The sequence below is a fragment of the Dendrobates tinctorius genome, unplaced genomic scaffold, assembly GCF_039654945.1.
Source record: "Dendrobates tinctorius isolate UK_male_01 unplaced genomic scaffold, ASM3965494v1 ptg000070l, whole genome shotgun sequence".
NCBI classification, from domain to species: Eukaryota; Metazoa; Chordata; class Amphibia; order Anura; family Dendrobatidae; genus Dendrobates; species Dendrobates tinctorius.
Genome location: NW_027361738.1, coordinates 73,519,394 through 73,663,572, shown reverse-complemented (window position 1 = coordinate 73,663,572; position 144,179 = coordinate 73,519,394). Strand labels below are relative to the sequence as shown.

The 144,179-nt window shown below is 46.4% G+C and overlaps 2 protein-coding genes across 10 annotated transcripts; both read right to left on the bottom strand.

Annotated features, from left to right (window-relative positions):
- Positions 1-11,460: 11,460 nt before the first annotated feature.
- Positions 11,461-37,861, bottom strand: GTPBP10 (GTP binding protein 10). 5 transcript variants are annotated; one of them, XM_073581899.1, is made up of 9 exons: positions 37,126-37,861; positions 34,821-35,014; positions 33,134-33,370; positions 31,522-31,595; positions 25,863-25,915; positions 25,043-25,150; positions 24,569-24,646; positions 12,955-13,078; positions 11,461-12,729 (listed from the first exon to the last, which is right to left on the bottom strand). In XM_073581899.1, exons 2-9 carry the CDS (start codon positions 34,958-34,960, stop codon positions 12,479-12,481), a joined length of 1,065 nt encoding a protein of 354 aa, XP_073438000.1. In that variant the 5' UTR covers positions 34,961-35,014; positions 37,126-37,861; the 3' UTR covers positions 11,461-12,478. The 5 variants fall into 5 exon arrangements, with proteins under 5 accessions (XP_073438000.1, XP_073437999.1, XP_073437998.1 ...); XM_073581898.1 differs by having other exon boundaries at positions 37,049-37,182; XM_073581897.1 differs by lacking the exon at positions 37,126-37,861 and adding an exon at positions 36,772-37,030.
- Positions 37,862-80,745: 42,884 nt separating this feature from the next.
- On the bottom strand, positions 80,746-143,360 carry CFAP69 (cilia and flagella associated protein 69). 5 transcript variants are annotated; one of them, XM_073581891.1, is made up of 24 exons: positions 143,241-143,360; positions 142,811-143,069; positions 126,702-126,764; positions 125,232-125,297; positions 123,599-123,708; positions 118,813-118,889; positions 117,731-117,829; positions 116,978-117,130; positions 113,508-113,682; positions 111,349-111,472; positions 110,187-110,235; positions 106,614-106,735; positions 105,966-106,182; positions 105,170-105,334; positions 103,252-103,370; positions 101,354-101,472; positions 100,448-100,529; positions 96,796-96,988; positions 96,430-96,567; positions 94,208-94,284; positions 93,655-93,852; positions 91,670-91,756; positions 90,056-90,160; positions 80,746-83,036 (listed from the first exon to the last, which is right to left on the bottom strand). In XM_073581891.1, the coding sequence occupies exons 1-24, from the start codon at positions 143,243-143,245 to the stop codon at positions 82,890-82,892; spliced, it is 2,949 nt and encodes a 982-aa protein (XP_073437992.1). In that variant the 5' UTR covers positions 143,246-143,360; the 3' UTR covers positions 80,746-82,889. The 5 variants fall into 5 exon arrangements, with proteins under 5 accessions (XP_073437992.1, XP_073437995.1, XP_073437993.1 ...); XM_073581894.1 differs by having other exon boundaries at positions 143,237-143,340; XM_073581892.1 differs by having other exon boundaries at positions 142,811-142,999; positions 143,241-143,264.
- Positions 143,361-144,179: the final 819 nt, after the last annotated feature.

Sequence of the window (144,179 nt, the reverse complement as noted above, 5' to 3'; positions counted from 1 at the left end):
AGAAAGGGGGTAACTTTCTACAGGATGATCGGATCCGGACACGAGAGGTACCAGTGAATGCGATTTGTTTTGCCTGTCGTGTGGAGAGCAAACATGCCCCCATTGGGTCACTGTGGAGGGCCAATCTCTATATCTCTGGTCCCAGAGCCCTCACCGACTCAGGAGTCGCACTGCCAGATGCGCGATTTCCTCAGGGTCACGCGGATATTTTTTATGAGTCTATAACTCGAAAGGTGTGCTCATAATCCATGATCCTAGGATGGAGTCGGAGCGGCTGGGAGAGACAATGGATGTGTATTTCTGTGTCCAGCTGACAGGTATATTCTAATTGAAGCCCCCAGGCACCTTCCTGCCCCATGCTGGCGTGGCTCCTACTCAAGCTTTGAAGTTCTGTTTTGGCCTTATCTCATTATCATATTAAAAGGCCTTGCTATTCAACATTGGAGCACTAAATCCTGCTTTCTTCATCACACCTCCCTGCTTTAGATGGTGCTAGGGGGTATCACATGCCTGTGTTCCCCCATGCGCCCTTCCGCACCCTCTCCTTGCCGGGACAACCCATCAGCGTTACCATGGTCCCTGCCTCTTTTGTGGGGAATGGTGAAGTGATACTGCTGGAGAGCAAGGCTCCAGCGTAGCAACCTCCCACTCGTCCTAGAGACCGTGTGTAACCAGCTGAGGGGGTTGTGGTCTGTTTCCACAGTGAATTGGCGTCCGTACAAGTATGGCTGCAGACGCTGCAGGGCCCACACAATCGCCAGACATTCCTTCTCCATCGTGGAATAGGCCACTTCCCTCAGCAGGAGCTTCTGGCTCAAGTACAGAACGGGGTGTTCATGGCCTGTATGTTAGGAGTGGTGGAAGGCACTAAATAAAAAATATGAATAAAGTGCCTTCGCCGCTCGGGGTCCACCGTGTGGAGGATGGAAAAAACGCAGCTAAGAGATGCAGAGCACTATGGCAGTAATGTGCACAGGGTTTAACTGCACCCAATGTGCACCGAAGCAAGCTCTGTTACACTCAGAGCTGCAGGCAAAAAGCATACACAAAACGCTGAGTCTGTTCAGGGTCACAGAGTCTCAGCGATGTAGACACGGTATTCAGGGTCACAGGAGTAGCCTTAGACAACAGGACTACCCCGTCTAGACCTACCATAAAATAAGGTGCGTGGCGTCGCCACAGCGGACGCAGAGATAAGCTGCAACTGCAGCTCGGCAAGAACTGAGCCGCTGGTAAAGCGCTGCAATAACGCTGGCGCAATGCAGACGCTAGGCTGCTGAGCAAGATGGAGCTAGGCGCGCTGGCGCTACTACTGGCAGGAACCAATCACTCACACAAACGTATTATCAGAGGGAAGGGGTTTCTTAATAAGTCATTCACCAGTCCAAGCATCCATCATCAAGCATACAGCGGCAAGTATGAAAAATATTAGCGCATGGCGGAACATACCAAACGGGACCTTCCGGAAATCTCCAAGGCTCCAAGAGGAACCAATAGGATTTGACACAGGACCTGAGCACCTGACTCCCGAACTCCAATGGGAGTTCGTCCCATGAGCATGCTCAGTTAAGGGAACAAAGGACTTAGCCTCTGGAGAGAGTTGCCGCAAGGCACTCTCCTCTGCAATCTGCTCTGCAGCAGATGAAGCGCAGGAGACTGCAGAATGTAAGGGTCTAGATTTCAACATAGGAGAGGTAGAAATCTGACTCCTAACACCGTAGTATCGACCTGGCTGAGCACAGCACCGAGGCCGAAGTCGCTGGCGTCGGTCTGCACTACGAACGGCTGCATGAAGTCGGCTGCCTATAGTACAGGAGAGCTAGAAAGGGCGGTTTTGAGCGCCTGGAAAGCTGTCCCGCAGGCGAGTGTCCAGTCGACTGCGACGGGCAGCTTCTTCTTGGTGAGGTCCGTCGGGCTTGGCCAGGGCACTAAAGTGTGGAACAAACCTCCTATAGTACCTGGCAGTCCCCAAGAAGGACATCACCTGCTTCTTGGTCCTGGGGGCGGGCCAGGATGCAATGGCATCCACCTTCCCGGGTTCTGGCTCCAGAGCTCCCCCACCTACCCGGTGTCCCAGGTAGTGGACCCAGCTGGCATTTTTCCGACTTAATGGTCAAGCCTGCTCGCTGGATCCGCCCAAGCACCTGCGCCAGGTGCTCTAGGTTATCATCTCAGGTGGGACTGAAGATGGCGATGTCATCCAGGTACGCGGTCGCATACCCTTTCAGTCCCTCGAGCAGCGTGTTGACCATCCTCTGAAAAGTGGCAGGGGCATTCTTCATGCCGAATGGCATCACTGTGGACTCGTACAGTCCGAATGGGGTGATAAAGGCAGAGCGTTCCCATGCCCCAGGGGTCAGGGGAATCTGTCAATGCCTCCTGCTCAGATCCATGATGGTCAGGTACTTGGCCCGGCCAGCTGATCAAGCAGGTCATCGATGCGCGGCATTGGGTACGCATCGGTGACCGTCACGGCGTTGAACCCCCGGTAGTCCACGCAGAACCGCGTAGTTCGGTCCTTTTTAGGGACGAGGACTACAGGCGAAGCTCACGCGCTGTTGGATGCATGGATCACCCCCAGTTTCAGCATCTCGTCTATCTCTTGACGCATGTGATGCTGCACCTCAAGAGAGACCCTAAACGCTGAACGCCGGATTGGGGGGTGATTGCCGGTGTCCACGTCATGGATGGCTGTCTCAGTCCTTCCGGGCAGGCTGCTGAATAGCTCCCAAAAGGGGTGTAGGGTGACCCCCAGCTGGGAACGTTGGTCCTCCAAGAGCTGGTGGCCGACCCCCACATCCTCGATGGATCCACCCGCCTTGGCTTGGGTGAGCAGATCCAGGAGGGTTTCTACCTCTCCTTCCTCGGGAAGGTTGCACACTGGGTGGGCACAAGCCTCCTGTTCATGATGGGCCTTCATCATGTTCACGTGGAAGGCCTTCCTCCTTCCACGGGCGTGGTCCAGGGTGACCAGATAGGTGACAGCGTTGAGCCGCTGGTGCATGAGGTATGGACCCTCCCCGACCGCCTGAAGCTTGTTTTGAGGTATGGGGACCTGTACCCACACCTTTTGACCCACCTGGTAGGTCCGCTCACAAGCATTCTGGTCATACCACCGCTTCTGGTCAGCCTGGGCTTGGGCCATATTGTCATGCACCAGCCGTGTCATTGCCATCATTCTGTCCCGGAAGTGCACGACATACTCAATGACCGACGCTCCAGGGGTGGCCAAATCCCCTTCACATGCTTCCTTCACCAGAGCAAGGGGCCCCCGTACACGTTGCCTGTACAGGAGCTCAAAGGGGGAGAACCCCGTTGAGGCCTGTGGGACCTCCCGGTAGGCAGGTGTGGGAGATACCGCTCCCAGTATCTCCCGTGGGAGTCGACCAACATCTTCAGCATCTGCTTTAAGGTGCCATTGAACCGCTCACACAGGCCATTGGTCTGTGGGTGATACGGGCTGGCTACCAGATGTTGAACCTGCATCTGTTTACAGAGAGACTCCATCAGCTGCGACATGAATTGGGTCCCTCGGCCGGTGAGCATTTCCTGGGGAAACCCTACTCTGGAGAAAATCTCCAGTAAGGCTGTGGCCACTTTGTCGGCCCGAATGGATGACAAAGCTAGCGCCTCCGGGTACCGGGTGGCATAGTCCACTACCGTTAGTATGAAGCATTTCCCGCAGCAGCTGGGAGTGGACACAGGTCCAATGAGATCCACAGCCACCCTCGAGAAAGGCTCTTCGATGATGGGCAGAGTTACCAGTGGGGCTTTGGGCTGCCGCCCCGCCTTTCCCACCCTCTGACAGGTGTCACACGAACGGCAGTAGGCAATCACCTCGGTCCTCATTCCCGGCCAGTAGAAAAGCTGAGCTAGCCTGGCCCTGGTTTTAGTGATCCCTAGGTGGTCCGGCCATGGGAATCTCGTGTGCGATCCGCAACAATTCTGCCCTGAACGGATAGGGTACCACTAACTGTCGGTCCCTGGGCCACGCCTCCTGTGAACCCTGCTGGACCGTTACCCGGTACAGCCATCCCTGGTCCCAGACCACTTGCTCACGGTCGGACTCCAGGGGAGGCTGTGCCGCCTGCTCCTTGAGAGCTTTCAGGCTAGTGTCAGCTTCCAACACTGCCTGAAATCCCTGACTCGATGTGGCAAGAATTGACGAAACTGCCACATCCTGTCAGCTCCCCGGGATCTGTCTCCTGGCCGCTGTCTGACTCGGCAGCCACTTGGTCGGAGAGGGGGAAACCGTCAGACCTCCGCGAGGCTCCTTGGGCACTGGTGCTCCTACCCCTGGTAACAGCGGCCACGACCACTGAGACCACAGGTAGCGCCTGCTTCCCCTCGGCCCCTGACCAAGTCGCCGGGTCAGGCAGACTTCTCTGGCCTCCTGACATCCCGGATACGGGGAACTCTTGCCCTGGGGTCTTACCTGGTGGCTCCTCTCCCGGGACGCCCCCTCCCCCCATGGCCATTTCCTCTTTCTGCAGAGGCCCTAGACTCAGCAGGCTGGATTCACTTAGGGCCCCTACACTGCCCATAGCAGCCCCTCCCTCCACCTCTGAGCTCTCCCCTGCAGTCTTCTCACCTGTCCTCACTGTGAGCCCTGTGTGTGTAGTGTCAGTGCATGGCTTACCATCAGGTTTCATTCCCTCCTCCACTGTTGGAGGCACATTTAACACATTAACATTAGCATTCACAGTCAGAATCATGACATTCTTGGGGAGCCAGACTTGGGGGTTCAGTGGCCACATACTGAGACACTAGCCACCCCAAATTGGTCCCAAGCAACACATTGGCAGGAATATTTGGCGTTACTCCCACCTCCCGCATTCCCCTCCCGGCGCCCCAGTCCAAAAACACCATGGCGACGGGCAGCGCCGGTTCAGCGCCTCCAATTCCGGAGACGGAAAGGGTTTTCCCAGGCACCAAGTCTTGAGGGGACACCACCTCAGGACGTACCAGGGTTCGTTCAGCGCCTATGTCCCGCAGTCCCATGACCGCTGAGCAGCCGATGGTGACGGGATGGTAATTGTCCAGGGACCTCCCACCACCCCCTCCCACACACAAAACAGTGGACGGTTTCTGGGACAGGGATGGGGCCTTATGGCGCTGGGGACACGCAGCCTTAAAGTGTCCCGGCTGGTTGCAATGATGACGTCTGGGTTCTGCTCCTGGCCTGGAGAGGTCAGCAGGGGGGTACACCCCTTGCACTCTGGGGGCTGGGGGGACAGGGGCAGGATTGGGCTTACCCCCTCTCCAGGTGCTGCTGGCAGGCTTCTTTGGCTCAGAGGCCCTGTTGGCATACTCGTCTGCCAGGGCGGCTGTAGCAGAAGCCCCCTTTGGTTTCCGGTCACGGAGGAACTGCTGGAGGTCCTCTGGGCAGTTCCACAAGAACTGCTCCGTGACTAACAGTTCCTGGACCTCCTGGCGGGTGGTGAGCTCTAGACCCGAGGTCCAGTGCTCCGCAGCTCTCAGCAGCAGGCCCGGATTGGCAATATAACTAACCGGGCATTTTCCCGCTGGGCCGCTGTCACGTGGGCCGCGGGCGGCAGCGCCCGAACATCTGGCCACTGCCAGCTGCTGCGGCCACTGTTGCTCCTGCCGCCGGCCCTCTGCGGGCACGGCGGTGGCACGGCGGTGATAGTTTCAAGTTCCTCCCGCACTGCAGGGAGCTAAGCCGCCACGCACCCCATCCTCGCCTTAGCATGAGACCCCCGCCCGCAGCCACTCACAGCGTCGCACTCGCTTGCCTGCTCGCTCTGTTCGCAGGACCTGTGATGAGGTCACAGGAGGGGAGGAGTCAGGGGGTCACATGATCAGCAGGAGCCTTTGTCCAGACCCCCGATCATGTCACCCCTGACTCCGCCCCTCCTGTGACCTCATCACAGGTCCTGTGCGCTCAGCCTTGCCTCTACCGTCTGCAAGACTCTGCTTTGCTGTTGTCATGGTGCTGGTTGAGGTATGTATGTGTGGCGTCAGGATTTACAGTGTGGATGTAGCAGAGCTGTGTGTGTACGAGGTGTACAGAGCGGAGCCGTGAGTGTACGAGGTGTACGGAGCGGAGCCGTGTGTACGAGGTGTACGGAGCGGAACAGTGTGTATGAGGTGTACGGAGCGGAGCAGTGTGTACGAGGTGTACGGAGCGGAGCAGTGTGTACGAGGTGTACGGAGCGGAGCAGTGTGTACGAGGTGTGCGGAGCGGAGCAGTGTGTACGAGGTGTACGGAGCGGAGCAGTGTGTACGAGGTGTACGGAGAGGAGCCGCGCGTGTACGAGGTGTACGGAGCGGAGCCGTGTGTACGAGGTGTACGGAGCGGAGCCGTGTGTACGAGATGTACGGAGCGGAGCCGTGTGTGTACGAGGTGTACGGAGAGGAGCCATGTGTACGGAGAGGAGCCGTGTGTACGGAGAGGAGCCGTGTGTACGAGATGTACGGAGCGGAGCCGTGTGTACGAGGTGTACGGAGAGGAGCCGCGCGTGTACGAGGTGTACGGAGAGGAGCCGTGTGTACGGAGAGGAGCCATGTGTACGAGATGTACGGAGCGGAGCCGTGTGTACGAGGTGTACGGAGAGGAGCCGCGCGTGTACGAGGTGTATGGAGAGGAGCCGTGTGTACGAGGTGTACGGAGAGGAGCCGTGTGTACGAGATGTACGGAGCGGAGCCGTGTGTGTACGAGGTGTACGGAGAGGAGCCGTGTGTGTGTACGAGGTGGAGCCGCGCGTGTACGGAGCAGAGCCGTGTGTATGAGGTGTACGGAGCGGAGCCATGCGTGTAAGGAGCGGAGCCGTGTGTACGAGGTGTACGGAGAGGAGCCGCGCGTGTACGAGGTGTACGGAGAGGAGCCGTGTGTACGAGGTGTACGGAGCGGAGCCATGTGTGTGTGTGTACGAGGTGTACGGAGAGGAGCCGTGTGTACGAGGTGTACGGAGCGGAGCCGCGCGTGTACGAGGTGTACGGAGAGGAGCAGCGCGTGTACGAGGTGTACGGAGAGGAGCCGCACGTGTACGAGGTGTACGGAGAGGAGCCGTGTGTACGAGGTGTACGGAGAGGAGCTGTGTGTACGAGATGTACGGAGTGGAGCCGTGTGTGTGTACGAGGTGTACGGAGAGGAGCCGTGTGTACGAGGTGTACGGAGCGGAGCCGCGCGTGTACGAGGTGTACGGAGCGGAGCCGCGCATGTACGAGGTGTACGGAGAGGAGCCACGCGTGTACGAGGTGGACGGAGTGGAGCTGTGTGTATGGAGTGGAGCCATATGTGTACGGGATGTACGGAGCGGAGCCAAGTGTGTACAAAGCATACAAAGCGGGCTTTTCCCACGGACACAGGAGTACACGGCGGAGCCCCGAGGAGCATTTTAAAACACACACATGACGTTCCACCTGAAGTGATGTGCTGGAAGCTGACCGGAAATGAGAATTTCTTGAGGAGATTGTGACGGAACCAGGAATGCTTCAGATCCATCACCGTGTCCTCCTCCGACAGCGCAGACAGCAGGATCGCCTTGGAATCGGGGATGCCGGCCATGTGAGCGGATCATGATAGGTCCTGCACCGGGAGGCTCAGGTGGGCACTACAATGGGAGCCGGGCTGCTATAGTATCTTTGTAGAATCTTTCTTTATTTCTTTCTCTCTTTTTCTTTCTTTCTCTGTTCTTTCATTCTCTGTTCTGTCTTTCCCTCATTTTCTTTCTCTCTGTTCTTTCTTTCTCTCTCTGTTCTTTCTTTTTTCTCTCTCTGTTCTTTCTTCCCCTCTTTCTTTCTTTTTCCTCTTTCTCTCTGTTCTCTTTCTTTTCTTTACTTCTTTCTTTCTCTCTCTGTTCTTTCTTTCTTTCCCCTCTTTCTTTCTCTCTCTGTTCTTTCTCTGTCTCTCACTGTTCTTTCTTTGTCTCTCACTGTTCTTTCTTTCCCCTTTCTTTCTCGCTCTGTTTTCTTTTTTCTCTCTCTCTGTTTTCTCTCTTCCTTAGTGCCAGTCAGTGTGCCCATAATGCCAGCCACTGTGCCCTCAGTACCAGTCAGTGTGATCAGCAGTGCTAAATGGGTGCGATTAGGTGTGGACATGGGTGTGACTAGTTGTGAAATGGGTGTGGCTGGGCGTGGCCAAAATTTGCAGCGGCGCGCTATGCGCGCCGCAGTCTTTGTCCGGCTTTCCCTTCTTCAAAAGTTGGGAGGTATGATAGGGGCGGCTATGACCAGGGGGTCTGGTTGCCCAATAGAGAGCAATTCTGCCAGGAATTCTGTAATCATGCATACAAAAGGGGACAGAGATTTGGGAGGAGTACTGTACCTAAAAGCAATATATAGGACTGAGCTGAAATACTGGGCACAGCTGTGACTACATGTTATATAGTTGTGTTAATCTCCTCTCACTTCTTGTAAACTACAAGTGTACAAAGATATTATATAGTCACCATGTGACTAGTGGGCCTGTGTAACTTCAAATGCCAGGGCTGAATTTTAGTCCCAGTCCGGCCCTGGTCAGCAGTGCCTGCATGTGGTCGGTCCAGGTGTCCTTTGAGCCCTGCTGCAGGCTACGGATCTTCCTGCGGTACGACTCCAGGGTGAGTTTGTAGTGCTGGATCAGGGCCCGCTTGATGCTGTTGTAGTCCTGCTCCTCCCTGGCAGGTAAGTCCCCCAAAACTTCCAGGGACTTACCCCTCAAACGGGGGGTCAGGTACCTTCCCCACTGATCCAGGGCCAGATGGTGTTGGAGGCAGGTCCTCTCAAAGGCCAGCAGAAAGGAATCCAGGTCTCCATCCTTTTCAAGCAGGGGAAAGTCCTCCGCCCGGACCTTGGAGGCCTTGGTCCCTGGTGGGGCTGGAGCGTCCAGCGAGAGCCCATGCTGAGCCATCTCCAGTCGGTGCCGGCGCTCCGCAGCTTCACGGCATTCTGCAGCCTGCAGCATACGTTCTGTATGCTCACGCTCTGCTGCTTTCTCTGCCACCAGGAATCTGTCATGGGCGGCGGCGTTACCAGCCTCGAGCTGTGCCATAGCCGCTTGGAAAAGGGCCTCTGATCTGGACAGGCTGGGGCGGGCAGGTGGTGGACAGTCCACTGCGGGACTGAGCACGGGGGTCTCGCTTCTTGGGGAGCCCTGGCTGAGCTCCCCCTCGCCTTCATTGGTATTGTCCTCCACCACCTCCTCATAGTCCATAGCATTGGCCTCCCCCTTTGTCTTACTCCTGGTGCCTTCTGCCATCTTGGGAACCTCTGGTTACTGACACAGCTGCAACCCTGACCTTGCACACAACTTATTATATTTACACTCTGACCGTCTAGTGCTGGACTGACCTTAAGACCCCAGCAGTGAAAGTTACCGCTAGTAGTCTTTAGGGTCTGAGAGTAGGGGTCCCACGCACACTATTACTCTGATCTCACCGCTGCCACTGATGTGGAGGAAAGATCGGTTGCTCCCACGTCACCAATGTGACGTAACTACACAGGCACAGCTCTCAGGTCAGTAAGGGAACTGCACCTAGAGCAAATGGCCGCCAGGGAGGATGTCCTGTTACCCGTTGGGTATACCAAGATTCGTAATCAGAGTAAAAGCATCAGCCCAAGATTAATTTTATGGTTTAATTGCCTTAAGGGCGCATTAGATAATTACAGAAATATACAGTAAGCTATACAATGGAATTACAGTGGATTTGCAGTCAGAGTAAAATATAACAATAATGGTACAAGACTTAGAGATATTAAGCTGGAGGTCAATTTACCAGGTTGTAGGTTGCATGTGGATGCCGGGAGCTCTGCAGTCCACAGGTATAAGAATCTTAGTTGCCGGACAGACCCCAAAGCGCGGGCCGCTGCTCCCTTGGCAGATCTGTCCCCAGGTCCTTCTTAGATCATCATCTGGTTCTTCTGTGAGAGTGTGACTCTGCCATGTGCTGCTAGTTCTTAAGCATGCTGGGTTCCTCCCCCGTGTCAGAGGGTGGGCTAATAATCTCCTTTAGCTCCCTGCAAAACTTATTCCCAATATCTAAGAAAGGTGGTAACTTTCTACAGGATGATCGGATCCGGACACGAAAGGTACCAGTGAATGCGGTTTGTTTTGCCTGTCGTGTGGAAAGCAAACATGGCCCCATTGGGTCGCTGTGGAGGGCCAATCTCTATATCTCAGGTCCCAGAGCCCTCACCGACTCAGGAGTCGCACTGCCAAATGCGCGATTTCCTCAGGGTCACGCGGATATTTTTTATGAGTCTATAACTCGAAAGGTGTGCTCATAATCCATGATCCTAGGATGGAGTTGGAACAGCTGGAAGAGACAATGGATGTGTATTTCTGTGTCCAGCTGACAAGTATATTCTAATTGAAGCCCCCAGGCACCTTCCTGACCCATGCTGGCATGGCTCCTACGCAAGCTTTGAAGTTCTGTTTTGGCCTTATCTCATTATCATACTAAAAGGCCTTGCTATTCAACATTGGAGCACTAAATCCTGCTTTCTTCATCACAACTTGATTTCGCAATACAGAGTACTGCCACTTTGTTATGTATAAAGATGGCTACTCTTAGTTTGCACCTGTACACACCAGGTTTTTTGTTTGGAAGTGCCAGTCAGTCTTTTGTTACATGTTACACACAGTCTGCTCTCCTAACTGCAGAGTGATGGCATGCTAGAGCACAGCAGACCTGAGTATGATTAACAGCTTTCAGATCATATTTCCAGCTAGTGTGTGGGGAAGGGCAGTGCCTCCATAGTAGAGTCTCATGATAAACACTTCTAGTAGTTCTCTCATGGTGCTGCCAGCTCTGCCAAACCTAGGCATCCACATACAAGGGGAAAATGAACATGACCCTACTAGAGCTTAGAACAGACATAATGACACAGTCTGCTCTCTTTATTGCAGAGCAAATACATGTGCTGGTGTACAGCAGACTTGAGTGTGATTAGCAGCTTTCATCTCCATCAGTTAGTGTGAGGAGAGAAGCAGTGCAACAAAGTTGGCAGCACTACACTTGCTTTTGTAAAGTTAATATTCATTTGAAAGGACATTCATTAGAAGTGTTTATACTCAGACTCAACTCTTCATTACTACTCCTCCCCCTACTCTGACTGCCAGTGATGAGAGCTGAAATCACACTCAGGTCTACTGTTCTCCAGCACATGACATCACTCAACAATGAGGAGAGCAGACTGTCAATGCATATCTCACACTGAGCCTGATCTAAGCTGTTGTGGGGCTGAGAGGGACATTCTTTCCCCTTGAATGTGGATACCTACTTGTGATTGGGAGAGCTGATGGCAGTATGGGGACGAGAGCTACTAGAAGTGTTTGTAATGAGACTAGCAAAGATGAGAACTAAAAGCTGTTAATCACACTCACATTTGCTGTACTCCAGCACATCATCTCTCTGCAGTAAGGAGAACAGACTGTTAAGCTACGTTGCCCCAATGAGTTTTTAGCACGTTATTGAAGTTGCAGCTTTTCTGCACCTATTAAGTAAATTACGTTACTTGCATTTTTTCATATGTATTTTTATAGCATTTTTTTTTTAGTATGCCACATTTTTTTTTTTTTAAATCTGCTTTGTCATATTTTCTGGTATTTGTATTTGACAAAACTTTATTGATACAGTCATGTGCAGAATTACATGCAGTTTTGATGCTTTTCCGCCATGGATATGCACTAAAAACATGTGCTTTTTTTTAACCTGTGGATTGTCCATATCTAATACAAGTCTATGGGAAAAATCTGCACAAAAAAACTCAGCGTACCTGCAAAAAGAATTGATATGTTGCAGATTTAAAACACACAGCGCACATACACAAGGAATAAGTAGAGGCTCCCAGTGAAGTCTCTCTGATAACACCCACTTGGTTTTAACATTATTTAACTGCTTAGGTGCCAGGTAGTTCATCACTAACACATCCGCAACAAAGCGGCAAAATAAGATTAAAAAAAAAAAAGTTTTATTCCGCTTTGCAGTCACTATTACATCGTGTGCCCAGTTTGACATGAAAAAATTGGTAGAAGGTCCTCTTGTATATTTTCATAAATATGTTCTTTTTTTATTCTGGTGTAATTGCCGCTGTTCTCCTGAATCTGGTGTTTTTCTTTAATTCATGCTCCTATTCCTTCCACAGTTATGACCTGCTCTTCCCTGTGTATAAATTTAGGCTTTTCAGCCAATTGGGTGGGGTCCACAACTTTTCTCTGTGGGAGTCCTTGTGCGGACCACACCCCTTTGGTTAACAAGAATGGACTTATACACTGGGAAAACGAGGCCATATCTCAGGAACGGAGAGGAACAAGAACAAAAGAAAAACAACGGCATTTAGAATTGCTAAAAAAAAAAATAATACATATTTATGGTGACAGGTCTTCTTTAGGTGTGTGTGTGGTCCTCAGTACTCATTACACTGCATTTTCCTCTTGCCAGAAGCTGCACATGTGGCTCTTGCTACAACCAGAAAAGATAGTTTATTGAAATGACAAATTCCTGTCCACATTTCCCACCTGGGGGATTATCGCTCAGTCCATCGTCTGTTCAAGGGGAAGTAGCTGTTTGTGTCTGACACTTTGAGGAGACTTTATGTGTAGACTCAGCAGCTTCTCTTTGGTGGTTTGCTGAATTTCGAGTTCTGCTTGTTCATCCAATGATCTGCGGATGCATCTGGTCAGGTCTGAGATTCCCTGGTTTGTAGCCACAGAGATCGGGACAATTTCCTTGAAGTTGATCTGACAATCCGGGACCAATTCTTCTGGTAATGTATGTAAATAATCTAATGGCAATAAAAACAGGTTGTTATACACATTGGACATTTTCGTGGAGGTGCAACAACGCTATACAGTACAATCCTCCCAGTGCACCTCTCTTTATGCACCCGCGCCTGGAGCGAGATGCACAGATTTGATTGGTGCAGGGTGGAAAGGTCTTAACACACATCCACCTCCTCTGGGCGTGACGTTGCCAATCATCCACGTTCCCATAATGTTGGATTTCTTACCCTCTGGATTTTCCAATTGTTTCAGCAACTCCTGGAACTTGTCGTCAGCTTCAGGCAGATCCATCTTATTGACCGCTAGTAAGGCAGGCTTATCCAGCAGCTCTTCTTTGTACAATTCCAGCTCCTAAAATATTACAAAAATGTTTTAATGTGGTTTAATTAACTTGAAAACGACTAAAATGTATTACCAAACATGACCAACGGAGAAGAGGGGTGCTGCTTCTAGAGGAAAAAAAATACTTAAAAGCTAGAAAAGGCCTTCTCTAAATACATCTGGATCACTAACTTTGCATCTAACATCAAAGGGTTATCAGGTGTCTGACACTTCGACAGTAAAAGGTGAGAAGTGCTGCTATGATGGAAGCAAGCGGAGAATAGAGGTCGGAGTCAGACGTTTAGACCTTGTATGAATGGGGGGCGTCCATGCTTCCTCACTGTTCCAGGACCCCTTACTGTCATTGGTGGGGATCTCAGTAATTATCATATATCGTAATCACCTATCTTATGGATAACTGATAGTTGTTGTTCAGAGGCTCAACCCCATGTGAAAGGTTAGCAGGGAATGTGGAGTGATCAGGATAAACAGCCACTAACCGCTAAAAGATCAACAATTTTGCATTTCCCTGCTATTCGCCCATGAGCCATATGGGAAAAAACCGCGGTGAAATAACACAACAAATGCAATTGTATATATATATTTTTTTTTGGGGGGGGGGGGGGGAGGAGTATTACGGCAATATCAAACTTGTATAGATTTTTTTAATTAGGTGGGGAAAAAAAAGAAAATTCATAAAAAGAAGGAAACCGGACATATGATGTAAAGAGTACGTGATATGACAGGAAAGGTATAAAGAGGCAATCAGCAGAGAATGCGGGAACAAAAAACACAGATGTGTAATATAAGGTCTGGTGATTAGTGACTTGATATATTTAAGCCTAGAAACTTGGCTAATAATCCCAGGATCAAAGTTTTACTTCTTGGTTCTATGAGAGTCGGCAAAGCTGTAAAAGAGGTCACAGCCTGTTAAGGACTGTGCACACACTGAATATTTGTAGCAGATTTATGTGCATAAAAAAAAACAAATAACTAAGTATTGGCAGGAAAAAGTTGCATAAAATATGCTCTTTTTTACCTGTGTTTTTTACGCGGTTTTTCCTATTTATTTGAATGGGTGAAAAATGGTGAAACAATTCACACACTGCAGATTTGAAAAAAAGATGGATTTTTGGTTCTTACCGTAAAATCTCTCTCTTGGAGCCTTCATTGGAGGACACAGATTACCATGGGTGTATGCTGCTGCTGCTAGGAGGCTGACACTATGCAAAAACAAGAAAATTGGCTCCTCCTCGGCAGTATACACCCACCAACAGGCACCAAGAACCTCAGTTGGTGAGAAAGCAGTAGGAAAGGCAACGAAAAACTCTGAACATATGTACTAACCCAACAAGGGACTCAAAGACCCAACACGGTACAACTTCAACAGGGAGGGTGCTGTGTCCTCCAATGAAGGCTCCAAGAAAGAGATTTTACGGTAAGAACCAAAAATCCATCTTTCTTTATCGCTTCATTGGGGGACACAGATTACCATGGGATGTTCCAAAGCAGTCCCAAGGTTGGGAACAGCAAAAAAGGAACAAAAGAACAGGAAGGACTTAGGTCGGCCGGTGCGCCACCGCCACCTGCAGAACCTTCCTACCAACAACTGCATCAGACGAGGCCTGGGTATGAACCCTGTAGAACCTCGCAAATGAGTGCAAAGACGACCAGGTCGCGGCCCTGCAAATTTGTAAAGCCGAAGCCTGGTGTCGAACGGCCCACGAAGCTCCTACAGCCCGGGTGGAGTGGGCTCTCACTCCCGGAGGGGGCCGTTTGTCCTGAAGTCGGTACGCTTCCAGAATGGTAAAACGAATCCAGCGAGCGATTGTGGACTTGGATGCCGGAAGCCCTTTCCGGCGACCTTCAGAGATGACCAGCAAGGAATCGGATTGACGAAGCGAAGCGGTCCTGGCGAGATAGACCCGCAAGGCTCTAACTACATCCAGGTTGTGAAGAGATTTCTCCAGAGGGTGAGAAGGAGCCGGACAAAAAGAGGGAAGAACAATATTTTCATTAATGTGGAAAGAGGATACCACTTTTGGAAGAAAGGAAGGAACGGGCCTGAGAACGACCTTATCCTGATGGAGGATCAGGTAAGGGGAACAACATGATAAAGCCGCCAGCTCAGAAACTCTCCTGATGGATGTAATGGCGATCAAAAAGGTTACCTTCCATGAGAGGAGGGAAAGAGGAATGTCTTGACTAGGTTCGAACGGCGCCTTTTGGAGAGCGCTAAGAACTACATTGAGGTCCCACGGGTCTATTGGCGAATGATGAGGAGGAGCCACATAGGCGACCCCTTGGAGGAAGGTCTTAACTCGCGGTAAAGAAGCGAGCTCTCTTTGGAAAAGAATAGACAGAGCAGAGATCTGGCCTTTGAGGGTACTGAGGGACAAACCCGCATCTAAGCCGGACTGGAGAAAACCAAGCATGGATGGAATGCAAAATGACATTGGAAAAACCTGTTCTTCATCGCACCAACGGAAAAAAGTCTTCCAGTACCTATGGTAAATGCGGGAAGAGGCTGGTTTTCTGGCTCTGATCATAGTCTGAATGACCTGATTGGACAAACCCGATTCTCTCAGGATCGCGGCCTCAACGGCCATGCTGTTAAACTCAGAGACCGAGAATTCTCGTGGTAAACGGCGCCTTGCGAGAGAAGATCTGGACGGCCTGGAAACCTCCATGGGACGTCCGTGAGCATGTTCACCAGTTCCGCGTACCAAGGCCGTCTTGGCCAGTCTGGAGCCACCAGAATCACTGGGATTGCCTTCCGATTTTATCTTCTTGACCACTCTTGGGATCAAGGCAAGAGGCGGAAACAGATAAGGAAGTTGGAACTGGGACCACGGAATTACTAGGGCGTCACAAGTGACGGCTAGAGGGTCCCTGGACCCGGCTACGAAGCGCGGAACTTTGTGGTTCATCCGAGATGCCATGAGATCGACATCCGGTGAGCCCCAGCGCTGACATATCTGATTGAAGACTGTGGTATGATGACCCCATTCGCCTGATGCTAGGCCCTGATGACTCAGGAAGTCGGCTGCCCAATTTTCCACCCCTGGAATGTGAACGGTGGAGATCGCCGGAACGTAACATTCTGCCCAACGCAATATCTTCGCCACTTCTGACATTACTTGCCTGCTGCGCGTGCCGCCCTGGTGGATTATGTACGCCACAGCCGTGGCGTTGTCCGATTGAATGCGGACTGGCTTGCCTACGAGGAGAGGCTGCCAGCGGAGAAGGGCAAGAAAGATTGCTCTGATCTCCAGGAGATTGATGGGGAGGAGAGCTTCCTGGGAATTCCAGCGTCCTTGGGCCATTCTCTGATGGAAAGCTGCTCCCCATCCTAGAAGGCTGACATCGGTGGTGATGACTTGCCACTGAAACAGAAGAAAGGACCTCCCTTGTAGAACTGACGCTGGTATTGCCCACCAAGTCAGGGATTGCCTCACTCTGAGAGGGAGGAGAATGGGACGGTCCAGAGACAACGTGGTTTGGTCCCAGGCTGAGAGAAGGGACAGCTGGAGGGGGCGGAGGTGAAATTGTGCAAAAGGTACTGCTTCCATGGAAGCTACCATCTTCCCCAGAGCCTTCATGCAGGTTCGGAGGGGAAAGGGCGTTGGCCTTTTTAGGGTTCGGATTCCCTTGCAAAGGGCTGCAAATTTGTCCCTCGGAAGAAACACACGGGCTAGATTCGTGTCGAATTCCATGCCCAGAAAGGTCAGTCGCTGAGTAGGGCTCAGGATGGACTTTGTTGACTAACCATCCGAGCCGGGCAAGGGTATCCAGAGTTATCTGAAGACTTTGAAGGCAGTCTAGGCGGGATGACCCATTGATCAACAGGTCGTCTAAATAAGAGATGAGAATCCCTCTGGAACGGAGAATGGCCATGACGGTTGCCATCACCTTCGTGAAGACATGGGGAGCGGAAGCAAGGCCGAAGGGCAGGGCCGTGAACTGATAATGATTTTCCTGTATCGCAAAGCGAATATATTTCTGATGTTGCAAACAAACAGGGATGTGAAGGTAGGCATCCCGTATTTCCACAGATCAGAGAAACTGTCCGGGTTCCATTGAGGCCATCACCGATCGAAGGGACTCCATTTTGAAGTGGAAGATCTTCACGTGGCGATTGAGCAATTTGAGGTGCAGGATTGGGCGAAGGGAGCCGTCTTTCTTCGGAACTACGAAAAGATTTGAGTAGAAACCTGAAAACCGTTCGTTTGGAGGCACGTGAACGATAACTCCGGCGGCAAGAAGGGAGGAGACGGCCTGAAAGAACCCTGGAATCTGGGACCGCTGTCTTGGAGGTCGAGACAGGAAAAAACGTCTGTGTGGGGGGGAAGCAAATTCGATTTTGTATCCGGATGCGATGATTTCCCTGACCCAAGCGTCGACAACCGACAGCCAAGCGTCCCTGAAAAAGGAAAGTCTGCCTCCCACCCTGGAAAGATTTCCAGGTGGGGGTGACCCGTCACTTGGAGGAAAACCTACCGGAACGGGCGCCTGAAGACCTGGAGTATTGTCCTCTCGATCTCCAGTGGGGAGCGGGTTTGTAAGATGTTTTTTTCTGCTCCCGCTCCCTAGAGGCGGAAGGCCGATCTTGCTGGGCAGATCTCTCTGTGGAAGAGAAGGGACGAAAAGGCCTAAACGGCCGAAAACCTTTTCTGTTAAAACGTTTAGGTCGAGACTGGGGAAGAGAAGTGCTTTTACCACCAGTGGCATCGGAAATTATCTGATTCAGCTTGGCTCCAAAGAGCCTAGAACCATGGAATGGCAGGTTGGTAAGCGACTTTTTAGAAGTAGTATCCGCATTCCATGACTTTAGCCAAAGGACTCGGCGTATGGCTACTACGTTGCCGTTAGCCCTTGCTACGCACCCGGCCGCATCCAAGGAGGCGGCCAAAAGGTATTTACCCGCATGATTAATTTGATCTGCCAGATCGTCCTGAGGAGCTGCCGCTAAGATGCCCCTGCGAAGGATTTTAGCCCAAGCTGAAATGACTTTCGCCACCCAGGCGGATGTGAAAATAGGATAGAGGGAGGCGCCGGATGCCTCAAAAATTGATTTTGCCAGAGTTTCTATCTGCCTGTCCGTTGGATCTTTAAGCGATGCCCCGTCTGGGAGGGATAGAACCGTCTTAGAGGCTATGCGAGAAACAGGAGGATCCACTTCGGGAGCTTTGGTCCATTTTGTGAGCAAATCCACATCAAAGGGGTACAGCACATCTAAGTACCTGCGGCCTGAGAACCGTTGCTCAGGGTGCTCCCAATGTTTGGATAGTGTAGTATCAAACTCTTTGTGGTTTGGAAAGGTCCGGGATGGAGGCCTTGCTCGTTTAAAGGGGACAGAACATTCCTGAGGAGGGGTCTTATCCTGCTTAATTTCAAGGGTTTGGAAGATAGCCGCAAGGAGACTATCGACCATGTCCCGTGTTTTAGATATGTTATCTGCTTCTGAACTAGATCCCGATTGGGAATCGTCGTCTGACCTAAGGTCGTCTTCTGAAGAAGGAGAAGTAAACCTGGGTGAAGCGGAAGGACCTTGCGAGCTGGAGGATGAGCCAGACAAAGCCCGCTTCCTAGAACTCCCACCTGGTCTGTCCCTCTGAAGGTTGCGGTCAGGTGCGGGCGACTCACCGTGAGAGGCGGTCGGCACACAGGTGGCTGTAGATAGTTGAAGTAAACGTTCTAGGACCTGGACCAGGGACTGAGAGACTTTAGTCAGATCAGAGACTGACTTAGACATTGCAACGGCCCGCTCTGGGGGGGTGGAGTGGCCTCCTCCTGGGAATCGGTGTGCTCCTAAGAGGCCGACATAGCTGAAGGGCTGCAGGACGGGCAGAAGGGAGACGACTGACCTGATGTCCACTTCTTTTTACAGCGTGCACAGGCATAGTGAGTAGCGGTGGGTCTAAAACTGAGAGCCCTTGAAGGGCTGAGCATAGGTAGGCTGCGCCGTATGGCCGCAAGAAATAGCGAGTAAACTGCAGAGGAGAGCCAATTTTGAGCCTCAGAGCAGAGCCTACCGAGAATTAGACGAGCAGCAGGACGCCGAAGTGTCCCCAAGCAGCGCAGGAAGTGAAGAAAAGTTGCAGAGGAAGCTGGCTGAAGAACTCAGTTTGAGGAGCTTAGCGCCAGAGCGTGGTTGGATAAAGACAGCGGAGGGGCGCGGTAAGCAGGGGGACTGACGCCCCTAAAGAGAAAGGCGCCCTGTGATGGGCTAAAAAGAGCGCAAAAAAAGCGCGCTCAGATAGTGGAAATGAGCGCGCTCAGAGCAGGGAGGAAGGAGCCTTTTGAAAGTGAAAGTAACGCGGTCTCCTCCCCACCTGAGTTTCTACACCGAGACAAGACAAGATGCCCGCGGCGCCGATATATAAAGATGATCTTGCGCTTACACCGCTCTGAAAACCCCCCCCTGAGTGTGAAATCACCGGCTGATGTGTCCCCCTGCATAGAAAGGTGCGCGGCTGAGGATGAGGCGTGCGGCTGGCAGGGGCGGGAGATTCAAAAAGGGAATGGAACTGAAGGTTCTCCCTGAGACATGCGGGGCTGGAGGGATTGTTCAGAGTCTTACCTGACGTCACTGAAGAGGATGACCACAGGGGCCCATGCGTAGAAGGCAGGCCGCTGGGAAAGGTCCTCTTACCCGCATCATGCAGAAGACGGCGTTAACCTCTTGCTAGAAAAGAAGGAGGTGACCACAGACGACCGCCGTCTTCCTCTCAGCCTTGTCCCGGGAGAGGGGTGAGGAGGTGTTTTGGCAAGGACCGGCCACCTGTCATCAGCCCATAGCACCCGAGGGTGATAGGGAAAAAGTCCTGCCTGCGGTACTGAGAGTTGTGATGTGGGTGACACCACACTGCTCAGCCGCCTGATATGGGAAATCAGGGTGGTACTTACACCCTGTTTCCCGACGGTGAACCTGAAAAATAAATGAGAAAAGATTAAAAACGTTCGACTAAAACCCTAAAAGGAAAAAGAAATCATAACTGCGGATCTGGGAAGATCCCGGTCCGCCTCCTACAGACACTAAGCACAAACTGGGGTTCTTGGTGCCTGTCGGTGGGTGTATACCGCCGGGGAGGAGCCAATTTTCTTGTTTTTGCATAGTGTCAGCCTCCTAGCAGCAGCATACACCCATGGTAATCTGTGTCCCCCAATGAAGCGATAAAGAAAAATGCTTTGATGGTTCAAGTCTGCAAGGAAAAAAAAATAAAGCAGCGTGTGCATGAGAGCTCAGAAAGCTCACTCACTATGCTGGAACTGGAAAACAATACAACTTTTACCCTTTGAAAAATGAGACAAAAATGTGAATAAGCCCTTACTGTCATGTCTTCTCCCAGTTCAGCCTCTGTTGATACAGGAACATTTCCATTCAGAATATATGATCACTGCCAAATTTAAGGGAGGGAGGGATTCACTTTTTCCTAATAAAAGGGCAGTTTCTCTTCTAATCGCCCCCTCTGCAATAATCAGGACACTTCTCAACTCTCTGACATCAATGTTTATTGGCATGTGGATTACGGAGATTCAGGTCTGCCTGTAAACATACGCCGTGATGTGTATCCAATATCGTTTTTAGTCCCAAACATTTTTTTTTTTAATCAGATAAATTTTTATTTATGATAACAATTACATCATATACATGACATCAAGCAATTGTTCACATATAAACACGTTTTTATAAACAAAAACAAAACTCATCCCTCCCTTTTCCCCTCTATCCCCCCTCCGAGATCCCTTCAGTGCCTTCCCCGTTCCTCGTCCAGTACTCTTTCCAACATCCATATATAGTTATGTAATGTGAATATCTTCCATATCCCAATACGTCCCTCCCACCCCTCTAACTCCATTCTTCCCATGGTTGCCATATCTTGTGAAACACTTCAAGTTTATTTCTCTTAGTGTAAATACTTTTTTCCAATGAAATTATATGCTCCGCCTGCGCAAGAAAGTCCCGTCTAGTCGGAGGCAGATTGATTGCTGTAGATTTATTGGGCATAAAACCCGATTGATCTGGGTGAATTATTTTAGCCACCACACGGGTCAACCTGTTGGCCAAGGCCTTTGCCAATATCTTAATATCTGTCGTAAGAAGTGAAATCGGTCTGTAGGACTCCGGATCCAAAGGGTCTCTATCGGCTTTAGGAATGACCACAACAATGGCCTCTCTCATAGAAGTAGGCAGCTGTCCCCTCTCCAACGACTCATCAAATACCTTCACCAATTTAGTTATTACTTCTTCATTTAGTATTTTATAGACCTCCGTTGGAATACCATCTGCCCCCGGGGCCTTATTACCCGCCATGTCCGCCAATGCCACCCTCAACTCCTCTGCCGTAAGCGGCCTATCCATCCACTCTCTATCTTCATCCCCCAATCTAGGAAGCTCAATCGTCCCCAAATAACTGTCCATCTCCTCTTGACCTTTATGTGTCTGTGAGGAGTATAACTCACTGTAAAACTGTTTAAATACTTCCAAAATTTGATCCCCCTGTGAAACCACGGTACCTTCCTTATTTTTAATTGCATATACATGGGAAGATTCCCGTTGTGCCGACGCCACCACTGAGAGCAGGTGCCCCACTTTTTCACCCTCCGCGTAGAATGCCTCATTCTGAAACGCCCGCCGTCTCTCCGCCTTACGGATATGAAGTTTATTAACTTCCAATTGGGCCACTTTCATGCGGGTCTGCGTATCTGTATTACACTGCGCACCCAATGCCTCCTCTGCTGCCCATAGTTCCTCCATCACTGCTTTGTCTTGATTTTGAGACTTAGTCTTATATCGAGATACTTCTCTGAATAAAATCCCTCTCAAAAACGCCTTCATAGTATCCCAGACTATATGGCCTCAGCACTGCCTTCATTTATCCTAAAAAATTCTCCCAATTCTTCTCCCGCCTTTCCCATATCCAGCAACCGTAACCAAAAGGGGTGAATTTTCCATCCCATTCCTGTCAACCTCCCTTGCCCTCCCAATTGTAGAGACACCTCCAGTGGACAATGATCCGATAGGACCCTGGGCAGATATTCCACTTCCTGTACCAAGTCATCCATTCCCTCATTTCCTAAAGCCACATCAATACGAGATAAAGATCCGTATGTCGCCGAATAACATGAATAAGTATATTTCTCCATATTCCGAACTCTCCACAAATCTATCCAACCAATCTCCCTCATGTAGTTTCCAAAAGGTGTCACCTTCCCTCCCTTCCCACCCCCCGTATGTTTACCTTTATCCCAATGATCATTTGCAATATTATTTACATCACCGATTACAAGCAGCGGGACCCCTGTCCATTTCCCAGATAAGTCCAGAATTTCCTGTATCTTTTTTCTAGAGAATGGTGGAGGGATATACAAGGACACAATACATAATAATCTATTCAAAATTCTGCATACAATAAACACGTATTGCCCGTCCCTATCTATTATAGCCTCCACTTCTTCGTATGGAGTAGAATTGTGGATTAGCACCGACACTCCCCTTGCATAGGCCGAATACGTCGAGTGGTAAGCCTTCCTCACCCATCTTTTTTGTAGCATTGCGACTTTATCCTCTACCAGGTGTGTCTCTTGGAGGCAAATCACTGAGGGCCTCAGCTTCAGCAGATATTGTAAAATTGCAACCCGTTTTGAAGCGTTAGCGAGACCCCTAACGTTCCAGCTTAGAATCTTAATTCTATCCCCCATAATATGTTGCAATCCCAAACATTAGACACGTTATAGGTAGAATTTCGATCCTCCCCCCCATCCCTCCACCTCTACCCCCTTTCTCAACTTCCCAACTGGAATAAACTCCCCTCCCTCCCCCCCCTCCCCCTCCCAAAAAATTAGTTGTCTCCCACAGCCTTTAAGCTGATAAGAATTCTCTCTCCCTCTCTATTTGAGAACCAGTAGGGCGTTTTAACAGCCTAACGATACAAGCTCTGTATTCCAACTACCCTCCCGTCCACATTAATCCAACTGCAATAAGCGTTGCGCCGCCGAACACAACCTTCTTAAACCAACATGGCATTGCTTCATCTCAAAGATGACCATTAACTTACTAATTTCAAACTAAATCACAGTTAGTCACTGTTTCAACATCCCTCAGAGTATGCTTCAATGGGTCCGTCCCGCTCTGATATTTTGTATATTAGAGTCAAGCCAGAGTGTCGCCTCCTCTGGGTTCTGAAAAAAGTGCACCCGGTCCAAAGCTGCGACTCTCAGTTTAGCTGGGTAGATCATCGAGTAGCGCACATCTATGTCTCGTAATCTTCTTTTAACTTCTCCAAACGTCATCCGGAGCTTCTGGACTGCTGCAGAATAATCTGGGTAAATGGAGATGCGATTGCCATCTATGGTAAGTTCCGCATGGGTCCTGGCTTTCCTCAGCAGAGTGCCTCTGTCTCTATAATTCAAAACTTTAGCCAAAATGACTCTTGGAGCTGATCCTGGGGGCAGGGGTCTGGTGGGCACCCGATGCGCTCTTTCAACAGAAAACATTTTGGTAAGGCTATCCCCTCCCACAGTATTCTTCAACCATGACTCAATGTACTCAGTGGGATTATTGCCCTCTTTTCCCTTTTCAACAGTTCATTAACCTGGTCCTCCACACTTCCCACACGTTCTTCCACCACCTCCACTCTCTGTTCAACTTTGCGCACTGCAGCGTTAATCACAGCCATCTCCCCCTTTAAATCATCCACACGACCATTCAGAGCTGCAAGGGCAGATTTGTTGTACATTACCACAGAGAATATGTCCTTGAGCGTCGGCTCTGCTACATCCAGTGTGTCCGGCTGCTCAAGCTGGCCAGTACATGCAGCCACCTCAGGGGATCTCCATTCCTCCCCACCACTCTGTGGCTGGCCCCCTCCTTCCTGCTGTGTCCCAGGGACATGTTCTGGGTCAGGTCTCTCCCCTTCAGCCTCTGACCGCTCATTAGCAGCCTCCTCTGACCTTGCAAAGCGTTCCAGCCGAGCGATCACCTCCATCTTCCTCTGATATGCCGCGCTCGCCCTTGCCGCCTCCTCTGCAGCCTCGGCGCCATCTTGGGCCTGAGCATTTCCAGACGCTGCCAGCTCCTTCTGTCTCCTGCGCGTCATCCTGCTGCGGGGCTCTTCTCCACCCGACCCCACTCTACTCCCTGCTACTCCCCAGGTTTCTGCACTCCGTGGGGGAATTTCAGCGTTCGGCGGCGCTGCAAATAGCTATAATCAGGGAGATTGTGGCAGGAGAGCTCCTCTGCACGTCCTCTCACATCGTGCGCTAGGCCACGCCCCCTTAGTCCCAAACATTAATTGCGATGCAATTATTACAAAACCTAACGCTTTGACGTAAAATTGCATAAAGTCAGGACTGTAAGTAGCTAGGCGGCACTTTAGAAATATAGGTGTATAACAGCATTATTACAATTTTATTTAATAATTTAACATACGGTATGTTAAAAGTGGAAATTGTGCTGGCAGAGAAAGCGCTAATGGCACCATCTCTGGGAGCACATCTGCACAGCGGGGTACTCACCAGCGTCAGCAGCTGCACTGTCTCAAAGGCCGTTCTGAATGGAGACTTGACAGAAAGCTGAAATCCAGAAACATCGACCTGGAAGAGGTTACAAAAAAAAACTAATAGAAGTGGATTTCATATCGAGATAAATCAGTAATGTCAGAATCGAGGTTATGTATGATTGCCATCCATGACGTATGGGTGTAATCGTGTTCCCATTTAATTGTAAAGTGATGCAGATTATGTTGGCATTATATAGATACATTTATTATTATTATTAATCGTGCCAAAATTGATCCATCAACCTCATGGCTCTTCCCATCTCTGCCACTAGATGGCACCTCACTCACATTACAGGGCACTGTGAAGCACCTTCTCGAGGGGTCATATCTGGGGGACAAGCGTTAGGGCGCCCCCCTTCTGTTACTTTTCCGCATCACCATATTCATGCACTTGATATAAAGGAGTCGCAGGAAGCAACAGAAAACTTACTACGAAGAGCAGCTGCTTCGTCCGCTCTACGTGCTTGAGAAATTTGTGGCCTCTTCCTCTGTTGCGGTGCGCACCTTCTATTAAACCGGGGAGATCGGCAACTGAAATCTACAGAAATACAGGGAATGATTAAAGAAGCAACGGACTAAAGACAGAATGAAACATTTCAGGTGTGTATATCTCCTCCCGAAAATAGTGGGATCCCAGGAGCTGTTCCCGCTGCACCCAGGGCCGGTGCCGGCTGTGTTAGACATCGAGCGCATGCCATTAACAACAGCTTCCACTTAGATGCCGCTGTCAATCACCGATCAAACGATCACCAGTTGGAATAACCCTGCTTTTCTCCAGTGGACGAGAATTTTGAAAAATTAAAATAAAAAATTGCCACAGCCTTAAAAGTCTACAAAAATGTAAAAAAGAAAATGTAAAAAAATCTAAACGTCAAAAATAAAATAAATAGCGATGAAAAAAAATTGTATGTTTCCCAAAAGGGTAACAAAAAATTCAGCTTGGTTATGAAAAAAAGCCAAGCCTCACACTGCTGCAAAAAAGGATAAAAAGCAACCATTATGGGTCTTTAGTTTTGCACAGCTCTTGTTTTTAAGCCACAAAAAAAAAAAAAAAAAAAAAAAAATAGATCAACGTGCACCCAGATGTATAATGCACAGGTACATTTCACTTCTATGGTGGGAGGAAGACAAATATGGCGCCACTTATCTCGGAGGAATCAAAGGATTGGATGACTAAAAAACAAATCAGTCCAAGCTGTCAGCTGAGCGTCCAGTTATAACGATGACGGCGGCGCGCGCTTTGTTATTACCTGCTTGAAGTCGGGGTACATGATTTTTCCCACCTCGGGTTGCACGGTTGTGACTGTAAGACAAAAGCGATGAAGGATTTAGCTGGGAGTGACGTCAAGCCACTAATGAGCTGTGACGGACATTGTTGTTACAGGTCATGTGCAGGGTGTACAGAGCGGGCAGATGTCAGCTGTGCTACACAGCCAGCACGTGCCTCCTACATCAGAGGCATGAACCAGCTCCGATCCCCGGGGCTTAACCTTTCATATGCCGCTGTCAATCGCCGGCTAATACAATCTCACCCCTCTGCCACCCCTACTGCAGGGAGCCATTGAGCCTGTAGAAGGCCCTCGTGGCCACCATCTTAGTCCTCTCAAAATTGCCCCCACCTTTTCCCTCTATAAAAAAGTAAAGACACATTTGGTATTGTTGCACCAAAAATGCCGATCTATGAAAACAAATTAAATCATACGTTAAATGGCAAAAACAAATATACGGTTGCATTTCCCACGCCTTTTTTTTACATTTTTTTTTTTTATAAAAGCCGATCAGAGATGAGCATGTCATGTACCCAAAAATACCCCCAGTTTGCTAAAAAAAATCCACTAGAGAAGTGGGCACACACAGAACAACTTTCTATTGTATCCATCCTCTGCGTGCACTCCCGTCTCCTGAGGGCCGCACCCGCGCCCCCTGGGGTCAGCACTGCCCGACTCCTGGGAGCCGCACCCCCCCGCTTCCTGGAGCAGCACGCCCGCCTCCTGGGGGCCACACCGATACCTGCGGGGAAGCAAACCTGATCGGGGGCATCTTGCTGGAGCCCTTTTCCTGAGCATGCATGCACTGGCCATTAGGGAGCTTTCTCTCTTGTGCCATTTCCATGCATTATGTAAAGCCAAGACAAGCAGTGGATAGTAAAACGAGAAGAACTATATAAGAAAGCGTTTACTTAACTTTTACTTAACTTTTTTTAACCCTTTAGAGGAACAGATGATTTTTCGTTTTTGCATTTTCCCTCCCCTTTTTCCAAGAGCCACAACTTTTTTTTCCCCCTTCGACATACCCGTATGAAAACTTTATTTTTGCAGAAAGAGTTGTAGTATTGAAGGACACCATTTATTCTATTTGATAATGTACTGAAAAAAAGAATTCCAAATGGGATGAAATGGTGACAACCCCCCCCCCAACTCTATTCACCCCCAAAAACCTTTTCTATTGGGCGTAGTTTTTACAGTATTTTATTGTGCAGTTAAAATGTCCTGGCAGCACGATTCTTCAGACCGGTACGATTGCGGCAATACCAAACATGTACAGGTTATTTTTTTTAATCATTTTAATTGACTAAAAAAAATCATTAAAAAAATTGTCACCATTTCCCGGGTCCTGAACTTTTTCCATCTGTGGAGCTGTATAAGTTGTTTCTTTTTTTTTTTTTTGGGGGGGGGGGGGGGGGGACGTGACATTTTGACTTTCTTTATTCTATTTTCTGCTACAAAATAAAGGATGTACACTTGTTTGCCAGAAAACTGATCCTCAAACGTTTTCATGAAAAGTCCAGTACGAACATAGGATTTGACACTAGGGAGGAGAGAGAGGCTTTGGAGATTTTGGAATCCTTGGCGGATGAGAATGGTGTGTCTGAGGTTAGTGATTTTCCCCATCATCTTTTTAATAAATCAAAAAAATTTCCTAGTCTTAATATCTGCCCGGCAGTTGATATTTTTGTTAAATTGGTTTCAGCTGACATTGAGAAATTGAGGATTGTTCCCCCCAAAAATAAAAATAGACAGTCAGTTGAAGCTGCTATTAAGGAGCTGAAATCGTGGTCAGATGTTAGAATTAAATCTGCCGATAAAGGGGGTAACCTGGTAATCTGGCCAAATATATTGTATGAGAAACAGGCTATGAAATTGCTGTCTGATAAAAAGTGTTATAAGAAACTAACACATAATCCATTGACATCTTTTCAAGAAGAACTTAGTGAAATAATCATTAAGGCTTTTGATTTGAACATAATTTCTAAAAAGATGAAAGACACTATTATTGGTATCAAACCGCGTCTCCCTACATTTTATTTAATTCCTAAAATCCACAAAAATCCGACTGATCCGCCGGGGAAACCCATAGTTTCTGGGAATGGAGGACTCTGTGAAATGGTGTGTCAATTCATTGACCATTATCTTAAACCAATAGTTTCTACTTTGCCCTCCTTCATTAAAGATACCACATCTGCCTTGGGTCATTTTGATGGATTGGATCTGCAGGATAATATGTTGATGGTGACCGCGGATGTGGAGAGCCTCTATACTTCGATATGTCATGATGATGGTTTGCGTGCGGTGTCTTGGTATCTACACTCTAGTAATTTAGAGAAACCGTTGGTGGAGATCTTAATTCTTCTTCTTGAGTTTATATTGAAGCACAACTGTTTTACTTTCAATGGTCAGGTTTTCCTACAGCTCCAGGGGACAGCTATGGGGGCTTGTTGTGCCCCCTCGTATGCCAACCTGTTCCTTGGGGCTTGGGAGCGTGACATCTTTCAGAGCAACCCGGTGAGCCAGATGAGTAGAATCCATAAATGGATTCGTTATATCGATGACATTTGGTTCATATGGGAGGGCTCAGTAGAACAGTTGGATTGCCTTATGAAGGAACTCAATGATAATTGTTTAAACATTAGGCTGACCTATTCTTATGGGCGTAGAATCAATTTTCTAGATGTGGATATTCAATGCATGGAAGATGGCCATTTGGCCACTGATGTATATCGCAAACCCACGTCAACTAATACTCTATTACATGCCGGCTCTTCACATCCGCGCTCAACCATCAATAGTATTCCGATTGGTCAACATCTTAGAATCAAGAGAATATGCTCGACGAAAGAAACTTTTGATCAACAGGCTAAAGATTTATATTCAAGATTTCGGGAACGCGGCTATAGCCATAGGACTATTCGGCGGGGATACCGTAGAGCATGTAATGTTACAAGGAATGAATTATTATATAAATCTTCTAATAGAGAAATCAACGTTAATCCGTCACCTAGATTGATTACCTCATTTAACAATCAATGGGATTCTCTAAAGGGAATCCTTCAAAAACATTGGGATGTATTGAAAATGGATCCCATTATTAAAAATTTCATTCCAGCAGTACCGTTAGTTACAGCTAAAAGATCTCAAAATCTGCGTGATTTGCTTGTGCGAAGTCACTATGAGGGCTCTAGGCACAAATCGACTGGCCAGTCTATTAAGGGTTTTTTCCCTTGTGGACTGTGCAAAGCATGTAGAAATCTAGTTAAATGCAAGGAATTCTCCAATTTTGATGGATCCCGCTCTTTTAAAATCTTGCATCGTCTCACCTGTTCATCCTTAGGAGTCATTTATCACGCTCAATGTCCTTGTGGACTGATCTACGTAGGAATGACTACTCGGGAGCTAAAAATTCGCGTCCGAGAACACGTACGTGATATTGAAAAGGCAAAGAATTTGGATTCTATGGACACGTTGAAGACTCTCGCGAAACACTTTAAAGTTCACCATAAATCCGACTCAAGTAAGCTGATTGTCAAAGCCATTGACCAGGTGTCTTTGGGTCCTAGAGGGGGGGATTTATTTAAAAGTCTATCCCAGGTGGAAAGTAAGTGGATATACCGTTTACATTCCATCACCCCTTTTGGGTTAAATGAAAGTTTCGGGTTCAGCTCCTTTTTATAATATAGTATGTGGGTTTTGTTTGTGGTTGGGATTTTGTGTTTTTTATTTTGTTTATTTTGTTTATTCTGGTTATGTTTTTAATTTTATTTGATTTGATTTTAGTTTGGAAAGTTTTTCATCTGACCTCTTTGTTCATTGAATCATCCTTTTGAAGTGGGACGCGTTGAATAGGGATCTCTTGAAGAATTTCATGCATCGTTCAAGAATATTTTCACTATAGCATATACCGCATTATGTATAGTATTATATGGCTGAATGATTCACTTTATTAGACTGTAGTTTATTTTGAATGTATATTATATTATTTTTGTTTTTGTTTATTATTTTTTCATTATTTCTTTATTATGTCTTTTAAGTATTGTATTATTGGCCATATAAATGTATTGCATTTGCTATTTTGTTATTTATATTATGCTGTGGCTTTTCTAGAGTTTCCCAAAGGATGATACAATGTCTGTTGAAACTGCTCTGTCAAGTGCGCATGTTCGGCTTGATCTAACTCCGACCTCTGGCAGGCGGACAATGGGAAAGCAGTGCGCTTGCGCGGTCGTCATGACGACGCGCTGCCGCTTCTGGTCCGGGTCCGCTCACCTGTGGTCTCTTTATTAGGGAGTGTGACGCTAGCGGCACATGCGCCATGAAGACAGGAAGCAGTGACACGTAATGGGGTTGGATTGTATGTCAATATAGTGACGTGTATACTTTGCTAACTTCTGATTGGCCGTCCAGTATATTTAATACCCACCCACCTAGCCCTTAGACACGCCTCCTGACGAAGAAGCGAAACGCGCGTTGGGGCGAGTGGGAAGCCAGCGCCTTTACTCACACCTTGTAAGTGCCCTTACCGTATTGTTAGCATGTTTGTGCATTTGCTTTACAATTTAGTGCCCATGTTCTGGGCTCTTTTAGTAACTAATATGTGATCACGGAGTGGCCATGTGTATATCCATTGTGGAAAGCACTGTGAGTTCAGTAGCACTTGCGCTGTTCTCTTTTGGCCATCAGGTTAGGTGTAATAAACTACATGCAATTCCTTGATTAATAATTGTATTTGCTTCACATCTGTATGTGCATTTGGTTATTCGGGCACTAGTGCAATATGGCTCCTGCTTTGGATAGCAGTTACCCATGTGTGTAATTTTATTTTTGTATTTTTGTATTCAATAAAATTGGTAATTTTGGGCAATTTATACTTATTTTTGTTGTTTATGGAAAATGTTTTGATTGCATTTAATTTCTTGAAGGACGGGCGCCGACCAGAAATTCTGGTGCTTCCATTGCCCCCTTTCATGGTGTTTACTGTACTAGTTAATTCATTTTCTATGCTCCTAGATTGGTATTGCTACATCTGTAAAAGCCCAAAGGTTTATTTCTTAACGTCAAAATTTTATATATACATTTTCCAAAACTTTTTTTTTTCAACTTTTAAAACTCCTTAATGGAACCAGCAGTAAAGAGTGTAAACATGCTGGGCTTCACAGGAGTCCCAAGATGGCAGTGATGGGGGCCTTCAGTGGCCCTTACTTGCAATGTTAACCCATCAGCACCCATAATAACGCTATGAGGTGATCGTGCACATTCGCACCAGCAACTAAGCCATTAAACTACTGGTGTCCGTGAGCGGCGCCAACTCCAGTCGCTGATATTACTGGCAGGTGTCGGCTGTATAACACAGCTGGCGTCTGCAGTGTGTAGAGCAGGCTCAGCTCCTGAGCCTGCTCCATGCCTGAGGACCCTGGGATGGATTTACAGGTACGTCCTTTTGCACCAAGGGATTAATTCACTTCCAGTTTCAGGCATCCAAACCACTGTTTCAGGAAAGCGTGAAAGCAGACTTATCGGAGGAACGCTTCAGAGTAGGCGCAGACTGGACTGAGCCGCCATTGATGCTTCATGGTTTGGTTGCAGGTTGTAAAGCCGTACGTGTGTCATTATCTCTATGCAGCCACTGATTACTTACATGGATAGTCTGCAATCTGTGGTTTGGCATGGGAGAGGCTGCCGAGTAATGAGGACTTTCCAGCATTAGGAAACCTGAAAAACAAATAAAAGTATTAATTGCGAGGAACACTGGCTCACAGATCAGCGAGCGGGGCCTTGGCTTGTGCGGAGATGTGTGGAAACTGCCTGTGACATGCATGCTGCTGCTCAGGGCGCAGCGTGCAATCCCTCACATGCACATGACGGCATTTACTACGCAGAGATTTCAGAAAAAAGGACGATGCAGTTTTTTGAGCCAAAATATCCTCCATACGCAAATAAGGGAGCGGCAGCCTCGCTGAGATGGTCATAGACATTCGGAGGTCCGACATCTTCACTTGTCCAGCTCATAGACAAACAGATTACTGCAGGTGAAGAATGTGGTTGTAGCATATAAAATGGCCTCTTTGTCCCCAACACAATTGGCCCCTTAATGACAGGTCTAATACATTGTGGATATTACGGGGTTAAGATTACAGAGATTTAACATGAAAACTCTTCAGTCTGCCAGTTCCCTTTCATCAGATATCCATAGATGGCGTTCAATGAGTCAACAATAGCCTTGTGTTTGATAAATCCTTAATAAGGGTCATTGCGCCGCGATGTCTCCATCAAAGGAAATTTAACGAAATGGCTGAAATACGATCAAAAACACAATGTAGGAATGGGACTGTGCGCAGCGACAGAGCGATGAAGTGCGCCCATGTCAGCCGCTGCATGGCAGTCCTAAAAGCAGCACTTAACCTCCACTAATTAAAGGCACAGAGCAAACAATGCAGACTCAGCGCCACTTCACGTGTAACCTGTACATTCATTACATCTCTATGGTTAAAGGTACAGACGTACGGATGATCGTAGAGAAATTAAATACTCAGAGTTAACAGCTGGAAGCAGATAAAAGACGCCGGGTGGTTTTATTTTCTAGATTTTTTTTTTTTTTTATGATTATGGGGACAGCTACCTAACTCAAGGGGCTGCTCTCCTCCGTCTGGCCGCCGGGTCTGCCAACCCGAGCTTATCGCCTCCTAGCACACATGAACCAGTCAGCTCAGATCGAGAGATGCAGTGATGAGACGGGATCTTTCATTCTGAATGGAGTCTCGTGAGGCGAAGCACACGCCCGGGGGGGACGGCCCCAAAGGACACGGCGGTGGGGCGGCGGCCCCAAAGCACACGGCGGTGGGGCGACGACCCCAAAGCACACGGCGGTGGGGCGACGACCCCAAAGCACACGGCGGTGGGGCGACGACCCCAAAGCACACGGCGGTGGGGCGGCGGCCCCAAAGCACACGGCGGTGGGGCGGCGGCCCCAAAGCACACGGCGGTGGGGCGGCGGCCCCAAAGCACACGGCGGTGGGGCGGCGGCCCCAAAGCACACGGCGGTGGGGCGGCGGCCCCAAAGCACACGGCGGTGGGGCGACGATCCCAAAGCACACGGCGGTGGGGCGACGACCCCAAAGCACACGGCGGTGGGGCGACGACCCCACACAGATCTTGGTTATGGCTCTCTGACAAACATACGCTGGAATCTGTGGCGCGGCTCTTGCCTCCTCCAGGTGGGTTTGGTTTATAGGAATGAGATTGCTACTCACCCGACTAACCCCACATCAGCAATTAACTTCATATCCAGACGGATTATTCGCTTTTGGCCTTTGGCAGGAAGAAACTCTGTCCTGAATCCTCCGCCCACACCTCCTCTGGCCACTCGCAGCTTGTCGCCATCTCTATCCAGATCTCCTATTTTGGTGCCGTTGTCAGTAGTGATAGCGATGCCAACGGGGACTTCCACCTGACAATCGGCCCCAGATGTACCTCTGAGAGATCGAACACTGAGAAATGCAAGAAAAATTTCACAGAATTACACAGCTATAAGTACACTATATAGACAAAAGTATGTGCCCCCTCCACATTACCCCTATAGGAGCTTTTCTGTCTGCAGGTTTCTGCCATGTAACTCATGAGCAGCATGATGTCGGGGCAGGTTTGATAAAATCCCTATTTTCTCTGCTATAGATGTAGGAGTGCTCAGAATGCTGAGCTCTGTGTTGCCCCGCCCACACCACTGATTGGCACATGAAGCAACCAATCAGTGTTGATTGTGGGTCTAGACAGATTAGCTGGACTGTCTGGCATGTGAAACCTAGTCCTGTACTGATAATATCCTGCTGATAAAACACTGATTGTATGGATACTATAGCACACAGCCAAGTAAGTGACATCACTGGAGTCAGGCTATTTGCCCAATATTGTGCTGCTCTCAGATTAAATAATAAAAACCTGCTGACATATTCCATTTAATACAGAGTTGGTCCCTTTGCATACATAACAGCTCCTGCTCTTCTGGGTAGGTCTTCTATAACATTTTGGAGGCATCAGTGAGAATTTTTCCCCCATCATCCCGTGGAGCATTTGTGAGGTCAGCCGCTGATGTTGGAGGAGAGGCCGGGATCACACTCTGTTCTAGTTCATCCCAAAAGTGTTGGATGGGTTCAGGTCCGGGCTCTGTGTGGCCTGTCATGTTCTTCCACACCAAACTCCCACAACCATGTTTTTGTAGACATCACTTTCAGCACTGGGCACAGTCTTGGGGAGCAAAAAGGGCCTTCCCCAACTATTCCCATAACGTGTGAAGCCACAATTGTCTAGCTATGCTGAATATTAAGATTTCTCTTCACTAGAAAGTGGTTGACCCCTGAAAAACAGGCTCATAGCATTATCCTCCACCAACAGATACAGCGAGCACAATGCAGTCAGAGGGAGTAACTTCCTTCTGGAATCTCCAAACCCAGACACCTTCATCAAATGCCAGGTAGACGCCCGGCATTGTGCTTGGTGATGTACGGCTGCATGCAGCTGCTCGGCCATGAAACCCGCGAGATCCATGTAACACATTCATGGGTCAGAGTGAGAATCTGAATTCTGCAATTGAGATGTCCCAATACTTTTCTTCTGTATTAGTAGTCAGATTCGTAATGTGGCCATAACGCAGATCTGGATTCTCCACCAAGAAACCTGAACATGGGCTATCCTTATGGAAATTATTTTCCTGCACCCATCAGACGTCCGGTCTAGGATCTATCATCACCTCAGCCGCCCCTTCTGATATAACTTGTATCATGATGAGTTACATAGTGTGAAGTCTTATAGGGAATATCCCATGAAAAACATTGATTACCTATTCACAGCATTAGCACTAAACGAATGATCAGCGCCCTCCCATTACGAGAACGGGGGATCCCATGTGGTGTGACTTAAAATATTCAGATAACCAGGACTCACCTACTATTAACCCCGACACCGCCAACTAAGCGTTTGTGAGGAAACTTGCTCTTTATGTGTTTCATTGTGACTCCATCTTTCGCCACCACCCAAACGTCACCTCCTTTGCCGCCTTCTCCACCTAACCGGGGAAGACCCATGCCGCCGGCGCCGCCCTTTACCAGGATCCTCAGGTTGTCGATGAAGTTTCCATACTACATGAAATAGAAACCAGACAGGTAGCATAAAAGCTGCCGAGCTCAGGTCCATCACACATAACAGAGAGCGATACAGCACCTCAGCCAAAAGAGCTTACAATCTAAAAGATGTCATACCCTTCTGTGCACCGTGATGCCATTATACAGCTGAGGCAGTGTGCGTGTATGAAGTGGGATCAGGAGCCTAGCCCGCGACAAACCGGGCAGGTGTTGGCTGTGTTATACAGCTGGCACCTACAGCAAACCGCAGTGAGCTCCAATCACTGCTCTTAAACCATTTAGCTCTTGATGTCAATCACCGGCAATGAAATTTAAAGGGGTGGGCTGTCGGTTAATGTGTGTACCAGCAACAGCATGAAGACCAAATGGGTCACCATTAGTGATAAGCGAGTATACTCGTTGCTCGGGTGACCTCCAAGTATTTTGGCGTGCTCGAAGATTTAGTTTTTGTTGAAGTAGCTGCATGATTTACAGCTAATAGACAGCCTGAATATATTTGGAGATTCCCTAACAAACAAGCCTTCCTCACATGTATTCAGGCTGTCTAGCAGCCGCAAATCATGCAGCTGAGACGACGAAAACTAAATCTCCGAGCACGCCAAAATACTCGGAGGACACCCGAGCATGTTCGGGAGAACCCGAGCAGCGCGTATACTCGCTCATCACTAGTCACCATGGCTGCCGTCTTGGTCTTCCTAAGAATCCCAGCTTGTGGATGAGCTTCATAGGAGAATGTCAAATTCAATATATACCGTACACATCTGTAGATGCAGGTTGAAGTTTCCTCTGGTGACTATAAGTAATAACATTTTATATTATATTATATAAAAAAATGTAAAATTACTTGATTTCACAATAAATAAAATCCACCCTGCCCATAAAAGTTCACACTACGAAAAAAAATAAAATTCATTCACCAAAATGGCAAATGCCAGAATTACTCTCTTCATGTCACCCGTCACCCTCCCCCAATAATGGAAAAGAAAACAATCAAGGTATCCTATGTACCAAAAAACTGTATTAATAAAAACATCAGTTCGCCATGCAAAAAAAACAAACAAAAAAATAAGTCCTCCCACACAGCGCCATCCAGGAGAAAATAGTTCCAGGTCTCAGAAATAAGCAACACAAACTAATTTTTTGTTTCCATCCACAAAAATAATAAAAATTTATGGAAGTTTGGTTTTGCCATAATGATAATGACCCGGAGAATCGTGAATTTTAATGAAACAATTGAATAGTAGAAAAATATTGTAAACCAGCAGGGAAAATAAATAAATAAAACTAGACCTTTATTCGACAAATATCTCCATCAAATTAGATTAAAAAAAGCACATGGGGCAGGCAGCAGTCTGAATAGCGTGAGCCCGCGCCATACACTTTTTTATTATTTCATTTTATGGATAAATTCTAGTTTTAATTTTTTTTTTACGGTGCTGGATAACATTTTTTTTTTTTCTATCCTCCGGTCACTCGAAGACACTGGGCTGGAGGCGCTGTCTGGTATTTACATTCTCTGCGGTTCTCGCACCGATGGGGAGCGGTCACTGGACAATAAGTGTAAAAAAAACAAAAAAAAACACAATTGTGGATTTTTTTAACCATTTCACCACCATACTTGGAGCCCCCGGCTTTCCAGGGGGAAAGGGCTCCATGGATGGTCTCCCTGCGGCGCTCAGGGGCTCCTGGGGGACACTATTACACAGCGCACCCTTTCTGGCCCCACCGGACCCTTCTAGATGAGGTTTCCTCACACCGTGGTGGTGACCATTCCTCGCCATGTGTCTGGGAAAGTTACATGAAACCAATATGGCGCCATGACCATAGTTTCCCATGTTCCTGGATCCCAGGCGGACACTAGCGGTGCAATCACCCAGCTTTCCTAGGAACAGAGAGAACTAGGAAAAAGGCAGAACTGAGAAAGGGGGGAACACAAAAGCAAGCACAGGCGGGGACCGGCGCTCATCACTACACGCAGCTGAGAGGACAGCAGAGGATGGGGGAGCAGGACAGGACGGGCGGGCAGCGCACCTTCCGGAGCAGCGCTCTGCCGGCGCACACCATGCTGCACAGGACGCCAGCAGAATGTCACACAGAGCAGTGCGCACCTGATCGGCGTCCCCGCAGCAACAGCGCAGCGGAAGGAGCGTTCCGGCCGCACAGAGAGAACACGTGACTGCAGCCAGGGAGGAGGAGGAAACGGCCAGATAGAAGAGGGAGAGACGGAGGGGTAGAGAGAGAGAGGGACACAGGGAGGGATGGAGATAGAAAGAGACAGAGGGAGAGAGAGAGAGACACAGGGAGGGATGGATGGAGATAGAAAGAGACAGAGGGAATTATGGAGAGAGAGACAGAGTGAGAGAGAGAGGGAATGATGGAGAGAGACAGAGGGAGGGATGGAGATAGAAAGAGACAGAGGGAATGATGGAGAGAGAAAGACATGGAGGGATGGAGAGAGAAAGAGACAGAGGGAGAGAGAGAGAGACACAGGGAGGGATGGATGGAGATAGAAAGAGACAGAGGGAATTATGGAGAGAGAGACAGAGTGAGAGAGAGAGGGAGGGATGGAGATAGAAAGAGACAGAGGGAATGATGGAGAGAGAAAGACATGGAGAGAGAAAGACAGGAAGGGATGGAGAGACAGAGGGAAGGATGGAGATAGAAAGAGACAGAGGGAGAGAGAGACAGAGGGAATTATGGAGAGAGAGAAACGGAGGGATGGAGGAGACACAGGGAGGGATGGAGAGAGAAAGAGACAGAGAGGGATGGAGAGAAAGGGAGGGATGGAGAGAGAGACAGAGGAAGGGATGGAGAGGGAGGGATGGAGAGAGACACAGAGGGAGGGATATAGAGACAAAGTGATGGAGCGAGGGATGGGGAGAGACAGGGAGGGATGGAGAGATGAGAGAGACAGAGGGAGTGATCTAGACAGAGCGTGCCTGTGGTGCCTAAAGCCCCCATCACACTACGCGAGATCGCTAGCAAGATTGCTGCTGAATCACAAGTTTTGTGACACAACGATCTCGCTGTGTGTGACATGTATCAGCGACCGCCCCCCCCGCCGGGTATCGCTGATCGTGCTCTAATGTCCTAGGCCATTTTTTAATCGGTCTCCCGCTGGCCAGCGCGCATCGCTGCGTGTGGCAGCGGGAGACCATCGAGCAGCGAGCTCCCAGCCCTGTAAGCAGACGCTGGGAGCTGTATCCAAGGTAAATAGCGGGTAACTAAGCGTGCGCGTCGTTACCCGCTGTTTACCTTGGATACCAGCTCCCAGCGCGAGCACGCTGGTAACCAGGGTACACAGTGAGTAACTAAGCGACGCGCGCGCTTGTTACCCGCTTCGTCGCTGGTCCTGATCGCTGGAGAGATCTGCCTGTTTGACAGCTCACCAGCGACCATGTAGTGACACACCAGCGATCCTGACCAGGTCATATCATTGTAGGGATCACTGGTGCGTCGCTTAGTGTGACGGGGGAGACTGATATGTCATATACTTCTATACCTCGCCATGGACATGGCCCTATCCCCCGACTAAGAGGCTATGTCATGGACTCCTGTATGCCCCCCAGCCCCCTATTTTTTCCATTTGCTTTGGTAATGCTAACATCAACTTAGTCCTGCCAATAAAGCTCATTTGAATTTGAGAGAGACAGAGGGAGGAATGTAGACAGAGAGAGACAGGAAGGGATGGAGAGAGAGGGAGGCAGAGAGGGAGGGATGGAGAGATAGATATATAACAGATAGATGATAGAGTGATATATATATATAAATAGATAATAGCAAATAGATGATAGATTGATATACACTGCTCAAAAAAACCCCAGGAGAGGCGATAATTTAATGATCAGTTTGGGTCCAACCACTGGGAAGAGCAAGAAGCTTTTATCCCTGTTTCAAAATTGATCAGCAGGTCAGATGTCTGACCGCCGCCGCTCCATTTATTCTCTCTGGGGCTGCCAGAAAGAAACAAGTGCGGCGCACGGCAGCCACAAAGAGAATGAATGTGTCCCACCATGCCTGAGATGTTCTGAGCTGGTGGAGATACATTGATGATATTTTTTGGGTTTGTACAAGGACATTGTATGAGTTAAAGTAATTTCGTGTTTTTTTAGAACATGATTCGGCGCAGATGTTACATTTCCAATGCAACATACTAGATCTAGTTACCAATTCTTAGATGTGAATGTCATACGCTTTACCATTTAGTCAATTCTTATGGTCCAGATGCATTGAGTTCTCATATCACATCAGCGCTGCAGCCAAACAGTGGCTGCTAATGGTCCGCTTCACTCTCCTTCATAAACACTCTAAAAACATTGAGAATGGATAGCCAAAATACATAATTTATTGTGATGTGATGTACCTTGGAGGTAATGTTGGTATTTGGGGCTTTCCTCAGAACTGTAATAGATGTTTTTCGTCCTAATTTTTTTTTATTTTTGTATTTACTTTATTTTTTTTTCTGGATTCAACAGGGGAGTTTTTGAAGATATATGGTTGAGAAGATACGTTTAAACCACAAATAACCCCATAATAAAATAAACACTAACATACATACAAAAGTAAAAACAGTCAATAAAATCCATACTGTAAGAAGAGTATAAGGAAATAAGAAGGTATCCAAGCATACTCAGAGATTTCCATACAATATAAGGAAAAGCTGAAACCCAACACTCCCATTTTTTTAAATATTTCTTTTAAATATTATTAATAGTAGCGTATCTAAGTTCAAGAATGTTAGAAAATTTGGGTGAAGTTGTTTTCTTTACAGAAAAAAGCGATTGTGTTTTTGTTTTTTACTACAAGGAAAATATTAATTAAAACACATCTGAAAGAAAGATCTATATTTTCCATATCGATTGAAAGGACTGTTAGGCGTCGGGTTCCTGTCGCTGCACAGCGGGAATCCCGAGCCTTGCTTCCAGCGGTCTTCCATTCCTCCCCAGCCGCAGAGGAGGTTGCTCAGCAGGCTCGTCGGTCCCGGCGCTCTGCCCAGACCAGCTCCGTGGGTTTGCTTGCTGCTGCCACCTCTGGCACAGCTTTGGCAATGCATGCTGCTCAGCAGCGAGTTTCTGCAGGGACTAAGTCCCCATGTCGGGCCACTGAGCATGCCCGTGGAGTGATCTCCCATTGGAGATCGAAGGTCACGTGCTCAGGTCCTGCGCGTGTTCGGATTGGCCCATCTGAGAAGCCAGGAAGGTCCTGGACGCTCACCATGCGCTAGGATAGACTGTATTTTCAGACTATGAGGAGTGAGTGATGTATGCACGTATGAATGTCTCTGGGGAATGACTCATTATGAAACCCCTGCCCTTGGTACGCCTGTGTTGTGCAGCCTAGCCTGCTAGCGCCCAGGCTTAGGTGTAGGTAGGTCAGAGTTTGAGTCAGGCATTAGTCCTCACCAGTGACTCGGCATGCCTCAGTGCCAGTGCTCCACACTCCATAGCCAGCGTCAATAGTGGCGCTCGCGGCAGCGACGCCACGCGCTAAGTGGGCCTAGAGGGACTCAAACCCCGTGTTCTTGGGGTAGAGTTCTGTGGCCGTACACTGTGCGCTCTTTTGACCGGGCTCTGTGAGCTAAACAGGCTCCGGCATCTACGTTCAGCGGTTGTGCGGCTCTGTGAATTAACAGAGTTCGCCCCTGTTCACATTGGGTGACATAACCCACGTGTGACTGTTTTCACACCGCTTAATTCTTCCGCCATTATCTAGCAGCTGTATACCACCTCTGCACGGTGGACCCCGGGCTGCGAACGCACCTACTACTATATTATAATTTGGTGCATTCCGCCAGCCCTAACAAGGACAGCCATCAGAGGCGTGATTACGGTAATAATTTTCTATTAAGTAAATTATTAATTAAAGAAAATACTCGATTCCATAAATTCTTAATTTTTGGACAGCTCCAACAAATATTTAGAAGGTTACCAGGATGACCACAGTTTCTCCAACACATGGGAAAGTAATCTGGGCTAATCTAGTGGGAGTATTGTAACATCCCTGCCGGCATCACTGCATGGCCTCCCATCCCCCTCCTGCCTTACACACCAACTTACTACTCCGGGCCATGCTGTGAGTTCTGTCTCCTGCCGGCTCCATGCTCTGTGCCTCTTGTCTCCTGCCTGCTCTTTGCATGCTTCCTGGCTGTGTGCATAGGCGGGAGGCGCCGGCATTATCTGGCTCTTATTGAGTCATTGTGCACCTTCCTAAGGTGTCCCCAGCCAATTGTCAATAGGCCTCAAGTACTTAAGGCATCCCCACCCATAGGAGGATGCCTGAGCAACGATTTCTCTCAGTCAGTGCCTTGCTGCTGAGTTGCCAGGTCCTGTCTCTGTTTTCTGCCTTCTCTGGGGGCTGCATTCTCAAACCTGTTACTGTGCTATATGTGTCTTGTTTCCGCCTCCCATGAGGGTGGCATACTCAGGCCTGAATCCTTGTCCTGCATTTTTTCCTGTGTCCGTCCTTGTCTGTACTGTGTCCTATTCCTGTACCTTATCCCACACCTGACCTTGTCTGAACTATGTCCTTTACCTGTGTCCATTTGTATCCCTGTCTGTTGCCTTTCCTATCCTGCTGTGTGTTTCCTTGTGGTCTCTGCATCCTGCGACTGGGCTCTGCACTCTGCTCTGCATCCTGCGACTGGGCTCTTTGCTCTGCATCCTGCGACTGGGCTCTGCACTCTGCTCTGCATCCTGTGACTTGGCTCTGCACTCTGCTCTGCATCCTTCGACTTGACTCTGCACTCTGCTCTGCATCCTGTGACTTTGCTCTGCACTCTGCTCTGCATCCTGCTCTTTGCTCTGCACCCTGCAGCTCTGCTCCGCTCTTTGCTCTGCACCCTGTAGCTCTGCTCCGCTCTTTGCTCCGCACCTTGTGGTTCTGCTCTGCTCTGCATCTGCGGTTCTGCCCTGCACCGCATCCTGCGGTTCTGCCCTCCTGTCTGAACAGGCTCCTACCTGTTCCCACATGCCATTCATCCGTGCATCTGTCCTCTCTGTATCAGTTCCAGCTCATCCAGTCTGAACAGGTCCCTACCCGTTCCCACATACCATTCATTCCACTCCTTGTCTCTGTCCTTCCCAAGTCAGTTCCTGCCCCTTCTGTCTCAGCCGTGCCCGCCTGCCAGTGTCGCAGCTGTGCCCACCTGCCAGTGTACCAGCCGTGCTCGTCTGCCTACCAGAGTACCCGCCGTGCCCGCCTACTCACCAGAGTACCAGCCGTGCGCACCTGCCTGTCTGCCAGCCGAGCCTGTCACCTGCACCTGTCCTAGCGTTCCGTCCCCCAGTGGGATCAGCTACTACAGCCAGACACCACCCAGGAGTAGTAACTGGCAGCTACCTGCCGCACAAGCCTGACCTCACCATCAGAGGCAATACCTCTGAACACCAAGGTAGCTGCTTAGTCACGCCCATTCCAGGGTAGTCTGGTTTGTGGCACAGTCGGGCCACATCCCCCAGGCTTGCGCCAATCAGTCAGGGTGCGAGCGTTACAAGTATAATACTACTGAACAAATGTTTTAGAAAAAGATTCATGCGGGCGCATAGAGATATTGGAGGCATAAGGGAATTTGAGGGCATTCTCTTTTTGTTCTGGAAGAAACAAAACTTTCAGATCAGTTTTGTCACTTATTAGGATTTTATAATGAAGGTCATGTCATTGTTAAAGCAGTTCAAAATCCTAACTATGACATACAAAGCCATCCACAACCTGTGTCCTCCATACATCTGTGACATGGTTTCCCTGTACTTACCTACACGCAACCTTCGATCCTCTCAACATCTCCTTTGTTACGTGTTACGGAACCACTCAGCACCCAGAATATGTTGTGCAGTTATATGTATGTAAAATAGGTTCTATGTGAGATGCATGTCCCTAATGCATCAGCGTCCGCCCTCCCCCCACCTGTGTAATTCCCACAGTAAACATCGCCAGGCTCCGGCCACCTGCGGCTTTTGTAATGCATGTCTGGCCTGCCGCTTTTCTATTGGCCTGCCCTCTGTATCTGTGTGATATATTCTGTGTCCTGTGAGTAAAGTGTTGTCAGACTGGAAATACGTGGAGAAGCAGTGATCTTTTATATGCGCCCATGTAACCAAGGAATTCCAGCCAGCGTCATTCATTCAGACTCCAGCCAACGCAGAGTGGACCTCCGAAAACACGGGGTGGTACTGAAAGAGGTACTTCAGCTTGGTAGACCCCGTTACATCCTTCTCTACTCCCCTCTTATCTCCTCTTCCCACAATTGCATACAAGATTTCTCCCGCGCATCCCCCCTACTCTGGAACTCTCTACCCCAACATATCAGACTTTTGCCTACCACAGAAACCTTCAAAAGGAACCTGAAGACCCACCTCTTCCGACAAGCCAACAACCTGCAGCGATCCTCAGTCTACTAAACCACCGCACGACCAGCTCTACCCTCTTCTAGTGTATCCTCACCCATCTCTGTAGACTGTGAGCCCTCGCGGGCAGGGTCCTCTCTCCTTCTGTACTTGTGTGTGCCTTGTATTGCTCATGTTTACTGTACTGTACTTGTCTATGTATGCCCCTTTTTCACATGTAAAGCGCCATGGAATAAATGGCGCTATAAAAATGAATAATAATAAATAAATATATATATATATTTTTTTTTCATATTCCCCCCAAAAATATGGTTAACATTACTCAGAAGAATACCCACTGCTTTCAATTAAGGAAATTTATTAATAAAAAGTTTTTGCACAAAATTTTTCAATATCTGAAAATGCAAAAAGTCAGTTGTCGAAAGGTTATATTTCATTTTGAGGTCTTTAAAGAGCATAAAATTATTTCCCTTATATAATGTATGTCTCTGATCTTGAGGCCAGGAAGAGGAGATTAGGGATTTGTTCAGCATTGCAACAGAAGATAACATTAACATTTCTCTTTATCAAATTTTTGGGTTCTCTTGCTGGGTTTTGACAGTTTTCTCCAAGCATTTATGATGGCCTGGAAGATGGGATGGGATGGTTCATGAGAAGAAGGATTAAGTAATTAGTTATAAGTCAGGTCCTGAAGAAGAAGGTTACCATTTTGGGCTCTTTCTATTTCTAACCAGGAGCAAGAAATATCTCGCCTAAGTCAATTTACACTTTGTTAATATTAGGTTGGCAAAATAATAGTCAAACTAGGAAGACTCACACCTCCGTTTAATTTATTTTTATATAGAATGTTACTTGCTCTGTTGTTCCAAATGAAGATATTACTCAAGTACTGAAGTCTGGTTAAGTAGGTTGGTGGAATAATGAGGGGAAGAATTTGAAAGATATAAAAGATTTTAGGAAGGATGAACATCTTAGTTACCATTATTCTTTTTAACCAAGTCATGTCTGAGTTGCCAAAATTTGATAAGTCTTTGGGAATAGTTTTAATAATGATTTCCATGTTAGAGGAATTAAACTCACTTTGTTACACCATATGATGGCTTGAAAACGGTTCTTGAGAAGAACTGAAACATTGCTCGCACTTATGTATAATGTCCCCCTCTCTGGCTCCTATACTGTGTAATGTCCCATTTTATGGTCCCCATTTTTTATACTGACCCCGTTTCTGGCTCCTATACTGTACAATGTCTCCCTCTTTGGTCCCCATTTTCTATACTGTATCCATAGTTGTCCCCAATACTGTTTATTGTCCTCTTCTCTGGCCGCTATACTGTATAATGACCCCCATTTTTATACTGTCCCTCTCCTGGCCCCAATACTGCATAATATCCTCTTCTCTGGACACCCTTTTGTGTAATGTACCCTCTCTGGTCCCCATTTTGTATTATGTCCCCCTCTTTGGCTCCCATATAGTATAATGTTCCCCTTTCTGGCCCCAATACTGTATAATGTCCCCTTCTCTGGTCCCTATTTTGTATACTGTCCCCCTTTCTGGCTCCAATACTGTATAATGTCCCCTACACTGATCCCCATTCTGTATAATGTCCCCCTCTCTGGCCGCCATTTTGCATAATGTCCCCCACTGTGACCACGCAGATCTTTTAGTTTTTAACCAAACTGAATGGTGGAGTGAGGCTCTGATGGTTAACTGCTACACAATTATATTCAACTGTATCTGTCTTCTGAGGACACAGATGCAGCTGAAATTGGGATATACCCCCTACCTCCTGGGACACCCCCTGTTCCCCACAGCTCCCCTCTGGATCCAGGACATTTGGAAGGAATTGCTATATGGTAAAGTTGGTTACTCGTTAGCAGTTCTGTAACCATAATATAGTTTTAATAGTCTGGGGAGTATTGATCAAGGTACCAGAAGGTGCGACTGAGCACATATTACTAGGTAGGGGAGAACTGGCTCCATATCTCACAATACCTATAGCATCCACCAGCCCATCAGATGCCAGCAGCAGGTGATGTTAGATGTCCCGCTACAGGTGGCGCAAAAACGTCACTGCGTTGTGCCACCTGTGTTGGATGATGAAGGAGGATGGAGTTGCTTATCGTGAGATGCGGACAGATGAGAAACATGGTGATTTTTTTTCATAATTGCTATTCTAAGAGAATCACTATGGGGCATTATATGTGTATTAGTGCCTGAGTAGCGGATATTATTGTGTGGGGCTAAAATGAGGGATATCATTAATGTATGGGGTCACATTACAACTGTAACGGGACATAAAAGGTGGACACTACGTATGGTGGACAGAAAATGTGTATATTACTACTGTATGGCTGCCACTGGTGTGTTTTTGAAAAATAAAAAAGGAAATTACTACTTCTCGGGCAATAAAAGTGGAAATAAGCATTAATTCTGTACAGTGGCTACTGAGAGGTACATTTCTACAAAGGGGAACATGACTACTGTAATATATTTTATGTTTGGGGCACTAATACTCTGGGGGTAAACAATTAGGAAGTACTGTTACTGTGTAGTACACTAGGGCAGTACTATGGAGTTTGGGTAGAAGTGGGGAAAAGTTAGGAAGGTGTTTTATAAGTGATAAGTCATATACAATGTGTGTTTTATTCTACAGACAGAGTTATGGCTGGAATAAGTTATACAAAATGGGGGCCAAAGAGAGGGACGTTATACTACATGGGGACCAAAGAGGGGGACATTATACTACATGAGGGCCAGAGAGGGAGACATTATACTACGTGGGGCCTAGAGAGAGGATCAATATACTACATAGGGGCCAGGGAGAGGGACATTATACAACATGAGGGTCAGAGAGGGGGACATTATACTACCTGAGGGCCAGAGAGCGGGCATTATACTACCTGGGGGCCAGAGAGGGGTGTATTATACTACAAGGGGGCCATAGAGGGGCACATTATAATACATAGGGGCCAGAGTGGGGTACATTATACTACATGGGGGCTAAAGAGACGGGGCATTATACTACATGTTGGCCACAGAGGGGGACATTATACTACATTGGGGCCAGAGAGGGGGACATTAAACTGGTTGGGGGCCAGAGAGGTGGGCATTATACTGCATGAGGGCCAGAGAGGGGGACATTATACTACATGGGGGCCAGAGAGGGGAACCTTATATTACATGGGGCCAGAGAGAGTGACATTATTCTAAATGGGGCCTGAGAAGGGGACATTATACTACATGGGGTTCAGAGAGGTGGACATAATACTGCATGAGGGTCAGAGAGGGGGAGATTATACTACATGGGGGCCAGAGAGGGAGACATTATAGTGCATGAGGCCAAAGAGAGGGACATTATACAACATGAGGGCCAGAAAGGGGGGCAATATATTACGAAGGCCAGAAAGGGGGCATTATACTATATAAGGGCCAGAAAGAGGGACATAATACTATATGGGGTCCAGAGAGGGGGACATTATACTGCATGAAGATCAGAGAGGGGGACATTATACAATATAAGGGCTAGAGAGGAAAGACAGATACACAACAAAAGTGAAGATGAATTACCTCATTTGGAGACTTCACAGGTGAGTATACTATATTGTCACTGTATTTGGGTACTATTGCTATTAGCAGTGGTTTTTGTAAATGATCAGCATGGTGGTATGATTCGGTCACCACTATATATGCTGATAATATATGGGCATATTATGCTGGTATTTCTCACTTTGATATTATTGGGATATTGGTCTTGGTTTAGTGGATTTAGTTCAGTAATATAATGGTGATAATATTCAGGTTCTATGTGGTGGTAATACCGTGAGGAAAATAAGTATTTGATACACTGCCGATTTTGCAAGTTTTCCCATCTACAAAGAGTGGAGAGGTCTGTAATTTTTATCGTAGGTATACTTCACCTGTCAGAGACAGAATATAAAAATAAAAACCAGAAAATCACATTGTATGATTTTGAAATAATTAAATTGCATTTTTTATGGAAGAAATAAGCATTTGATTATCTACCAACCAGCAAGAATTTTGACTCACAGACTTTTAAGAACTTTTCTTTAAGACGTCCTCCTACTCTGCACTCATTACCTGTATTAATTTCACCTGTTTCAACTTGTTACCTGTACAAAAGACACCAGTCCACACAATCAATCACACTCCAACCTCTCCACCATGGCCAAGACCAAAGAGCTGTCTAAGAACTCCAGGGAAAAAATTGTAGACCTGCACAAGGCTGGGATGGGCTACAGGACAATAGGCAAGCAGCTTGGAGAGAAGACAACTGTTGGCATAATTATTAGAAAATGGAAGAAACAGAAGATGACTGTCAATCTTCCTCGGTCTGGGCTCCTTTCAAGATCTTGCCTCATGAGGTAAGGATGATTATGAGATAGGTCAGGAATCAGACCAGAACTACACAGAGGACCTGGTCAATGGCCTGAAGAGAGCTGGGACCACAGTTTCAAACATTACCGTTAGTAACACACTACGCCATCATGGATTATAATCCTGCATGGTATGCAAGGTCCCCCTGCTCACACCAGCACATGTCCAGTTCCATTTGAAGTTCGCCATTGACCATCTGGATAATCCAGAGGAGGTATGGGAAAAGGTCATGTGGTCAGATGAAATCAAAATAGAACTTTTTGGAATCAACTTCACTAGCCATGTTTGGAGGAAGAAGAAGGATGAGTACAACCCCCAAAACACCGTTCCAACCGTGAAGCATGGTGGGGGAAACATCATACTTTGCAGGTGCTTTCCTGCAAAGGGGACTTTACGACTGCACTGTATTAAAGGGAGGATGGATGGGGTCATGAATAGCAAAGTTTTGTCTAACAACCTCCTTCCCTCAGTAAGAGCATTGAAGATGGGTCTTGGCTGGGTCTTCCAGCATGAGGATGACTCGAAACACATAGCCAGGGCAACTAAGGAGTGGCTCCGTAACAAGCATTTCAAGGTCCTGTTGTGGCCTAGTCAGTCTCCAGACCTGAACCCAATAGAAAATCTTTGGAGGGAGCTGAAACTCAATGTTACTCAGCGACAGCCCCGAACCCTGAAAGATCTGAAGAAGATCTGTATGGCGGAGGGGGCCAATATCCCTGCTGTAGTGTGTATTGTATCAAATACCTATTTCATGCCATAAAATGCAAATTAATTATGTAAAAATCATGCAATGTGATTTTCTGTTTTTTTTTTTTTTTTTTTTATTTTTAGAATCTGTCTCTCCCATTTGCAGTGTACCTACGATAAAAATTACAGACCTCTCCATTCTTTCTAGGTGGGAAAATTTGCAAAATCGTCAGTGTACTTATCTTCTTCACAGTATATGGTGATGGTGTGGTGGCATTATTATGCTATTGTATTAATGATATTATTGTCATGTCTTTATAGATGCTAGAAATGCCAATGGTGCCCACACATCACTCTGCTGGTGGGTGGTCAGGTACTGCTGGGATCTGTTGTACGATGCATTTGGCACTGTGCAGTAGTCAAAAACAAGCTCCAAGACGGCTGTGGAGGTGGAAAATTACAAAAGTTATGGCTCTTGGAAGAAAAAGAGGAAGCACAACAAGGCATATGTCACTTACTTGTTGTTCAGTTCCAACATCATCAAATGCGATAAAAAAAAACCCCAAACCCCTAACAAACTCGAGATATTTTTGGGTTACGCACGTCTGCTTTGATGTGTATTAATGGCGCGAGGCCTCCTGTCCAGGTCCTCTGGTATAAGGAGTGATGGATAGGAGAGCATCATGTCTGTGCTGTGACTTCTTCCTCTGCATGTATCATAGTAGTGATCTCAACATAACACATTGTTCTACGAGAGAGATACTACTGACTCAGACAGTCTCAGGCCCCCTGGATGTGACGCAGGACCGTAGGAGGGTCTTCAATATAAAAATTCACTTGGCAGTCCCACTCCTCACTTCTCATCATCTCATCAGAAGACAGTTCAGGTCTGGAAGAGCGAGAAGTATCTATTGATTATCATTTACCTATTATATATATATTTTATCTATCCTTTATCTATCTATTATATATATTATCTATCCATTATCTATCTATCTATCATGTAATATCTATTTTTTATCAATTTATTTATCTAAAAATTATTTATCACTCAGGTTGTTTTTTTATATTTATCTTTATATTATCCACATATTTTTTCCACTGATTTTTTTACTGTATTTTTATTTCAGGCATTATTATTTTAATCCCTGCACGTAAGTAAAACTTGACTAATATGATTGTGTCTGTCATGTAAGCTAAAGATTGCTGTTTTGGCTGTGACCACTCTGTAGATTAGCGGCAGGTTGCTGTCTGCTGGTGGCAGATTTGAGAGCTAATTTGCCCCGTTTTCCTATGGAGCATTGCTTTAAGAGAGTCGAAGTTTTGTCTTAACTACAAGAACAGTTAGATGCTATGTGTACGTGTAGCAGAGCTAGATGCAGAATTTGGAACAATTTACTGCATAATTTGAACCTAAAGGATTATTATGGATTTGTCATATAAATCATACCGACAATGGCTCCCAAGTTCTCATCTTTCATCAAATAGAGTTAAGGCGACAACTACGATAACTTTGCAATAAATGTCCTGAATTCTGTGTTATGGTAAAAGAAAAAATGCTGCCCAGTTTGGCTTTATTATAAGGAATTTCTGTGTAGCGGAAATGTAATCAATTACAATTTGACTTCAACTACCACTAGGGGGAGCTCACTGCATACAGATTTTACAGGAGCTGTAAATCTGTATGCAGTGAGCTCCCTCTAGTGGTAGCTGCAAAATGCCGCAATGATAGTATAAAGGCATACAGATTAGTGCCAGGCTTTATGGCAGATGTATGCCCTGATGCTACAGTAGTTCACAGGGTGTAACTTGGCAAAAGTTTACAACCTGAGAGATTTTAGCGAAGTGTAGAGATTTCTGTTACAATTGTACCAGTGTCTAAACTGTGAGCAGAAGTAAAGGCGACCATACATGAGCCTAAATTCAACTGAACCTGGCGATTTCGGTAGCACAATCCGCAACCATCCAATGTGTACGCGGCAATGTTTGACGTCTGGGAAAAGATTGATTGGGGATATTTTTAAATAATTCCAATTCTATTGTTTGTAGGGGAGATAAGCTGCCGCCAGCTGTGTCTGAAAGCTGCTTACTCCCCTCTCCCCATTGAGAACACATGCATGCTCAGCCAAATGTGCATGTGTATAGGGTAGGGAGAAATAGCTTAATTCTTTAACCCCTTCTCGACGTGTGATGTGTATATACAGGGTGCAGGTATATGGAGACTGTGATTTTAGCTATACACTGCAATGTGACTGTATTGCAGAATGAGCCTTGCCACATGACAGGCTAAAAGACAAACCAGTATCTCAATTTGCAGACACGTGTTTTGAGGTGTTGCTCCTCATCAGTGCAAAGCATGAGATCTGATCTAGCTGTATGAGATGCTTATAACTGGGCTCTAAGGGGTAAATTTTCTCCTTTTGGAGAGTAAAACGCTAAGCCTGGCATGTCAATGTAAGGAGACTTATGAGCCATGCAATGCATCTCTGGGAAATTAAATATGCAAATAGCCTCTTCAGAAAAGAACTCCTTACACTTGCATGTCACTCTCAATCAGGAGAAACATTACCCCTTAGATCCCAGTCATAAATCTCTCATTTATCCTAATTGGATCTCATGCTTTTCACTGATGAGGAGTAACACCCTGAAACACCGTTTCTGCAAATAGAGATTCTGGTTCGGCTTTTACTCTACAGTAAGTCATGTGATCCCAGTCTTAAAGGGGTTGTCCGGGCTTTTCACATAATCTCAGTACATATCGGGGCTGCAGAATTATGACAATAAGTAATTTACTTTCTGTCACTAGTTTGTACGGTTTTCTAGATATTCTGAACAGAACATCCAAGGGGGGTGTGTTATGGCATTGAAATGAGAACTGGTCGTAACCTCCTACTCTACTCCAAACATGACCTCTATAGCAACAACCCCACCCTCCATAGCTACAGGCCCTCCCCGTCCACATGAAGAAGTCCTCATCACACAGTAACAAATCCTCCCCCTCTAGCAGCCTCACTGCAGAGAGCAGACCACCCAGCTGCTCCTCCCCCAGACACACGCTGAATAGTGATCTATGTGATCTGGGACAGGCTGCTCCCATCAGTATTTGTGTCATTAGAGACACAGTGCTCACACATACAGCAGGGGCTTTGTCACACAACAGATTACATCAGTGACTGCCATCCCCTGTGCCGATTAGAAGCTGCAGACCCCCATCACTGGCCATCACACAGTCTGTTCTCACTGCTGCCAGCAGCCTGGGACAGTGAGGGAAGGAATTACTGATAATGAGTTATGTATTGTAATCATGGAGTGGCCCAGAATACAGGACGATTTTCCCTCACTAGTTGCAGTTTCCATAGATCACTGTTCAGCGTGTGTCTGGGGGAGGAGCAGCTGGGTGGTCTTCTCTCTGCACTGAGGCTGCTAGAGGGGGAGGATTTGTTACTGGAGCTATGGAGGGTGGGGTTGTTGCTATAGAGGGCATGTTTGGAGTAGAGTAGGAGGTTACGACTAGTTCTCATTTTAATGCCCTAACACACCCCTCTTGGACGTTCTGTTCAGAATATCTAGAAAACCGTGCAAACTAGTGACAGAAAGTAAATTACTTATTGTCATAATTCTGCAGCCCAGATATGTACTGAGATTATGTGAAAAGCCCGGACAACCCCTTTAAGCCTCTCACCTAGCTAAATCAGATCTCATACTTTGCACCGATGAGGAGCAACACCCCCAAACACAGTATTTGCAAATTGAGATTCTGGTTTGGCTTTTATCCTTTCTGAAGAGGCAATTTATATTAATTTCCCAGAGGAGCATTGTATGGTGTATAAGTCTCCTCGCTCTGACATTACGCTCCACAAGGAGAAACATTACCCCTTAGGTCCCACAAATGATCCTTTTAGATTCTGCAGCTTCTGGTTGTCAAAAAGAATTTTTCCATTGATTTACGGCAAGCAGAGATCTTGAAAATGGTGCAGAACTAGAACACAAAGTAAATAACTAAATTGCATAACTTCTGATTTTATAAAAAGTGCAAAACTTTAATAAACTAATTTAATATAGTAGTAAACCTAAATCGATACACATCCCGCCAGCCGGATGGAGGAAACTCATTTAATCGCTTTCTCCTATTTCATGGAACGTGTGTAAGGATTGAACAATAGATAGAATCACAGCAAGAATTAAAGGGAGAATAGTCTGCACTTACTGCTCACAGGCCTTTATGGAGGGCATTTACAACAACAGCTAAGCTGCGCTCTCATCTCCCCCCCCCCCTTGTAGACGGCTTTGGAAGAATCATCAGAGAGGCATTTATGTGAAGCTGTGGAGACTCCAAGGGTGAACCCACAGGACCGCGACGACGAACCTACCCCCGGGCGAGCAGGCCAGGTGTACCACCCCCTATACAGGGAGTGTTAGGGGCAGGCCCGGAGGAGACTATCGCCACGGAAGCTGGTACTTGGGGACAACTGGAGGAGTAGTCAGGCAAACACGGAGCCGGCTGGCAGGCAGGCGAGCACAGGGGAGATGGCTGCAGGTCAGAACAGAGGGCAGGCAGGAGGAACAGGAGACGGCAGGAGCGGACCAGGAAGGCACACACGGGAGTTGGCAGGAACGGAGAGGAATGACGGACTCTGGAAGGGAATACAAGATGGAGGGAGGTCAGTGGAGCACACAAGGCGGGAAGGGAACAAGGCTGGGAGTTAGCGAGAGCAAACGCAGGAGCCGGAGGACCCGAGAATCTGTCGTGGGACACAATAGATAATCAGGCACGGGTCTGAAAGACCAGCTCCCTTTTATAGGGGCAGGACTTCCAGGTCGGACCTCCAGGGTCACTGGGGCGGAGAGAGGGGCTGAGCCAGACTGTGCTGAGGTCTGGGGTGAGGTGCGCATGTGTCCTGGACTGGTCAGAGGAGCTGACTACGGGGCAGGACGCAGGAGAGCGGGCGCGCGGGCGCCTGTCACAGAGCGCACCGGGAGCGGCGGACAGGCCGCGAAGCAGAGCGCAGGAAAGCCGGAGGACGCGCGCCTGCCGCGGGAGCGCGCGGGGAGCGGCGGACGCGCCTGGAGTCTGTGGCCAGCGCGGGAGCAGCGGCAGGAGCCGCGGTAAGCATGACAGTACCCCCCTTCTTACGCCCCCTCCTCTTAAGGCCGTGCAGGAATTTTGCCAAAATCTGAGGAGCCTGAATGTTCTCCCGGGGCTCCCAAGATCTCTCCTCTGGGCCAAAACCTTTCCAATCGATTAAAAAAAAGGTTTTACCTCTAGATCTCTTCATGGCAAGAATGTCCTTAACTTCAAAGACATCTTGCGTGGAAACAGGCGCTGGGGAGCGACCAGCAGAAGCATGAAAGTGGTTAAGTACAACAGGTTTCAAGAGGGAAACGTGGAACGAATTAGGGATCCGTAGCGAAGCCGGGAGTTTTAGTTTGTAGGCCACATCGTTGATACGAGCTAAAATCTCAAAGGGACCGATGTACCGGGGACCCAGTTTGTACAAGGGAACTTTGAGGCGCACAAATTTTGAAGATAACCAGACTATATCTCCAGGGTGGTACAACTGGGCATCCAAGCGTCTTTTATCAGCATGTTTCTTAAAAATGTCTCGTGCCCGTTCAAGTGCAGCTTTGGTCTCCTGCCAGACCCTGGAGAACTCCCCGGCTAGAAGATCGGCCGCCGGCACACCCGAAGCCGGAAGTACCGGCAGAGGTACACCAGGATGTTGTCCGTAAACAATAAAGAAGGGTGACTTGGCAGAGGATTCACTGGTATGGTTGTTGTAGGCGAACTCGGCCCACGGGAGCAGGCTGGACCAATCGTTCTGGTGAGCGTTAGAAAAATGTCGGAGGTACGTTACGAGAATTTGGTTTGTACGTTCTGCTTGCCCGTTAGATTGAGGATGGTAGGCGGAGGAAAAGTCCAATGTTACCTCCATCAACTTGCAAAGAGCCCTCCAAAATCGGGAGGTAAACTGAACCCCTCTATCCGAGACAATGTGCTTGGGGAAGCCATGAATCCGAAAGACATGAGAGACGAAAATCCGTGCCAGCTCGGGAGCGGAAGGTAGTCCAGGCAGAGGGATGAAATGGGCCATTTTGGAAAAACGGTCTACGACCACAAAAATGACTGTGTGGCCTGAAGACTGAGGTAGATCCGTAATAAAGTCCATCGCGACATGCTGCCATGGAGCTGAGGGCACCGGAAGTGGATTCAAGAGACCGAAGGGTTGGTGTCGAGGGATCTTGTTCTTGGCACAAGATGGGCATGAAGCGACGAAGTTTCGGACATCTTGAGGCAGGGAGGACCACCAATAAAAACGGGAGATGAAGGAAAGTGTCTTCTTGAAGCCAACATGGCCTGCTAGCTTGGAGGCATGACCCCAGTAGAGAACTCGCCTCCTGTCATCCTCTCGAACAAAAGTCTTCCCGGGAGGTAAGGAAGTCATGCTCACTGGAGCGACCACGAGGAGCTTGCTAGGTTCCACTATGTGTGAAGGTTCCTCTTCGGCATCAGTGACCAGAAATGACCGGGATAAGGCATCCGCTTTAAGGTTTTTAGCACCCGGACGGAAGTGAAGCTCAAAGTCGAATCGGTTGAAGAACAGGGACCACCTAGCTTGTCGAGGGTTCAGCCTTTGTGCAGACTGGATATACGCTAAATTCTTGTGGTCGGTGTAGATCTGGAGTGGATGTACAGCGCCCTCCAGAAGATACCGCCACTCCTCCAAAGCTAGTTTGATGGCAAGTAACTCTCTGTCCCCAATGGTGTAGTTCCTCTCCGAAGGAGAAAATGTTTTGGAGAAGAAGCCGCAGGTAACCAGTCGTCCGGAGGAGGATCTTTGAGAGAGAACCGCTCCTGCTCCGGTGGCGGAGGCATCCACCTCCAGGGTGAATGGCTTGTTAGCCTCTGGATGGTGAAGTACGGGAGCTGTGGCGAAAGCTTGTCTCAGGGCTTGGAAGGCGTTCTCGGCTTCAGAAGACCAGCGGTGGGGGTTGGCACCCTTGTGGATCAAAGCGGAGATAGGAGCGGTCAAGGATGAAAAGTGTGGGATAAACTGCCGGTAGTATTTGGCAAATCCCAGGAAGCGCTGGATTGCCTTAACTCCCTGGGGACGCAGCCAGTTGAGTACCGCGGACACTTTTCCTGGGTCCATGCGCAAGTCAGAGTCAGAAATTATGTACCCCAAGAACGGCAGTGACGACTGTTCAAAGGCGCATTTCTCCAGCTTGGCATAGAGACGATGTTCTCTCAAACGAAGCAAGACTTGGCGGACGTCTTTTCGGTGCGTAGACAGATCCGGAGAAAACACCAGGATGTCGTCCAAGTATACCACCACGCAGGAGTAGAGTAGATCTCGGAATATGTCATTGACAAACTCTTGGAACACTGCGGGAGCATTGCACAACCCGAAGGGCATGACGAGGTACTCATAGTGGCCGTCCCGGGTGTTGAAAGCAGTCTTCCATTCTTCACCAGAGCGAATCCGGACCAGATTATAGGCCCCCCGAAGGTCCAACTTAGTGAAGATCCGTGCCCCCCGTAGGCGGTCAAAAAGCTCTGAAATGAGAGGAAGGGGGTATTTGTTTTTAATGGTGATATCGTTGAGACCTCTATAGTCAATACAGGGACGGAGGGAGCCATCCTTCTTCTTCACAAAAAAGAACCCAGCCCCGGCGGGCGAGGAAGACTTGCGAATAAAGCCTCTGGCCAGGTTTTCCTGAACATACTCGGACATAGCCTGAGTCTCAGTGGGAGAAAGCGGATAAATCCAACCTCGGGGCGGAGTGGAACCGGAGACAAGGTTGATGGGGCAATCATATGGCCGATGCGGAGGCAGGCTCTCGGCCTCTTTCTTGTCAAAGACGTCCAAAAAAGCCCAGTAGGCAGAAGGTAACTCTGTTGAAGTTGAACGAGGAAAACCCTGCGGCTGTACGGTGAGCAGACACTTATTTTGGCAAGGCTGGCCCCATCGCAGAACGTCACCGGAACGCCAGTCAAGAGTAGGCTCGTGTGTTCTTAGCCAAGGAAGGCCCAAAAGGATGGTATGAGATAACGAAGGCAGTACATAGAAAACAATCTTTTCCTGGTGTAAGGCTCCAATCTGAAGTTCCACTTCCTCGGTGACCAGAGTAACGGACTCCCGGAGGGGTTGGCCGTCGACCGACGCAATCTGTCGAGGAGTCTCCAGGGATCTGACAGGAATCCGAAGCCTCCTAACTGCCTCGAGTTGGATAAAGTTACCAGCCGCCCCAGAATCAATATAGGCCCATTCGGAACTTCGTTTAGAACCTAGATGCAACAGGACGGAAAGAGTCAAGGGTAGAGAGGGGTCAAATTTACCTAGGCAGGCCTCTCTTACCTGTCCTAGGCGGAGGCGTTTCCCGGACGTATAGGACAGGAACGAAGGAAATGGGCAGCACTCCCACAATAGAAGCAGAGCCTCTGTTCGGCCCTCTCTCTCCGGCGCTCCTCCACCGGCTTGAGACGGTCCAGTTGCATGGGCTCCGGTTTCGGGGCCGCAGATGCTGTCACTGGGCGGGAGCGAGGCGGACTATGGGTGGCAGAAGGAGCGCAAGAAGGTCTTCTCTCTCTGGCGACCTCTCGGGATCGTTCCTGAAAGCGTAGGTCGATGCGGGTGGCCAAAGAGATCAGATCCTCCAGGGAGGTAGGAGTACCTCGACCCGCCAATTCATCCTTAATCCGACTAGAAAGGCCCCGCCAAAAAGCTCCCACCAAGGCCTCATTGTTCCAGCCCAACTCCGAGGAGAGGGTGCGAAATCGAATGGCGTACTGGCCTACCGAAAGCGAGCCCTGGTGCAGATTGAATAGGGATTCGGTGGCGGAAGCTAAACGACCCGGCTCGTCAAACACTTTACGGAAGGTATCCAGGAAAAAGGAGAATTGGGCGACTAAGGGGTCATCACGTTCCCAGAGGGGGTTAACCCAAGCCAGAGCCTCCCCTTCTAAGTGGGACACAAAAAAGGCCACCTTGGCCCGATCGGAGGGGTACTGTTGTGGCTGCAACTCAAAGTGTAGTTGACATTGATTTAAGAAGCCCCTACACGATTTGGGGTCGCCACTGTATCGCGGCGGCTTCGTCAGGCGAGGACTGGGAGGCTGGGGTACGGGCTGAACCGGAGTTGCGGCTGTGGTCTGAAGAGCTAGCAGGCGGTTATCAACCGAAGCCATGTAATTCAAAATGTGGGCCTGGGTGTCACGCTGCTGGGAGAGCTCCTGTTGGAGACCGGCGATCTGGGAGGCACTCCCTGGATCCGAAGCCTGTAGCGAGGACAAACGGGACTCCATGGATTTGAGGAAAGACATGATCCTCGCCTGATTTTCCCGTAGGAACAAAAGTTCCTTTTGGGTCGGGGTCAGGGTACCAGCGGGGTCCATGGCCTGATTATACTGTGAAGCAGTGGAGACTCCAAGGGTGAACCCACAGGACCGCGACGACGAACCTACCCCCGGGCGAGCAGGCCAGGTGTACCACCCCCTATACAGGGAGTGTTAGGGGCAGGCCCGGAGGAGACTATCGCCACGGAAGGTGGTACTTGGGGACAACTGGAGGAGTAGTCAGGTAAACACGGAGCCGGCTGGCAGGCAGGCGAGCACAGGGGAGACGGCTGCAGGACAGAACAGAGGGCAGGCAGGAGGAACAGGAGACAGCAGGAGCAGACCAGGAAGGCACACACGGGAGTTGGCAGGAACGGAGAGGAATGACGGACACTGGAAGGGAATACAAGATGGAGGGAGGTCAGTGGAGCACACAAGGCAGGAAGGGCACAAGGCTGGGAGTTAGCGAGAGCAAACGCAGGAGCCGGAGGACCCGAGAATCTGTCGTGGGACACAATAGATAATCAGGCACGGGTCTGAAAGAGCAGCTCCCTTTTATAGGGGCAGGACTTCCAGGTCGGACCTCCAGGGTCACGGGGGCGGAGAGAGGGGCTGAGCCAGACTGTGCTGAGGTCTGGGGTGAGGTGCGCATGCGTCCTGGGCTGGTCAGAGGAGCTGACCATGGGGCAGGACGCAGGAGAGCGGGCGCGCGTGCGCCCGTCACAGAGCGCACCGGGAGCGGCGGACAGGCCTCGAAGCAGAGTGCAGGAAAGCCGGAGGACGCGCGCCTGCCGCGGGAGCGCGCGGGGAGCGGCGGACGCGCCTGGAGTCCGTGGCCAGCGCGGGAGCAGCGGCAGGAGCCGCAGTAAGCATGACAATTTACAAGGCTGAAGAGTGTAAAGACATGAAGGAGGCGAGACTGACCAAGGTCAATGAGAACAAACCTTCGTAATCGGCACAATCATGTTGCAGGCAGTGAACTGGTTAATAGACTGCGGGTTATATCGGCTTTGTAAGTCTGGCCATTCATATCAAATCCATGTCAGGGAGACTGTTATGATTGAGTCACCGTAGGAGGCAAAAACAGAAATGCTAGCTAAGTCCAGAAAACCAGAGAAGTTGGCAGCTATCGGATTGCAGACCCCTGAACCTATCAACACAACAAACAGTAGCCGTGGGGGGTTCCTACGATGCCCTAGACCCCTCGATCACAGCCGGAGAATTAAATAGGCCTAAAGAAAGAAAGGGGAAATCTAAACTGCTCCAGAGCAGACCCCAAAGCAATAGGCAGCCCCCAACACATAATGACGGTGAAGCAAGATGAAAATACTAACACAGACAGAAAGATAGACTGAGCAAAGACGGGGCCCAAGCTAACTAGGTAGAAAAGGACAGGAAGGCTGCTGTCTGCAATCCGTGAAAAACCCTATGAAAATAAGAGCCAACAGACTGACAGTGAAAAAGGCCCTGAAGACGCTAGGCTTCTAAAAAGCTATGTCAGTACTCAGGAATATTCTGAAGACAGAGCTACAGGCAAAAGGAGATTCAGCTCACCCCAGCAGGGAATGGCAGAATACAGAAAAGCAAGGAAAACAAAAAACAAAACAAAAATGCTAACAGGCAAAACAGAAAACTTAGCTTTAGAGGAGCAGGAATCAGACTGGTGTCCTAGAAGTCCACATAGAAATCACCCGCAGGGCAGAAGGGCGTCGGCAGCCTTATATCCAGTCCGTGACGCCACTCAGCCAGTCATCCTCATTAGGCTCAGGTGCCTGATAATCAGGCTCATTACCTTCCTTTACCAGAATAGGGAGTTCACCAGACCTCAGTGACGAAGGGGAAAATGAACTCACAACAGTACCTCCCCCTTGAGGAGGGGTCACCGAACCCTCAACCACGCCACCAGGGCGATCAGGGTGAGCCCGATGAAATGCACGCACCAATCTTTTGGCATGAATATCAGAGGCAGAGACCCAGGAATTATCCTCCTGACCATAACCCTTCCACTTAACCAAATACTGGAGTCTCCGTCTAGCCAGACGGGAATCCAGTATTTTCTCTACCTCATATTCCATGTTACCTTCAACCAATACAGGGTCTGGAGGTGCCACCCCAGGAACAACTGGTTCAACAAACCTCTTCAACAAGGACTTATGGAACATATTATGGATTTTAATTGGGACAGGAAGAGCCAAACGAAAAGAGACCGGATTAATAATCTCCAAAATCTTGTAAGGTCCAATAAATCTAGGCTTAAACTTAGGAGAAGCCACCTTCATAGCAATATTTTTTGATGATAACCACACCATATCACCAATCTTAAACTGGGGACCAATGGTCCTATGTCGATTGGAAAACCGCTGGGCCTTTTCCTGGGAGAGAGATAACTTATCCACCACTTGGTCCCAGATCTGGTGCATTCTCTCCACCACAGTGTCAACACCTGGGCAGGCAGAAGGCTCCACCTGCCCTGAAGAAAATCGAGGATGAAACCCAAAGTTACAAAAAAAAGGTGACATCAAAGTGGCAGAACTAGCTCTATTATTCAAAGCAAATTCGGCCAAGGGCAAAAATGAAACCCAATCATCCTGATCAGCGGAAATAAAACATCTCAAATACGACTCCAAGGTCTGGTTTGTTCTCTCTGTCTGCCCATTGGTCTGAGGGTGAAAAGCAGAGGAGAAGGACAACTGAATTCCCAGCTTGGAACAGAAAGTCCTCCAAAATCTAGACACAAACTGAACTCGTCTGTCAGATACAATGTTCTCAGGAATCCCATGTAAGCGAACCACCTGTTGCAAAAACAGGGGCACCAACTCAAAGGAAGATGGCAACTTAGGGAGTGGTACAAGATGAACCATCTTAGAGAACCTATCACAAAATCACCCAAATAACAGTCATTCTTTGAGAGACCGGCATATCAGAGATGAAATCCATTGAAATATGGGTCCATGGCCTCCTGGGGACCGGCAAAGGCATCAACAACCCACTAGAGCGAGAACAAGATTTAGACCGGGAGCAAGTCCCACAGGACTGCACAAAATTCCTGACATCATAAGACAAGGTGGGCCACCAAAAAGAGCGACTCACCAGATCTCTAGTACCAAAAATACCTGGATGACCAGCCAATGCAGCGCAATGAACTTCAGACATCACTCTCTTCTTCCACTGGTCAGGAACATACAACTTTCCACTGGAACACCGCTCAGGTTTGTCCTCCTGGAACTCTTGCAGAGCAAGTCTCAAATCGGGCGAGATGGCAGAAAGAACTACCCCTTCGCCTAAGATGGTAGCAGGCTTGGTCACCACAGGAGAATCAGCAAAGAAACTCCTAGAGAGGGCGTCTGTCTTGACATTCTTAGTTCCAGGAAGAAAAGAGACCATAAAATCAAAACGTGTAAAAAACAAGGCCCACCTAGCCTGTCTAGGGTTCAAGCGTTTAGCCGACTCTAGGTAGATCAAATTCTTGTGGTCAGTGAGGACCACAACTTGATGTTTAGCTCCCTCCAACCAATGTCTCCACTTCTCAAATGCCCATTTCATGGCCAACAGTTCCCGATTCCCCACATCATAGTTACGTTCAGATGGAGAGAACTTTCGGGAAAAGAAAGCACAGGGATTCATTTTAGATGTTACAGGATCCTTTTGGGACAAAACAGCTCCTGCACCAATCTCAGAAGCATCCACCTCTACCTGGAACGGGAGTGAGACATCAGGTTGTCGCAAAACCGGGGCGGAGGTAAATCTTCGCTTCAGCTCCTGAAAGGAAGCAACAGCCTCAGGAGACCAATTCAACACATCAGCACCCTTCTTAGTCAGATCAGTCAATGGCTTGGCAATACTAGAAAATTTTGCTATAAATTTCCGATAAAAATTAGCAAAGCCCAAGAACTTCTGAAGGGCCTTCAAAGAAGTGGGCTGAACCCAATCATAAATGGCCTGTACCTTGGCCGGGTCCATTTCAATAGTTGACGAAGACAAAATAAATCCCAAAAATGAAATCCTCTGTACTCCAAAAAGGCATTTTGATCCTTTGACATACAGGGAATTCTCCCTCAAGATCCAGAACACAGTCCGAATATGTTCCACATGAGAATCCCAATCCTTGGAGAAGATCAAAATATCATCCAGATAGATAATCAAAAATTTATCGACAAAGTCTCGGAAAATATCGTTCATGAAGCACTGGAAGACAGAAGGGGCATTAGTGAGCCCAAAAGGCATCACCAGGTACTCAAAATGTCCCGCCGGAGTATTAAACGCCGTCTTCCATTCATCCCCCTGCTTAATGCGGATAAGATTATACGCCCCCCTGAGGTCAAGCTTGGTAAACCAGCAAGCACCTCTAACTCTAGAGAATAGATCCGAAATCAGGGGTAACGGATACTGATATTTAATAGTAATTTTATTGAGGGCACGATAATCAATACAAGGCCTTAAAGAACCATCCTTTTTGGCCACAAAAAAAAAACCGGCACCTAAGGGTGAAGAGGATGGTCTAATATGACCCTTCTCCAACGCCTCCTTAATATAGTACCGCATAGCCTCGTGCTCGGGTACAGATAAATTGAAGAGCCGACCCTTGTTAAATTTACACCCCGGGCTTAGTTCAATTGCACAGTCATAACTCCTATGAGGAGGCAAGGACGCAGACTCATTCTCACTAAATACATCATAAAAGTCCGCCAAATAGTCAGGAACATCATGCGACTGAGGAGTGGTGGAAAACACCGGAGCCTCACTAAAGGCACACCGACAACCCCAACTCACCACAGACACAGATTTCCAATCCAAAACTGGATTATGAATTTGCAACCAGGGAAACCCCAGAACAACGGCATCATGCAGACCATGCAATACCAAAAATCTGCAATTTTCTTGATGGTCTGGGGTGACCCGCATAACCACCTGGGTCCAAAACTGAGGTTTATTTTTAGCCAAAGGAGTAGCATCAATCCCCCTCAAAGGGATAGGCGTCTGCAGAGGTGTCATCGGAAATCCACAACGTTTAGCAAAATCCAAGTCCATTAGGTTTAGCGCTGCTCCCGAATCCACAAAAGCCTTGGCGGAAAATGTGGACAGGGAGCAGATCAGAGTAATTGCCAGAAGAAACTTAGGTTGAACACCACCAACAGAAAACGTGTGTGCAAAGCGTTTCTCTCGTTTAGGACAAACAGAAATAATATGTGAGGCATCTCCACAGAAAAAACACAGCTTATTACGCCTTCTGAACTCCTGACATTGCGCCTTAGACAAAACTCTATCAGATTGCATAGGTTCAGACGTCTGTTCAACCGGTGGCAACACCTCTCGTGCAATCCTGCGTTCACGTAAATGCCGATCAACCTGAATGGCTAATGACATAGATTCGTCCAGACCAGAGGGAACAGGAAATCCCACCATAGTATCTTTTACGGCTTCTGACAAACCCTTCCGAAAGAGAGCAGCCAAGGCATTATCATTCCAGGTAGTAAGGACCTCCCACTTTCGGAACTTTTGACAGTACAACTCTGCAGAATCTCGACCCTGGTTCAATGCCAACAGGGTCTTTTCAGCCTGATCAATAGCATTAGGTTCGTCATACAACAACCCCAAAGCTTGAAAGAATGCGTTCACATTAGTCAGAATAGGATCATCTGGTTTCAAAGAAAACGCCCAATCCTGGGGATCGCCACGCAGCAAAGAGATGACAATTTTAACCTGCTGCGCGGAGCTGACGAGTTAGGCTTCAAGGCAAAAAATAATTTACAATTATTTTCGAAACTCAAAAATTTAGATCGATCCCCAAAAAATACATCAGGTGTAGGGATCTTTGGTTCAACAGCATGCGAACGAGCAAGGTAGGCGGAAATTCCCCGCACTTCCGCAGCGAGCTGCTCCACACGATCAGACAAATGCTTTATCTCCATTGAGAGAGAAAAAAAAAAAATTCCCTCTACGGCCTCAGAGATATAGAGGAAAGAATATACACACACTTTTTTTTTTTTTTTAAACACAATTCTTTCCTGCTATTGAGTACCCTAGGATCTGCGGTATGGCGGGTGATTCTGTTATGATTGAGTCATCGTAGGAGGCAAAAACAGAAATGCTAGCTAAGTCCAGAAAACCAGAGAAGTTGGCAGCTATCGGATTGCAGACCCCTGAACCTATCAACACAACTAGCAGTAGCCGTGGGGGGTTCCTACGATGCCCTAGACCCCTCGATCACAGCCGGAGAATTAAATAGGCCTAAAGAAAGAAAGGGGAAATCTAAACTGCCCCAGAGCAGACCCCAAAGCAATAGGCAGCCCCCAACATATAATGACGGTGAAGCAAGATGAAAATACTAACACAGACAGAAAGATAGACTGAGCAAAGACGGGGCCCAAGCTAACTAGATAGAAAAGGACAGGAAGGCTGCTGTCTGCAATCCGTGAAAAACCCTATGAAAATAAGAGCCAACAGACTGACAGTGAAAAAGGCCCTAAAGACGCTAGGCTTCAAAAAAGCTATGTCAGTACTCAGGAATATTCTGAAGACAGAGCTACAGGCAAAAGGAGATTCAGCTCACCCCAGCAGGGAATGGCAGAATACAGAAAAGCAAGGAAAACAAAAAACAAAACAAAAATGCTAACAGGCAAAACAGAAAACTTAGCTTTAGAGGAGCAGGAATCAGACTGGTGTCCTAGAAGTCCACAGAGAAACCACCCGCAGGGCAGAAGGGCGTCGGCAGTTATATCCAGTCCGTGACGCCACTCAGCCAGTCATCCTCATTAGGCTCAGGTGCCTGGTAATCAGGCTCATTACCTTCCTTTACCAGAATAGGGAGTTCACCAGACCTCAGTGACGAAGGGGAAAATGAACTCACAACAGGAGACCATACGACCATTCTTTAAGCATCCCAGTTTTCTAAAAGGTTGGACATGTTGGATTTCAGCATGCCTGATCCTTTTTTTATGTCTTTGTGTGGGGGTGTCGGAAAAAGCTTTAGGAGCTTTATTAGGGTACGTCCACATAGGGCTAATCTGTCGTTGATTTTCTGCAGCGGAAATTTTGCAATAAATCTGCTTTGGAAATGTGCAAAGAATAAAATCAGCTGCCGAGATTAACACGTCAGTCGATTGATACTGCAGATTTTTATATTACTTAAACTCTCATCCATAATCCTTGTACTGTAATAGGCAAGAAAATCAGCTGTGTGTTCGACACCACGGCTAATGGCCACCGCTCTCTCAAAACACACGAGCCTTGGACCATAAAGGGGGAATCCGTTCCCACTCACTCGTCCACTTGGTCAACAATGAGGTACGCGCACCCCATAGACAGTCCCCTTAACCATGCCACTCTTTATGCTGCCACCACGCGCCGTTTTACCTGGCCAGCAAGACTCCTGTACTGGGCAACACACTGGAGCCCATATACACCCAGCTTTTCCAAGCTCCTGAAGTTTACACCACTTAACCCCTGGCTACAAGGTAACACAACCAAGCTATTTTTTTCTCCCCGATATCATGGGTACATTAAAGCAATGAGTGACAAAAATATAACATTTTTGATTTATTATATAAAAAGAAGTACAGCGCTTAAAAAAAGATTACAAAGGTGAAATAATCAAAAAAAGCAGATAAAAGCAAAAACAGTATTAAATAAAAAAGGATAAAATACAGATACTTCTTACAGGTCGGATCCATGAGAACCTCTGGCCGCGGGAAATAGAGACAGTTCTGCAATACATGGTTCTCCTGGGTGTTATAAGGGGTCTTACCAGACTCCTCACTTGTCCCTCCACTGCAGTGAGAGGGGGACGGCTGATCAGATTAGATAATAATCCAGTTTTAGCCCTCATTTCTGCTGTTTAGCCCTCATTTCATATGTTTGCCCAGAAACCTCCTAGAGAAGCAGTATGGTGGTCATCTTAACGAATATCTTTCAAGCATTCTGTACATACCACGAATGAATATGATAGATCCATAAATCACGGAGATATTGCCTTGCTGTGGGTCGCCAGCTATCAAAACTTTTGCAGTTTTACCCACAGATGCAAAAAGTTCACCTGATCATGGATATGTCCATGGATTCTGAAAAACTAAAAATATAATAAAAAAAAAAAACCCTTAAAATATTGTTTTACCTTGCCCTGTCTGGGCAGTACAGACTGAGCAGCTGCCCAATGTAAAAGCATTGATGACCCACACTTAACACCTATGTGGCGGTGGAGGCATTCAGGGTCACATCTGCTGGCCCTAATGGTTATCCAGCATTGACAGCTATTATCTACCATATGTACACAGTCCATGTCTGCTGTCCATCAGATAACCTGCTTCAATTACCTGCTCAGAGCAGGGAATGCAGCCAGTGATCCAGTGCCCCCAGCGTTTGATATGTATAACTCATAACCCCACTTATGACAGCCACCTTAATAGTTTAGAAGGACCGCTCCAGTTTTACTTTATATAAATATTCTAATACAAGAACAATTCCAGAGCATTCTGTTGTGAGTTCATTTTCCCCTTCACCATTGAGGTCTGATGAACTCCCTCTTCTGGTGAAGGAAGGTAGTGAGGCTGATTACCAAGCACCTGAGCAGAATGATGATGACTGGGTGACTGGAATTGCTGACTGGATATAAGGCAGCCGACGCCCTTCTGCCTTGCGGGTGATTCTGTTATGAATGAGTCACAGTAGGAGGCAAAAACAGAAATATTAGCTAAGTCCAGAAAACCAGAGAAGTTGGCAGCTATCGGATTGCAGACCCCTGAACCTATCAACAACAACTAGCTGTAGCCGTGGGGGGTTCCTACGGTGCCCTAGACCCCTCGATCACAGCCGGAGAACTAAATAGCCTAAAGACAGAAAGGGAAATCTAAACTGCCCCAGAGCAGACCCCAAAGCAATAGGCAGCCCCCAACATATAATGACGGTGAAGCAAGATGAAAAAACACTCACACAGATAGAAAGATAGGCTGAGCAAATGATGGGGCCCAAGCTAACTAAATAGGACAGGATAGAAAAGCTGCTGTCTGCAATCCGCCAAAAACCCTATCAAAACAAGAGCCAACAGACTGATAGGGAAAAAAGCCCTGAAGACGCTAGGCTTCAAAAAGACTATATCAGTACTCAGGTATTTTCTGAAGACAGAGCAAAAAGGAATTCAGCTCACCCCAGCAGGGAATGGCAGAAATCCAGAAAAACAAGGCAAAACAAAACCAAAACAGAAATGCAAAAAGCAGAGCAGAAAACTTAGCTTTTGAGGAGCAGGAATCACACTGGTCTCCTAGAATCCCTCAGAGAAATCACTCGCAAGGCAGAAGGGCGTCGGCTGCCTTATATCCAGTCAGCAATTCCAGTCACCCAGTCATCATCATTCTGCTCAGGTGCTTGGTAATCAGCCTCACTACCTTCCTTCACCAGAAGAGGGAGTTCATCAGACCTCAATGGTGAAGGGGAAAATGAACTCACAACAGCATTCTATGTGTTATGCTGTTCCTCTTTTTACTCTTCAGAGTAAAAAATTGCCTCTTCAGAGAGGAAGAAGACTTGAACTCTAGCGTCACCTATTGGAGCAGAAATTGTAAGTCAAAATCAATCCTTAAATGAGCCTTGCCACATGACGTAGGATAAAAGCAAAACCAGAAACGTTATTTTCAAAAATGTGTTTTGGGGTGTTTTCCCCTCATGAGTGCAAAGCAGGAAGTCTAATTTAGCTAGTTAGGGTCAATATTGACTTAGGATTAATACCCCTGTTCTCTTCCTCGCTGTAGAGGATAATTGCTTATTTAGATTCTCAGAGGAGCCTACAAATCTTACGCCATCTGCAGAAGTAGAGAAGTTATGCTTTAGAACGTCTGTCCGAGGTCTCACCCATCCAAGTAACATTTCCAGCTTTGCACTAATGAGGGGAAAACACCCCGAAACGCGTGTCTAAGTAATGTGACAAGGCTCGTTAAAGGGTTGATATTGACCTTTAGGATTGCTACTTCCAATCAGTGGCGCTAGAGTTTCAATATTAATATTCCCAGAGGAGCGTTGCATAGCCTTTAAGTCTTCAATAAGGAGAAATGTTCCCCTTTAGACCCCATAAAATAAATGGATGCTAATGTTCTCATTGGCTACTACAAAACTACAAAGTTTAGCTTAGACAGTGTCTCACAAATAATTGTATTTCCAGGAAGAATTACGGAGGAATAACACACAATGTTAGATAAATGGGTTTTCAGAGAATATACTATTGATAGCCTATACATATTATATAAAGCTGAATGTGTGTATATGTTTGTATGTGTGTGTGTGTGTGTGTGTGTGTGTGTGTGTATGTCCGGGATTGGCATCTGCACCGTCGTAGCTACAGCCACAAAATTTTGCACAGTCACACGTCTGGACCCCGAGAGCGTCATAGGCTATGTTGTGAGGTGAAATTTTAACCCCGCGCGTTCCAATTCACCAAACAATTTTGCCCCTATCTACATAATGGGGAAAATGTGAGGGTAGAACTGTTGGAGGCAAATTGACAGCTGCCAGATGTGAACAAGGGGGACTGAAAGAATGAGAGCGATGGCGCCAAATATATACCGTACAGTTGCTAAGGTGGAGCCCTGACCTGGGATACTCACCACACATGGGGATATGAACACACACAAAATGCGCCACACACTACCACATGCTTCTACACATATACCACCCTCAGCACACATTTCACCACACACACACCAACCTCGCCACATAAAAGTCCAAACACAAAAGTCACCACTCAAAACTCGCCACGCTGTCCCAGAGCTGTTTAAAAGATGAAAAATGAGCTGTGATTGGTTGCTGTCAGCAACAGTTTTCTTTGTAGACAGTTGTGGTAACTGAGGCCTATTATTCTTATCATTTCTGTGGTGTTATCGTCCTTCTGTAAAGCTGGAAATAACACAATTTATTACCGTGCCAACACAGACCACCCTCTGACACAGACTGCAGGGGGAGCCCAGTATCACACAGGATAGGATTAGGTACACGGCTCAGCAATCAGTATCACACAGGATAGGATTAGACACATGGCTCAGCAGCCAGTATCACACAGGATAGTATTAGATACACGGCTCAGCAGTCAGTATCACACAGGATAGGATTAGATACACAGCTCAGCAGTCAGTATCACACAGAATAGGATTAGATACATGGCTCAGCAGTCAGTAACACACAGAATAGGCTTAGATACACGGCTCAGCAGACGGTATCACACAGGATATGATTAAATACAGGGCTCAGCAGACAGTATCACACAGAATAGGATTAGACACACAGCTCAGCAGTCAGTATCACAAAGGATAGGATTAGATACATGGCTGATCAGTCAGTAACACACGACAGGATTTTGATGCACAGCTCAGCAGAAAGTATCACACAGGAGAGGATTAGGTGCACAGCTCAGCAGACATTATCACACGGGATAGGGTTAGATACACAGCTCAGAAACAGGATGTGCCAAAGGAGAGGACGTTTTCATTCCAAGAATTCCACTCATTCCATCTGATTTGGTTTTTTTTATTTTAAACACCTCCAGTTTCCAGTTCAAGTGCTATTTGCAATGTCCATTAACAATGCTCAGGGACAGTTCTTGAAAGTAGTAGGGATCGATTTGCAATCTCCATGCTTTTCTCATGGTCAACTTTACGTGATCTGTTCATTAGTTGGAACTGCCAAAAATCTGTTCATCTTTGCATCGAAAGGAAAAACCAAACATGTTGTTTCTCAAAAGGCTCTTGAATGAGTTGAAAATAAAATACTATCAATACTTGGGTAATCGTTTAGTTAATTTGTGTTGCAAATCTGTAGTGTTGAATATATGATGTGAAATGTTTTTATGTGTAATATAATCATTATAATTTGTTATAACTAACAACAGTTGGTTACTATGCCTGGGCAACGCCGGGCTCTTCAGCTAGTATATTGATATTGGTCCAACTCACAGGTTTTCTGCAGACTAAAGTGAAAGGGACTGAGCTAAAATACCAGGCACAACCAGCTCCAAACTTATGGTGATGTGCTTGGTAAACAATAAAGGGGAGGTGATGCCTAAAAAAATGCTGACAGGTTCCCTACTCTTTGCACCAGATCTATGTGTCGTTACAGCTCCTGCTGTTATGAGTTGCTCCTTTCCATCTGCCCTTCGTCTTCTGCTGTCTGAAGGTCATCAAGAAGAGGGATGATATGGACTAGAGTACCTCATGCGTTGTGTAGTCTCTAACCATGGAGATGCACATTTCACATTTCTTTTTACTTGTTTTTTAGACTAGTTATGGAATCTCTGAGTAGCTGGTGTCTTCAGCTGATCTACTTACTTATGGTGACCTCAATTTATACCAGATCTGTGTATACTAAAGAACCCCACGGACGCCTACACTCCGGGAACCTTGGAGAGATTGACCATGAGTGCTGGGAATCGGCGTCACGTAAGCTGGTGGAGATGAAAAAGCTCAGAGTGGCAGATACTATCATGGGGCTCTGGGACTTCATGATCTACTTGAAAGAATCAGCCAATCCCAAACATAATGCGCTTTTTGACGGTTTGGCGCAGGACTTCTGGGACATTTATGTAGACTGTGTCCTCTCAAGGTCTCACGGGGTGGGAAGAAGACAAGCGTCAGCTCCAAATTTGCCCCTTTATCTACAAAATCCTATAAAAGGTAATTCCAACAAAGTGCGTACATATCTATAGAGAATACATGAATAAATCTGGGTTAAAGCCAAACCAATTGGCAGACATAAAAAAGCAAAATGTTGAAATGAAATAAAGGATTGTGAGTTTAGAAGGATTATACATTTCAAATACATCTTAAAGGGTCAGCAAAGAGTCATTGGATCCTTCCTGGAAATCAGTGAGTGCATACTTACCGTCATTAGGCTGAGTTCACACGTGGCTTTTTTCCGCGTTTCCGCGGCGGCTTCAACTGCGCGATTTTGCCGCGAAAACGCGAAAAATAAGCATCCCGTGCATTCCTATGGGATTCCGCAATGCTGTGCTAATGCTGCGGTTTTTACTGCGGCGGAATCGCTTCGCGGTAAAAACCGCAGCATGCTCATTAATTTTGCGGAATCGCGGCGATCCCGCACCCATAGGAATGCATTGTTCCGCTTACTTCCCGCATGTGGCTGTGCACACCATGCGGAAAGTAAGCAGAACAATTGCGGATGGTACCCACGATCCGGAGGAGAGGAGACTGTCCTCCGGGCTTTGGGTACCATATCCCTGTAAAAAATAGAATTAAAATAAAAAATATTGTTATTCTCACTTTCCGGCGTCCCGCGCAGCCTTCTCGCTTCTCTCCACGCTCTCGTTCCCAGTAATCCTTTGCGAAAATACCCGCGATGGCGTCCGTTCTCGCGGGATCGCGAAGTCTCGCGGTCATTCGCGCGACGCATCGCGAATGACCGCGAGACATCGTGATCCCGCGAGAACGGACATCATCGCGGGCATTTTCCCAAAGGATTACTGGGAACGGATGCGCGGGACGTCGGAAGGTAAGAATAACACCATTTTTTTTTTTTTTTTTACATTTTATCTTTTACTACTGATGCTGCATAGGCGGCCTCAGTAGTAAAAAGTTGGTCACACTCGTCAAACACTATGTTTGACGAGTGTAACCAACCTGTCAATCAGTTCTCCAAGCGATGCTACAGATCGCTTGGAAAACGCTAGCATTTTGCAAGCTAAATACGCTTGCAAAATGCTAGTTTTTCCACGGGAAAATTGCGGGAATTCAAAATGCGATTTTCCCACGGAATGGAATTCGGGAATTCTCGCGGTAATTTCTGCGAGAGTTCCAGTACGTGTAAACTTAGCCTTAGGCTATGTGCCCACAATGCGATTTTTAAGCGTTTTTGCTGCGATTTTCGGCACGAAAACGCAGCGAAAACGTTTAAAAATCGTGTACAGAACGCCCCCCATGCATTCCTATGGCATTCCGCACATGCTGTGCTAATGCTGCGCTTTTTTCCGAGGCGGAAACGCATCGCGGAAAAAATCGCAACATGCTCATTCTTTTGTGCGGAATCGCAAAGAATTGCTGCGATTCCGCACCCATAGGAATGCATGAGAACCGCTTACTTCCCGCATGTGGCTATGCCCACCATGCGGGAAGTTAAGCGTCTCATGTGCGGTTGGTACCCACGGTGTGGAGGAGAGGAGACTGTCCTCCAGGCCCTGGGTACCATACCCCTGTAAAAAAAGAATAAAAAATCGGTGTATATTTACCTTCCGACATCCCGCGCTGCATTCCCGGCCTAAGCGTTCCCAGTAATGCCTTGCGGCAAGGTCCTGTGATGACGTAACGCGAGACCAACGCAGGTCTCGCAAGGCATTACTGGGAACGCTGTGGCCCGGGATGGCAGCGCGGGACGTCGGAAGGTAAATATACCCCGATTTTTTATTTTTTTCATCATTTTTAACATTTTATCTTTTACTATTGATGCCACATAGGGATCCTGGGAATAATCCTGAATTGTCCCTCCTGGAAAAACCCCCGAAGTCCCTTTTGGGAAAAACCCCAAAACGCCCATCCTGGGAATACCCCTGATCCATCCCTTCTGGGAATAACTCTGCATCGTCCCTCCTGGGAAAACCACTGAACCGGTACTTCCTGGGGATACACCTGAACTGATCCCTCCTGGGAAAACCCCTGAACTGTCCCTCCTGGGAATATCCCTGAACTGTCCCTCCTGGGACTACCCCATATCCATTCCTCCTGGGAAAACCTCCGAACCGTCCCTCCTGGGAATACCCCCCCCTGAACCTTCTCTCCTAGGAAACCTCCCGAACCAAAACCCCCGAACCATCTCTCCTGGAAAAAACCCTGATCCGACTCTCCTGGGAATAATCCTGAACCGTCCCTCCTGGAAAAACCCCCGAAGTCCCTTTTGGGAAAAACCCCAAAACGCCTATCCTGGGAATACCCCTGATCCATCCCTTCTGGGAATAACTCTGCATCGTCCCTCCTGGGAAAACCACTGAACCGGTACTTCCTGGGGATACACCTGAACTGAACCCTCCTGGGAAAACCCCTGAACTGTCCCTCCTGGGAATATCCCTGAACTGTCCCTCCTGGGAATATCCCTGACTCGCCCACAAAACAGTCATTTTTGGGCTGGGTTCATGCAAACCCCACCAATGCCCCAAATTTGTTGCGACTGTATCTGAAAATTCTGGACAGTCCTGGCAAATTCATAACAGTCGGCAAGTACACAGGTGATTGGCTGCTTTGATATACAATTTGAAGGCATAATTAAAGGGTATTGATGCAAACATTCCCTTAGTGACAGATTCTCTTTAACGACAGGGATAGAAAACTAACAACACAGACAATTTTCATCCTTGTGTCCATTTTTTTCGTCCATGTGACCGACGTCTGCTAGCGATCAGTTTACATCTACACTCAAAGATGTACATGATCAAAAACAGTTTCCGAGGTTAATAATGGAAATGTTGCGGCATTTGTCACATTTGTTTTTTTACTAAATCACTGATACTATAATATGAATATTACCTGTTAAAGAATAGCTAAACTTGATGATGGCAGTGATGGATCCATTCCTGTCTCCTCCTGTTGGGCTTATTAGAAGAATCTCCTGCAGCAGCTTATCCCGGAGTTAGTGAGACAGCGGTGCTGAGCTGACCCATCACTGCCATCATCTGTACTCCAATTTGGATATCAATGCAACTGAAGCCAGGCAAATAGACTGGGGAAAACTAGGGGTTTGGAGGTTGCTTTAATGCAATGTGTATATATATATATATATATATATATATATATATATATATATATATATATATTTTTTACAAGAATTAAGATAAATCCCCTAATAAAGTGATTTGCAAAGTTTCATAACTTTCCATCCTAATCAAAATTATTATTATTATAAAAAAAAGTTTAGTTATTCTTTAAGGACTCTTGCAGATAACACTTAAAAGGAGTCTGTCAGCAGCTGTCACTATTTTAGCAGCAGAATGCATTTACATGTAGTTTTAATCCAGTGCACACCAATACAATCAGTGTTTTATCAGCAGGAGATTATCCCTGCCTGACTAGGTCTCACTTGTACACCAGTCAAGTTATTCTGTGTAACCACACCCCCACCACTGATTGGCCGCTTTCTGCGTACTGTACATTGTCAGCAAGTTGCCAATCAGTGGTGTGGGCGGGGTAACACACAGCTCAGCATTCTGAGCACTGCTACATCTACAGCAGAGAATAGCTTAGTTACTCACCGATAACGGTGTTTCTCGGAACCCATGACAGCACCAGGGAGAGAGGGGATCCGCCCATCCGGGACAGGAACCTACAGATAAAAAGGGCGGTACCTCCCCTCCGCCTTCAGTTGGTTACAGAGCATCAGAGGGTCTCCACGTTAGTTAACAACAAAAGTATATACATAACATTATAATATTGCTTATTATCAAGAAGCACCGTGCCTAAACGGAAACACTCTACAGACAGTAAAACGTGCTCACCACACTCGTGAAGGGGGGAATAAGCGGGTGCTGTCATGGGTTCCGAGAAACACCGTTATCGGTGAGTAACTAAGCTATTCTCTCTCACCCATGACAGCACCACAGAGAGAATTACAGAGATTGGTAGCTTACGGAGGGACCACCGCCTGAAGGACCCTTCTCCCGAAGGTCAGGTCAGACAGAGGCTAGCTCTAAATGATAGTGTCTGAAAAAAGGTAGAAGGTGTTGGCCAGGTGGCCGCCTTACAGATCTGTTCTATTGATACCTCAGATCTTTCAGTCCCTGAGGTCGCTATTGCTCCTGTGGGATGAGCTCTCGACCCCTCCGGGATGGTATTCCCCCTGGATGAATATGCCAGTCGCATCCCTTATCCATCTTGCCAGGGTACTCTTTGATGCTTTGAGTCCCTTCCGAGGTGCCTGGAAACACACAAAGAGAGAGAGAGCCTTCCTTCCTACATCCTTTGGTGGCCTCTAAATACTGAACTAGGCACCTCTTCACATCTAGGGTGCGAAATCTTTCTTCTCCCCTATTCCTAGGATTTTGGCAGAAGGAAGGAAGGACTACCTCTTGGGACCTATGAAAAATGTGATGCCACTATAGGTAGATATGCCGGGTCCGGCTTCAAGATGACTCTATCGTCTAGAATTTTGGTCAACGGTGGCGCTGTTGATAGAGCCTGAATATCGCTCACCCTGTGAGTCGATGCTAGCGCCGCTAAAAGCACAGTTTTTAATGATAAGATTTTTAGGGGAGCTGACTGGATAGGTTCGAATGGGGGACCTGTTATTGCAGATAGTAAGAGATTCTGGCCCCACGATGGTAATTTCAGGCTAACTATTGGCCTAGACCTGGTTGCGGCCCTGATAAACCGTGCCTGCCACATCCTGGTTATAAAGGGCACCTAAGGCCGCTATCTGCACTTTCAGTATGTTAACCACCAGTCCCTGCACTAAGCCTCTCTGCAGAAGTTCAAGAATTTTGTCAATCTGGACCCCATCCTGGACCCTTGTCCCGGAGGTGGACAGAAATTTCCTCCAAGTTCTCCTATAGGCTCTTTTCGTGACTGGTTTCCTACTCTTTTGTAGTGTAGAAACTAGGCTTTCGGAGAAACCCCTTTCCATCAGCAGTGCCCTTTCAAATTCCATGGTATTAAATGGAGGTTCACTGCCCGAGGGTGTAACACTGGTATCTGAGACAGTAGGTCTGGGAGATCTGGTAGGACCCAAGGGTCAGTTATCGCGAGCATTCTGGGCCAGGAGAACCAAGATCTTTTTGGACAGAAGGGAGCTATTAGTATCATTCTTGCTCCGTCCTCTCTGACTTTCCTTATGACCGCCGGAATGAGAATGATCGGGGGAAAGGCATACATTAGGCTCTGAGTCCACGGGAGCATTTCCCTTTTTTGTTTTTGTAGTTGGTAAGCAGATCTATGCCTGGGGTTCCCCACCTTTCTACAATCTGCCGAAAAAAGGACTGTTTTAGGAACCATTCTCCCTGGCGTAATATGGTGCGACTCAAAGTCTGCTCTCCGGTTCTCTGTTCCCCGTATGTGCAGTGCCGAGAGAGATAGTCGGTATGTCTCGGATAGGGTGAGGATTTTGGAAGACGTGTTCATTAGGGCTCGGGACCTGGTTCCCCCCTGATGATTTATATAGGCCACCGTCACCTGATTGTCTGAAAATATGCGGACATGATGACCTCGCAGCACCGGTAGTAAGTGTGTTAAGGCGTAGCCTACTGCCAAGAGTTCCTTTTGGTTTGAGGAGGCTTCTAATTCCTGGCCTCTCCATTCCCTCTGGGCCACCCTGCTGTTCATGTATGCTCCCCATCCTGTGGGACTGGCATCCGGGGTAATTGTATGTGTGATTTTTATTACCCAAGGAATCCCTTTGGATAGGCTGTCTGTTTCCACACCAGGCTAGGAAATGAATAGTTTTAGAATCTAGGGTATTGCGGCCCCCTAAGTGACCTTGTAATGCTAACTGGTTGGAGATGTCTCGTATGTAGCTGTGCCCATTGGACCGCCGGTAGGCAGGCAGAGAGAGACCCTAGTAATGACATTGCTTTTCTCAGTGTCATGGAAGGGTTCTGAATCGCTCTTGCTACCATTTGAGCGATGCTCTCTTTTTTACGGTCCGGGAGGTAACACTCTTGTATTAGTCCTAGGAACTCCCGAACTTGCTGGCTCCAACCTCAATTTTCTCAGGTTTAGAAGCTAGCCGAGGTTCTGTAGAGTGTTCATCACTCTGTCCCTCTGTTCCTTGTATTTTAGGGGCGAGTCGCTATTAAAAGTCGTCCAATATGGTATTATTAATATGTCCTGCTCCCTTAGATGGGCCATCATTTCTGCTACTAGTTTTCGTGAATATTCGTGGGGCTATAGATTTTCCGAACGGCAAGGTCCTGTATTGGACCCCTTTTATCTCGCCATCTATAGTGACCGCCAGTCTGAGGTATTTTCTGGAGTCTTCGTGGATGGAGACGTGATAGTACGCGTCGCTGAGATCTAATACTGTCCTGAAGCAGTGTGGGAACAGGATTTTGGTGGTTAATTTGATTGACTCCATTTTGAATTTTTGTTTTTTGACATAAACGTTTAGACTTTTTAAATTTATAATTGTCCGGAAGGTGCCGTCCAGTTTGGTCACCAGAAAAAGAGGGGAATAGAAGCCTCTGCCCCTCTCCTGCAGGGAAACCTCATGGAGGACTCCTTTCTTTACTAAGCTTAGGACCTCGTTTTCGAGAGCTTTTGTTCTCGTATAGAGGATCTTAGTGGAGCCACTACGTATTTTTGAGGTGGGAGAGAAAGTCTATCCTTAGGCCCGAGCCGATCAGACTTAATAACCAAGGACTGTCCGAGATTTTCCTCCACAAACTGTCAGTTAGACGGTTTCTTGTCTCGGGACGAGTTACCAAAGAGGACCCCTCTATCTCTCCTTCTCTCATCCCATTTCTGTTTCCTTGGTGACCTCCTCTGAAAGAACTTTTTGTTATGAAAGGACCTTTTAAAAGCTATAGGCCCCATGTTTGGGCATCCCTTCATTTTATCTCCTGCCTTTGGAGGATATGATCCAGCGTCTCCCTGAATAGGAACTTCCCTTTGCAGGGGATCGAGCATAGCTTAATTTAAGTTTGTAAGTCCCCAGGCCCATATCTGAGCCACAACTTTGTTCGGGCTGCATTTGACAGGCCTGCCACTATGGATGATAATCTCACTGAGTCGGCTGATAAGTCCGCCAAGAAGGCCGCCTGCTCCCATTATTACTGGAAGATTCCCAAATCTTTTCCCCTGGGTGTACCTTCCCTCAACTATTTCTCTAGTTGAGCCACCCATACCATAAGGCTCTGGAGGTACATGTTGCTGCTATAGCTGGCCTAAGATTTCCCCCAGTTGCTTCCCAAGCGCCCTTGAGGAAGGTATCGGCCTTTCTATCTAAGGGGTCATTCAGAGTACCCCTGTCCTCAAAGGGGAGTGCAAATTTTTTTTTTTTTTGGAGGCCTTGGCGACAGCTACTTTGGATTTCGGGGCCTTGTCCCAAGATGTGGATGCCCCTTCGTCAAAGGGATATTTCCTCTTAAGGGAAGGGACCACCTATTCAGCTTTTCCCTTTTTCCTTTACTCCGGCCCTGTACATTCTCGTTTAGCAGGAACACCCTGCGTTTCTTTTGGCCCACTACCCCAAACATTATGTCCTGGACTGCCTATCAGGGCGAGGGTCTGCTACCCCCATCCCATGGTAGATCTTACTGCCTTTACCAGCGTGTCTACCTCCTTTAGGGGAAAACCATGACGGCCCCCCATTTCCTCGTCTGACGATGATGAGCGGGTGTCCGAGGTATGTGAGGTAATCTCCTCTGACGTCGAGACATCTGACTGGGAACCCGCTATGGCGTACCTCCCTTTAACTTTTTCCTACTATGTCAGGGATGAAACGGGGTACTCTGAACACCTCTGAACTGATTACAGCTCTTAGGTCCGAGGCAAAATCCAGGGTTTCCTCACAAGGAACTTCCTGTATGTGGGATTCACAGAGCCTCTTATCCCATGAGACTGGTAGGGCTCTGCTACCAGTGGGGCATACCCTGTTCTTTGTTTTCCCCCTTCTTATTTCCCTGATAAGGGAAAAGAAGTCTGTTACAATGGTGAACATTCTCGAAGGTCACTCGCCAGGTATGTGCGGTTGCAGGTACCAGTTCGGGAGGTGTATTCAGATCCCATACGGGCTGATCCAAGGATGGTGACTGCTCCTTGCAGCCGATCTGCTGCGCTGCATGGAGTGGCTACTATACCGGCCATCACGCCTGTTCTGGTCTTTTTTGCCGGTGATGGTGGTGTCGCTACTGCTTGGGCTGCTGCTCCTGCTGTTCCTCTTGCTGGTTGCTGTCCTCCACTTACAGGACGCTTCCAGCCAGGAGCGCTTTCATTTTCGAATCTCCCGGCGTGTGACATCACCTCCTCTCCCAGGCTGCACTGCTCTCTGTCCGGGAAGTGCACAGTGCGCATGCGCCGACCGCGAGAACCCAGAAGTCTTTTGTTCATTTCCGGGGCAGCGCCATATTGGTACACCTCTGTACCATAGCGCGGCCCGCGCGTGCCCGGGTCCCCACCAGCCCCAGCCTCCTTTCCGGAGCGGCGGCTCGGTCCTCTCCCCCCCGACCACCCTGTCAAGCCCATCGGCTGCAGCGGTGGCGGCTTCAGGAACCGACCCCGCCGTGACAGAGGCCTCCCCGCTGTCAACCCTCGGACGGGACGGCCCTGGATCTCCTTCTTTGGTAAGCTGCTGCTGCTGGTTCTGTAGGTCACCCGACAGGGACAGGAACCCAACTGAAGGCGGAGGGGAGGTACCGCCCTTTTTATCTGTAGGTTCCTGTCCCAGATGGGCGGATCCCCTCTCTCCGTGGTGCTGTCATGGGTGAGAGAGAAAACAGGAATTCTATCAAAATTGCACCAAGCAGCCCAGTAAGTGATACAATCTCTCTGCCCCTACGTCAGGTTCTCAGATTACATAGCAAAAACCTGCAGACAAATTCCCTTTAAGAAATGTCTTACATAAAATTAAATTATGAAATTCAACCTGTGGCCACCAACAGGGGGCGCTGAGAATATTACTACTAAATAATAATAAACAGTATGCTATAAGCTCTTCAGCTCCCCCTGGTGGCTGCTGGGAGCAGACAGAATGTAATTATTTAATACTAAGCAGAGGATTTGAAGCTCTGTATCAGGAAAACAAAGTTCTGATGACTATAATAATATATTAAGAAATTAATCCGCTCTGAAATTTGGACACCAAAATGCTAAAATGATAAAAGGTATAATAACTTTATTTTTTCTTCTTCTGCACAGGAATCCCTTTAATAAAACCCTGGTTGTAATGTGACAAGAGGAATCGTGTCATATTAGGAGGCATTGTGTAACGTATTTGCAGAAATCAGTGTTAGTCTGAGAAGGTGGTCATGTCGGAGTCTTTATTCTATACCAAGGTTGCCTTCTTCATATATTAAAAATGTTCCGCCGTAAGACGATCTCTCAGGTAGGCCACGGATTCCCACCCGCAGAAAAACCAAATGACCGTCCAATGATCTTCATCAAAAAATGTGAATTTAGCAGAATGTGACTTTTTTTTGTATTATTACCAGATTAAATACTGGGTTTGTCATAAGTGACGATAAGTGACCTGCATGCTGTATTTTATCAATATGGAACTTATTTATATAATTTAATAAAGATTTGACATATTTTTGGTACCCCAAAATTGTGTTATTTATTACATTTTTCTATTTGCAAATCTGTGCGCATAATTATATCTTCATAGAGGTCACAGCGTTGTTTTTCCAAATACCCTCCACATTTAAACAATTAATATTCCTTTTTTTTTAATCAAATTTTTTTAACATTTTTCAAATAATTAATAAATAAATAACATTCTGACTACCTACAGCCACCACTAGGGGGAGCTTATGAGCTTTTTACAGTCTGGCATACATTGACCTAAATAATAACACTGTATGCAGTCCGGCTCCCCCTAGTGGTGGCTGCATTCAATCAGAATTTTATCATTTATGTCTATGAAAATGCTGAGAAGTCAGTGCTCTATAATGGTAAATATGGCCCACTACAAAGATAGATTATAAAATTATTAATCTCATAAATTACATGCATTGAAAAAAATATATATTTTCTAGGAGTAACTAAACTTTGAAGAAGTTTCTCAAATTTGGCAGGCACATTAATTGCCTGTATATCAGTGTGGGTCCAAGCATTCATACCCCCAATGATTGCTCAATAGACCCCAGAACAGTGTGGAGCTCAGCAGACAGGAGCACAAAGCTCCTGTCTGAGCATACACACAGAGCGATGTATGAATTCAGAAGAAACAGAGATCCTGGTGCTTGACAGAGACCACGTTCAACATAAAAAGACACCAGTATTATAAATAGTCCATGGGAATTCTGAGCCCTATTATGGAGTTAGCACTGGGGCCCATGAGCTTTAACATTGAAAAAATACCTGCTGAAGTATGGGATATTATTATTGAGACCTTGGTAAAATAAAAAAGAGGATAGACAACCCATTTAAAAGTATGTCCCGTTTAACAGCCATTTTTTTCATTTATTGCCCTGAATTATATTGGAAAAATGGAACAACTTTGCAAGTGGTTTTGATAAAATTGTGGTGACATGTCCTTTGAAGAACTATGTGTCTCCGTGGTAACAGACTATTAAAAATCCTTGTGTAGTCGGTCCCTAGCGTCACACTCTCTTCCATTTATGCCCTTCGTCTTGGTAATGTACATTCACCATCTTAAAAAAATTAAATGTAAAACTAAAGTCCCCATTCTCTATTGGTGTTTTCTTTTTTTTTGTCTTATGTTATTCGCTGTTGGTTTTTTTTTTGCAGCAAATTATTCACAAATTATTTAAGATAACCAAGCATGGTTCATGAATTTTGCACAAAATGAAAAAAATCATTTTTATTTTGGTCTCTGACTTTTTTTTGCAACTTTATAGAGCAAAAATTTCACGAAAAAGCGCGCAAAATTTCTGCTGTACGTATAATCGTCCAGGGAGAGGCTGGAGTACATTTGTGAAAAAGTTTTGTGACTTTTCGAAAAAGTTTTAATTGATGGAACAGCTGAAAGTATCTGGAAAGCCTAAAACCTGCCCACAATGAGGAACGTAAATACACAACGCTGATGTCCCCGTGAGGCTTCTCCAGGGCCGTCTGATCACCTGCACACCTCCCATGTCTCTCTGCTTCCTGCCCCTTCACTTTACGTTGCTTGTCACACTTTTTCCACTATTATCCAGGCAGCGCATAAAATCCAAAATCCGAAGCAGAATGATGACACAGATCCTATTATTTCTAGAAGCCTTGCATTTTTATTCAGGGTAAATATTCAGTCTGGAAATAGAAGTCAGGCTTATAGATACCGATATTTACAGACATACGAGCCTCTAATATATAAAAAAAAAATCATCCTGCTATCCACTCGCTGTGTGACTACAGCTCCACACGTGCCATAGAGGGGCTCCCATGCGCATGCGCACTATTACTCCATTTATACAGGAGACATGGGGATTTCGCGGGGAGGGGGGTTCCAGGAGTCGGACCCTCACCAATCATACTTATATCAATGGTCCTGGGTCCCATCAGACCATAAGGGATGTTTTTCGGCCTAACGTGACCACCTCTTTATGTCGTACATTATCACAGCCAATCATTTTTATTGCAATGCAAATGAAACAAAAAAACAACTTCTGTAATTTAGTCTTCGAAACATTCCACCCGTGTGTTTTCAGCTCCTATGCAGAACTATGTGTCTCCATGGTAACAGACTACAACCAAACACATTGTAGTCTGATCCTGAAATCCTATTCCCTTCTATGTTTTAAGCTGCTGAATGTACGTTATCAAGAAGGGCAGAAAATGGCAGCGTATGACTGAAAGAGCAGACTACACAGGGCCTGTTTGTAGTCTGTTACCACGGCGACACGTAGCTTTGCCTTAAATAAAACAAGAATGCACATTTGGACATATGGCATCGTCCACTACCTTTTTTATTTTACTAAGGGCCTGAGTGTTTTAAAAATAATAAAAAGCACATACCTACCGACCCCCCGCTACTCCTCCACATCACTGCCCAGGTCTTGTAAAGAAAAAGGTTGGACAGTACAGCCCCTTTAATGTTGTAGCTTTGCAGAGAGTTAAAAGGGTGTTTCCCATCTCGTCCATTTATGGCAATTCCTCAGAATAGGCCATAAAGTTATAGTAGATTGATATCCCTCCAAAGAAACCGGCATTCATTTCGAGAACAGAGCCCCATTGTGCTCTGCGTCAGTGGAAAAAGTGGTCAGAATTCCCTTACAAATTGATAATAATTACGAGCACCTCTCCACTATCTAATTCGACAGGGCCCCTCTCTCAAAATTCTATTGGAAGAACTGGCATGTAAACGGTAATGATATATCCTGTGAGTATGCTACCAAGGTGCAATATGTGAATAGCCCTTTATGAGAGCATTGCTAAAAAAACCAGTCTGAAATATCAAGTAGAAAGTGGCGAATATTTCCAATGTATGATGCAAGAAGTGAGAGACCATGCGATGAATGTGTCTGTACATAGAGTCCTGTCTGTTCCTTTATTCCACCATTTTCACACCTTTGGTCTTCTGCAGCGCTCCTCCCCGGATATGAACCCTCTTGAGGGCAAGTTCTGTATCAGCCAGCGGCCCCCCGATAAGTCTAGATGGGGTGCTCTCCACAGTCACAACAGGGCCGCAGCCAACCTACAAAAGAACAAATGGGTTTTTAATATTAAGTATTTCCCAAGCAAATTCTCATCTGCAAAGTATTTATAGCGTGTACGACGGGACTCTCACTAATGCAATTATTTATTTTTAAGCCCAAGACAAGAGAAATAAACAAAAGAAGGATTTCTACTACTCATTTATGTTAGATACATTTTTTTTTCCCTATAAAACGGCCTAAAGCCTGCACTTTGTCTGGCTTTAGAGATCAGGGGTGGGCAGAGTAGGCAGTTGTCTAGGGCATCATTTAGGGAAGTGCAATTTATGAAAAAAATTAAATACGTGCATTAAAAATGTAATATTTTGCCGTAAAGGGGAACTCCGTCTCCAGTCACTTGTGCAATAAGCAGGTACCGAGCACCTGTCCTGTTCTAATGAACCGTAACTGGTGGTCATGCACATTGCAAACTGTAAAGTGCAGAGCTGGATCAGAACGTTAAAGTTTTTTTTTACTAATCGGGGTTACCCCGTATAAGTAGGGATTGGTGGGAAAAAGTCCAACATGGGAAAAGATGGATTTTTGGTTCTTACCGTAAAATCTCTTTCTTGGAGCCTTCATTGGGGGACACAGAATACCATGGGTGTATGCTGCTGCTAGGAGGCTGACACTATGCAAAAACAAGAAAATTAGCTCCTCCCCGGCAGTATACACCCACCGACAGGCACCAAGCACCCCAGTTGGTGAAAAAGCAGTAGGAGAAGCAACGAGAAAAGACTCAAACCATATGTACCAACCCAACAAGGGACTCTAAGACCCAACACTGTACAACTGAAACCGGGAGGGTGCCGTGTCCCCCAATGAAGGCTCCAAGAAAGAGATTTTACGGTAAGAACCAAAAATCCATCTTTCTTTATCGCCTTATTGGGGGACACAGAATACCATGGGACGTCCCAAAGCAGTCCCAAGGGTGGGAACAGCAATAAGGAACGAAAGTAACTGAAAGACTTAGGTCGGCCGGTGAGCCACCGCCGCCTGCAGAACCTTCCTACCAACCACAGCATCAGACGAGGCCTGGGTATGAACCCTGTAGAACCTCGTGAAGGTGTGCAAAGATGACCAGGTTGCAGTCTTGCAAATTTACATGGCCGAGGCCTGGTGACGAGCAGTCCACGAAGCCGCCACAGCCCGGGTGGAATGAGCTCTTACTCCCGGAGGGGGCCGCTTTTCCTGAAGACGATACGCTTCTAGAATGGTGGAACGAATCCAGCGAGCGATCGTGGATTTGGAAGTCGGAAGGCCCTTCTGGCGACCTTCAGAGATGACCAGCAAGGAATCGGACAGACTAAAGGAAGAGGTCCTGGCAGGATAGACACGCAGGGTTCTAACTACGTCCAGTTTGTGGAGAGACTTCTCAAGAGGATGAGATGGAGCCGGACAAAAGGAAGGAAGGACGATATCCTCATTGATATGGAAAGCGGAAACCACCTTCGGAAGAAAGGAAAGAACGGGCCTGAGAACGGCTTTGTCCTGATGGAGAATCAGGTAAGGGGAACGACATGACAAGGCCGCCAATTCAGAAACTCTTCTGATGGATGAAATGGCGATCAAAAAGGTGACCTTCCAAGAGAGAAGGGACAAAGGAATGTCCTGGAGAGGCTCGAACGGCGCCTTCTGGAGCGCGCTAAGGACGAGGTTGAGATCCCACGGGTCTATTGGCGAATGATGAGGAGGAGCCACGTGGGAAACCCCTTGTAGAAAGGTCTTGACCTGTGGTAGAGAAGCTAGCTCTCTTTGGAAGAGGATAGAGAGAGCGGAAACCTGGCCCTTGAGTGTACTGAGGGACAGACCCGCGTCTAACCCAGCCTGAAGAAACCCCAGGATAGAAAAGGACATTGGGAAGACTCTGTTATCACACCAACGGAAAAAAGCCTTCCAGTACCTATAGTAAATGCGGGAAGAGGCTGGTTTCCTGGCTCTGATCATAGTTTGAATAACCTGACTGGACAGACCTGATTCCTTCAGAATTGCGGTCTCAACGGCCATGCCGTCAAACTCAGAGACTGAGAATTCTCGTGGTAAAGAGGGCCTTGCGAGAGAAGATCTGGACGGTCCGGAAGCCTCCAGGGAACGTCCGCGAGCATGTTGACCAGTTCCGCGTACCAAGGCCGTCTTGGCCAATCTGGAGCGACTAGAATCACTGGTACGCCTTCCGATTTTATCTTTTTGACCACCCGAGGGATCAATGCCAGAGGCGGAAACAGATACGGAAGTTGAAACTGGGACCACGGAGTCACCAGTGCGTCGCATGCGACGGCTAGAGGGTCCCTGGACCTGGCTATGAACTGCGGCACCTTGTGGTTCATCCGAGATGCCATGAGATCGACATCCGGGGTGCCCCAACGGTCGCATATCTGAGAGAAAACCGCGGGGTGCAGGGACCATTCGCCGGACGCTAGGCCCTGGCGACTCAGAAAGTCGGCTGCCCAATTTTCCACTCCTGGAATATGGACGGCGGAGATTGTCGGAACGTAACGTTCTGCCCAGCGTATTATCTTGGCCACTTCTGACATTACTTGTTTGCTGCGCGTGCCCCCCTGATGGTTGATGTACGCCACGGCCGTGGCGTTGTCCGACTGAATCCGGACAGGCTTGCCGGAGAGGAGGGGTTGCCAATGAAGAAGGGCCAGTAAAATAGCCCTGATCTCCAAAAGATTGATTGGGAGGTGAGATTCCTGTGGCTTCCAGCGGCCTTGGGCCGCTTTCTGATGGAACACGGCTCCCCATCCTAGAAGGCTCGCATCTGTGGTGATGATTTGCCACTGAGGCGGAAGGAATGACCTCCCTTGGAGAACTGACGCTGGCCGTAGCCACCAAGTGAGAGACTGCTTCACTCTGAGAGGAAGCCGAATAGGACGGTCCAAGGACATCGTGGTCTTGTCCCAGGCTGAAAGCAGAGACAGCTGGAGGGGGCGAAGATGAAACTGTGCAAAGGGCACTGCTTCCATGGAGGCCACCATCTTCCCTAGGACCTTCATGCAGAACCGAATGGGAATGGGAGCAAGCCTCTTGAGAGTTCTGATGCCCTTGGACAGAGATGTAAATTTTTCCTTTGGAAGAAAAACACGGGCTAGCTCCGTGTCGAATTCCATACCAAGAAAGGTCAGACGCTGGGTGGGGATCAGAATGGACTTCTCCTTGTTGGCCAGCCAACCTAGGCGGCTGAGAGTGTCCAGGGTTATCTGAAGGCTCCGGAGACAGTCCTGGCGAGACGAACCCTTGATCAAAAGATCGTCCAGATAAGGGATGATGAGGATCCCTCTGGAGCGAAGGATGGCCATGACGGTCGCCATCACCTTCGTGAAAACCCGGGGCGCTGAAGCCAGGCCGAAAGGAAGAGCTGTGAACTGAAAGTGGCGTCCCTGAAACGCAAATCGAAGATACTTCTGGTGTTGCACACAAATTGGAATGTGCAGATAGGCATCCCGAATGTCCACCGAGCAGAGAAATTCCCCGGGCTCCATGGAAGCAATCACCGACCGAAGAGACTCCATTTTGAAATGAAGAATCTTCACGTGGCGATTGAGCAATTTGAGGTCCAGAATAGGACGAAGAGAGCCATCTTTCTTCGGGACCACAAAGAGATTGGAGTAGAACCCGGGAAACCGTTCGTTTGAGGGAACGGGAACAATGACTCCGGCGGAAAGAAGGGAGGAAATGGCCTGCAGAAAACCCGGAATCTGGGTCCGCTGTCGCGGAGGCCGAGACCGGAAAAACCGTCTGTTCGGGAGTGAAGCAAATTCGATTTTGTAACCGGACGCGACGAGTTCTCTGACCCAAGCGTCGTCGACAACGGACAGCCAAGCATCCGCGAAAAAGTAAAGTCTGCCTCCCACCCTGGAAGAAATTCCAGGTGGGGGTGACCCGTCACTTAGAAGAAAATCTGCCGGAATTGGCTCCTGCAGATCTGGAATATTGACCTCTAGATCTCCAGCGAGGAGCAGGTTTGTAGGAAGGTTTCCTCTGATCCCGCTCCCTGGTGGCAGGCGGCCGATCCTGTTGAGTGGCTCTCTCCGTGGCAGAGAAGGGACGAAAGGGCCTGAACGGTCGAAACCCCCTTCTGTTGAAAGGACGTTTTGGTCGAGACTGGGGAAGCGAAGTACTTTTACCTCCAGTGGCATCGGCAATTATCTGATCCAGCTTTGCTCCAAAGAGCCTAGAGCCATGGAATGGCAGATTGGTAAGCGACTTTTTCGAAGTAGTGTCCGCATTCCATGACTTTAGCCAAAGGACTCGGCGTACAGCTACTATGTTGCTGTTAGCCCTTGCTACGCAGCCGGCCGCGTCCAAAAGGTATTTTCCCGCCTGGTTAATCTGATCTGCAAGATCTGCCAACTCGTCTTGAGGAGCTGACGCTAAGATGCCTCTGCGAAGAATTTTTGCCCAAGCGGAAATGACCTTCGCCACCCAGGCGGATGCAAAAATAGGGCAGAGAGAGGCGCCAGATGCCTCAAAGATAGACTTAGCCAGAGATTCAATCTGCCTGTCAGTAGGATCTTTGAGCGATGCCCCGTCTGGCAGAGAGAGCACCGTTTTTGAGGCTATCCGGGAAACTGGAGGATCTACCTCGGGAGCCTTGGACCACTTTGAGAGCAGTTCTGCGTCAAAGGGGTACAGAAAGTCCAAGTACTTGCGGCCTGAGAAACGTTGCTCAGGGCGCTCCCAGTGTTGAATAAGGTAGTGTCGAAATCGTCGTGATTGGGAAAGGTTCGAGACGGAGGTCTGGCTCGTCTAAGGAGAACAGAGCTTTCCTGAGTTGGAGCCTCATCCTGTTTAAGTTTTAGTGTTTGGAAGATAGCTGCAATAAGACTATCAACCATGTCCCGCGTTTTAGAAACGCTGTTCCCCTCTGAGCTAGCTTCCGAATGAGAATCCTCGCCTGATTGAAGATTGTCATCCGAGGAAGGAGAAGGAGGCCTGGGCGCAGAAGGGCCCTGCGAGCCCGAAGACGAAGTGGACAGAGCCCGCTTCCTAGAAGTCCTGCCCTGTCTGTCTCTCTGAAGGTCGCGGTCAGGTGCGGACGACTCACCCCGAGAGGTGGTCGGAGCAGAGGTGGCTGAGGATAGCTGAGGTAATCGTTCTAAGACCTGGACCAGCGACTGTGATACTTTTGTCAAGTCAGAAACAGACTGACATTGTAACGGCCCACTCCGGGGGGAGAGAGGAGGGAAGAGCGCCCTCCGCCCGGGACTCTGTGCGTTCCTGAGATGCTGACATATTTGAAGGACTGCAGGGGGGGGCAGAATGGGGACGACTGACCCAATGCCCACTTCTTTTTACAGCGCGCACAGGCGTAATAGGTAGCGGTGGGCCTGAAGCAGAGATCCCCTGAATGGTTGGGCATAAGTAAACTGCACTGATTGGCTGCAGATATTAGGGAATAACTGCCGAGGGGAGCTAATCCCTGTCCCAGAGCCGAGCCTACCGAGATTCTGTGAGCAGCAGAAGAAAAACGCCGAGGTGTCCCCCAAGCAGCGCAGGAAAGAGTGGTTCAGGCATCAGGAAACGCTGTGCTGGGAGATGGGGCGGAGCTTAGCGGCCGCGCCGTGATTGGTTAATAGCGCCTGGGGAGGGCATGTCAGAAGAGGGGGCTGGCATCCAAGAGAGAAAGAAGCCCTGTGATGGGCTAGAAAGGGCGCGCTGAAAAGAGCACGCTCAGGAAGGGAGGAGGGAGAGCAGAGGAATTCCCCGTGCTGAGGGGAAAGTGAAAGTGCCTCCCACAGTGACGGCGCCGCAGCCCCATGCCCGACATACCGCGCTAAGGATGATCTGACAGGGTCCTGACGCTGCGGTGAGTGAGGGGATCCCCGTAGACTCCCTGGCTAGAGCAGGGAAAGTGAAGGAAGGCAAGCGCTGAGCGCGCGACAGGCAGAAAAGGGCGGGAGATTTAAACTTGTGGAACTGCAAAACCAGGTCCCGTCTTCTCCCATGTCACTGGAGCTTATGCGGGGCTGGAGGGAACGTACAGGCACTTACCTGACGTCCCAGAAGAGGATGACCACAGGGGCCCACGGGGAAACGGCAGGCCGCTGGGAGGGGAAGGAGTCCTCTGTACCCGCATCCTGCAGAAGACGGCTTGAAACACCTGCGATCGCCGTCTTCCTCTCAGCCCTGTCCCGAGAAAGGCGTGAGGAGGGGGAATCGGCATGGACCAGCCACCTGTCCGTAACCCTTATCACCAGAAGGTGATAGGGAAAAAGTCCTGCCTGCGGTACTGAGAGTTGCGATGTGGGTGACACCACACTGCTCGCTCAGCCGCATGATATAGGAAATCAGGGTGATAACTATACCCTGTTTCCCGATGGAAAAGAACCTAAAAGAGAAAAGAGGGAAAAATTAAAAAGTTCAAACTAAACCTGAAAGGAAAATTGGATTAAAACTGCGGATCTGGGGAGATCCCGGTCCGCCTCCTACAGACACTAAGCACAAACTGGGGTGCTTGGTGCCTGTCGGTGGGTGTATACTGCCGGGGAGGAGCTAATTTTCTTGTTTTTGCATAGTGTCAGCCTCCTAGCAGCAGCATACACCCATGGTATTCTGTGTCCCCCAATAAGGCGATAAAGAAAGAAAACCACTGTCTATCTCGCTGTTGCGAAAAAAGTTTTGGGACTTTGGGCGTTTTTACGCCAGTTCTGAAACACTTTGACAAATTTTTTAAAAGTCACTGGAGCTTTCCAGAGAGGGGAATTCGACACAATTTACGCCATAAAAGTGGTGGAAATTGAGACAGAAATTTGATGCTGAAAGATGCAACAAATTCATTGAGATACGACACCTCTGAGTGAATCTGACGCGTCATATTTCAGCGCCCTCTTCATCAAGACTTTTGTGTTTCACCGGTCCTGATGAATTGCAGCCACAATGTCTTCAGTGCATTTTTTTGGGTGTTTTTTGCTACATAAATATGACCAAAAATTATTATCTTCACTAAAATGGTAACAAAAATGCATTGACATTGTCACTAGCGATAATGCCCTGGTACTTTCTTCTTTCACGTTACCGTAGTGTTAAGGTTTGGGATCTGGGTTGAGTGGACGGTTGTATTCTGTGGTCTTGCTTTAGGCCTTGAGGATTCAATGGACTTTTCCTGAAGTCGTTTTGCTTTCTGAAAATAATCCCAAAATACAATTAATAATCACAGAACCATAGCTTCGGGTTTACTAAGCGGCAGACGTGGATTATCACAATTATAGGCTACGACCAAGGATAAATCTGCAGGAATAGCAGGATTTAGTTAAATACAGAGTGCAGGATAATCAGATATCAGACTGATGAACTATTTCAAAAGTCTTCAGTTCCCCACCGGCAGACCGTGGTCCAAGCCGAGACCACAGATGCCAGCTGACTGGACCCTCCAGATGGTGTCTAAGATTGGACGAAAGTAGTGGAGGACGTGGGTCCCAAGCGCTTGTGATCAATGGGGCTCACAGTGGTCAATCATACATGTATCACTGACCCCACAGATAGGTGAGAAATGCTCTTTATAGACCGACCCTTCTAGGGTGTCACTGTCTCTTGTTTTTGACTCTTCGATCTTTCATTTGCCTCCCCCTGCTTTCCTGCCCGGTGTTTGATTACATTTAGGGGTCTCTAGTCTGACTAATCTTTAGGGACCTGTTCCAGGGCCTGAATTTATTTTATCAACTGGGATTTGAATTAATTTCAATGAGTTTTAATGGGGTCATATTAGTTTTAGGGGTTTGTTTAGGCGGTTTCATCTAAGGTGTGAGTTTATGTTACGGCGATGGTGTGAAGACTGATACATTTTAGGGGTTTGGTGTGGGAATAAATTTCAGGGTCCGGTGTGGGGTCAGTTACAGGGTCTGAAAATTTGGGATTGCTCTGGGCAATGATTCGTTTCAGACATCTGAATCCATTCTATATGTATGGGGGGGGGTCTAAATAAATTTTAAGGGACTGATTAATTTTAGCAGTCATTTTAGAGTATGAATTAATGTTGGGGTCTGATTCATTTTAGGAGTCTGAAATGCGGACTGAATTTATTTTAGGGGATGGTCTGATTAATTTTAAGAATCTGTTCTAGAGTCTGAATTCATTTTTGGAGGCTGGTCTGGGCTCTGATTACTTTTAGTGATCTTAAATTAACTTCAGGGGTCTGAATGAGGTTAGGGGTCGGTAGTAGATCCTGGATGAGCTTAGGGGCTAAGTTAGAGGGGGTTGTCCAGCTTGAAAAAAAAAGAGTTGTCAAATTGTACATATAGTGAATCAATATGAAACTTACTACTATATATGAAAAAGAAAGTTGGCCCCGTTTTTGTGGTATCAGCATCAGTCCTAGGTCTCGGCACCTCCTCTTTTGACTTTTGGCAAGTAAATGGTGACGTGCGGAGAGGGGACTGTCTCATTATAATAGCTAAGCCAGCCTCCTTCTCTGTCTCAGGATCACATGGATGGCATAGCTATTGAAATGAGGTAGGGTAAGCGGACCATGCCAAAAACTAGTTACATCCCCCTGACCTAGGTTCTCAGCTTGTAGGAGAGCGCTAAAGTACAATTTTCAACTTTTTAGTGTTGGTCCTGACATTTTTGTGTTTATATTATTGCATGGGGCTGCCGCCAATTCACTATGTAACCTTACAACAAATATAATTACCTTTAATGCTTCATAATTCGATGTTCTCGCCAGGAAATTATCCCAGGATTTCATTACTATTTCCCTCTGCTTGTGGTTTACTTTTATCTGTGAGTGAAATAAAATTTCAATTTATTACAAATAGGGGATGAAATCATGAAATCCAAAGATTAATGTGAGATCCAGATGTGGTTTATAATTTATGCCATGAATTTTGCCACAAATCCGCAGCAAATTGGTTACGTTCGGGCTCAGCCGCTGATTTCACTCTGCGTCTTTGTACAAGGTGAGCATCTTGCAGAAGTGAAAATCTGCAGCATTTCCTGCAAAATTTTTCTAGTCCATGTGGACGGGGCTCTGAAAAGCTCTGACGTCCGTATTATAAGGAAACTTTCTGTGGCGCAGAAACTGCTCTGCAAGTCTGCAGTGTCTGGACTCAGCCTAAAGAAGGTATTTGACGCTACAAATCTTTGTAGCTTGTTACGTCTTAAAACAATTTAAGTAGCGGACAGAATTCTGAATTTAGATTCAGACATGGACGGAGAAGAAACATCATTGTAACCCAAGATAAGTAACGAAAAGCACAGAAAAATTTACTCAAACGAACTAATACATCCAAAGGACCTTGGTTCAGCGGCTGGGTCAGTATTCCATGGCGGCTGCACGGGAGACTTGTGAACCACCTCCTATCTCCGGCATCTGCGGCTCCTCTTTTGATTAGCCAGCCTGGTGATACATTGTGTGTTCATCAAGCCACAGCCATGACATCACACCAAGCCGGCTAATCAAAAGACGATTTTGTCTTTCGAATGATACTCACCCATTCCAGTCTACAAGGTGCGCAAAAAAAGAAAAAGTATTCCACATAGAACCACAGCATAACATTTGATTTTTACGGATACATTGCAGTACTTTTACATAGGAAACTGTATTTAACCTTGTAAATTATTAATAATGCTGATGTGGAAAACAAAATTACACATGGACAACAAATGAGAAAAAAAAATCATTTGAGTTTTTTATTCGCTTGTGTATACTTGGCTCTAGGGTGACGGCTCACACGGCATTATTATAAGAAACATAGCGCTTACTGCTACAGATTTCCTCCAAAAACTGCTGGGGTTTGAGAGAAAGCACTGGAGACTTCTAAGGTGGCCAGCAATGAGTCCAGACCTGAATCCCATAGAACACCTGTGGAGAGATCTAAAAATGGCAGTTTGGAGAAGGCACCCTTCAAATATCAGGGACCTGGAGCAGTTTGCCAAAGAAGAATGGTCTAAAATTCCAGCAGAGCATTGTAAGAAACTCATTGATGGTTACCGGAAGTGGTTGGTCGCAGTTATTTTGGCTAAAGGTTGTGCAACCAAGTATTAGGCTGAGGGTGCCAATACTTTTGTCTGGCCCATCTTCGTAGTTTTGTGTGAAATGATCAATGTTTTGCTTTTTGCTTCATTCTCTTTTGTGTTTTTTCATTTAAGACAAATTAAATGAAGATAATAATACCAAAGAAGTTGTGTTTGCAATCATTTTCAGGAAGAAACTGAGTATTATCTGACAGAATTGCAGGGGTGTCAATACTTTTGGCCACAACTGTAGCTGTATAAATTAGACCAAGATCGGACAACAGTGCACGGACTGTCCGGTAGCTCTTGTGACCAGAGATGACAGCTCCATAGTAATAAATGAAGCTGTCACGCTTGGGTCAGGAGAGCTGCCAGTCAGTCCGTGCATTGTGGTCCCATCCTGGACTGATTTATATGTCCGTCTGTCTACACCCTTAGTAGTATTCTGGTCTAAGCACTGGATAGGCGATGTCAGAATGTTGTGGGTCCTACCCCTGGGATTCTCATTAGGGTCTCCAGTTCTCCATTGGTCTCATGAACAACATCTGTGGTCATGAAGCCACGAGTAAAATGGCGGACACAAGTCCCCTGCTCTGACCATCGGTGGGCACAAGTGGTTAGCTGATAGCTTGCTTTGCCTGGAATAAGGCAGTGCAGTCTCACCTCAGCGTATTTTTGCTGTTCTTCCAGAAGCTCCATCTGTTGATGATTTTCAATCATTTCCGTTTGGTGAGCAGCGACGAGTTTGCTGATATTTTCCGCAGCTCTTTCGACAACATCCAAAGCTTCTTGATCGGAGGTCACAGGTCGGATATTTTCAGCTTTTAATTCGGCTCTAATTTCGCTCCAAACTTCTCCGGCCTTAAAGCGTATATAATACTTTTTTAAAATCATGTTTTAAAGGGGAACCTGTCAGCACGATTTTGCTAAACAAAATATATCGATGGCTGTATACTGCAAGACTAAGAACAACGATAAAAACTATACCTGTCTTGTTTTGAGGAATCAAGCCCAGAATCCATATGTACATGAATCTGCAAGTGCAATGGAGGGGTGTCCAGGCACTGGAGACTCCCCCAAAACACTTCCAGGATGAAACGACTGTTGTTGCAACCAGCAGTAAAGCGCCATCAATACTCGTGGAGAGGAAGCGCTTTATACATAAAATGTGTCTAAACGTAAGACACAATGTAACTGCAAATAGAAAAGTACTTACCTTGAAATCTAGATATCTACTTATTACGCTCAGGGTGACAAAGTCCAGCGCAGTTAAACCGGGTAAATTTTCAAAACCTGAAAGAATCGAAAAAACAGTCATTAAAGGAGTTTTCAACCTGTAAGACAATCACGCCTGCAGCTTCATACTTAGAACTGGGGTAGCGCCATATGTAGCAAGTGCTACTCACCCCAACTACTAGCTAGCTATAATAATCCATATGGCACGAGGCGGCTATAAAAATAATAAGCAGCACTTACCCACCTTCTTCGTACCGATGCTATCCACCTGTGGCACAGGCTTATCTCTACTAGAATAGGATCGACAGCTGAAATCCACCTGGCCTATCCTACTACTTAGCCCTGGGGTAGCACACTACTGTATATGTAGCAAATGCTACTCACCCCCACTACTAGCTAGCTATAATAATAAATAATATTTTTTGTTTATATAGCACTAACATATACCACAGCACTTCACAATTAAGCGGGGGCATGTACAGGCAATAAAACAAAATAAAGTAACAAATAGTTCATCAGTTACAGGAGGAGTGAGGGCCCTGCTACTCACAAGGTTACAATCTACAAGGCAATAAGGGGACACAATAAGTAGAATGCGCTTATTATGTACGTTCCAGCCATCATTATAATAAACAGGGGTTTTCATACAAAGCTGCATGATCCGGACATCAGCCAGTGACTGTCAAAGTGCAGTTATCGTGTGCTATTGGGTTCATGGAGGGTGTGGAAACAGATGAATAGGAGGGAACAGATTATGACTGACATTTATAAAGATGGAACAGGGGAAAGTTAGGTTACTGAGTTGAGGTGATAGGACTGTCTAAACAGATGTGTTTTTAAAGCATGAGTAAAAACATGGGGGTTACATATTAGTAGGATTGTTTGGGGTAGTGCATTCCAGAACACTAGTACAGCATGAGCAAAGTCATGGAGATGGAGACGAGGTTCGGATTATTGAGGATGTTAGTCTTAGATCAGTTGCGGAACAGAAGGCATGGGTAAGGTGATACACAGAGAAAGAGATATATGGTGGTGTAGAAGTGTGGAGGGCCTTTTGGGTGAGAGAGAGAAGTTTGTATTGTATTCTGTAGCGAATGGCTAACCAGTGCAATGACTGGCACAAGGTGAAGGCATTGGTGAAGCGGCTGGACAGAATTACAGCCCTTCCCGGCAGGCGCTGAGAAAAGTCAGAGAGGCCCAGCGCCTGCGCACTGCAGTACTTTACTCTGCCCGCAACAGGGCAGAGAAGTATGTCTGCGCAGGAGCCCGATGCCGGGGAGCCATGAAGCCAGCAGGAGGGTGGCATCGCAAGAAGATGGGAAGCGCCGTACCCCGACCTGCGACACCCATCGGACCGGACCGCCCCCCGGGTGAGTATAGTAAAACTTATTTTTCTTATCTTACAGGTCAGATTGGGGGCTTATCTACAGAATTATAGAATGCTGTAGCTAAGCCCTGAAAGGCAGCGGCCGCATCTTATAGCGGCCAAAACAGATGACAGGTTCCTTTTTAGAACACAGTGCGCTTCTCGCCCCTAATGGGTGACGCCACAGACCTCTAAACTGCTTAAAATTCCACCCTGTCGGATGCTACATCCGCTAAGTCATCCGCTATCCATGGATAAGTTCCTGATCAACCAGAGTTGGGTTGGCTCTGCGCTTGGCTATCTCCAGTAGTCCTATTGACAAGGAGTGGAGCGGAGGAGCTCATGCTCAACCTCAGCTACATTTAGACAGGGCTCTTCAGAAAAATCAGTGGAAGTCACAGCAATTAATTAATGAATTAATTATGTTATCCCCTAATATATGGCCTTTTAATTTTTTTAAATTTTGTTGAACTCCATTTCAATCCTCTTACACGTTTATACTCCCTAGATGTTTTCTTAGGGTGGAACCAATATTCATCGTCCTCGTCTGTTATGATAGTCTGGAATTAAAATTTTTCTATTCTCTATATTGAAGATGTCTTTATAAAGTTTCTATACCGGGGACATTCTACAATCATTGTGATTGGCACACAGATTTTTATGCACGTTCTCTAGCAGATTTCCGTCAGATCAACAAGATCAATATTTACACATGAAAACAGAAGTGTAACGAAAACTTAACATGTGACTCCAGGATCAGACTTTAAAGGGTTTGTTTCTAGCACCGTAAAGAAGGCGCAGTATATAGCGGATTGGTGATCGCCTCTCAAACTTACCGATTTTTGAAAATACAGAGTAAATCTTTGCTCGGATATTTTCAGCCACCTCCATGATTGCAATGCTGAAGCTGTTGGCCGGCATGGGGGTGAACTCTTGATCTTCCTGTGTCTGTCCGACCAGTGGTTTCTTTGCATCTATTGATTATGAAGGTGAAGAAATGTAGAACGTTTTCAGAACAGTGATGGCAGCTGTAGAAGTTACTCCGCTGAGGACAAACCCTACTTGTTAGAAAGGTGCAAACAGATTAGAAATTTGTACAACTTTCCTTCTACAAAGAATATTCATTGTCTGAAACCGTAATAACCCTTCAATCGAAGCTATTTGCACAACGCTGACTAGTGAAGCACCCCGGTCATACACACCAATAATACGGCCGTAGTTATCTCTTCTCACGCCCAGCTCCTCCTCCTCTTGCTTCCATAGCTGGACCAGCAGTTTCAGGGCTGCTTCATTATTTTTTCCTCGCCAAGTTGTAACATGTGATATAGTTTTTGGATTGTCGCAGAATTCCACCAGGATTCCCAGCACCAGGTTATTCATACTCTTCAAATTCAGCTTTATACGAAAGGTAAAAAAAAAATAGTAAAACAAGTTATTTATTTCTTAAAGGAAAGTGATATCTGCTGTATTGGAAGTCCCTCACGTTAGATAGAAATCTAGAGCTCTTAGCAATTTCGACTGGATCGACGGACAATCTAAAGTGTACGGGGGCGCCAGACTCTCCTCTGGGTTTGTGCCGGTGCAAAATGCCATGGAAGATATCTATAACTAAGTACCCGCTGCCTCTGCTAGGACTGGTGTTAGCTCCATTTCAAGCAGTTTTACTCCTCAGATGCTGTGGTCAATAGCAAATAAGGCATCTAAGGAGTCTGACAGAGGGAGAACACTCCCTCTGTCAGCCCATCTGCACCACTGAATACTCCCTCCGTCAGCCCATCTGCACCCTTGAACACTCCCTCTGTCAGCCCATCTGCACCACTGAACACTCCTTCTGTCAGCCCATCTGCACCACTAAACACTCCCACTGTCAGCCCATCTGCACCCTTGAACACTCCCTCTGGCAGCCCATCTGCACCCTTGAACACTCCCTCTGTCAGCCCATCTGCACCACTGAACACTCCTTCTGTCAGCCCATCTGCACCACTAAACACTCCCTCTGTCAGCCCATCTGCACCCTTGAACACTCCCTCTGGCAGCCCATCTGCACCCTTGAACACTCCCTCTGGCAGCCCATCTGCACCCTTGAATACTCCCTGTCAGCCCATCTGCACCACTGAACACTCCCTCTGTCAGCCCATCTGCACCTTTGAACACTCAGCCCATCTGCACCACTGAACACTCCCTCTGTCAGCCCATCTGCACCACTGAACACTCCCTCTGTCAGCCCATCTGCACCCTTGAACACTCCCTCTGTCAGCCCATCTGCACCACTGAACACTCCCTCTGTCAGCCCATCTGCACCACTGAACACTCCCTCTGTCAGCCCATCTGCACCACTGAACACTCCCTCTGTTAGCCCATCTGCACCACTGAACACTCCCTCTGTCAGCCCATCTGCACCACTGAACACTCCCTCTGTCAGCCCATCTGCACCCTTGAACTCTCCCTCTGTCAGCCCATCTGCACCACTGAACACTCCCTCTGTCAGCCCATCTGCACCCTTGAACACTCCCTCTGGCAGCCCATCTGCACCCTTGAACACTCCCTCTGGCAGCCCATCTGCACCCTTGAACACTCCCTCTGTCAGCCCATCTGCACCCTTGAACACTCCCTCTGTCAGCCCATCTGCACCCTTGAACACTCCCTCTGGCAGCCCATCTGCACCCTTGAACACTCCCTCTGTCAGCCCATCTGCACCACTGAACACTCCCTCTGTCAGCCCATCTGCACCACTGAACACTCCCTCTGTCAGCCCATCTGCACCACTGAACACTCCCTCTGTCAGCCCATCTGCACCACTGAACACTCCCTCTGTCTGCCCATCTGCACCCTTGAACACTCCCTCTGTCAGCCTATCTGCACCTTTGAACACTCCCTCTGTCAGCCCATCTGCACCACTGAACACTCCCTCTGTCAGCCCATCTGCACCACTGAACACTCCCTCTGTCAGCCCATCTGCACCCTTGCACACTCCCTCTGTCAGCCCATCTGCACCCTTGAACACTCCCTCTGTCAGCCCATCTGAACCCTTGCACATTCCCTCTGTCAGCCCATCTGCTCCAGCTCTGATTCGGCTGTCGGCCCGGTCTACTAGGCTGCCTGTCAGTAAAACACTAACAGGCTGGATGATGCACTGCACTAATGCACAATATAGGTAGTGCAATGTATTATCCATGCGATCAAAGGATTGCATAAGACTGCTGGCACTAATAGCTATTGTAAAAAAAATATTTAGAAGTGTCAAAAACTCCCAGTTTTACTACTACTACTAATAAAGTCAATCAACAGCACATGCAGTCGAAAAATCCATACAAAACAATATTTTATTAGTAATACATATAAAATTGGACAACACAGTACATGGAAATGAAGGGATTATAAAACAAGCGTGCCCAATGGCATGAAGGCTGAATGCCCTAGCAGCACAGCCCCAGGATAATTAACTTTATACACAAATGCAAGTACAGAGATAATAACATAGACACCTTTTTGGGAGGTCAAAAAGACCCTGAGGAAGGAGCTGTGTGCTCCGAAACGCGCGTCGGGGACAGGCCGATACCACTGCTTCTACTGCTCCCAGGTAATAACACCTTATGTATAATGATACATTGTACACTGCACATTGCACGCATATTATGAGCATATGCTCTGGGACTCCTGTACTATATGAGGGGGTTTTGCTGCAGCGTCTGACTTTAATTATGGACATTTGCTATGTGATGATTCTTCTGATATAATTACTGACTGCTGCATTTACATCAGGGTCTTTTTGACCTCCCAAAAAGGTGTCTATATTATCTCTGTATTTGCATTTGTGCATAAAGTTAATTATCCTGGGGCTGTGCTGCTAGGGCATTCGGCTTTCATGCCATTGGGCACGCTTGTTTTATAATCCCTTCATTTCCATGTACTGTATTGTCCAATTTTATATGTATTACTAATAAAATATTGCTTTGTATGAATTTTTCGACTGCATATGCTGTTGATTGACCTTAGTAAAATTGCAGTTATCCTGCTATAGTCAAGTTTATATATATTTATGTGGTTGGCCATTTTTTTGATCTAGTTGGCTATGTGACTGATACTATCTTTGGCTTCCACATATATTATTTCTGCTACGATTTTGCTTTACTACTAATAAAGATAAAATAAAAAATAAATACCTTCCAAAATTTACACAAATTTAGTACTGCTGTATCTACAACGGTCCATACTATAAAATGAATTGATTTGTCCCGTGCAGAATATTGTTTAAAAAAAAAATGAAAATCTTTGTCACAATTGCTGCTTTTGTTCATTCAGCCTCACAAAAGAATGAAAACAAAAAGCCTTATAAATGGCAAAAGGCAAATAAATAGGGAGGGATTAAAATACAGTATAAAATAATTATCTATGTGCCTGCTGTCACCACTAGGGGGAGCTAGGTAACACAGCTAACAACAAACTTATTGGAAACTGAGAAAATGTTTCCCCCTAGTGGCGACTGCAGTAAAATGCTATGACTATACTGTATGTCAGAATTGGGCCCCCCGTCTCACCACAGGTCCTATATCACAGGAGCAATCTTCCACTACGGTGTATATGTCTCTGCGACCTGAACTGCCTTCTATCCTATCCTGGTGCGTTTAGAATTAGGATGGCAAACGATAAATTAATTTGTTGCAAAGTGTTGAATTGCTGTATGATTTTTTTAGATGCTACATCAGTGACGATGTGACGATCCAAAATAAACCTTATAGAAAGTCCTCGATTAGTTATGAACTATGAAGGACTTGAAGCGTTTATTCCGGTTCTGCTCAGTTAGTAGAGTGGAGAATTTCTAAAGAAGATTCTACTAAAATGTTCTATACTTACTTCTAACAAATCTAGAATAATGAACATTCCCTCCTTTTCAAGAAAGTAGTCCTCGGAGGTAAAGCATCCGATAACACAGGACCTTAAAGAAAAAAATGCAAAGAATATATAAATGTTGGAAGTTTCAGCTCAAAAACAGTTTTTCAAGTATTCAGCGGATACGCACCAGGGGCGGGTATGGGTGTATGGTCCTGAGCGCACTCCACATAGGGCAGGTGCCGGCTGTATTATACAGCCAACACCGGCCTCTATCAGCAGCGACTGGAGCTGGCTCCGATCGCTGCAGCCAATCCAATGAACCCCCCAGCCAATATCTGACAGCGGCATCTAAGTAGTGCCATCGTGGTGGGGCCTCCATTCAGACCCCCTGAGACGTGATCGAGGGGTGCCGATGGGCTTCCATACGTGAACATATAAGCAACGGTACCCTGAATAGTTTACATTTAAGGGCCCGTCAGTGTGAGCGGACCCTTATACTATATACCAGGGGGTCCCGACCTTTGTTATGTGAGTCACAATCAGCTTGTGAGCCCCATGCTATACAAGGAAACATTTGAAACCCCTCTGTATAGGATATAAGTGCCCCCTTAATAAGGCCCTTATAAAATAATAATGGCCCTTTTAAAGTAATAAGGTCGGAGTGCCCACTTATAGACAATTTATGTGCCCTTATAAAGTAATAATAGCCCTGAGTGCCCCCAATATCAAGTAATAATACCCCCCTGTGGATGCTGATGGCACCGACTGAGCAGACAGCTATGAGCCACCCATCAGGGGCCGCTGCTATATACAGTATGTATTATCAACTACAACCATGGCTGCCACAATGCAAGGAGGCACAGAGGAGGCCGATATATGTGCCCCTGGTCGATTCTGCGTCTTCCTGTAGGTTCACACAACACTTACCAGACACAATCCAAAGTACAAAAAATCAGCTTGTTGTGACCCAGCCCACTGTAAAACCTCGTGGGGTCCATTTTGAGAAGTTGCAGGACCAGGTCCACCCCCTCTGATCCGAACAGTTCCTGTGGGCACAAAAGAATCCAAAAGAAAAACACTTCATCGATGGTAAGATGCTTCCTTCTACAAGGAGGGACACGTAGCGCCAATCATGGCAAATTTACGGTAACAACCCTGACCCATCAGAGACGGGCAAATCATTATTTATTTCGCTTGCAGTTTTTCATCCCCTGCTTTCAGGACTTTCAACATATTTTAATTTGCTGTCTACATGACATATGAGAGCAAAACAATTAGCGTATGTTTACGCTTGACATTTTCGCAGTATTTTTTTTTCCGCTGCGTCTTTATTATTCAGCATGTCGATTCTTTCAGCGTTTTTCACTCATTCAAATGAATGGGAAAAAAAAAACACTACAAAAACGCACCAAAAAATGTGTATATTTTACACAGTGATTTACCGGCAGACACTCTGGTTTTTGGTACAGAAAAAAAAAAGTGCTGCGTGTGAACGTACCCTTACACTGTTCAGTACAATGATAAAACATAGAAAAGGCAAATTTATATAGGTTTGATGGTTTTTTAAAAAATTTCTTACTACTCTTCAAAAATAAAATGTTACAGAAATATGAATATGGTTTGTGTCGTCATGTTTTTGGGACCCACAGCTTTTTAAAAAAAAAAAAAAAAATTCCGTGAATGGAGCTGTGTTAAGGCGGAGTGAGCTGTGGTTTTTGGTGCTATTATTTTGGGGTACACGTACATACCGTATGTCTTTTTAATCACAATGTATCACTTTTTTTTTTTATAGAGGGCAAAGTGACCAAAAAAAAACCCAGCAACTCCGACACTTTTTTCCCCCACTACGTTCACTGGGCAGGAAAAGTAATGCAATGTTTTACTAGTTCAGACTTTTACAGTTGTGATCATACCCATTATGCATATTTTGTTTAGATTTGTTTTTTGTTAACAAGTGGGAAAATGCAGGTGATTTAAGCGATTATATATATTTTCAAAAACTTTCCAAAATATTTTTTACACTTGTTTTTGGGGACTTGTCATTGCCAGTAGAATGCACGTCAGTATTGCAGGAAATGGAAAATCTTGCTGAAGTCTATGAAGCCTTGCCTATGGCTGGACTTTATAGAGATGGCAATCAGAGGCTTTCAATATGCCTCCAGGGCTTATCAGGATCTCCCAATTGTGCTGGTAAGACCACGTTCACACCTTCAGTATTTTGGTAAGTATTTTACATCAGTATTTGTAAGCCGTAATCAGAGCAAAAGCATAATAGAAACCCGTCACCACTTCTGTATTTATCACCCACTTCGGGTTTTGGCTTATAAATACTGGTGGAAAATACTGACCAAGTACTGAAGGTGTGAACGTGGCCTCAGAAGGGAAAGCGAATGGTGTGACAGAGGGGGCTGACTCCTGTCTGACCACTTAGATGCTGATCTCGGCATCTATGGCATTAAACTGCAGTGATTGGAGTTAACAGGCAGGTGCCAAAAAAAAAAAAAAAAATAGTTGGCACCTGCCTGTGTATGGTATGACATATAATTACATTATACTGTATATTTACAACATTACATGGTTGTGAATGGGTTAACACCGCTGCAAACACTTATTCGGATTTCTCGCATGTGATCTCCAATTTATAGGGGCGATTCCAGAACTTACGATCTTTCAAAGTGATGGCAGATCACTGGGATTTACCGTCACTTTATGGTCTTTGCTATTATTTCCGCGTGTGATTGTGACATTCTCCAGCAGTACATGCCGGTACTGATGCAGTAATGACGCCCGACCTCGCACGATCTAATGATCCGAACGTCACGAACCTTTCGGTGCAGATCGGTGTCACAAATCGCTGAGAGAATGAAGAGCAGATCACACTGGATTTCCAGCAGGACGGCGTCGTTATTGGCTTCAGCGCTGGAGATCGTTTTCTTCAAGATTCCTGAATATACACAACCTCATCAGCATCGAGGACTTGATCAATTATTGTTTTAGTCCAGAAATCTAACCGTGTAGTGATGTGGAATGGCGCGGTATAACTGGCAGTCTTGTGGTGTTTTTCTGCTGCGAATATTGTAAACTTCAACATTTCGCCAAAAAAGTGACAATTTTATGGTGGGATGTAAAATATACAGAAGGTCATTCTGTGTACGACAATAATAAATTGCACTTATCCCCACGCCATGTGACGATGCGACTTCATACAAACAGAGTATACAGGGGACGTGTCAGCAGTGTGACCCTGCAATACCTGAGTGTAGACTTTTATTTGCAGCATGACTTGTAAAATGATGTTTTATTCCGCTGCTCCAGCAGTTGCACTGGAGGAATACCCTAACCCTAAAGAACTCACTCTGCAGTGAGTGCTGTTCAACTTCTCCCCTCTATTTTTGATTGATTAAGTCCAATCAGGAGCCCGCTACAGGTATCAATCAAGAGCAGAAAGGAGGGGCGGTGAAGTGCTCTCTACGAATACTAGAGAGCACGTCAGAGTATGGCCTGTTTCACACCTCGGTTGTTTGACGTCAGTTGAAATCCGCCAAGAGTGGAAAAAACGGATCTGTTTCCGCTATGTAACAAACGGATGCACCGGATCCGTTTTGTGGACGGATCCGCCAGTGTATGCAATTTAAAGGAACAGATGTCTGGAAAAAAGGAGAGAGAGACAGCTGACAGCTATCTAATGTATAAGTGCTACGCAAAGACATATTTAGCCACGTCTTCTGGTTTCCTATCTACCTCTATCAGCAGGTTTGCAGGGTGAAAACTGCTGACAGGTTGCCTTTAGGTTAGGGCTTTGAGGTCGCGCATCAGAAATTTGATTGGTGCCGCTGCTAAACAGCGGAACTATATAAGAGAATGAGGTCGCATTGCGATACCTACACTACCGCGAGAAACAAGTCAAAATGTTCCGAGTCGGATATTTTGTGACTTGCTTGCCCATGATAGTGTAAGGGCCGCAACATGTTCCCATACAGCGCTGCGATGTAGCATCGATCAAACTTCGGTCGCTTGACGGTTATTGTGGCCAAAGCCTTAAGGATTTCTGACAAAAATGTGGATGTGGGAAATGAACAGTAGTAAGTAAAAGTCAAGGCTTTTGCTAAAGTCTGATAAATGTATCTGATTTTCTAGCATGAATATTGACAATTTTCTGTTTTTGATGCAGTAACCATATTTGCAAAAAGAAAGAACAGAAACTGAAGCCATATTAGTTGCAGTGACATTAACTGGATCACATGGGCCACAATACAAACTCTCCAAGAACACCCCCAACTATCACAGGTATATAATAGCAGTGGTCTTCTCATATGGGCAAAAGGGACCTTTTGACCTCCAGATCTGGAGCTCAAAAAAGTCGTTTTGTCACCGGCTATCAATAACAAAGTGGCAATTTACTGGGAAACCAATTAAAAAGGTACAAATCAATATGTCTGCACCACTTGTCGTCACTTTTGCAAAAATGGCCGTTACGACAAAACAGAGGAAATCCAATCTATTGCAGAATTATAGACTAAGTAGAGGACGTTAGGTGCCACTTGAATGTTTGATTTACTATTTTTGGACATTTTTGGGGGTAGAAATTGTCTTTTGCAAGGACAGTATGGCTGCCACCACCATAGTTATTAAGTCACTGGAACGCTTCGATAATAATTTTTTCCTGATTGCTTAGACATGGAGCAGAACACATAAATATATCGCGAGGATGCAGCAGCGGATAAAGAAGTGTAGCCTCGTTACCTAGAAGCTGACTAATTGCTCCCTGGTCACAGAGGTCTTGGTTCACAGTCTCATCCCCTACGGATACCACGGACCGGAGGAGTCTCAGGCTGTAACGCATCTGGGCATGTTTGTTCCCCCGGCCACCGGTGCCATGGAAGCTGTTACCCTGACCAAAGAAGGCATCTGAAAAGGAAGAGTTTGTTGCATGCTTAATTGCAAGTTAATGATTAAGTGAGATCCGTAATTAATCAGATCATTGCAGTTATTCTACATGGTGTGGTATTGTCACAATCCCCCCTGTGTCTGAGACACTCGCGGGATTTGCATTTTTTTTTTTTATATGACTGTTAAATATACTTAAAGTGTAAGTAAACCTTTAATACAGAGAAGACAAGAAATTACAGCAGCAGCAGGAGATTCTGGTAAAATCCAATGATTTATTAGAAAAATATACAAATGTCAAGTACAACCAAAACCCACCACCACAGTTAAAAAAATGAAAATGTCAGGCAAACGCGTTCCGGACGCATGTCCTTAATCATGGCAATGTTGGAGCCATGATTAAGGACATGCGTACGACATGCGCTTCCCCGCATTTTATAATTTTTTTTAACTGTGGTGGTGGGTTTTGGTTGCATGTGATATTTGCATATTTTTCTAATAAATTGGATTTTACGAGAATCTCCTGCTGCTGGAATTTCTTGCCTTCTGTGGATATTCCTGAATTGCATCGGGCAATGATAAATCTGAAATATCCTGTAAGGAAAAGCATAGTAAATAGTCCTGAAGACAAAAAAAAAAAAGAAAGACTGACCTTGAGTGCAGCACCACTCCAGGAAGAGAAGAATACGCGTGTTTCCCTGACAGGTGATATAGTCCTCCACCAGCAGAGGCGCCATAGAGGACAAGGTAGCGATGGCGTGCAGCTGTAAGTCTTCATAACGGGCAGCCGGCCAGTCGTGGACTCCATGCTTTTCGTTTGCTTTCACATAGTTAAAAAGGGCTAAGACCACTCTTCCATCACAGAGCAGCTAAACAGGATACATAAAAGTAAAATTCAGATTAGTGAATTTAAAACAACCTGTCACTTGCCCTAAATATACTATATATATATATTACCTGATGTAAATGCCGCTGTTCTCCTGAATCCGGCGATGTTTTTCTTTTGTTCATGCTCATGCTCCTCTCTGTTCCTGAGATATGGCCCCTTCTTCCCGGTATATAAATCTAGTCTTGTTAGCCAAGTGGGTGTGGTCCCACAGATAACATAAACAGGAAGCGGGGGTTGTATCTCAGGAAAACAGAGGCGCAGGAACAAAAGAAAAACAACACCGGATTCAGGAGAACAGCGGCATTTACACCATATTTATGGCAAGTGACCGGTCCCCTTTAAATAATATCTAATGAAAGAACATACGCTGACGATCTACTGGCCTGATTTACTGTTTTAGGCATTCTTTACCTGAACTGTTGACAGATCCTTAGATAACACCACCAACATGTTGAAAAGAAGTTTCTTCATCTCGAAGTCTTCGTGGTTGTGTAAAAGTTTTAGACTTTTCACTAATGGGTTATGACTTTTAACTGGAGAACGAAAAATCAAAATGTAAGTGTCCATTGTCCCCAGGAGAAGAAGTAGAATAATGTCATATGTCAGAAAGTTCTATGTAACTGTGTGGAGATGTGGAAAGTACACATTCTTACTGGGCTGATCTGGCATTTGCATTTTCTTAAAGGGGTATTCCTATCTTCATAGATGGATATTGTTGAATAGTGCTCACAAAAAGAAGCACTTTTACAATTCTCTACTTTTTATAATTTGCAACCGTTCATGAGATTTTAACACTAGTCTTTGGTTTATAGCTCGTTGCTTAGGAGACCGACCACCGCTGCTGTCTGGCTTGTAAGTACTGCGCTGAATTGCTCCAGCCAGCTTTAAAACAGTGCTTACAAGCACAAAAAAAAGAGCTTGTAAGCACTGTGCATGTTCTGCTGTCTGGCAGTGGTGGTCGGTCTCCTAGACAACGAGCTGTAAACAAAAGTGCTAATATTTTAAGAATGCCTAAACATTTTCATAAGCAGTAAATTGCAAAATTGATTTTATTTACAAGCACTATCCGATAATACCCATTTATAATGTTGGGAGTGACCCTTTAAAAGGGGCGTCTACATTGGACAATCCCTTTATATTAGAGGAGTTATTTAACATTCATCTAGGTAACAGTGTACACATTGTGCATACAGTGTACACATAAACCGCAATAGACAAGATCGAACTCACTGACTTCTTATTTACAGTGGGGAAAAAAATATTTATTCCGCCATCAATTGTGCAAGTTCTCCCACTTAAAAAGATGAGAGAGGCCTGTAAGTGACATCATAGGGAGACCACAACTATGAGAGTCAAAATGAGAAAACAAATCCAGAAAATCACCTTGTCTGATTTGCCAAGATTTATTTTGCAAATTATGGTGGAAAATAAGTATTTGGTCATTAACAAAGGTTCATCTCAATATTTTGTTATATATTCTTTGTTGGCAATGACAGAGGTCAAACGTTTTCTGTAAGTCTTCACAAGGTTGGCACACATTGTTGGTGGTATGTTGGCCCATTCCTCCATGCAGATCTCCTCTAGAGCAGTGATGTTTTGGGCCTGTCGCTGGGCAACACGGACTTTCAAATCCCTCCAAAGGTTTTCTATGGGGTTGAGATCTGGAGACTGGCTAGGCCACTCCAGGACCTTCATATGCTTCTTACGAAGCCACTCCTTCATTGCCCTGGCAGTGCGCTTGGGCTCATTATCATAATGAAAGACCCATCCACGTTTCATCCTCAATGCCCTAGCTGACGGAAAGATGTCTGCACTCAAAATCTCATAATGGCCCCATTCATTTATTCATTCATGTACACAGATCAGTTGTCCTGGTCTGTTTGCAGAGAAACAGCCCCAAAGCATGATGCTGCCACCCCCATGCTTCACAGTAGGTATGGTGCTCTTTGGATGCAACTCAGCATTCTGTCTCCTAAAAACACGACGAGTTTTGTTTTTACCAAACAGTTCTACTTTGGTTTCATCAGATCATATGACATTCTCCCAATACTCTTCTGGATAATCAAAATGCTCTCTAGCAAACTTCAGATGGGCCCAGACATGTACTGGCTTAAGCAGGGGGAAACGTCTGGCACTGCAGGATCTGAGTCGCTGGCAGCGTAGTGTGTTACTGATGGTAGCCTTTGTTACGGTGGTCCCAGCTCTATGCAGGTCATTTACTAGGACCCCCCGTGTGGTTCTGGGATTTTTGCTCACCATTCTTATTATCATTTTGACCCCACGGGGTGAGATCTTGCACGGAGCCCCAGATCGAGGGAGATTATCAGTGTTCTTGTATGTCTTTCATTTTCTTATTATTGCTCCCACAGTTGATTTCATCACACCAAGCTGCTTGGCTATTGCAGATTCAGTCTTCCCAGCCTGGTGCAGGGCTACAGTTTTGTTTCTGGTGTCCTTCAACAGCTCTTTGGTCTTCACCATAGTGGAGTTTGGAGTGTGACTGTTTGAGGTTGTGGACAGGTGTCTTTTATACTGACAACAAGTTCAAACAAGTGCCATTACTACAGGTATGAGTGGAGGACAGAGGAGCCTCTTAAAGAAGTTACAGGTCTGTGAGAGCCAGAAATCTTGCATGTTTTTAGGTGACCAAATACTTATTTTCCACCCTAATTTGCTAAATAAATCTTGCCAAATCAGACAAGGTTATTTTCTGGATTTGTTTTCTCATTTTGACTCTCATAGTTGTGGTCTACCTATGATGTCAATTACAGGCCTCTCTCATCTTTTTAAGTGGGAGAACTTGCACAATTGGTGACTGACTAAATACTTTTTTTCCCTACTGTATCTACTATGGTGCAGTGACCGCTGTGACAGCTAGGGGGCGCTGTATGGGTCATGCACACAGGTATATCCATTGTGGTAATGGATATAGGATGAATGCCAGGATGGAAAATGACCGTTATGTATCCCAGAGTGGGTGGCCCTGGGATGGGAGCTTGAACCTGTGCTAATCAGCAGAGGTACTGTTGAGGTTTTGCTACACTGTATCAGGGAGAAGCTTCCAGGTGGCTGGTGAGATGGGTGGGACCAGTCACCTACAAACCCACCCAGGGGCGTGTGGCTAAACGTCCATAGTAAGCATGTATATATGTGGGTATGGCTGGGTGTTTGAGATAGGACCTGCAATGAGGTCATAGCCATGTGATCTGGTGGGCGTGGCTATGGATCATATAAGGCGACCAGATTAGGTCACATGGGGGAGTGCCTGGATCTGATTGGAGCACATGTAGAAAGTCCCGGAAGGCCGACGTGCTAGAGGGTCTGCTGCCCTCCTGAACAGCACATGCTGAGGCCGTGGACCTGGTCAGGCCTGTGTATATTGGCCTGTTTGTGTGGGACATTCCCCAGGAAGGAATGGACGTCCTGAATGAGAAAGCAACTAAGAAGGTAACCCAGACAGGGTGAGCTGTGTTTTAGGCGAGAGCCTGCGTGCCGGACATAGCACAGCCTGTGTGACCACAGGGTTAACAGAGCGGAGCTCTACATTATGCTGTTTGATATAAGCCTGTTGCTGTTTATGGTTTATGCTGCCTAATAAACCACATGGACTGAATTAATGTTGAAAAACCTGTGCCGGACCTGGTTAATCGGCTGCCAAGCGAGTATCCCCAACCTGAATAACAAGCGCTACCTTACACTATGTAGAGATGAAACCTTTCGTAGTAATTCTGCTTGTGATGATAAAGAAATGCTTGCCATGAAGTGACAGAACAGGGAGTATAATCCTTATATTATGCTTAGTATCAAAAATTAAAATTGCAAGATTCTGGAATTTTTTAATAGTTATAATATGAAAAATGTAAAAAAAAAATAAATAAAATTAAAAAAGTATATAAATATATACCATAAAAACTTGGTTTAAATAATAGGTCATTTTCTGATAATACATTTCCCTTAAAAAGAAGGGCTATATAATCTACCCACCTTCTGAGAATGTTGCAAATAAGATCAGCTGCTTTGCAAATCCACTTTCCTAAATTAAAAAAAACACAATAAAAAGACATATTATTATTATAAGAGTGAGAGCGAATTGACCTAGACCGTCAGCCACGACAGTGGTCTGTGGCTGCTGGAAGGGGCAGGAGAACTGCTTCTTCCCTGAAGGCATCTGTGGCTCTTCTTTTGATTAGTCGGCCTGTGACAAACTTAGGATGTTGTGCCACCCCAACAAGTCAAAAAAAGAGCCATGGTCATCATGACATCAGGTAGGAGGTAAATCTCCAGCTCCTGTCCAGCAGCCACAGACCACTGTTATATTGGATGGGTTGGACTGCGCAAATCGATTCACACTAACATCTGTCTGAGATGGTTCAGTGAGTACTGCACTGAGCAGGGTGTTGGACACAATGACCCTGGACGTCCCTTCCAACTCTAACATTCTATGAACTTTAATTATTTTGTATATTATTATAAACTATAGGTGTACTCCGGAGAGGTAAAAAATTATCCTAACGGTCATACCTTCAGAAATCATAAAGATAACAAGAATAGTGTTGTTTCCCATCCTCACTGTACCTGCAATTCAGTGTAATGCTGGAGCTGCTCCCCTTCCCTTCTGGGATATGACGTCACACATCAGGGGGTAAGGTCCGCTCCTGGCTTCTAGTAGCTTCCAGCAACCTGATAGTATCTCATTTCCTGAAGTTCTAGATGAACTTAGCCGCCGGCTTTCAGTCATAGAGGTACGGCCAGTGCAGCTCTGACACGGACTGACAGTCGGCTAAGCAGTGCATCAGTACAGAACCAGCTGTCAGTCAGTGCCGGGGGCATAGTTACAGCCGTCGCTCGCTATATACTGAGCGATGACTAAAGCTGCACCTCTATGACTGAAAGCCGGCGGCTGTCGGGAGGAATAAATTTTTTTTCCTCCTGGCAACAGGGCTCTCAGTGCAGCTTCAGAACATTATTAACCTACGGATTTACCCCATATTTGCAGTTTCATAGCGGTTTTTTTCACACCACAGGTCCACATTAAGAGTATTTTCTTTTTCGCTTTGTACAATGTGACATTTGTTCCATCAGATGTCATATTATGGAGAAATTACTGAAGTACTGATAAGTAATCTTCCCAGCAGCTTCTACTTACAATCATCGGTGGGCTACTGTTCTCTGCGATCAGTGTGGCGATTACCAGAAGATCATTTCTTAGCTGTCGGTCATGATGTCTGCAGCCATTTGTGAGTAGACGTACAAAAGAATCTTTCAGTGCACTAGAAGAAGGTTCAAATACATGTGATCAATCCGCAATGGCGATCATATCATTCTAGAGGCATCGGTTGGGAGTAGAGGTAGCATATGCCGTGGATAACTGGTTGGTGGAATTCTGTCTGCTGGATCCCTTGGGCTCATCCTCAGTATAAGGAGCCGAAGTGATAATTTGGTGCTGCAGCTCTTAGAAATAATCTGCAGTTTAGTCATTGCATTTTGATATTTTCTTTATTAAACTAGCGCCATTTTTAACACAGTTAAAGGCAACCTGTCACTAGGTCAAACGTGGGCAGTTCTTGCTCTTATTTTATTCCTGCTTTTCCCCTGAGCAATCCTTTTGTTTGTTTTTTTTAAATCCACCATATGGTTCTAGAAATATGGGCCTTTCTATTTGCTAAGTTTTATGTTCTTTATGAGGGGGCGTGGGTCACAGGTTCCTCGGGGGGGTGTCTGCAGAATGCTCTGCATAATTACCAAGTGAGCACCGCCTCCTTGGAAAGAGCATAAAAATTAGCAGTGAATAAAAAGGCCCATATGTCTGGAACCATATGGCGGAATAAAAAAAAAAAAATACAAAAAATGAAAAACTCAGTAAAGCATTGGGAATAAATTAAAAGCAAAAACAGACCACTTTTGAGCTGCTAACAGCTCCTCTTTAAAGGGATAGTCCCATTTTCTAACTATATCCTAGATCACTAGGATATCTTTGTGATTGATATCCGCCAAGCCAAGGCCACTTTTGCTTTTCTCTGGCACTGCGAACTTCCGCACCCCCTCCTACACCACTTTGCTAGCTATCCACGATATAGGGAACTGCAAGTGAGTAGAGACTCACTTGCAGTTCCCTATATTGTGGATAGACAGCAAAACTGCTGTGTAGGAGGAAAGTAGAGCCCCCAATCCCTCTACTTTCAGGAGGTTGTCATCCCCAAAAATTATAATGCGATGGCATATACCCCAGTAGTATAGCAAGATAATATAAGATTGGACTAGCCCTTTAAATGTTCTGGGCATAGCACTAGTTACATATGGAATATACCAAGTGTAAGGTAGCGGTAGCACTGTATGCAGTGAAGAAGCAGTGACCCACAAAATTCAAACACAAAAGTCTTTGTAATGTGTTATCTTCACACATAAAAGTCCGAATTCACACACAAGTGCAACTAATATTAGTGTTCAGTTCACACCAGATCATAGCACTTCATAGTACACAGCATCCTTTAGATTGCAGTCACTACAGATGCTAGTCCTCCTCTGACTAGTTCCCGTGGGTGTCCTGCACCGCTGTATCACAGACTCTACTCACAGCCGTACACAGACCTTGACATCCTCCTGTCTGCAGCTGTGACACACGCCAGTCCTTCCTTCAGGCACAGGACAGTCTACCTCAGGTTCACCTCCGGGCACAAAACCTGTCCACATCCATGACCAGTCATCGTGGACAGCAGCACCACTGTGTAGGCTGTGGGTTCCCAGGCCACTCTCTGGCCCTGACACACCTGTGACTCACTAAGCACTCACTAACCCTTTCCTGCAGGGTTTTTAACATATCAACCTGTGGCTTTCAGCCATATGGAAAACCTGGGTCTGGAATGGAACTGACTGCACCACTGACATGCTGCAGTCAGTTTCAAAACATCCATTCCAGAGTGGGTTTTCCCTACATCCGCCTTGGACACTAACATGTCCAAGACTAACACTTACCTTTATAATCAGTCTGCATTGCAGTCACAGCTACACCTGCACACCTATGGCCTTCATACACCTCCGTGCAAATCCTGGGAAGACTACACAGCGACCCCTACCTGTGACATTGTTCACTGCTTCACCATTGCAATCACAGCTATGTCTGTGACTGCAACGCATTCCCATAGCCTCAATACGCCTCCATGCATATCCTGGGGAGAACACACAGCACCCCTTAGCTGTAACAGGGGTCACTGCCTCACACAAGATACAATAACAAAACTCCAGATTTCGGGTGAGACAAGCTCAAAGTCTTAAAACTTTATAATTTAGGATATAAACAGCACTTACTAGATGCATTCGATGTTACTGAGCTGATTAATGACTTCTTCCTTTGGCCCATTTTCCAATAGGTTCCATAAGATCTCAGAGGAACGGAAAAGAACTTGTCCTGAGGGATCTGCGTCATTGAGACGGGAGCATATTCTGCGGGCTGCATGAGCTCGGGCCATCAGCTTACAATTCTCTGAATATGAGGAATATCATAAACAATTGTATTAATACTTATGAATTGGCCATATTAAATGAATCCTGTGTGACCCGACCAATCAAACAAAAGATTTCCCACCAATGTCAACCCCCTGATCCCTGAGTCAATTTTCACCCACCCGACCGGGCCAAATTTTACAATTCTGACCAGTGTCACTTTATGCTTTAACAACGCTGGAACTCTTTTTTTGTGACATATTGTACTTTAAGTTACTGGTAAATTTAAGCAGATTTTTTTTAATTTATTTGTGAAAATATCAGAATTTTGGCAATTTTTTTTTTAAATTTTGCAAAATTTTAATTCTTATACCCTTAAATCAGATAGTTGTATCACACAAAATAGTTAATAAGTAACATTTCCCACATGTCTAGTTTACATCAGCATCATTTTTTAAACATAATTTTACTCTGTTAGGAAGTTAGAAGGATTAAAAATTGATCAGCAACTTCTCAGTTTTCCAAAATTTACAAAACCAATTTTTTTAGGGACCACATTACTTTTGAAGTGACTTTGAGGGGTCTATGTGACAGAAAATACCCAAAAGTGACACCACACTAAAAACTGCACCCCTCAAAGCCCTCAAAACTACATTCAAGAAGTTTACCAACTTTTCAGGTGCTTCACAGCAATTAAAGCAATGTGGATCGAAAAAAAATTAAAAATGTACTTTTTCCCACAAAAATGTTGCTGTAGCCCAACATTTGGCATTTTCACAAGGGTAACAGGAGAAAATAGACTGTGCAATTTGTTGTGCAATTTCTCCTGAGTACACCGATACTCTGAATATATGGTGGAAAACTACTGTTTGAGCGCATGGCAGGACTCGGAAAGGAAGGAACGCCATTTGACTTTTGGAACATAAAAATGGCTGAAATAGATAGAGGACACCATGTATCGTTTGCAGAGCCCCTGATGTGCCTACATAGTGGAACCCCCTCACAAGTGACCCCATGTTCAAAACTACACCCCTCAAGGAATTTATTTAGAGGTATAGTGAGCACCTTGAACCCACAGGTATTTCACATAATTTAATAAAAACGCTGAGCACTAGAAATTAAAAAATACACTTATCCCACAAAAATATTGTTTTTGCCCCAAGGTTTTCATTTTCACAAGCTATCAGGGAAAAATGGACCACCCAATTGGTTGTGAAATTTCCCCTGAGTACGCCAATATCCCATATGTGGTGGAAAACTACAATTTGGGTGCACGGCAGGGCTCATAAGGGGCGCCAATTGAATTCTGGAGCTCAATTTTGGCTAGAATAAATTGTGGATGCCATGTCACATTTGAAGAGCCCTCTGACATGCCAAAACAGCAGAAACCCCCACAAGTGACCCCGTTTTGGAAACTACAACTTGTGAGGAACTCATCTAAGACTCAGGCAATTCACAGAATTGTATAGCATTGGGCAGAGTCAATGGAAAATTACGATTTTTTTCCATTAGACTGTTGCTTTGACCTCCAGATTTTTAATTTTCAAAAGGTTTAATAGAAGAAAATAAACAGTACCATTTGTCACGCAATTTCTCCTGAGTATACCGATACCCCATACATGGTTAAAAACTACTTTTGAGGCACAGTACAAAACTTAGAAGGGAAGGAGCGCCATATTGGAGGTCAGATTTTGCTGGAATGGTTTGAGGATGCCATGTCACATTAGCAGAACAGCGGAAGTCCCCATAAGTGACCATATTTTACAAACTTTACCCCCCAATGAATTCATCTAGGGGTGCAGTGGGCATGTTGACACCACATGTCTGTGCCTCACAGAATTTTATACCATTGAGAAGTAAAGAAAAAATAATTAATTTTTTACAGCTAAATGTTGTTTCAGCCCCAAGTTTTTAATTTTTATAAAGGGCTAATAATAGGAAATCTCCGAGTGCTGTGATTCAGATGAAACCCCAGATGGATCCATTCATTATAATGAGGCAGCAGAGTTACTCTGGACTCCGTCTGGCCTCTGTTCAGCGGTGCTCTTCTTTTCAGAGGTGCAGAAAACTGAGGCACGACTTTATGCACGTCTAAAAAGAAGGACACCGCCAGATTATAGCCTATAGTGGGTGCCATTACAGTGATACCAGATAATTGCACCAAATAATTTTTTTATGTTTGGCTGCTGTCACACACTAAAAGACGCTTGTTTTTGCAAGTCATGTGAGGGTTTATTTTTTGAGGGACGAGTTGGCTTTTTATTGGTACCATTTTCGGGCACGTGATATTTCTTGATCGCTTTCTATTCTTATTTTAGGGAGACAGAATGAACAAAAACCAGCAATTCAAGTATCGATTTTGGAGGTTTTTTTTATGCCGTTGTGTGGTAAAATTGATAAGGCAGCTTTATACTTCGGGTCAGTACGATTACAACGATACCTCATTTATATCATTATTTTTATCTTTTGGCACTTTTAAACAATAACTATTTTATAGAATAAAAATAATCGTTTTTGCATCGCTATATTCTGAGAGCTATAACTTTTTTATTTCTCCACTGACGGAGCTGTATGGTGGCTTCCTTTTTCAGGAAAAGATGGCATTTTCCCTACACCATTTTTATTTACACTCCTCTTTTTGATTGCATTTTATTCCACTTTCTGTTCGTCGGTATGATGAAAAAGCATTTTTTTTCCTTTTTTTTTTAACAGAGTTCACTGAAAGGGTTAACTAGCAGGACAAGTTTTATAGATCAGGTCGTTCTCGTGGCGATAACAAACGCGTACTTTTTTATTTGTGTTTTTACATATAAATACGTATTTTGTGATTTTATTTTTTCTAAGTACTTTTAGACTTTAATCACTCTGATTGCTGGTATAATGCATTATACTTGTCAGTGATCTCAGCATGTTCTAACAAGCTTGCCGTAGCTGGCAGGGGTCTTCATGACGACGATCGGGCAATGACTTTGTGGGGGCGCCAACAGAACGGGAGAGGGAGCCCACTCCCTCTCCAGGCCTCCAAAATGGTGCAATCGATATGGTGGCGCTGCGGGTACCACTCCTGGCTGTGAGAGAGCCGGGTCTCGGCTATCATGTAAGATAATCTCCTGGAGAGATCGAACGGCAACAGCTCCTGTGTCCTGTGCAGCACACGATCGCCATGACGTACCTATACGTCATCGGTCGGGAACCCTTATCTGACCATGACGTATAGGTACGTCATATGTCGTGAAGATGTTAATGTCCTATTAGAAGACCCCCTTTAAATCAAATATAACTTATTTAACAAAACGGACATGATGCAGATGGGTGTATAGGTGCAGTATACGTACCGGTGGTGCTTGATAAGAGCTGTAGTACTTTCAGAAGTGCTAACTTCTCTTGTAAGTTGTTCTCCACTAATGCCAAAGACAAAACGAGGGTTTCTGCCAATCCTCCCACTTCCGCCATCTGTAACTTGTAGGTGACACTTGTTGGTTGAAAGCCTGTTAAGGAATTTTACATATGTACATAACTTAATATTTTATTAATTGGTCACTTTTCCCTTTTGGTGATTTACCAATTGTTGAGCAAAATGATTTGCAGGATACTGGTTCCTTGGTAGTCGATGGAACCTGGACCAGAGCCCTGCGAACCTCATCGTACATGCCAGCATTCCCGGCACCTCTTCTAATTAGCAGGCTTGGTGTCACGTGTGCCTCTCGCCATAACCATGATGTTGCAACGAAGCCACTTACCAAAATCATGGCTGGGGATGCCGGCAGGTAGAGGAGACTCTGCCTTGGATTGGAAATCTCCTGTATATTACAGCAGCAGCAGCATTGTGGATGAGATTTTATGTAATTGGATCCACAATTTGAGGAGAAAAAAGAAAAAAAAAAAAAAAGGCGGGTATACAAAATCCCTCACTCTCCTTTTTGGCTAACTGGCCATATAGTAAGGGGCACATAGTGGAGGGCTGTCAAATAGTTATCCTAGAAATATAAACCCGTACAAACTATACTTCATTCAAGAAAAAAAAAACAAATCACTTTTTTGGATTTATTTTAATAAAAATATTAATTAGCAAACGTCAAATAATTTACCATCCGTTGGCAGCTTTGTAGACTGTGGGCTGTAAAAATTGGCAACTGAACTGCAAATCTGTATTCTGACTTGAGAACTTGGCACCCGCATCAGACAACCTGGAGGAAAGAAAGTGCAGATGAAAACCTGCGGTTCAGCTAATTATGAAATCAATATGATAATATGCTTGTTTAACCCTTCCACTCCCGAAACCGCAGGTGCTGGACGAGCTGAAGAGGCCGGAGAAATTGTACCGTTCGTCACATCATGGAGCACTTTATTTCCTTGCATCTTACGGCGGACCTGTCATTTCTGCTGATTTTTCAGAATAAGTTGCCATCTGTGTGTACCTGAGAAATGATGCTATTTCTGGCCATTGTGGGACTTGGATACTGCACTTTTCACTCGTTTAGACTCCTCTCCCTAATTTTTAGTTGTCTCTGAGCTGATGGTTGAAGACTAGCTGCTATGATGTCTCCCCACACACAGATATGGAAACATAAAGATGGGACTTTTTGAAGAAGAGGAGGAAAAAATCAAAAGTGCAAAAATTATACCTGGGGTGGTATACTGATGTCACCATTGGTGTCTAAGGATTTATACTGCTATGATCAGAGCTCACAGCAGAATCCTGTTAGGTGCCGGCTGTACAACACTGCTGACATCCACAGTATATGGATGGTACAAGCTCAGCTCCTGAGCTCACTCCCCCCCACAGGTAGTGCTCACTGTACAAGTATGCCATCTGTCACCAAGGGGTTAAAATACTTTGAATTAGGATGTTACAATGATTGAAAATAATTATTCTTTTTACAAATTGATGGCCTATTCCTTATGATACATCCATTGTTGTTGCATTCAAGTAAAGAGGACAATGCTGCAATGTCTTGCTCTGCTGCTACGAAAAGTATGATCCAGGGAAGAACAAACTGGTCAGAAACCAATGTGAATATTTACGTGGCTGCAGCCCAGGAGCGCCGCTGCCTCTGCTGATGTGTCCCCCTTTGATCTAATATTGATGGCCTATCCTTGGGGCTAGGACATCAAATGTAAAAGTATGGAAAAACCCTTTAATTTAATGTGGCACTTTGGTACAACTCACCTAGCTGGGATAGTGACTCTGCGACGGTTTGTGCGTACAAGACTTCATCTGACATCTTCTCTTTCAGAAAAGGAAGGCTACAGACACAAGAGATTAAGGAGGACACAATAGAAGGCTATGACAAGACAAGTCAGGAGGTTGTGTTATTTCAATCTGCCGGAAACTTCCCGTCCAATGACAATCTTCTTAGTGAGTAAATAGTTGTAGACCAGCGGACCTGTCACCAGACTTCACAATACACAACAGCATACATTATTAAATAGACCTGATTAGGCTGGTGTACTTACTCTAACTCGTGTCAGAATGCCTGTATAATCCTTTATCGAAGTTCAGTTCAATCTCCGTTCACCTGGCCAGATTGACATATCCTCAGTGTCTCTCCTCCCTGCTGCTGAATCTCTGTCCACCTGGCATAATTGTCAGCTCCTCTGTGGCCCTCCTCACTGCTGCTGCACATCTAAGCTTATTGACAGCTCCTCAGTGGCCCTCCTCACTGCTGCTGCCCATCTAAACTTATTGAAAGCTCCTCAGTGGCTCTCCTCACTGCTGCTGTCCTTTTAAACTTATTGACAGCTCTTCAGTGTCCCTCCTCCCTGATGCCAAATCTCCATACCTATCCTGATTGCCAGCTCTTCAGTGGCCCTCCTCACTGCTGCTGCACATCTAAGCTTATTGACAGCTCTTCAGTGGCCCTCCTCACTGCTGCTGCACATCTAAACTTATTGACAGCTCCTCAGTGGCCCTACTCACTGCTGCTGCCCATCTAAACTTATTGCCAGCTCCTCAGTGTCCCTCTTCACTGCTGCTGCCCATCTAAACTTATTGACAGCTCCTCAGTGTCCCTCCTCACTGCTGATGCCAATCTAAACCTATTGCCCACTCACTAAACTTATTGACAGCTTCTCGGTATCCCTCCTGCCTGTTGAATCTTCGCCCATCTAAGCTCATTGACAGCTACTCAGTGTCCCTCCTCCCTGACACTGAATCTCCACACACATAGCCTGATTGACAGATCCTTAGTGTCCTGCTGCAGCTGAGATCTCAGACTGCTCAGTACAAGCTGCGGCTTTCAGTTGGGCTGAGTGGGCAGAGACTGGATACACTTGGACTCACGAGCTCTCTCACTCCTTAGCTGGAGTCATAAAATGCTCATCCTAATAACAGGACTTTTTAACATGAATTTTCAAAGTAGCAAAGTACACCAGCCTCATTGGGTCTAGTACATCTATTTATTTATTAATGTATGCAGATTTTATTTTGAAATTTAGTGACAGATCTGCTTTAAAGTGAATTTGTCACCAGGTTTTTGCTACCTCATCTGACAGCAGCACTCTCAGTAGTCACTTAGATTATTGAGTGCAGCAGTTGATACACAGAGTTTTTAGATGTAGCAGAGCTTAGAAAGCTCCCCTGCCCACACCACAGCTTCCTGTGTATATTGTCTATTGACAGTGAGCTAAGTATCAGAGCAGAGGGTGTGGTCGGACCACTTGGCAAAGGCACCTGGTCTGTGAAGTGATAATGTCCTGGTGATATAACACTCATTGTATGGAAGCAAGAGCACCCATCCTAATAAGTGACACATCGCTGAAATCAGGGTCTCAGCCCCTACGTCATTCTGTCCTCAGATTACATAACAAAATCTTGATGACAGATTCCGTTTAAAGGAGACATGTCAGAAGAGGATGTAAAGGGATTATGTCTGTATAAATGGCATCAATATCAAGCTCGTTATAGTGTGATCCTTATGGTGAACTATTTAAAACTTTCACTGTATTCGCTGTACATTTTTTAGACACAGCAGCTTCCAATCTGACTGCGGGCCTGATGGAATTTTTTTTCCCATAGCCAAAATGTCTTTAAATATACATCCATTCCTCTATGTCTCTGCAGGTTTGGAAAGGGTTTGGTAGATATTTTGACTCTTCCGAGATGTCTCCACTTTTCCATACGCCACCTAGATGTTCTGAGAAACGTAGCAACAATTACTTAAAAAAAAATGTTTATTAAATAAAAGGTGGACCACAGAAAGAGTTGAGCAAACACCACTCCAAAGTTACTAACTTTTTCAGATTTTCCACATCTTGACTGGAAAAAAGATGGGGTGTAAACGTTTATTTTCGTGCCTCCAGAAATGTTGGGGACTATGTATAGAGCACTGAGCTCAACAACTCAGGGCTACGTTCCCACAGTGAGGTTTTTGGTGCGTTTTTGATGTTGCAGATTTTATGCACCTATTATATAACATAGGTCACTTGCATTTCAAAAATGCGCAACATCAAAGACTCCACTGTGGGAAAGTAGCCTAACAGTGAAAAAGCAGAGGTCAAACATAATTTTTAAGAGTATGAACTATTAAAATCAATAGGGAGGGGAGGAAAACTACTGCTCTTGGTCTGCAAAAGAGTTTTTTATTTTATTTTAGGGAAAAAAAATCCCATGGTAAGAGGTAGCAAAGAACTAAGGGAAAGGGTGGAATAAGAGATGAAGAGAAAGAGTTCGGGCTCATGCAGACGTCTGTGCAAATCGGCCTGAGCGCGGACCACAATGTACGGACTGTCTGCGGCTCTCCTGACCCGAGAGTGACAGCCTCATAGAAATAAGAAAAGCCGTCACGCTCGGGTCGAGAGGCCTGTGACCAATCTGTGCACTGCAGTCTGTGATCGGACTGAGATCCACGGATGTCTGGATGAGCCCTAAGGGGATGTGCACACGTTGCGGATTTTTACGCGTGGAATCTGTAGAGTCCGCAGGTCAAAATGCCCGCGTTTTACCTGCGGATGTCGTCTGTGTTTTCACACCTGCGGATTCCTAGAATGGAATGGGTGTAAAGATGCTGCGGAATCCGCCCAAAGAATTGACATGCTGCGGGAAATAAACAGCGGAATTTACCGCAGCATGTGCACAGCGGTTTTTGTTTTCCATAGGATAAGATGGTACTGTACATCCCTTGGAAATCTGCAGCAGATCCGCAGACGAATCCACAACATGTGTACACACCCTTAGGCCTCAGTCACATATCAGTATTTGCAAGCCAAAACTAAGAGTGAGGAAAAGTTTAAGGCCAGGATCACACATGCGAGGAGTACGGCCGAGTCTCGCATGTTAATCACCGGCACTCAGGAGCGGAGCGTGCAGCTCCATGTATTTCTATGCGGCCGCACGCTCCAATCCGAGTGCCGGGTATTAACATGCGAGACTCGGCCGTACTCCTCGCATGTGTGATCCCGGCCTAATTGATAGATTGACACCTGCTCTGTGTTTTTGAGACAATCCAGGTTTTGGCATACAAATACTGATCAAAAATACTGAGGTATGAATGAGGCCTAAAAAAGAGAAAAACAGGGTGGAGGCATACGGGACCCCAAAATGGGAGAATCGTGCAGCAGTTTGCAGATGTATATCATCTCATTCTGAATCTTGATAGAAATCTCAGAGTTCTTCTGATTTTTGGAAATCTATCCAATGAAACCAAGTCTTGTGTTCCCTTAGATAAGGGGTCTGTACTGCAGAAGAAAGTGATGGAGGGGGGTTTATCCTGTTTTTGATCATCCCTCCAAAAAAGTAGGAAGTATGTCTTTGGTTTACATTATTAAATGGAGTTCAGCTGCAATACCAAGCACAGCCCATGGACAAGAGTGGCGCTGTTTCCTGCAAAGAAATGATGCATCGCAACTTTTTGTTACCCCGGACATCCCCATAGAACACAATGGGCTGGATTTATTAATGCTGGTGTTGTACACGCCAGTCTGTATGAAGACGCGAGGTGGAGAAAGATGCGTGTAATTCATTGCATCCTAACACTGGCGTGCGCCTCGCCATGAATGTTACTCCAGTAACTTTTGAACAATTTGTCGAGAGAATCATAGAATCGTAGAGTTGGAAGGGACCTCCTGGGCCATCTGGTCCAACCCCCTGCTCAAAGCAGGATTCGCTAAATCATCCCAGTCAGATGTCTGTCCAGCCTCTGTTTGAAGACTTCCATTGAAGGAGAACTCACCACTTCTCGTGGCAGCTTGTTCCACTCATTGATCACTCTAACTGTCAAAAAGTTTTTTCTAATATCTAATCTGTGTCTCCTCCCATTCAGTTTCATCCCATTGCTTCTAGTCTTTCCTTGTGCAAATGAGAATAAAGTTGATCCTTCTACAATGTGACAGCCCTTTAGATATTTGTAGACAGCTATTAAGTCTCCTCTCAGTCTTCTCTTTTGCAAGCTAAACATTCCCAAATCCTGCAACCTTTCCTCATAAGACAGGGTTTGCAGACCGGTCACCATTCTGGTCGCTCTTTTCTGAACTTGCTCCAGTTTGTTGATGTCTTTTTTAAAATGTGGCGCCCAAAACTGGACTCAATATTCCAGATGAGGTCTGACCAAAGAGGAGTAGAGGGAAATAATGACTTCACGTGATCTAGACTGTATGCTTCTGTTAATACATCCTAGAATTGCATTTGCCTTTTTTGCTGCTGCATCACACTGTTGACTCATATTCAGTCTGTGATCTATTAGTATACCCAAGTCTTTTTCACATGTGCTGTCACTTAGCCCTATTCCTCCCATTCTGTATATGCCACATCCTGTCCCGCTCATGCTGCGCCCACTTTGGCAGATCTGGCATCAAAACGAGAAAAGTTGCACAATTTTGGGTTGTTCAAAAAAGTTGCAACTTTTCAAAAAGTGTTTTATGCCATAAATCCGGTGAAAGCAGTGTGATGAATTGGGGGAGGAAATGTATTTTATGGAAAAAATGAGTATCCAAAATGTTGATGTAGGCAGCGCACTTACCCGAATAGCTTGACAACGTCGCACACCGGATCTATGAAATCTTTATGGTCTTCTATCTTTGTTGCAGAAATGTTTAATAATTTCATGATTTGGGGTAAATCTTTTAGGACCTTTTATTCTTTTATGTTAAGGAAAAACCAAATGACTATGATAACATTAAAGGGTTATTCCCATCTCCGAGATCCTATCCCAAAATGTAGTAGGTTTAATAAGAATAATATTAGCAAATACCTACAATTAGAAATTTGGTATAGTTCTTCTGATTTTCTTTGTTGCTTACCCCATGTGCAGGGCATTGCAGTAGCTTAGATATCCATGGTTACGACCGGTAGCAACTAACTAACTGTCATAATATGATTGGTCATAACCATGGATACCTAAGCTACTGCAATGCCCTGCACCTGGGGTAAGCAACACACAGAAAATCAGAAGAACTATACTACATTTCTAATTGGAAATATTTGCTAATATTATTATCATACCTACTACATATAGGCATAGGACCTTGGAGATGGGAATACCCCTTTAATATTTCAACTCTGTGGTCTGCCACACTCGGTCATAGCTCACAGCGATAACAGATAGGTACAAAAGACCGCCCATAGCAGACATATGTACCTGTTACAGTGATAACACATCTCAATAATGTTATGATTTGGAGCAGATTCTGCTCCAAAATCCACATTAAAATTTGCTTCCAATTCTCTCTTTATTGATTATAATATAAAAATGCTCGATATAATATGTGGGGAAAAAAAAAACAGCACCGTGTGCACTATAGAGATATTGCTCATTAAAAGGAATATCAAATCCCCTCAAACCTCAAAGCTAAATCCATTAATATTTTTTATCTCTTATCCGTTGCTGCATTTCTAAGAAACCATTGTTTCAATTCATAAGCAAATGAAGCGTTAAGTGCTCTGGGTGTGACAGAGGACTTCTCAATTCCCTGCCTCTGGAGGTTGTGTCCCCACCCAGCATCTTTTTAGCTTGATTGACAACTCGCGCTCTCATTTCCAGACAGTGAGCAATCAATCAATCTAAATAGGCTGGTGCTAGACAGTAAAAACAACTCTGGGAGACAGAGGCTTGGGAAGTGCTAGGTCACACCCCGAGCACTTAAAGCCTCATTTATATATAACTAATAATGTTGATTGCTTGGGAGTGCAGCAACAGATAGAAGATATAAAGGTGTCGATGGATTTACATTTCAATGACCTGCAATTAAAATAAACCGAGGAGTTCACCTGTCTCCACTGTTAAGTCTAAAGATGCTTTATATCATTTATATAAAAAAAAAAATCAGAGGATACAGGGGTTCATCTCCTGCTGATCAGTTCAATTTTCAAGTCAAAGGGGGAGAAAAGTCAAAGGCTTATAACAGACAGGGCAGAGGGGGGAGGCTCCTGCTGCAGCCAGTTCTCTAGCAGCCAGATAAAGGACAGTGGGGAAGAGGAGGGGGACATTGATGATCTCCTGAGACACACAGACAAGATTTCTTTATATATTTCTCAGTTTTAATTGCAAAATGAGATAAAATAGAATCGAAAGAAAGGGCATTTATGGAGGGGTTGATGGGGTATTATTTTTTTTTTTTTTTAATTGTGAGCATTTTGTTAAATTAAAAAGATACAATGCCGTTGTAGTAATGCTTGCCGACTTTCTTTAAAGCCTTCATATGTCTCTCAAGTAAATCTTTCTGCAAAACAAGAAGAAGGACGTGATTTACCTTTAATATGCCTGGACAAAGATTAATCCCACTGACATACCGTACGGATTTGAAGGAATGAAAACCGAGATAATACTCCTATCTTCATAGATGGAGCTTGTAAAAATAAGCACTTCTGCCATTTACGGCTAATTAAAATTTTCAGCTGTTAACAGTTTTCTTTTGTTTACAGATTGTTGCCTTGGAGACCGGCCACCGGAACACGCGCAGAGACTACAGGTTCTTTTCTATTCAGCTTGTATTTTAAAGCTGGCCATGATCGTTGGCTTCAACGCTGCACTTGCACGTTGGACAGCAGAAGTGGTCGGTATCTTAGGCAACCAGACTTATATATAAAAAAAAAAACGTAATATCTTAAGTGTGTCTGCAGATTTTAATAAGCGGTAAACTGCAAAAGTGCTTGTTTTTATAAGCACTGTCCACCGCTATCCATCCGTCACGATGGAAATAACCCTTTAATGACCTGGAGTCCATTAATTTCACAGTCCTGGACAACCCCTTTAAGGGAATCTGTCACCCATTTTTAGTGATAACATGTAAAGATATCACTAAATTGTGCGTCCCATAAGGATTCTATTAGGATTTTTGATTCCCCCTGACCCCGCACCATTGAGGCATTAATACCTTTTTTAGCTTGTTGGGGAAGCATGCAAATTGCCGCGGTCCGGTCCGATGGGCGTGGCTTAGTAGTCGCCCCCCCCTCCTCGGCTTGCTTCACGTAATCTACGTCTGTGAATACCACAGACGCCGTTGGTTTCCGCGCTTGCGCAATGTAAAGGCCCCCGGCGCCTGAGCAGTATGCTTTGCCCAACTGTGGGCGAAGCATATAATTGGTACTGCGCATGCGCCGGTATTTTCCAGCGCGGTCTATGCCCCGGAAGTATGTCCTGCATGTGAAGACTTCCGGGGCATAGACCGCGCTGGAAAATACCGTAGCGATTTATGCTTCGCCCACAGTTGGGCAAAGCATACTGCGCACGCGCCGGGGGCTTTAACATTGCGCAAGCGCGGAAACCAATGGCGTATGTGGTATTCACAGACGAAGATTACGTAAAGCAAGTTGAGGAGGTGGGGGGGGGAGACTACTAAGCCACGCCCATCGGATCGGACCGCGGCGATTTGCATGCATCCCCAACAAGCTAAAAAAGGTATTTATGCCTCAAAGGTGCGGGGTCGGGGGAGTCAAAAGCCCTAATAGAATCCTTATGGGACGCACTATTTAGTGATATCTTTACATGATATCACTAAATGTGGGTGACAGATTCCCTTTAAAGGAGTTGGATTCGGCGTGACTCTGAAGCTCAGTCCTATTTACACGATTTGTATGTGGTGCAGAAAGTAAGAAGGAAGAAGCACAATCACCCTGCGACTTACAGAGAATGGACCTTCAAACAATTTGACCACGCGACCCAGATCCATGGGTTTAAACTGAATGGCCTGTGAAAAAAAGAAAAAAATCAACAATAAAACATCAAAACAAAAAAAGGCCTTATATGTTTTCAATTTAGAGGGAAGTTATGATATATGGTGTCTGATCTGCTGGCAGCATGGTATAGAGCTTTATGTTAAGCTTAAGAGTCCAAGGGGTGGCCCTTTTAGTGAAGAAGGACCGCCCCCTGGACTCCTGAGCAGAGGAAGAGCAGAGATTTCAATTGGTAAAATACAAGTTTTACTGAATCTTTTGCCACAAAACCTATATATATATATATATATACACTCACTGGCCACTTTATTAGGTACACCATGCTAGTAAGGGGTTGGACCCCCTTTTGCCTTCAGAACTGCCTCAATTCTTCGTGGCAGAGATTCAACAAGGTGCTGGAAGCATTCCTCAGAGATTTTGGACCATATTGACATGATGGCATCACACAGTTGGCGCAGATTTGTCGGCTGCACATCCCTGATGCGAATCTCCCGTTCCACCACATCCCAAAGATGCTCTATTGGATTGAGATCTGGTGACTGAGGAGGCCATTTGAGTACAGTGAACTCATTGTCATGTTCAAGAAACCAATCTGAGATGATTCGAGCTTTATGACATGGCGCATTATCCTGCTGAAAGTAGCCATCAGATGTTGGGTACATTGTGGTCATAAAGGGATGGACATGGTCAGCAACAATACTCAGGTAGGCTGTGGCGTTGCAACGATGCTCAATTGGTACCAAGGGGCCCAAAGAGTGCCCAGAAAAAATTCCCCACACCAAGACACCACCACCACCAGCCTGAACCGTTGATACAAGGCAGGATGGATCCATGCTTTCATGTTGTTTACGCCAAATTCTGACCCTACCATCCGAATGTCGCAGCAGAAATCGAGACTCATCAGACCAGGCAACGTTTTTCCAATCTTCTACTGTCCAATTTCGATGAGCTTGTGCAAATTGTAGCCTCAGTTTCCTGTTCTTAGCTGAGAGGAGTGGTACCCAGTGTGGTCTTCTGCTGCTGTAGCCCATCTGCCTCAAAGTTCGACGCACTGTGCGTTCAGAGATGCTCTTCTGCCTACCTTGGTTGTAACGGGTGGCAATTTGAGTCACTGTTGCCTTTCTATCAGCTCGAACCAGTCTGCCCATTCTCCTCTGACCTCTGGCATCAACAAGGCATTTCCGGCCACAGAACTGCCGCTCACTGTTTTTTTTTTCTTTTTCGGACCATTCTCTGTAAACCCTAGAGATGGTTGTGCGTGAAAATCCCAGTAGATCAGCAGTTTCTGAAATTCTCAGACCAGCCCTTCTGGCACCAACAATCATGCCACGTTCAAAGGCACTCAAATCACCTTTCTTCCCCATACTGATGCTCGGTTTGAACTGCAGGAGATTGTCTTGACCATGTCTACATGCCTAAATGCACTGAGTTGCCGCCATGTGATTGGCTGATTAGAAATTAAGTCTTAACACACAGTTGGACAGGTGTACCTAATAAAGTGGCCAGTGAGTGTATATATATATATATACACAGTCATATGTAAAAGTTTGGGCACCCCTATTAATGTTAACCTTTTTTCTTTATAACAATTTTGGTTTTTGCAACAGGTATTTCAGTTTCATATATCTAATAACTGATGGACTCAGTTATATTTCTGGATTCAAATGAGGTTTATTGTACTAACAGAAAATGTGCAATCTGCATTTAAACAAAATTTGACCGGTGCAAAAGTATGGGCACCCTTATCATTTTCTTGATTTGAACACTCCTAACTACTTTTTACTGACTTCCTGAAGCACTAAATTGGTTTTGTAACCTCATTGAGCTTTGAACTTCATAGCCAGGTGTATCAAATCATGAGAAAAGGTATTTAAGGTGGCCACTTGCAAGTAGTTCTCCTATTTGATTCTCCTATGAAGAGTGGCATCATGGGCTCCTCAAAACAACTCTCAAATGATCTGAAAACAAAGATTATTCAACATAGCTTTTCAGGGGAAGGATACAAAAAGTTGTCTCAGAGATTTAACCAGTCAGTTTCCACTGTGAGGAACATAGTAAGGAAATGGAAGAACACAGGTACAGTTCTTGTTAAGCCCAGAAGTGGCAGGCCAAGAAAAATATCAGAAAGGCAGAGAAGAAGAATGGTGAGAACAGTCAAGGACAATCCACAGACCACCTCCAAAGACCTGCAGCATCATCTTGCTGCAGATGGTGTCACTGTGCATCGGTCAACAATACAGCGCATGCATAACGCCTTTTTGTATGACCAAACAACTCAATCTTTGTTTTATCAGTCCACAGGACCTTCTTCCAAAATGTAACTGGCTTGTCCAAATGTGCTTTTGCATACCTCAGGCGACTCTGTTTGTGGCGTGCTTGCAGAAACGGCTTCTTTCGCATCATTCTCCCATACAGCTTCTCCTTGTACAAAGTGCGCTGTATTGTTGACCGATGCACAGTGACACCATCTGCAGCAAGATGATGCTGCAGGTCTTTGGAGGTGGTCTGTGGATTGTCCTTGACTGTTCTCACCATTCTTCTTCTCTGCCTTTCTGATATTTTTCTTGGCCTGCCACTTCTGGGCTTAACAAGAACTGTACCTGTGTTCTTCCATTTCCTTACTATGTTCCTCACAGTGGAAACTGACAGGTTAAATCTCTGAGACAACTTTTTGTATCCTTCCCCTGAAAAGCTATGTTGAATAATCTTTGTTTTCAGATCATTTGAGAGTTGTTTTGAGGAGCCCATGATGCCACTCTTCATAGGAGAATCAAATAGGAGAACTACTTGCAAGTGGCCACTTTAAATACCTTTTCTCATGATTTGATACACCTGGCTATGAAGTTCAAAGCTCAATGAGGCTACAAAACCAATTTAGTGCTTCAGGAAGTCAGTAAAAAGTAGTTAGGAGTGTTCAAATCAAGAAAATGATAAGGGTGCCCATACTTTTGCACCGGTCAAATTTTGTTTAAATGCAGATTGCACATTTTCTGTTAGTACAATAAACCTCATTTGAATCCAGAAATATAACTGAGTCCATCAGTTATTAGATATATGAAACTGAAATAACTGTTGCAAAAACCAAAATTGTTATAAAGAAAATAGGTTAACATTAATAGGGGTGCCCAAACTTTTACATATGACTGTATATACACACAGTTAGGTCCATATATATTTGGACAGAGACATTTTTCTAATTTTGGTTCTAGACATTACCACAATGAATTTTAAACAAAACAATTCAGATGCAGTTGAAGTTCAGACTTTCAGCTTTCATTTGAGGGTATCCACATTAGAATTGGATGAAGGGTTTAGGAGTGTCAGCTCCTTAACATGTGCCACCCTGTTTTTAAAGGGACCAAACGTAATTGGACAGATTAAATAATTGTAAATAAAATGTTCATTTCTAGTACTTGGTTGAAAACCCTTTGTTGGCAATGACTGCCTGAAGTCTTGAACTCATGGACATCACCAGACGCTGTGTTCCCTCCTTTTTGATGCTCTGCCAGGCCTTCACTGCGGTGGTTTTCAGTTGCTGTTTGTTTGTGGGCCTTTCTGTCTGAAGTTTAGTCTTTAATAAGTGAAATGCATGCTCAATTGGGTTGAGATCAGGTGACTGACTTGGCCATTCAAGAATATTCCACTTCTTTGCTTTAATAAACTCCTGGGTTGCTTTGGCTTTATGTTTTGGGTCATTGTCCATCTGTAGTATGAAACGACGACCAATCAGTTTGGCTGCATTTGGCTGGATCTGAGCACACAGTATGACTCAGAATACCTCAGAATTCATTCGGCTGCTTCTGTCCTGTGTCACATCATCAATAAACACTAGTGACCCAGTGTCACTGGCAGCCATGCATGCCCAAGCCATCACACTGCCTCCGCCGTGTTTTACAGATGGTGTGGTATGCTTTGGATCATGAGCTGTACCACGCCTTCACCATACTTTTCTCTTTCCATCATTCTGGTAGAGGTTGATCTTGGTTTCATCTGTCCAAAGAATGCTCTTCCAGAACTGTGCTGGCTTTTTTAGATGTTTTTTTTAGCAAAGTCCAGTCTAGCCTTTTGATTCTTGATGCTTATGAGTGGCTTGCACCGTGCAGTGAACCCTCTGTATTTACTTTCATGCAGTCTTCTCTTTCTGGTAGATTTGGATATTGATACGCCTACCTCCTGGAGAGTGTTGTTCACTTGGTTGGCTGTTGTGAAGGGGTTTCTCTTCACCATGGAGATTATTCTGCGATCATCCACCACTGTTGTCTTCCGTGGGCGCCCAGGTCTTTTTGCATTGATGAGTTCACCAGTGCTTTCTTTCTTTCTCAGGATGTACCAAACTGTAGATTTTACCACTCCTAATGTTGTAGCAATTTCTCGGATGGGTTTTTTCTGTTTTTACAGCTTAAGGATGGCTTGTTTCACCTGCATGGAGAGCTCCTTTGACCGCTTGTTTCCTTCACAGCAAAACCTTCCAAATGCAAGCACCACATCTCAAATCAACTCCAGGTCTTTTATCTGCTTAATTGAGAATGACATAACGAAGGGATTGCCCACACCTGTCCATGAAATAGCCTTGGAGTCAATTGTCCAATTACTTTTGGTCCCTTTAAAAACAGGGTGGCACATGATAAGGAGCTGAAACTCCTAAACCCTTCAACCAATTTTAATGGGGATACCCTCAAATCAAAGCTGAAAGTTTGAACTTCAACTGCATCTGAATGGTTTGGTTTAAAATTCATTGTGGTAATGTCTAGAACCAAAATTAGAAAAATGTTGTCTCTGTCCAAATATATATGGACCTAACTGTATATATATATTAATCTGCTCAGCTGTTCTGCTCTATAGCCTGCTGCCACAGACTGGACTACATGTGCAATGTGACAGGTTCCCTTTAGAGCTGTAATATTGGTTGCTTCACTATGACAACGGAACCGGTCAGCAGCTTAGTACAAATGGAACTAGTGGTATGACTGGGTCTGGGCTTCTCCTTTTATAAAAATTATATATATATATTTTTTTTTATAGATCTGATGTCTCACACATGAGCAATCTAGTGTTGAGGCCACTGGAAGTGCATTGTATGCATTGCCACGCCTCCAGTGCACTTCTGTCCTGATTTGCATATGGCTTTTATACCACAGTTTCCATTAGGCTGGAGTCACACACAAGGTAGAAAAATACGGACCGTATTTTACGTCCATAATACGCATAAATGGTCCCTAAATAGTGCTCCGTATGTCATCCGTTGTCAGGGAGTGGGCGCGTATTTTTCTCATGTAAGCATCCGTACGTAATCCGTATAGCATCCGTATACCGTTTTTTCTCGCAACCTTGCAAGATGGACATTTAACGGTTTTGAGGCCTGCACATAATTTAAATCATGAGCACCAACCCTATTTATTGCCTCAGCATCAGGTGGCAGCCTCCAAGCTGCCCATTTTGGTGCTGTGCTTGTGTGGGTGTCTTGCTAGTTGTTAGCAAACATGTCTGACACACTTCAGTTCACCCCAACTGACCGTCTTGTGTTCAACTGGGTTTTGTCCAGTTGTGTTCAACTGGGTTTTGTGGATCCGAGGAGGAGGAGACGAATGTGGGTGCATCCGCATTTGAGACAACGCCTCAATAAAGGCCATTTTCACAGGCTTTATGCAGCTCTGAGAACACATCCTGACAAGTTTTTCCTCTATTGTCGGATGACCGTGTCTACCTTTGATGCTTTGTTGGAGACAGTGCTTTGAGGGATCACCTTCCAGGACACCCGGATGCGCAAATGTATCTCTGCGGAGGAGCGCCTTCTCCTTACGTTACGGTATGTATTTCTCAGCTACAGAATGTATGTAAATGATTATTTTCTCAACTAATTCTCTTACTCGGTAACCCCTTTTTGGCCAAGAAACATTAGGTATTGATACCAAATATATGCTCTCAAACTTAGAACACTTTGATGTGTTATTCTACATTACATAGCCGTGGGACATGTGTATGTGTATTGTTCGCCTAGCTTCTTACTTACACACTGTTCTGGTGATCTATATGTAATGTGTGCAACCTTGAGCATGTATTTTAATGTATATATTTTCTACATTTGTTTAGTTGTAGGTTCCTCTCAACTGGCCTTTCTTATGCAGCACTCCATCTGGAGTTTTTAATTGGGCGATCGACAATATCCGGCATCGTTCGTGCTACATGTTCGGAAATCTGGTCCAGAGTTCATCATCCTACATGCCAGAGCCCAAGATGGGAGACTGGTTGAGGATTGCCAGGGGATTTGAGTTGCACTGCCAATTGTATTGGAGCCCTGGATGGGAAGCACATCCGCGTGCGTAAGCCGCCGAACTCAAGGTCCCAATTCTATAATTATAAACAATATTTTTCTGTAGTATTGTTGACTCTGGTTGACAGCAACTACAGGTTTATAATTGTAGACATTGGGGCTTATGGAAGAACTGGAGACTCTAGAGTCTTCAATTCTTCCATTATGGGTCGGCGGCTGCGCAATAACCTGTTGGACCTACCACCACCACGTCAGCTGCCAGGTTCAAATCAAGAAGCGGTGCCTTATGTCCTAGTGGGGGATGAAGCCTTCCAATTGACCAGGCATGTCATGAGGCCATACCGGCGCAGGATTTTTAATGTGCGCCTTTCACGTGCCCGAAGACTGGTGGAGTGCGTCTTCGGCATTCTTTGTGCCAAATGGCGTGTCCTCCAGTCTGCCATTCAGCTGAGTGAAGCCAATGTCAATGAGGTCATCAAAGCTTGTGTGGTCCTCCATAACTTCACTAGACTGCATGATTGCTCCTCATCTGATGTGACTGAAGGTGTGGTGGACAATGGGGCTAGGCCTAGGCCACATGTGCTCCCTTTACAGCGTCCTCTCTCAGGACTCAAAGTACGTGATGTGTTCACCCAGTATTTTGTTTCACCTCATGGTTCTACTACCTGGCAAGATCAGGCTGTATCTATGTTGTGATGTTCTTATGTGTGTGTATATAATTTTTTTGGTTTGGTCTTCTCTGATTTGTGTTGTCTGTTTATATGTGACTAGATGGTGGCCCGATTCTATCGCATCGGGTATTCTAGAGTCTCTGTTAAAATAAAAAAGAGTGATCTACTCACCTCCTGACTCTTTCTCTCCTCTTACCACGCTCCCGGCATCTTCCGGTCCCAGTAATGCTTAGCGCAAAACACCGCTGATGACGTCACGCTCTCGCGAGAGTAACGTCATCTCCGGCCCTTCTCGCTAAGCATTACTGGGACCGGAAGATGCCAGGAGCGTGGAGAGAGGAGGGACAGAGTCCGGGGGCCGTCGGAAGGTGAGCATATAACTATTTTTTATTTTAACAGAGACTCTAGAATACCCGATGCGATAGAATCGGGCCACCATCTAGTGTATTATACTCCTGTTACACCCGGAGCTGCAGTCACCGTTCTGCTGTTACCTAATGTAGTGTACTCCAGTTACACCCAGATCTGCAGTCACTGTTCTGCTGTTATCTAATGTATTGTACTCCAGTTACTCCCAGAGCTGCAGTCACTGTTCTTCTTTTACCTAATGTATTGTAGTCCATTTACACCCAGATCTGCAGTCACTGTTGTGCTCTTACCTAAATGTATTATACTCCTGTTACAGCCAGAGCTGCAGTCACTGTTCAGATCTTACCTAATGTATTGTACTCCAGTTACACCCAGAGCTGCATTCACCTTTCTGCTGTCACCTAATGCATTGTACTCCAGAATATGTACAGGACTGTGCCTGTGTAATGAGCAACGCAGCAGTGATGCCTTTAACGGCTGTAATGTGCCTGTACAATAAGCAATGCGGCCGTGTTGCCACGACGACTAAGCAACTGTCGCTGATCAGCGAGGTGGGATTTCAAATAATTCAGGAAGAAGGCCAAAGATGCATTTTCAAATGTTTTATAAATGCAAAAAATAGCTCACAATACGGTGTACCATATTTTTGTTATATGGCAGATATTGCCCAGGCCATTTAGCCTTTTCTGTATATTTTTTGACACACAAAGAGGTAGCAAGAAATTATAAATATCAACAAAAAAATTTAAAAATCAATTAGCTAGTTTATAACTGCTGGTAGCTTGGCGGAGGTGATGGCGGGAGGCCTTCATCTCTTTGTTGGGGGTTGGGGTGCCCAGCTTGACCATCACCCTGTTGGGGTGGATGATCTTGGCTCCTGTGGGAAGATGTGGCTATGATCCTGCAGCTGCGCACCAAAGAGACCATAAGGATACTGTCGATTATAATCCTGTGGCTGCTTGTAGCCACGTCCATCATACCCCCCAATATGACCATGTCGTCCAAACCCAGGTTGGGGCCAGCCTCCAACACTAGGTCTGTATAAGTGGCCATATTGGGCACGTTGGTTATAGGCTGCCATTTGACCCTGTTGTTGCCAAGGTTGGTTTGGGGGAGGGAATGGGTGGAGGTGTAGGCACACGTGCAGGCGGACACTCAGATCCTAATTAAGCATGCACAGCTGGTTGTCGGACAAGGCGGAGACAGTTACGAGTTGAGAGCTGCCACCTCTCAAGATACACAAACAACTCATATGGGTCATAGGGGTGCATGCATGCATCAATTAGAATCTGAATGGATCTGCGCACACGTAGCCTCACCTCACGGGGTAGGAGACGGAGGTACCGGGCCAGGATTCGGAAATATGCCTCTTCACCTTCATCCTGGGCAGCCATGGACAGGTAATTTAGGACACCTGTGTCTACATGCTTCCGGGTATCAGTGGCAGTGTTGTCCCTTCTCGGTCTCCCACGGCGGCCTATGGCTGCAGGCTGGGGGGACCCCTCAACACGGCCAGTAGGGCTGCTGCTGTTGCCAGGGTCTTCTAAGTTGCTGGCTTCTGGTGGCTCTGCTGGGTCTGGACCAGGTGCAGAACCTGATGCTGGGCCTGATGTTGGTGGAGCTTGGGGGTTGCAAAAGCTCTGGTCAGAAGATGGGCCAGCCACCTCTTCACATCCCCCGTCCGGGTCTATAATGGGCTCGGTATCCGACCCTGTCTCCCTCTCTGTGAGGTTGGACTGAGTTCTGTTAGGAAATGTATAAAAAACAAAATGTAGCTCTGACCCTAAAAAGCATATGTGTCATGTGGTGTGATGTCTGTACTTACGGTCTGAGATCCATACTTGGTGCCAAAAATGCCAAGCGGTCAAAATAGATGTATTTCCGCTTGGTCGGTGTTGCTGTCCCACTCCTGGCCCTCTGCTGTCTTTCCTGCCGGTACTGGTCGCGGATGCTGCGCCAGCGTCTCATCACATCCTCAACTGCAATGTGAATTGAAAAGGGACTGTAACCTTTGTGAATTGTCCCAAGCAATATTCCTAACATTTCACATAGTCACGTGGCCTAGTAGGGGGTGGTTTTTATCTAAATTTTTCTTTAGCAAACAGGGATACCTACATACACAGTCTAGGATTGTAGGGGCTACATTTAAAAAAGCTCAGTTCTGGCCTTTAAGCTGAAAAAAAAAATGGCCATTACTTACGAATTTGTTGTTGCTCCTCACGTGGCCGTTGGGCATAGTCTGGGAACATGTTCACACAGATGCGCCTCCATGTCGCCTCTTTGCGGCCCCGGTCAGAATAATGGGCATCCCGTTGGTCACAAAGTTCGGGCCTTTCCTGGACCAATACAATTAGGAGCTCCATATTAATGTGGCCAGACATGACGCTGCAGGACTCCGTGGAGGCTGACTTCCTGGATGTCTGGAGCGCTTTTTGAGCTAATTTGCATGTCTAAGCTTCCTGATGATGGATTGTTCCATTTCCTGTCACCAGGAAAAGTCTTGCGTATTTCTCGCAAGTCACATGTGTGGTCCGTGTGTAATGCGTTTTTTTGCGCACCCATAGACTTGCACTGGCGTACTACGGTCGTAATACGCTGACAATCGCAGCATGCTGCCATTGGCACGGACCGTAGAAAATACGCGAGAAAAATACGGCTGAGGGGAGCTGCCCCATAGAGAATCATTGGTCCGTGGGCAATGCGTTTTTTTATTGCCTCTCACTCGTCCGTATTCCTCTCTAGTGTGATGCCGGCCTTACTGGTATATCGGATCCCCACAAAAATGGTATCTTTTTCCTGTGGAACAACCACCCAATACAGTCATAATACTACTTCCATATGAAAAACGGGCTAATAAATTATTATGAAAAGTAAAATGTGTCAGCCCGATAGCTTAACTCCGTCATCAAAAATATTCAGCTGAACCTTAAAACCACCATTACTCTCCAGAGGTGTTAGAAACATTCAACAACCTACTCGCCTGTACACAGGTGCTATACCGCCCCTACTCGCCTGTACCCATGTGGTATACCGCTTCTACTCGCCTGTACACAGGTGTTATACCGCCCCTACTCGCCTAGACCCAGGTGCTATACCGCCCCTACTCGCCTAGACACAGGTGCTATACCGCCCCTACTCGCCTAGACACAGGTGCTATACCGCCCCTACTCGCCTGTACACGTGTTATACCGCCCCTACTCGCCTTGACACATGTGCTATACTGCCCCTACTCGCTTGTACACAGGTGCTATACTGCCCCTACTCGCCTAGACACAGGTGCTATACCGCCCCTACTCGCTTGTACACAGGTGCTATACCGCCCCTGCTCACCTGTACCCATGTGGTATACCGCTTCTACTCGCCTGTACACAGGTGTTATACTGCCCCTACTCGCCTAGACCCAGGTGCTATACCGCCCCTACTCGCCTAGACACAGGTGCTATACTGCCCCTACTCGCCTAGACACAGGTGCTATACCGCCCCTACTCGCCTAGACACAGGTGCTATACCGCCCCTACTCGCCTGTACACGTGTTATACCGCCCCTACTCGCCTTGACACATGTGCTATACCGCCCCTACTCGCTTGTACACAGGTGCTATACTGCCCCTACTCGCCTAGACACAGGTGCTATACCGCCCCTACTCGCTTGTACACAGGTGCTATACTGCCCCTACTCGCCTAGACACAGGTGCTATACCGCCCCTACTCGCCTGTACACGTGTTATACCGCCCCTACTTGCCTAGACACATGTGCTATACCAACCCTACTCACTTGTACACAGGTGCTATACTGCCCCTACTCGCCTAGACACAGGTGCTATACTGCCCCTACTCGCCTAGACACAGGTGCTATACCGCCCCTACTCGCCTAGACACAGGTGCTATACCACCCCTACTCGCCTGTACACAGGTGCTATACCGCCCCTACTCGCCTGTACCCATGTGGTATACCGCTTCTACTCGCCTGTACACAGGTGTTATACCGCCCCTACTCGCCTAGACCCAGGTGCTATACTGCCCCTACTCGCCTAGACACAGGTGCTATACTGTCCCTACTCGCCTAGACACAGGTGCTATACCGCCCTTACTCGCCTAGACACAGGTGCTATACCGCCCCTACTTGCCTGTACACGTGTTATACCACCCCTACTCGCCTTGACACATGTGCTATACCGCCCCTACTCGCTTGTACACAGGTGCTATACTGCCCCTACTCGCCTAGACACAGGTGCTATACCGCCCCTACTCGCTTGTACACAGGTGCTATACCGCCCCTGCTCACCTGTACCCATGTGGTATACCGCTTCTACTCGCCTGTACACAGGTGTTATACTGCCCCTACTCGCCTAGACCCAGGTGCTATACCGCCCCTACTCGCCTAGACACAGGTGCTATACCGCCCCTACTCGCCTAGACACAGGTGCTATACCGCCCCTACTCGCCTGTACACGTGTTATACCGCCCCTACTCGCCTTGACACATGTGCTATACCGCCCCTACTCGCTTGTACACAGGTGCTATACTGCCCCTACTCGCCTAGACACAGGTGCTATACCGCCCCTACTCGCTTGTACACAGGTGCTATACTGCCCCTACTCGCCTAGACACAGGTGCTATACCGCCCCTACTCGCCTGTACACGTGTTATACCGCCCCTACTCGCCTAGACACAGGTGCTATACCGCCCCTACTCGCTTGTACACAGGTGCTATACTGCCCCTACTCGCCTAGACACAGGTGCTATACCGCCCCTACTCGCCTGTACACGTGTTATACCGCCCCTACTTGCCTAGACACATGTGCTATACCAACCCTACTCACTTGTACACAGGTGCTATACTGCCCCTACTCGCCTAGACACAGGTGCTATACTGCCCCGACTCGACTGTACACGTTATACCGCCCCTACTCGCCTAGACACATGTGCTATACCGCCCCTACTCGCTTGTACACAGGTGCTATACTGCCCCTACTCGCCTAGACACAGGTGCTATACTGCCCCTACTCGCCTGTACATTTGTTATACCGCCCCTACTTGCCTAGACACATGTGCTATACCGCCCCTACTTTCCTGTACACATGTGCTATACCGCCCCTACTCGCCTGTACACAGGTGCTATACCGCCCCTACTCACCTGTACCCATGTGATATACCACCCCATCTCGCCTGTACACAGGTGCTATACCGCCCCTACTTGCCTAGACACATGTGCTATACCGCCCCTACTTTCCTGTACACGTGTTATACCGCCCCTACTCGCCTGTACCCATGTGATATACCACCCCATCTCGCCTGTACACAGGTGCTATACCGCCCCTACTTGCCTGTACCCAGGTGCTTTACCGCCCCTACTCGCCTGTACACAGGTGCTATACCACCCCTACTCACCTGTACCCATGTGGTATACCACCTCTACGCGCCTGTACACAGGTGCTATACCGCCCCTGCTCACCTGTACCCATGTGCTATACCGCCCCTGCTCATATGTACCCATGTGCTATACCGCCTCTACGCACCTGTACACAGGTGCTATACGGCCCATAACTTCATTTGGGGCATGTGAGATTTAAGCTTTGTATGTTTGGGAACATCTACCAACTAAACTCAGCTTAACAACTCTTTAGAGGTTGTAGGTGTCAGCATGACCTTACATTATATGGTCACTCATGTAACTGCAGACTCGCAGGGTACCGCTACAATTCCTATAGAGTGGTATAGTCCTATAGCTTGATTTTAACCTCATAATAACCAAACTCTCTAAGCATACTGCACTGGGCCGGTGTAAATTTATAGCGCAGGATTAAAGTTCCTGCAATTTAGCTGGAGCAGGTCAGGACCTATGGCTGCCAGACACAGCTGGGGACCCTGGGGAGAAAACAGGAGAGGTTTATTTTCACTTCACATTTACATAACACTCACTGACCACTACTTAGAGGATAGAAGCATCTGCAATGCCAATGTGTTTAATGGACCCGGCGATCATATGATCACTAGGTGTTTTCCAGGCACAGAAGAGCTGCTGGCCCCATGCAGACCTATACAGCTCTGCCAGTGAATATAGAGGGCGCTTATCCCCTTTAACATATGGATCAAATTAAGAATAAAAATTGGAAAAAACAATAATAAAAAAAATATATATATATTATAAACAAAAAAAATGACGCAGCACCAGCTTCAGAGTAAGGCCACGTTCACACATTCAGTATTTGATCAGTATTTTGCATCAGTATTTGTAAGCCAAAACCAGGAGTAGAAGAATCAGGAAAAGTATAAGGCTGGGTTCACACGTAGCGGAACTCTCGCGGGAATTACCGCGAGAATTCCGGAATTCCATTCCACAGGAAAAATCGCATTTTAAATTCCCGCGATTTTCCCGCGGAAAAACTAGCATTTTGCAAGCGTAATTAACTTGCAGAATTGCTAGCGTTTTCCAAGCGATCTGTAGCATCGCTTGGAGAACTGATTGACAGGTTGGTCACACTTGTCAAACATAGTGTTTGACGAGTGTGACCAACTTTTTACTACTGAGGCCGCCCATGCGGCATCAATAGTAAAAGATAGAATGTAAAATATAATAATAAAAAAAAAATATTGTTATTCTTACCTTCCGGCGTTCCGCGCAGTCTTCCTGCCTCTCTCCACGCTCCCGGTCCCAGTAATCCTTTGCGACAATTACCGTGATGACGTCCATTCTCGCAGGATCGCGACGTCTCACGGTCATTCGCGATGACGTCGCGCGAATGACCGCGAGACTTCGCGATCCCGCGAGAACGGACGTCATCGCTCGCAAAGGCTTACTGGGACCGGGAGCGTGGAGAGAGGCAGGAAGGCTGCGCGGAACGCCGGAAGGTGAGAATAACAATATTTTTTATTTTAATTCTATTTTTTACAGGGATATGGTACCCAAAGCCCGGAGGACAGTCTCCTCTCCTCCGGACCGTGGGTACCATCCGCAAATGTTCTGCTTACTTTTCGCATGGTGTGCACAGCCACATGGGGAAAGTAAGCGGAACAATGCATTCCTATGGGTGCGGGATCGCCGCGATTTCGCGAAATTAATGAGCATGCTGCGTTTTTTACCGCGAAGCGATTCCGCCGCGGTAGAAACCGCAGAATTAGCACAGCATTGTGGAATCCCATAGGAATGCATGGGATGCTTATTTTTCGCGGAAAATACCGCCGCGGAAACGCTAAAAAAAACGGTACGTGTGAACAAGGCCTAATAGAAACATGTCACCACTTCTGTATTTATCACCCACTCCTGGTTTTGGCTTACAAATACTGATGTAAAATACTGACCAAATACTGAAGGTGTGAACGTGGCCTTAAAGGAACCTGTCACGTGAAAAAACTCTCCCCGCCTTTTTAAAAGAAATAAAAAAATAAACATCTTCGCTATCTGCAAAACCGGTGAACGCCCAAATATTGGAGATTTTCATTCATCACACCTCCCGGAAAAGGATGGCATAGAAAGCGACCAAAACGACATCGATAAAAAGTCAGCTCGTCACACAAAAAAAAAACGAGCCCTGGATGAAAAAAATAAGAGTTACCGGTCCAAAAAATGGCGACAAACTCTACGGTTACAATATAGCAGCGGTCTCTACGGTTACAGCGCGGCGGAGGTCTCTACGGTTACAGAGTAGCGGCGGTCTCTACGGTTACAGAGTGGCGGCGGTCTCTACGGTTACAGAGTGGCGGCGGTCTCTACGGTTACAGCGTGGCGGCGGTCTCTACGATTACAGAGTAGCGGCGATCTCTACGGTTACAGAGTAGCGGCGGTCTCTACGGTTACAGAGTAGCGGCGGTCTCTACGGTTACAGAGTGGCGGCGGTCTCTACGGTTACAGAGTGGCGGCGGTCTCTACGGTTACAGAGTGGCGGCGGTCTCTACGGTTACAGAGTGGCGGCGGTCTCTACGGTTACAGAGTGGCGGCTGTCTCTACGGTTACAGCGTGGCGGCGGTCTCTACGATTACAGAGTGGCGGCGGTCTCTACGGTTACAGAGTAGCGGCGGTCTCTACGGTTACAGAGTGGCGGCGGTCTCTACGGTTACAGAGTGGCGGCGGTCTCTACGGTTACAGAGTGGCGGCGGTCTCTACGGTTACAGAGTGGCGGCGGTCTCTACGGTTACAGAGTAGCGGCGGTCTCTACGGTTACAGAGTAGCGGCGGTCTCTACGGTTACAGAGTGGCGGCGGTCTCTACGGTTACAGCGTGGCGGCGGTCTCTACGGTTACAGAGTAGCGGCGGTCTCTACGGTTACAGAGTAGCGGCGGTCTCTACGGTTACAGAGTGGCGGCGGTCTCTACGGTTACAGAGTGGCGGCGGTCTCTACGGTTACAGAGTGGCGGCGGTCTCTACGGTTACAGAGTGGCGGCTGTCTCTACGGTTACAGCGTGGCGGCGGTCTCTACGATTACAGAGTAGCGGCGGTCTCTACGGTTACAGAGTGGCGGCGGTCTCTACGGTTACAGAGTGGCGGCGGTCTCTACGGTGACAGAGTGGCGGCGGTCTCTACGGTTACAGCGTGGCGGCGGTCTCTACGGTTACAGAGTAGCGGCGGTCTCTACGGTTACAGCGTGGCGGCGGTCTCTACGGTTACAGAGTAGCGGCGGTCTCTACGGTTACAGCGTGGCGGCGGTCTCTACGGTTACAGCGTGGCAGTTGTCTGGTCTGTATACACTGCATACAGCATTATTTGGTAATCACACAGCGCCACCGCTGGCTGGGAGGTGTCATGGCCGTTACCTCTCGCTGCACCAGCTCCGTATCCGTCACCAGCAGTCTCACCACCGGGCGTCCGTTCGGTTTGCCGTTTCCTGACGTCATCGCTTCTGTGAGGGTCATGCTGCTGGCTTGTACCGGGGCCCGGGCAGCCGCCACCTCCTGAGCTGCCGGCATGGCGGGCTGTGTAGTGAGGACAGCGCGGCTCCTTCCCTGCTCGGCAACACAAACAACAACGGTTGCTATGGCGACAGGCCGTGTCTGCAGAGAGCTCCGGGCTTTCCTGGGGGGTGACGTCATCGTGCCATCATGGCGGCCACAGAGGAGGGAAGAAGGGATTTATTATTTATTTGTAACACATTATGTAAAGAATATTTGGATGTTATAGAGGCAGATAGCTTTGGGGAAACCCCAATACTTTGCTTCATGGACACAGATTTGGTTTCATACCTACATCATTCATTTCTCGGTTGCAGTACTGACCGCGGTCCGCAATGTCAGGACTGGCCTGGGGTCTCCTGCTCCCAACCCAGTGACTTCATGGTGGTCTTTACTCAAACTTTGAGAGATGTACTGATGAAATTTTGGTCCTCGATGTGCGATGGCAATTATTGGCACCTGTGATGGCGATCGCGGGGGAGCCGATAGTGTTAAATGGGGAGATTTAACCGTTTAACCCCTTAGATGCCGCTGTCGTCATTGGCAGCAGCATTTAAAGGGGTAATCGTCATATACAGCTGTTACCCGCAGGATTTTCGCTCACTGATGGGGGGGGGGGGGCACTGTACACTTATTTCCCAGCACCATAAAAAAGCCCCCAGATGCAATGACCTCATTAAGGTCGTTACTCAAACCATGAAAGATTAAATTGTGCATCTTGGGGTGTAAGACGCATGGATGAAATTTTGGTCTGTGTGTCAAACAAGACCGCACCAGGTTCAACGCAAGTGACTTGGCCGGCTCGGACAGGCGACTGTTACACACAGACTGGTGTAACATTTGTAAAAGGCCGCAGCCCGCTCTACTGTGAACTGTATTTCAGATCAGACATTCCAAATAAAGGGAACCTGTCACCGGATTCATGCTGCCCAAGCCACAGGCTGCATAAATCTGGAGGCATTACTTGCAGCCTGGCCGCATGACTGCTGCTGGTGATTGATACAGGTGCGTCTCACAAAATTAGAATATCATGAAAAAGTGAATTTATTTCAGTTCTTCAATACAAAAAGTGACTCTCCTATATTCTATAGAGTCATTACACACAGAGTGATCTATTTCACGTGTTTATTTCTGTTAATGTTGATGATTATGGTTACAGCCAATGAAAACCCAAAAGTCATTATCTCAGTAAATTAGAATACTTTATAACACCAGCTTGAAAAATTATTTTAAA

Excerpts from the sequence above, each read along its gene's own strand:
- GTPBP10 (XM_073581897.1), bottom strand. The coding sequence starts at position 36,852 with ATGGGAAACTATGGTCATGGCGCCATATTGGTTTCATGTAACTTTCCC. Across the intron at positions 35,015-36,771 it reads GGAATGGTCACCACCACGGT|TATGGAAACTTCATCGACAA; the intron begins GTGAGGAAACCT and ends TATTTCATGTAG. Across the intron at positions 25,916-31,521 it reads ACAGATTGCAGACTATCCAT|TCACAACCGTGCAACCCGAG; the intron begins GTAAGTAATCAG and ends TTTGTCTTACAG.
- CFAP69 (XM_073581891.1), bottom strand. Across the intron at positions 111,473-113,507 it reads AGTAACATCGAATGCATCTA|TGCACTGAAAGATTCTTTTG; the intron begins GTAAGTGCTGTT and ends ACCTTCTTCTAG. Across the intron at positions 100,530-101,353 it reads TGTACTTTGGATTGTGTCTG|GTCCTGTGTTATCGGATGCT; the intron begins GTAAGTGTTGTG and ends TTTTTCTTTAAG.